Genomic DNA, 129878 nt, shown 5'->3' with positions numbered 1-129878 from the left:
ATTACACATATAGAGCACAATTTTTCATTTCTCTGGTTCCTGGGTTTATACACAGAGGACTCAATCATCATCCCACAGTGACTCAGCCACATCAATTCACAACAGCCAAACTATGGAACCAAACTTGATGCCCTTCAACAGATGAATAGATAAAGAAAATGTGGTGTATATACACAATGGAATATTACTTGGCCATAAAGATGAGTGCAATCATGGTATTAACTGGTAAATGGATGGATCTGGATGCTATCATGCTAAGTGAAATAAGCCAATCCTAAAAAACCAAAGGTCCAATGTTCTCTCTGATATGTGGATGCTGACTCACAATAGGCAGGGGAGGGGTTAAGGAAAATAGAGGTACTTTGGACTAGGCAGAAGGGAGTAAATGGATGGGAGGGGGTATAGGGGTAGGAAAGTTAGTAGAATGAATTGGACATTATTATCCCATGTGCGTATATGACTATATGACTGGTGGGATTCTACATCACATACAACCAGAAGAATAAGACGTTATACTCCATTTATGTATGATGTATCAAAATGCATTCTACTGTCATGTATAACTAATTAGAACACATAAAAAAATCTTTAAAAAAGACATGCTATTTGAGATAAGCCAGACACAAAAGATGAATTTTATATAACCCCATTTATGTGAACTATCCAGAATTGGCAGACTTAATAGGGGCAGAAAGTAGATTAGAAGTAATCAAGCCGGGTGCAGTGGTGCATGCCTATAATCCCAGCGGCTTGGAAGGTTGAGGTAGGAGGATCGTGAGTTCAAAGCAAGCCTCAGCAATAGTGAAGCGCTAAGCAACCCTGTCTCTAAATAAAATACAAAATAGAGCTGGGGATGTGGCTCAGTGGTTGAGTGCCCCTGAGTTCAATCCCTGATACACCCCTCTCCAAAAAAAAAAAAAAAAGTAGTAATCATAAGTCTGGGAGAGCAGAGAGCATGGGGTCTCTGCTTAAAGGTTACTGAGTTTCTGCTTGGGCAAGGAGAGGGTTTTTAAGAATAGGTAGCACTAGGATTGCATAGCATTGTGAATGTAAGTGAGACCACTAAATTGTTCACTTAAAATGTTTTAAGTGGTAAATTATGTATATGTAATCACAATAAAATAAAAATATATAATACCATTTTTGCTAGCTGGTTTAGCAAGGGTTTTTAAAAAACATGATGAAACCCAATGTTTGCAAAAAAATATGTACACACTGCTGGAGGGAATTTAAACTGTTGCAAATTTCCAGAATTCATTCCACTCAATCTTGCAGAAAAAGTAGATACATGGTAAGTGGTAACACCATGATTAGTGAGAGATGGAATTGTAGTTCATGGGTCATATTTTTAAAAATTTTTTTCTAAATATAATATACAATTAAATATAACCTTCTTTAATGTTTATTTTACCGTTAGTCATAGAGTTTCTTTTTTTTTTTTAAGACAAAGAATTGAATGAATGCTAATGTAGTCTCATCTATTTTTCTTAGACAATGACAGGTAGCAGTGATACAACTTTTGAACCAAGAGCCACTAATTTAATGGCAACTTATTCAAATTGCAGGCCAAATATTCCTGACGGAAATGCCTTAACAATTCTTAAGTACTAGTGTAACGATATTCTAGTACATGGTTTGACACTAGTTACAATGCCTATTTTTTATTTCCTCCCTTGAACTTGCTGTATTAAGAATTCCAGAATGATTACTAGTGGTATCTTAATTCTTGATTTAAATGGAAATGTATTTAGTAATTCAGTACTTAATATGATGCTTGCTTGAGGTTTCTGTTAACTAGTCTTTATTATGTGAAGATAGTTTCTTGCTAGGAAAGCTACTGAATTTTCTCAAATGACTTTTTGACATATTTCCACTTAATCCATGGCTTTTCTCATTTTGCTTGTTATGTTTATAGATTTTTTTTTAGAAAAAAGAATGGTGAACTATTTTGCATTCTGGAAATAAGTCTTTTTGGTCATGGAATTATTTTTTTCACTATGTGCTGGATCCCATTTGTAATACAGTCTTTTACTTAAATTTACAATTGAAATTGCTCTGTTGTTTCCTTCCCTCCCTCCCACCCTACCTCCCTCCGTCCCTCTGTCCCTCCTTCCTTCCTTCCATCTCAGCCTCCATAGTGCCCTAGTCATGCCTCTCTCATGGAACTCATTTCTCTGATGGGAACTGGATATCTGATTGGTTGTTGGCAGCTGGAGAGCAGAAACCAGGTCATGTTGGATTTTCTGCCCTTTGTGTCAAGCACAATGCTTAAGACATGATCAAAGTTCAATGAGTCTGTGTTAAATGAACAGACTTTAGGAATGTTTTCTTTCAATTTGACCTACTGTTTGTGGTTTGCTGTGTAATATCTTTATACTCTCTCTGTTCCAATGCCAGTTGTGTTTATGTTTCTCTCTTCACTAGTTCCCTTATAGAAATGCCCTTATGGAGTACACTAATGCAGTTAAAATGAATAAATTAAAGCCACTTTGTATGAACATGGGTAGATTTCAAAAGTATAAAATTAAACAGAACAGCAGGATATTGGTATGGTTTGGATGAGTGTCCCATGTGTTAAATTTTTGTTCCTGCTGGGTGTGGTGAGGGAGGAGGATCATAAGTTTGAGATCAGGTCTCTACAACTTAACCAGAACCTGTCTCAAAATTAAAAAAGGCTGGGGATGCAGCTCAGTGGTAAAGTGCCCCAGGTTTAATCCCCAATACTGTGAAAGTACACACATAGTCCACAGCTTGGTGCTATTGAAATGTGAGGGAAATCTCTAAAAGGTGGTTTAAGAGGTGGGACCTAGTAGGAAGTCTTAGGCCACTTTAGGTAGGCCCTTGAAGGGGATGGTGACTTCTCTATCTTTCATGTTCTTGTCTCTCATTTCCATGTGTTTTACTGAGTGCTCCTGCCATGATGTGCTGCCTCACCACAGGCCCCAAAGCAACGATGCCAATGGACCATGGACTGAAACCTCTAACACTGTAAGCCAAAATAACCTTTTTCTTTTAATGATTTGTTTATTGTTTTGGTACTGGAGATTGAACCCAAAATAAAAAGGGCTGCGGATGCAGCTCAGTGACTTAAGGCCTTGCTAAGTTGCTAAGGCTAGCCTTGAACTTGCAATCATCCTGCCTCAGTCTCCCAAGTAGCTGGGATTTCAGGCATGTGCACTGCTCCTGGAAACCTTTTTCCTTTTTATGTTTATTATCTCAGGTATTTTGTTACAGTAACAGAAAGCTGATTAACACAAATATGTATGGCATGATACTATTTATATAAAAAAATTAAGAAAAAATTTTAAAAAATGCAAATAATACTAGTCACTTGTGTAGTTTACATACAGTTGGCTCTCAACTTCACTGAAATCTTTCTGTGTACTCTCCTTATTGCAAGGGGCTAGAAACCTGTGAACTATATACAGGTTGCAAATTCCTTGTAATTTGGTTTCTTGTTAGTTTTTGCCAATGCAAGGCACTGACCTGAGATTAGAAAACAGAAGAAAGGCAAATGCTTTTTTCTGGCATTCTTCTAACAATGACAGCATCACAATAAAAGGAAGTGACTGTAGAGCAGCATTTCAGTAGTGTCAGTGACTTTTTTTTAAGCAAGGGCACTGTCGGGCATGGCAGATCAACAGGGAAGAAGTCCAGTGAGCAGTACTCTGACCCATCCTCTTCTTTTACCCATCCTTTTATTTTATTTTTTGAGGCTATTGTAAATGGGGTAGTTTTCCTCGTTTCCCTTTCTGAGGATTTGTCACTGATATACAGAAATGCCTTTGATTTATGGGTGTTGATTTTATATTCTGCTACTTTGCTGAATTCATTTACTAGTTCTAGAAGTTTTCTGGTGGAATTTTTAGGGTCTTCTAGTTATAGAATCATATCATCAGCAAATAGTGCCTATTTCAGTTCTTCTTTTCCTATGTGTATCCCTTTAATTTCTTTCATCTATCTAATTTCTCTGGTCAGTGTTTCAAGATCTATGTTAAATAGAAGTGGTGAAAGAGGGCATCTCTGTCTTGTTCCAGTTTTTAGAGGGAATGCCTTCAATTTTTCTCCATTTAGAATGATGTTGGCTTAGGGCTTAGCATAGATAGCCTTTATGATGTTGAGATATGTTCCTGTTATCCCTAGTTTTTATATATTCCTGTTATCCCTAGTTTTTCTAGTTTTGAACATAAAAGGGTGCTGTATTTTGTCAAATGCTTTTTCTGCATCTATTGAGATGATCATATGATTATTATCTTTAAGTCTATTGATGTGGTGAATTACATTTATCGATTTCTGTATGTTGAACCAACCTTGCATCCCTGGGATAAATCCCACTTGATCATGGTGCACTACCTTTTTGATACGTTTTTGTATTCGATTTGCCAGAATTTTATTGAGAATTTTTGCATCTATGTTCATTAGAGATATTGGCCTGGAGTTTTCTTTTTTTGATGTGTCTTTGCCTGGTTTTGGAATCCGAGTGATATTGGCCTCATAGAATGAGTTTGGAAGTGCTCCCTCTTTTTCTATTTCCTGAAATAAATTGACAAGTATTGGTATTAGTTCTTCTTTAAAGGTCTTGTAGAACTTGGCTGTGTGTCCATCTGGTCCTGGGCTTCTCTTGGTTGGTAGACTTTTGATGGCGTCTGCTATTTCATCACTTGAAATTGATCTGTTTAAATTGTGTATATCATCCTGATTCAATTTGGGCAAAATATATGACTCTAGAAATTTGTCTATGTCTTTGATATTAGCAATCCTTAGCAGGAAGGGTGAAGCAGGTGGCATCACTATACTAGACCTTAAACTATAATACAGAGCAATAGTAACAAAACCAGCATGGTGTTGGCACCAAAACAGACGGGTAGACCAATGGTACAAAATAGAGGACACAGAGACTAACCCACAAAATTACAATTATCTTATATTATACAAAGTTGCCAAAAACATGCATTGGAGAAAAGATAGCCTCTTCAACAAATGGGGCTGGGAAAACTGGAAATCCATATGCAACAAAATGAAATTAAACTCCTCTCTCTCACCATGCACAAAACTCAACTCAAAATGGATCAAGGACTTAGGAATAAAACCAGAGACTCTGTGTCTAATAGAAAAAAAAATCTCCATCATGTGAGATTAGGTCCCAACTTCCTTAATAAGACTCCTTTGCTCAAGAATTAAAATCAAGAATCAATAAATGAACATTGTTACTTTTAGGCTAATACTGAACTTATTAGGGTCCTATCTCATTCCACAAAGACCTAGCATCTTTGTTTGCATTTTTTCCCTCTCTGCAGCCTTTATTCTTCTGGCCTGGTGTTAGTTGGCTAGCTTTTTAAAGTATTTTATGGTTATCTGGCCCTCATCTTAACTATCATGAAAGAATTATAAACAGTTTAGCTTTGATGTAAGTGAAATGTCAGTTCTATAGCCATATGGATAAACACATAATTAAAATTCCTACAATACTGAATATGATTATTTAGGAATATGAGTCTCAAGAGTTGAAAATACCAAATTCTCTTTTGATCTGGCAGATTATATTTTTCTATTAGACAAAAATTAAAGGCCCTTGATAATTTTGCCTATTGATTGGGAAAGTAAATGTTTTGCTGATAGACAAAGAAATAAACACCATCCAAAGAAAAAAAAAGAATCAATAAATGAGATGGACTCAAACGAAAAACTTTCTTCTCAGGAAAAGAAACAATCTGTGAGAGTGCCTACATATTGGGAGAAAATCTTTACCCCTCACTCATCAGATAGAGCACTAATCTCTAGGGTATATAAAGAGCTCAAAAAGCTAAACACCAAAAAAACAAATAACCCAATCAATAAATGGGCCAAGGACCTGAACAGACACTTCTCAGAAGATGATATACAATCAATCAACACACATATGAAAAAATGTTCATCATCAGTAGCAATTAGAGAAATACAAATAAAAACTACTCAGATTTCATCTCATTCCAGTCAGAATGGCAGCTATTATGAAGATGAACAACAATAAGTGTTGGCGAGGATGTGGGGAAAAAGGTACACTCATACATTGCAGGTGGGACTGCAAATTGGTGCAGCCAATATGGAAAGCAGTATGGAGATTTCTTGGAAAATTGGGAATGGAACCACCGTTTGACCAGCTATCCCTCTCCTTGGTCTATACCCAAAGGACTTAAAAACAGCATACTACAGGGACACAGCCACATCAATGTTTATAGCAGCACAATTCACAATAGCTAAACTGTGGAATCAACCTAGATGTCCTTCAATAGATGAATGGATAAAAAAAATGTGGCATATATACACAATGGGATATTACTCAGCAATAAAGAAAATAAATCATGGCATTTGCAGGTAAATGTATGGAATTAGAGAAGATAATGCTAAGTGAAGTTAGCCCATCCCAGTAAACCAAATGCCAAATATTTTCTCTGATATAAGGAGGCTGATTCATAGTGGGGTAGGAAGGGGGAGTATGGGAGGAATAGTGAACTCTAGATAGGGCAGAGTTGTTGGAGGGGAAAGGAAAAGACAAGGGGTTATAAATGATGGTGGAATGTGATGGACATTATTATCCAAAGTACATGTATGAAGACACAAATTGGTGTGAATACACTTTGTATAGAACCAGAGATATGAAAAATTGTGCTCTATATGTGTAATAAGAATTGGAATGCATTCTGCTGTCGCATATAAATTTTAAAAAATAATTAAGAAAAAATAATAATAGTGTCATCAATGTTTGCAGCAGCTCAATTCACAATAGCCAAGCTATAGAACCAACCTAGGTGCCCTAGGTGGATAAAAGAAATGAGTACATATATACAATAGAGTTCTACTCAGCCGTAAAAAACAAACTTATGGCATTGTCCAGTAAATAGATGGAAACGGAAACCATCATGCTAAGTGAAATAAGCCAATCCCCCCAAAAACAAAGGCCAAATGTTCTTTCTGGTAGTGGATGCTGACTCACAATAGGCAGGAGGGAGAGAGGAGTGGAGGTTCACCAGACTGGATGGGGGAGTGGGGGATGTGGGGGGTTTGGAATGGGAAAGACAGTAGAATGAATTGGACCCAGCTTTCCTATGTTCATATATGAACACATGATCAGTGTAACTCCATATCATGTACAACCACAAAAATGAGAACCTATATTCCATGTATGTATGAGATGTCTAAATACATCTACTGTCACATAACTAAAAATAAGATATTAAAAAGAATAATAGTATCTACCTTACAGGATTATTGTGATTATTAATTGGAATAACATATGCAAAATGTGCTGGCTCAGTACATGGCACATGACAAGTCTTCAACAAATCAGTCTTCTTCCTTAGGAACTTTTCTAAAAAAATCATGTGAGGGCTGGGGATGTGGCTCAAGCAGTAGCGTGCTCACCTGGCATGCTCGGGGAGTTGGGTTCGATCCTCAGCACCACATAAAAATAAAATAAAGATGTGGTGTACACCAAAAACTAAAATATAAATATTTAAAAAAATCATGTGATATTCCTTCTCTGATTTTAAGAGTGGTAGTTGTTAAATACATACAATGTAAAAATTAAATTTTGTTGTAATTTTTCCATTCAACTGTTATAAATGTATCTAAACATTTAAAATCGTGATACTATATGTAGTTTTGCAACATGATTCTTTCAGTTCACAAAATATAGTACACATTTTCCTCTGTCATATATTCTATGACCTCACAGCTGTGGATTGTCTAATATTCAAGTAGATGTTCTAGAATTTATTTAATAAACTTCCTATTTGGAATATTTAGTTTCTTCTAATATTCTATGACTATAGTTAAGGCTGCAGTGAATATCCTTGTTTATAAATCTTTGCCCACATTTCTTCTTATTTCCTTGGACAAAATACTTGTGGAGGTCTTGGTTAAATGGTATAGGCATTTCATGACACCTAATACTTACATTTAGCTTGCTTTTAAGGCAGGGAGGGACAGGAAGGGGTGGGGAAGAGAAAAATTCTACCAACTTATATTGCCTCTAGCAGTGTGGGAGACTAATTTTCCATATCAGAAAGATACTTTCAAAAAGAGAAATTGGAACAGATGTGGACTTCATAGAGAAATCTGCAACAGTATATTTTGATGATTAAAGAATACCAGAAAAGTGCCACATCTTCACAGAACAGAGGAATTTTGTGAGCCATTGAAATCTAATTTTAACAGGTTGCCATGCAGAAGGATTCTAGACCAGCTTTGAAGTGTCAACTTCTACATCACTAAATGTAGACACCAGCTGGAGATGATTTGGGAACTGACTGATCTGTGACTTTTCTAAATCCAGACCTTACATTGATTTAGTTGGGAAAATGTTGGAAAAGGAACTCTGCTCCTGGCCTGGACCTGAGACTTGGATTTCTTATGTCTTGAACACTCAGCTCTCACCTTTCCTCTGCTTCTAATGTGTGGGGTCTTAGGCACACTCTGAACTGGTTTAATAGGGGAAAAAAAGAGATAGTAACAAGTATCCGCTAGTAAGAGGTTTCACTCACTTGTTAATTAATTTCTGCAACAGTAACCCTCTGGCACTTGCCAGCTTCATTCTGTAATGGAGCCAATGAATTTCAAAAATAATTAAAGTTAATGAGCTGGTCTTTGTGATAGGACCCGGAAAACTTAACAGCCATAATTAGTGAGAAGTGCAAAGTGGAGAAAGTGTCACTTGCTGATAAACAGGATTTCCTCATCTTGTTGCTACAAGAATCCTGCCCATATGTAAGAGTAATGCTCTATTGAGTCAAAGAAGACATATGACTGGGTTTACAAGTTGAAAGTAAATTGAAGGGATGAGTACCAATCTTGAAAATGATTTCCCTAGGATAATATTAGACTCTTCCCTAAACTTTCAAAATTATTCTTACAAAATGTTGGTAAGAATTCATGGCAAAGTATTCCAAGAGGTTTGTGAACTCCAGAGAGTCAGTCTTCACAACCAAAGTAGGGCACCGAATTTTGCAATCCTAAGCAAGAAAAATGAGCTTGGAAATTATGAATATGGAGGAGTTGAACCCTAAATTGGCAGCTAACTCTCTGTGAGTTCAGCTTGTACAGGCCTTTTCAGTGGGAATTTCTTGAAAACAAATGCAAAGAGAATCTGCAAACGTGAAGGACCTGCCTCTGTGGCTGGGAGGAAGTGATGTATTTGAGAAGGTAGGACATCATCTAAATCACATCTGCATTCTACTATAAGATGATTTTATGTGGTAGTCAAACTTTTTTTCATTTATCTTAATGGCAATAGATTTATTTTACTTGATATTAAAATAATTTGACTAGCACATCAAAAGCTTCAGCTTATAATAATGTATTTTTTTTCAAAACATATTTAGGTTTAAAAATGAGATGAGTTGTAAAACTAATTAAATTTTAGTGCACGTGGAAGTTGGCTCAGCTATAAATTGAAGATTTGGAGTATTGAAGAAAATTTCAAGATAACTGAATTAGAATCTCCTAATTGTTACTAGCACTTTAAAATGTACTGTATTTTTATTACATCTAAGAAGCTTTTAATTTTATAAAATGAGTCATTATTTTATGTACCATGAAGAAACAAGAAAATGCTGCCAACTAAACTGTCACAATGCTTTCTTAGCACTTAAAGTTTTTTTTATGTTTAATGAAAGCACTCTTTTAGACTGACTAGGCATAATTTTTTTTATCACCTATTGCACTTTTTTGTTTATATGCCTTTCTGTATCTTTTTATTGTGATCTGAATCACAGTGTAATCTTTTTTTTTTTTTGTACTAGGGATTGAACCCAGGGGCACTCCACCACTGAGCCACATCCCCAGACCTATTTTTTATTTTATTTAGAGACAGGGTTTCATTTTTATTGAGTTGCTTAGCATCTTGCTATTGCTGAGGCTGGCTTTGAACTCGTGATCCTCCTGCCTCAGCCTCCCAAGTGGCTGGGATTACAGGTGTGCACCACTGCACCTGGCCCAGTGTAATCTTTTTGAAGACACTTTAATAATGGTAAATCTCAAATCTTGTGCTACACACAATGCCCGTCACTCAAATGCAGGAACAGGTGAGGGGCTGCGACCATGTTTGCTCATATGTGGGCAATGGCAAAACTTTGTTGCTGCATCCAATTTTGAAGAAGTAAACAGGTGAAAACAAATATGTGCCTTAGAGGCTGAGCACATAGCTACTGTAGTCCCTGCTACTTAGGAGGCTGAGGAGGAGGGAGGATTGCTTGAGTCCAGGGGTTTGAGATGAGCATAGGCAACATAATGAGACCCCCATCTTAAAGAAAAAGAATGCATTTTATGGTAAATAATATATAGTAACACGTTCTAGAGTTTTGTTTTGTTTTTTTAAAAGGAGACAGAATTATTTCTTTTCTAGTGTCCTGGGTTTTTTCAGGAACAGAGATCACAAACAATAGTGAGGCATGTAATTTAGACAGGCCTAAAGAAATAATGAATTGGACATCAGATTCTTGGGACACTTCATATGATCCTATGGTATATGGGGCCCTGACTCTGTCAGAGTCAGGCTATTGCAAGGTGACTTCTTCATGCAGCAGCTCATCACGGGATCATGATGTATGTGCAAAATCCTCAAGACAATTGAGGGTAGAATTTGTGGAGGGTTCGCCTTTGTGGCTTGATCACTCACTAGTCCCCTACAGAGAGGTAATAGGTGAATGAGAGTTGAGATGACAGTCATAAATAACTGACAGTTCCACTCCTCAATGAAATAATGATCTTTCAGTAAGGACATCCTTAATAAAGCCTCACTGTGAGTGAGTACTATGAGGGCCACCGTGGGCCCAAACATTCTAATTGTTTTATATTTGTTAACTAATTTTCTATATAGCAGCCTCAAGGTAGATACTGTTATTCTCCTCATTTCATATATGAGGACAATGAGGTATGGAGCAATCAGTTAACTTGCCCAGGATCACATAATGGCTCAATGTCAGAGGTAGATCTGAACGCAGGCAATTTGGTGCAGCTCTTAAGCACTCTACTGCATTGCTTCCACCTGACTGCACTGAAGAGCAAAAATGCATATGATGGTGTATATCTATAGGCAGTCAGTGAATGTAGAAAAGAAAACCTGCTCTCTGGATTCCTGAACACTTGTTGGCTGATTGCTCAAAGAATGAAGCAGAAAGTAGGACCCCACAGTTTGTTAAAATCGCAATAATAAAATTCAGACTATCAGTATGTCTGGAGTTGGCAGAAGGATGGAAAAACCAGTTTTAGAAGCTGATGGTGGAGTGGAGGCAAAGTGTCAAACCAGAGCCAAGAGTTTCAGGTTGATCAATCAGCTACAATGGGTATGCTAGCTCAGCCTTCAAGACTCCTCCTATGTTAGCCAAGGGTTAAGTCCAGGCCTTATTTTGACCACACATTGCTGAGATAATACTTGGGAGTTTAGTGAGCTGCAACAGTGAATTACATTGAACAGAAATCAAGTATTATAAAGTCTCAAGTCATTGTCTAGATTCCGGCAGGCTGTGGTAAACACTGTGATAGGGAAGTTAATTAAATCGAGGGATTGAATTTTTATTTTTTTTAAAAAAGAAATGGCCATTCGGTGTTAATCAGCTGTAAAGAAGAGAACAGAAAACCAAGGGAATCCATAAAAGAGCTTTGCCCTGTAAGCACAGTTGCCTCACCTCTGACCTCCATAACTGAGAAAGGATTTGGCTCCAGCAATATTCTCCGTGAAGTTAGCAGCTTGAATCACTGCCATGAGCAAATGAGTTTTCTCTACTGAGAATGAATTCTCCCGAACTACTGAAACAAAGGTCTGTGTTCCTGAATGATTATCTATTTGGAAGATTCCTAGAGACGGTGCAGAATATCCCCTGCTCCCCATCCTGTGTCTGGAAGCTGCAAGCTGTGTTATTTAGCCTCTGGTCTGATGAAACAAAGCTCAGAAAGGTGAAACCGGCTGGGCCAGTGGTATGAAATGTGAAAACTGTCTACAAATACAGAGTCAGCCACAGAACGGGGAAGTAATAAAGAAGGAGCACCTTATTTATTGTCTTATCTCATAGCTTCCAGATGATACACATGACTGAACTATTGATTTTGATTTTACTCTGCAGAAAGTGGTATTTGGGGGCAGACAAAGAAGAGGGGCCGGACTCCACTGATTTTGAAATCTTCTGAGTCAGCTGTAGTGAATTACTGAATACCTGCCAAGGGGTCATCTGCAGAAGTTGCCATTTCTCTCAAGGCAACAGTCTGGAGATTTTGGCATTAAACTGTTATATATAATTGTAAAAATGATTTGATGCTCTACTACCACTACTAATTCCACCATCATCACTACTGAGTACAGGTCTTGATGAATTTGCCTTTTGGGAGAACACATTCCTACAACATAAGTTGGTAGTAAATTGGGTTCTATCAATTCTCCCATCCTCAAAAGAAACAATTTAGGGCAGTGTTGCAGTTGCACATGTTGTTTCCAGGTCCTGTCTAATCTCACAGCTCTACAGAAGCGACATATCATTTGGAGGCAGTCTTCCATTCTGTGCCTTCAGAGCCTTTTCGGTTGAGTGCTCTGGGTTTCCAAACTATTCCAAAATAAATACACACAGTCATCTGAATGCTGAACCCTGAGAATGGAATCCTTTTGAATGAACAAAACCCAAAGCATTATGTAAGTAACAATTTACTATAGTGTACTTATTTATTTTGGTAAGTATAGTCCATGGCTCATGGGAAATACTCAAGAAATATTTGTTAAAAACACAAAAAGCATAAATGTGGGATGAATATAAGTGGATCAGCTGGACGTTTTGAAAACAACCTTTATCCTCATGCTATCACTTATAGTCTTGTCTTCTAGTCACTTTTTCTGATTGACAGCTCCTGGGCTGCTCTGCATCTCCCTGTGCCTGACCTGCTGTGAAGCTAAGGTTCAGGGAGTCACCTGAAAGGTTGCTTTAGCTCTCACAACATCCTTAGGACACAGGTTCTATGTCTCTCTCCTCTCTGTCCTCTGGAGTGGATTACTAGGGGATAAAAATGCAGGATGGAGAGGCAGGGTGCACGTGGGCCTATTCCCCAGCTCCAGAGTTCTGATTACCTAGGGCACTGTTGGAGGCCTTCTTCACCCTTGCCTCTGTCAAATCTCCTCCATCTGTCATATTTAAGGGGGCAGCACTACCTCTACCAAAGAGCCCTACAACAGTCCCAACTGAAAAATGGACACTGGACATGAACGAACAGTTTTCTAGGGAAAATACACAAATCTGCAAGAAAAATTAAAAAGAATATATCCCAGTGGTTATTAAAAAATGAACAATTAAAAGTAGTAAAACAGACCTATCAGAATGATAAAAAGTAAAGGGAATGAGGGAGGGAACGAGAGAAAGGCATTCTTTTTTATTTACATTTTTTTGTGGTACTGAACCCAGAATGCTCTACCACTGAGCTACATCCCTGTCTTTTTATTTTGAGACAGAATCTTGCTAAGTTGCCAAGGCTGGCTTTGAACTTGGCAATATGTCTACCTCAGTCTACCTGAGTAGCTGCCATGCCTGGAACAAAGGCCATCCTTACACACTATTGTAGGTAATGTCAATTCATACAACTCATTGGAAGGCAGTTTGTATAAAATCCTTGTAAAGAGAATACTGCTAATTCAGGAATTTTACATCTAGGAATTTTCCCCAAGGAAATTAAAAAAAATTAGACAAGATTTATATGTCCGGTTGTTCAATAGGGCAATATTTATAATAGTAAAAACAAGGAGTTTGGTGAAATAAATTTTAGTATATTCTTAGAATACTATGTTATCATTTAACATGATCTATGCATATGTACATATGTATACACACACACACACGTTTTCAATGTGTTCAATGAAAAAGAGGCTTACAGAACAGTTGATAGGATGTGATTTTTTTTTTTTTTGGTTCTGGGGACTGAACTAAAGGGCACTTGACCACTGAGCCACATCCCTCGCCCTATTTTGTATTGTATTTAGAGACAGGGTCTCACTGAGTTGCTTAGTGACTTGCTTTTATTGAGGCTGGCTTTGAACTCACGATCCTCCTGCCTCATCCTCTGCCACAGCACCAGGCTAGATGTGATATGTTTTTGTAAAAATATTTCTAAAAAATCATACTTAGATAAAAGTCTGAAAGGATATATATATATATATATATATATATATAATTAACGTTAAGTGGTGAGATTATGGAAGATATACTTTTTAAATCTTACTGCTAATATATATTTTTGGTCAAAGTATGTGGATTATTAGAGTAATAAGAAATAATCACTATAAATGATAATATTGCACTGAATACTTGAAATTTTCTTAATCAAATGTCTTTACCCGCCTAACAGTAACTAAGTGAGGTGATAGATATGTCAACTAACTTGGTTGTGGTAATCATTTCACAATAAATATGCATATCAAATCATTACCTTATGTACCTTCGATATATTGAATTTTGTCAATTATGACTCAAAAAAGAGAGAAAAAATAATTGCTCATGTTCAAAGAAAAAACATAGATGAATTTTCATTTTTTTTTATTCCAGATAAGAAACCCCACAAATTTATAATATTTTAAAGCAGAAAGTTTTTTTTTTAAGAGAAGGAGAGAGAGAATTTTTTAATATTTATTTTTTAGTCTTCGGCAGACACAACATCTTATTTATATGCGGTGCTGAGGATCGAACCCAGCGGAGCTCACGTGGCCCATTTAAATTATTTATTTATTTATTTATTTTTGGTGGTGCTGGGGATTGAACCTAGGGCCTTGTCAAGGCAAGTACTCTACCAACTGAGCTATATACCCAGCCCCAGAAAGCTTTTTAAAAGAACACTTGAGCTGAGTGTGGTGGTGCATGCCTGTAATCCCAGCAACTTGGAAGACTGAGGCCAGAGGATCACAGGTTCAAAGCCAGCCTCAGCAACTTAGTGAGACCCTGTCTCAAAATAAAAACTGTAAGTACTGGGGACGTGGCTTAGTGGTTAAATACCCCTAGGTTCAGTCGCCAATACTGCAAAGGAAAAAACAAATAAAAGAATACTTGAGCCCTTTACTTTACAAATAAGTGTACTGAAGGCCTGGGAAGTTAACAGATCTACAGTAAGTATTACCATGGCCATGTGAAAGTCAGGCAGAGTCAGAATTTGTACCTACATCAGAAGCCCATTGCTCTTTCTAAAACCCTGTTGTACCTCTGAAGAGCCAAAGGGGCCCAAGCACAGAGGTGTTGCTAGGAGGGCTGGCATGTGCATCTTGGTATGTGGGCATCATTCCTTGGCTCTCAGGAGATCTTGAAAATGGCCCAGATCACAGCCAGCTGAGAGAAACCTCATGGAGCATGAAAAATGCTCCACAAGTCTGCCTGACAAGCTGTGTTTTCCCATTTGGCAGGTGAAATTCTCTCCAGAAAATACTGTGTTATAAAGAACTCCCTTCTTGAGAGTGTCAATAACATCTTTCATGAGGAAAGTTCTAAGGCAATCTAGATGCCAAGCATAATTAAACAAGCCCAATATTCCAGACGACACTAATAGGACCAGCCTCTTTTTAATACAGGCTGACCCAGATGAATAGATCAGCTGAGATCAATAAAAGGAAAAAGTAATTTGATATTCTTACTCATATGTGCTGTCCTTGACAGGAGGTTATTTCTCGGGGTGATATTGGAGAGGCCTCACTGGTTCAGCTTTAGGATCTGGATGACCCTCCACATTGATCCCTGTATCTTAACATCTATATAGGAGTCATTTAGCCTTTTTACAGCTAAAGCCCTGAGACAGTCAGCCTTATCCATCTTCCCTCCACCCAGCTTTCACCTTTAACAATACTCCTAGTCTCTTTTATGCTTCCTCTAGAGACTTGGACTGAAACCCAATAAAATTTAAAATTATTTCCTTCTGGTCTGGCAAATGGTCATCTTACCATCTTTGGGCTGGTTAGAGGAATATTTTCTGTTTTGTAACCATAACACTCTCAGTGATTGAGCTGATCTGATAGCTGTATTTTTGTTTTCTTGAACTGGTCTTTTGTACTTTTTCCTTGAATTGATCTTTTCTCCTCATTTTCCATGGGTCCCTGGCCTCGGAGGGCTTAAGTTGGTATGTTTGGGGAACTTACCTGAACAGTGAACCCTGGTTGCATTAGTTTGAATTAGTTTGGGCTGCATGTAACAGAAGAATGCATAATATCTGGCTGAAATTGAGACCAGTTTCTTGTCTGGAAGTAAGTGTCCAGTGTTAGAGCATCTTTCCTGTGTCATCAGAAATTTAGCCGGCTATACTTTTTAGTTACTATCTTGGAAGACTGAGGCCAGAGGATCACAGTCACTTCAGTAAAGTGACTTCTATTCTCAAGGTCATCTCATGATCCAAGATAGCTGAGAGAGCTCCAACCATCTCAACACATTCCAGGAAGCAGGAAGGAGGAAGAGCATAAATTACATTAAAACAAGCTGTGATGGACATTTGCTAAGTGAGAGGCAATCTGGATGGGTTCAGGGGGCACTCTCCTGTACTGTGCCCCTGAAATCATCCAGAGGGACTTCAAGGGTCCCCTGGAGGATATCTGAAGCCTGGGAGTCACTCTGTATTTTATGCTGATAGGGAAAAAGCCATTTAGGGCGATCATCACTAAGGGACTGGAGAAGCAGATCTCACAGGCAAGCTACAACATCCCCCGGCACGTGGCTTTTTCTCTTCCTACTCTAATCCAGAATGTGTTTCTCTTGCCTTTTAACTTTTTTCCTCTTTTTTGGTGGTCCTGGGGATTGAACCCAGGGGCACTACTGAGGTACATTCCTTTTATTTTTTTACTTTTGAGACAGGGACTCACTAAGTTTCCCAGGCTGGCCTCAAACTTGGGATCCTCCTGCCTCAGCCTTCCAAGTCACTGGGATCACAGGTTTGTGCCACTGAACCCAGTGCCTTTTAAAAGTTTCTCTCACTTCCCAATCTTATCTCACAGACATTTCTCTAACCTCCTATTCTTTAAAAAAAAAAAAATTCTTGTAGTTGTAGATGGTTAGAATGCCTTTATTTGTTTATTTTTATGTGGTGCCGAGGATCGAAACCAGTACCTCACACATACTAGGCAAGTGCTCTGCTGCTGAGCTCCAACACCAGCCCTCATCTCCCATTCTTTTAATTTTTTTTTTAGTTGTTGATAGGCCTTTATTTTATTTACTTATATATGGTGCTGAGAATTGAACCCAGTGCCTCACACATGCCAAGCAAGTGCGCTACCACTGAGCCCCAGCCCCAGCCGCTCACCTCCCAGTCTTGATAGAGCACCTTATTGTAGTCTTGAAGCAATTATAATCAGGATTATCTCAGAATCTCATCAGTCTGTCTGTAGGAATGCAGGCTAGCATTCCTCCAATTCATTTTAAAGTACCACATTTTCAGAAATGGCAGGGCAAAATGATCCCTGAAGAAAAAGAATTTTATTCCTCCTCCCCCTGCTCTTCTTTAAATTCTAACTTCTCTGATAAAGAATCTTAGAGATGGAGAGAACTTCCCTTTCCCTCACATGTTAAGAACTTCCCTACATTTAATTTAAATTTCTGAAATATGAATCAGACCCATTTTATGTCTTATCATCCTTGAAAATGGAGACATGTGGAAGTCTTATATTTTAGAAAGAAAAAAAAAAGGTACTTTGGTTAACCAGTGGGTATGGTAGACTTATTTAGATTTTTCCTCATGGGGAGAGGGTTGCAAGGAGTTACAGTATTTAAAATTTGTTCAGCAAGCAGAAGAACATGTCGGAAATACAGTGGTCCATTAAATACTGTACTCCCATCACTCAAAAACTCATAGAAATATCCATGAATGTCAAGGTCAGATCTTATAGTCCTGACAGGGATAGACAGCCTGCTTCAAGGTCAAGGGGATATAGCAGACCTAGGAATCAGGGAAAGAAATTCCATGTCTGGTCTTCTCTATTAGCAAAGAAAATTCAAATTATTCTACATCTGAAGCAACTTTGTATGAACCTAAGTTTTTAATTTTAAAAACCCTTATAATCAAATTGAAAAACAACAACAACAATCAGAACCTCAGGTCACCCAGGATGCACAGTGTAAGTGAACCTGAAGACCAATCAACAGAGTTTGCATAAAGCAAAAAAAACGGAGAGAAGAAAGAGTTTTTTTGTAATGTTTTGAACAACCAATAAATAAATAAATAAATAAAATGAGGAGAGCATAGTGGACTCTTGTTTCAATGTGGCTTGCTTCCTTATAAGGAGAGCAGGGTAAGTTTTTTATTTATTCATTTATTTTTGGGGGTACTAGGATTGAACTTAGGGCACTCAACCACTGGGCCATATCCCTAGCCCTTTTTTGTGTTTTATTTAGAGACAGGGTCTCACTAAATTGCTTAATGCCTTGCTTTTTGCACTATCCTCTTGCCTCAGCCCCCTGAGCCCCTGGTGTTACGGGCATGCTCCACCATGCCCAGCACAGGACAAATTTTGATTCAGTGTGATTTATGTCATTCTATGACTATCTGCTTTCCTGCTGAGTTAATGTTTGTGGGGAAACATTTTAATTCTTGTCCCTTTCACTTTAGATATGTCCTGTGGGAATTTCCTAGCGGTTTCCACTGTGGTTCCATTTAATTCGAGAAAAGGACACAACCCTGATGTGAATCTTCAGCAGGGCAACTTCAGTAGTGTAGAGAATGGTGCTGCTGTGCTTCTCCATGCCCAACCCCTCAGCTGCTAATGTCCCAGTGTTACATGCACAGGCACTGTGTGTTCAATACCATAGAATACAGTTGGGTTTTTCTGCTGCATGTGTAATGCCAGATTAGTGGGACCCCAATAGACCTCCAGGAGCCGAATCTGATGCAATCACACAAGAGTCTTTATTGCAAACTCGAGCCTGACTCACAATCATTTCCAACGCAGCAGTCCGGAGGAGTGAGCCCCGGTCTTTTGTTCAGTGAGATTTTATAGGTTTTTGGGGGGATACTCTATGCATCACAACATCACACAGCAAATCATTACATACCGTGGGAAAATCAAACAACAACTCTTAACATTGATCAGCACATTCACTGGCGGGGAACAAGTTGGGTAAGGGTGATTAGTTAGTTCAAGAGGGGGATTCGTTTGAACTGATGGGTTTAATCCGTGAGGGGTGTTCGTGCTGAACTACATGGTTTCCCAACATGTTATCAACCACCATAAACTACTGGGGGATCATCTGGCATCCCAGGTATTTTCCCTGTCTCATGCTGATTGGTGGTTGCTAGGGGGTTGCTATGGGTCCTAACCTAGCCTGACTGAGTCAAGGACACCTGGCTCCTGCAGATCTCTCCCTATTTACAAACAACTCAGCAGGGTGGCTATCTGCCTATGAGTATTCTGTGGGTTTTTCCAAGGACAAGGGTCACGCCCCCTCCCTCTGGACAGGCCTTGAGGTAGAAGCTGTAGTCACATCCGTTTCTCACATGAATCTCATATCTTGTGGAAAACAAAAATGGCACTAGCTTTTATAATTGTCATGAATTGGTTTTAGCAGACATCTTTCTACCTGCATGGAGATCTGAGTTCCTAACCTGGTGTTTTTCAGGTCAACCTGAAGGACTCACCTCACACAGGGCACATCTAGTGGGGATCAACTCCCTGGGTTGTTGTTTATCTGGTGCTGTGGTTGGAATGTGTGTCTCTCCAAGTACCTGTTGACACTTCAATCTCAGTATAACGGCATTGAGAGATGAGCCTTGAGGAGGTGGTTAGACTGTGAGGCTCCAGCCCTAGGGATGGAATGTGTATCTAAAAAGTGCTTTTCCTACATGGGCAAGGACCTGGTTCATAACCCAGCTCCCGCCCTCCCCCACAAACACACAATTATAATTATCAAGCTGGGCATGATGGCATATGGCAGTATTTTTTTTATTTTTATTTTTTGGTCCTGGGGACTGAACCCAGGTGTGCTTACCTCTGAGCCACATCTCCAGACTTTTTATATATATTTTATTAGAGACAGGTTTCGCTGAGTTGCTAAGTGCCTGCTGAGGGTGCATTTGTACTCATGATTCTCCTGCCTCAGCCTCTCGAGCTTTTGGGTTACAAGCATGAGCCACCTCTCCCGGCTGTATGGCAGTGTTTTGATGAGCTTTTCCATCCCAGTGGTCATGAAACCCAATAAGAACAACTTAGAGGAGGAAACATTTACCTGGGGATCATGGATCAGATCAAAGATGGCCAACTCAATTTCTCTGGGCCCAAGGTGAGTCAGCCCATCATGGAGGAAGAGCCCAGCAGAGGAAAGCTGCTCACTGGAGGGCGGCAAAGAGGCAGAGGGAGAGCCAGAGACAGAAAGAGGGTGGGGCAAGGGTCACAGGGAGGAGGCACCCTTCCAGGGCATGGTCCCAGTGACCCACCTCCTTCAGCCATGTCCTTCCTGCCTACAAGTAATCAGTCAGAAAGTCCATTCAATATAGATGACTGATAAGGTTATAGCTCTCCTAATTCCACTGTTTCACTTCTAAATATTCCAGTACTAGCACCAGAACCTGTGCAGGGGCCACCTCACATCTAAGCCACAACAGGCTGTATGTATATTGCTCTTGGCTTGGGACACAGAGGCCAGAAGATCACACATTGAAGCCCAACCTGAGCAATTTAGGGAGACACTGTCTTAAAACAACAACAACAACAACAACAACCAAACATAAAAATAAAAAGGAAATTTGGGGGATTAGGGAAGTACCTCTCAGCTGTAGAACACTTTCCTGACATGCCTGAGGCCCTGGTTCAGTGGTGAAAGACAAAAAAACAAATAAAAAGCTCAGTATGAGAGAAAAAAGGAATTTATTGGTTTCTTTGGGTATAGCTGGAACCAGTAGATCAAACTCTATTGTTTAAGTTTTTCCCTCCCTCTGCTCTCCCCCATTCTGTAGGACTTGCCTTGTCTTCAGGCTGCCTATAGGCTTCCTTATGTCACAGAGAAGAGGTCACGGGGCAGCCTCAGCTTGCTAGCTTAATATGCATATCATAGAAAAGACTCTAATCCTGCGGGGGTCACACATTCTCTCTGCAACAATCACTGAGGCCAGAGGTGGTGTACCATAATCAGCCTGGATCATGTGTCTACTACCGAGGATGGAAGGAACAGGATACCATCAGGTACACTCCAACTGACCATACGGAGTGGAGAAGGGACGCTTCCCCCAAGGAACTGATGCCAGTTGACTCAACATGTTCAGGCAAATACCCAGCAAATCCTTACATTCAAACATCACAGAATGAGCAGGTACGTTCTCTACAACAGGATTCTGTAGGCAGGCAGGGTTTGTTATTCTTGGACTAGATGGTCTCTAACATCCTATTTTATGACTTCAAGCTGTGCTTGAAACATATTTTCTAGTAAAAGGATTTTTCTGAATAATTCCTCGTATGCCAAGGGTTGATGGAGGAGATATTTAAGTTGTTTGGTGACCCTTAAAGCACACTTAACCTGAGAGGCGGGTCTCTGTGGAGCAGTGTCACTTTTGGTGGCCTACCCTGAACCCTCCTGGAAAAGTTCCTCCCACAGGCTGCTGAGGACCCTGTTCCCAGCCTCTTAGACCCCAGACCATTGATTGGGGCCCCGATTGACATCACTTGGCCACAAGATGACTTGAACTTCTCAGAAGCTATCTTAGGAATTAGAAGTAAGATACAGAGAGGAAAATCCAGTGCCTTGTGGTTCTGTGGCAAATGGTTCTGGAGAGATGGAGCATAGCCTCCATTTCTTGTATAAGTAAGCAAGGGGGAGGCTGGTCGAGAAGGAATAAAATATGTTGAAATAGACACCTATATGATAAGACCTGTGGTGTTTTGAAAGAAAAGGGGAGGGGAGTGCGCTGTGGCTATCTGTCTATTCAGCCATGTAAAACCCTGGGCTGTGCCCACGGAAGGCTACTCTGAAAATTTATCTGTGTCTCCCAGATTCAGGTGTGAGGAAAAGTCATCCTTCTAATGGTGACCCTAGGGATGGGGGTTCTCAAGGCTGTGGATGTCCTGAGAGGTACACTATAGACTTGAGGAGTGAATTGAGCTCAGTGCTGTTGGTACCAGACGGAGTGTGAGAACGCAGTGGGCCATGAGGCTTGCACGGAGGAGGAAAGTTGAATGAGCTGGACACGATGGGGCTGGAATGAGAGGGAGGGGAGAAGGACCCCTCAGTGTCATAGGAGAAGTCAGCCGAAGAGTGAAGCACTTCTAGCACAAGAGAAGGAACTAGGGACTGTCTACCAGATGCATGATTTTTCTATTACTCTGCTGTTAGGATAAATTCTGCCATTGCAGAAAGATTTGGAAAACAAGGTATGCCAACTCTGTGGAGGCAGAGTGGCCTGTGAGCAGGTAACTGTGATTCTCAGTCACTGGCAAGTTGGCTTGTTCATGGTCCCTTAATTTGCCTCTGACCATCAAATCACCAGGGTGCAGGAACCATCTTCACAGGTAAACATCTACCTGTCCTACAGATCTCTTTGTAGAGAAAAAAAAAAAAAAACACATTTGGAAAGGGCATTCAGCTTATTGCAAATGAGGAAATGGAATCTGGGTTACCTGGCCCTATGTTTTTGTGTTTGGTCATTAGTTATGATTCTGGTTGGCACTAATGGAAACCACTTCACTTACAAAATTTATTCCACAAATATTATTGAGAGTGCTTGGCTCTGTAGTTCTAGGGTAAAGACCAATATAAACAAGAAAACCCCAACCAAATAAATCCATAATTATAAGATGTCATTAAATCTACAAAGAATAAGAACAGGATATTGTGATAAAAATAGAAGGGTGGAGAGGAAGAACAAGGTTTAGACAGGGAGGCTAGGTAAGGTCTCTGAAATATACACATTTAAGCTAAAACCTAAAAGATAAGGAGGTGCTATTTGGGGGAAGGGGACTTTAGGTCATGGGAATACCTTGTACTATGGCTGTAAGAAGGAAAACACATGGGTCAGGGCTTAATGAGCAAGGAGAGTAGAAGCCAGAAATTATAATTGAAAGGGGGCCCATATCACATGAAGTCTTAAAGATTGCTTCATAACAAAACACCCCAAAAGTTGGAGGATTAAAATAACATTATCCTGAAGTTTCTGTGGGCCAGGAGTTTGGGAGCTGCTTAGCTGAATACTCTCTGGCTTAGTTTCTCATTAGCTTTTAGCCAAATCTGAAGGCTTGACTGGGGCTGGAGGATCCACTTCAAGATGGAAGGTTCATGTGTCTGACAAGAGGCCCTGGTGCCTCTCAACTTGGCCTCTCCATAACCCATCCTCAGGACATGGCTACTGGGTCACTTCAGAGTAGGTGAGGTACAAGACAGCAAGGTGGAATGGCAGTACCTTTTATGAAATAGCATCAGAAGTCATACCATCAATTTCATCAATTCTAATTTTGTTAGTCTAGCCCACATATGGGCGGAGGAAATTAGTCTTCATCTTAGTCTTCACCATTTAAAGGAAAGAGAGTCAAAGAATGTGTGGATACATTTTAAAAGCATCACCTAGGCCCTGGGAAGAGGCTGCTAATGCAGAAGCAAGGGCTCTGTTAGATTAGAAGGCTACAGGGTCTCAGGTAACCCTAGGGCAGGCACAATTGAAGCAGGACTTCAGTAAGGAATGGACCCAGGGACTGGGGTGCAGTCAGAACACTTTGCCCTTTACCTCTGGTTCTTTCCGCCTATTATTTTCTTTTCTCTTCAGGTTGACTTTTTTGCTTCCCCTGTCCACATGGCAGCATATGTCCCCCACCCTCACTGCTTGCTCCTGAGCTCTCAACACATACACAGACCAAGTTCTTGGATTCAATTCCAATTTCCTGCGACAGAGATTTGGATTGGTCAGATGTTGGTTAGATTTTCCTCTCAGGCCCAACCATCTGTGGCCAGGGTGGTGGGATGTATAGAACAAACGTGGCTTCCAGTGGCCCCCTCTGTGGGAGGGAGTAAAGATGGGAATTTCCTGAGCAAGGGAGTGCTGATCAGCACTTAGTGTGTCTACTTTAACCTTGTCACTTTGTCATTTCATTGCTTACAGACAATAGATTTTCTACAGGTAGTGTTTCTATCAATTGACGTGAACAAGACTTTGATCACAGGAATTTTGAAAGTGTAGTAGATCTTGCTTGTTAAAATAGCCCCAAGAAAGGACTCATGAAGCATTTTATGGGGTGCTTTTGGAGACTATTAAATAAAATGGTTTAGTCATAAAACAGTTGGAGTTAATCAGTTGAATAAAAATATGAGGCTTGTTTCAGTGAGCTGGCTAGTCTAAGTCTTATTAAAATTAGAAACAGGAGCCCAATACTAGCTGTGAGACAGGGCATGAACAAAGATCTCAGTAAACATATCAAAGCGGTTCCCAGGGCAACCTACCAGTGAAAGGCAGAAGCTTTTATTTTGGAATAGCTGCTGCAGAAAATGAGGGCATCAAAGACTAAGTCCTGATGCTGTAATTGTGGCTGCTTTCAGACAAGGACTTCCATTTCTCTGGCAGGGAGATCAGGACAGTGGGCAGTTTTGTTGACTATATCTATAGTTGCAGGAAGGTAATGTGACAAGGTGCAGCCTGTGACATCAGACTCAGAAATCACTTGACTCTCCCCAAATGCCTTCCCCTCACCCCTGACTGAGGTACTTTAAGATGGGGAGAAAATCATTTATTCCTGAGAAGTGATTTGACAGAGCAATTGTCACTGGGAAGGGTAACACATGGATTGGCATTATAGAAGCAGGCTTTGCTCTGATGTGCTCTGAATGTCTAACGATGAGTGGAGGGAGATACTGGGAGAAAGAGGTTACTGGGACTGAAAGCAATCTTTAGGCACTGAGCACCGTGGCCTGGGGCAACGCGAAGGAGGAAATATGTTTCTCTGCACAACATGTCTGAAGAAGGCCTACTGTGGCTTTGTTCAAAAAGAAAAAAAAATAGAGAGGCAATATTGCTTTTCAGTACTTAAATGTAGAAATCTCTTAATGGGTCTCATCTACAGAAAATAAAGATTTCCTGAGAAGTGGGATGTAGTAATAAATTCTAGTCCAGGATCAGATTGCTGAAAGGAAGCGGAAGTGGATTTGGGCAGATTCAGAAGATAGAGCTGGGTTTGTTTTAAGGTAGGGAAGGGAAGCTGATCTAATTTGAGTCATCTTTGCAGCTTATTGTATTTTCATGTTATAAACCAAATCTCAGAAATCTTCCCTTTAATTTCACTTGTTTTTCTAATACCACTCATGAGCCGAGGCAACCCATCTAATTAAGTGTACTTGTATAAGCAGGTGTTCCCATTAGAGAAATAAAAATCAATGGAAGATAGTGTTAATTTTCACAGCCAACAATATTGGCCCATATTATTGGACCATTATATACTTAGTTTGCTGTCTATTTATCTATTGGTTACTTTTTTTTTAAAAAAAATGATAGCATCAAGTGTAATTATCAAGTAATCTTCAGGGCATAAAAAGGAGCTTCATTCAACTCCTCGGTAATAACAGTCATTACTGTACTCTCTAAAAACAATTGGCTAGTTACTTGCATCTTCCAAAGAGTTCCCCAATCTGGAAAACTGCAAATTACAGAGTAATGATTATTGAGGTTCTGTGGTAACTCCTGTCATAATTTCAGTGCAATTGGTAGAGCATGAATAACTATGAATTATGTCATATATACAACTTATTTTCAGGGAACTCACATAGTTATTTGTGATATGCATAATAAAGCAAAACCTAAATTGAATGTTAATCTTAATAAAAGTCACTTTTATACCTCATTTTCATATGAATGGATACCATCTGTTTTAAGGTGCTAGCAGGGAGTAAAGTGAATTTGAACTTAAAAATCAATTTATTTGTAGTTTTCCAACTTTTCAAATTTAATGCTGAAAGCTCATGAATGACACAAGAAACTTTGATACAGTATTATTTTCTAGGGCAGTGGGTTATCAAAGACAGTAGCAGACAGTTAATATTAGGACTCTCGCCCCCCCATACTAAGCAAAGAAAGATCTTGGGATTCTAGTTTTTAGTTTGCAGATTTTTGGGTCATTGTCCAGGTTTAGGATCATTAGTAGCAAACCCTCACACTAGAGACTGACCACAGTAGTTTGCTTGTGAGGTTATCCCAGGAAGCCCTGTGGAGGTGGTAGGGAGTGGGGAAGTGTGTCAGAAGGGAAAGGAAGTGAATAACATGTTACCACCTTGGGCAACTAGAGTTTGAAGCCAGTGGGAATCTAGAGTCAGTGAGGAACATATTTTAGAGTTATCCCAAGTAGAAAGCAAGGAAGTCAGGACATTTAGCCATCAGCACCTCTTCCAGCGATGGCTAGGAATCCTTTAGGGGCGTTCAGTCTCCAGGCTTGCTCTTAGAGTGGGCAGAGTGGGAAATGAAGGTTGAGAGTTCTTCCTCAGACAGAGAATCTCATTCTCCAAAACACCCCAATCTCAGCATTGTTCATAGGTGGCAGACTTTTTACTGAAGTTGTTTGATAATGGAAAGGATTTACAGAATAGAATATTTAAAATGGATGTTAAACATTGCTATTCTTTTTTAAAAATGTGTTCTTTCTAGATGTATATGACAGTACAGTATATTTTGACATATTATACATACATAGAATAACTTGTTCTAATTAGGATCCCATTATTGTGGTTGTATACAATGTGAAGTTACATTGGTTGTATATTCATATATAAGGATAGGAAAGATATGTCTGATTCATTTTATAAACATTGATACACTTAAAGGTCCTTGCTATCCTTCCCCAGGGAATTTATCCCAGCTGTGCTTCTTCTTATCATTTATTATAAGGTTTAATTGTGTCCTCCCCCCAAATGGTATGTTGAACACCTAACCCCCAGTCCCTCAGAGAGCAACCTTATTCAGAGATAAGATCTTCTTATGGGTAATCAAATTCAAATGGGGTCATTAGAGCTGATCCTAATTTGATATGACTAATGTCCTCATAAGAAGGGGAATTGGACATAGAGACAGATACACTAGAGGAAAGACCATAGAAGAGACAAAGGACAAGATGGCCATCTACAAGTCAAGGAGAGAGGACTCTTCACATCCCTCAAGAGGAATCAACCTCATCAACACCTTGATCTTGGACTTCTAGCCTCCAGAAACGTGAAACAATAAATTTCTGTGGTTAAAACCATTCCATTTGTGGCACTTTGTTTTGGAAGCTTACTTGTTGGTAACCAATATCATCCATTAGGCTGTTTTTCTAAGGGAAAAAGTCTCTCCCTACCAAATTCCTCAAATTGCAGGTAGTTTTTAAAATAACTTTCCTCCTTTTCTGTTATATTTGGTTTTGTCACATTTAAATATTCCTGTGCTTGGCTTGGATATAAACATAAACTGGTTACAAAGAAATGTCTTTTATTCTTCCTGGAACAATTTCCCAGTGACTCAAGACTTTGACCTTCAAAATAGAACACGCTGCCTTTCACATTTTGTAGAGGTATTCAGTATGAGTTGAGTCTCTTGGGAGAGACAACAGCTCTATGCCTGGGATGCTAGGAATTGTGGCCACTGTGTGGTCTCTAAAGAGATAGAATAAATTTTTCTGGGCACTGATCAATAATCTGTAGTTTAAGAAAATCCAGGAACATATTTTTGGCAAGGTATGGATCATAGAGCTGGCTCTATAATGACTCCTGCCGGCTGAACTTGGATGAAATATTTAGCTGCACATAGAATAAACTGAATCAGCATTGCAAAGATGAAAGGCATGCATAAGCTGTATTTCCTTTGTAGATACACTATCTAAAAATTTTGAGATAAACAAAATAGTTATTCATGTTTTAAATCCATAAGAGAAGTTGGTTTTTGAAGGGCTTCATCTCTGAATACTATTATGCACAGGGTGTGACTCATAATAAGTGAATAATATATATTTGTTAGACGAAAGAATGAATGAATTATGTTACGTGAAAAATCATTTTCATGGAAGACAATCAAATTGGTTTACTATAGCAATTCAGAAAGTTCCTGGAGAACTCTTAGTCAAACTTCCCACCCAGTGCAGAACCCTGTAAGGCAGCCCACTCCCTGTAAGGAGTGGGAGGAGGGACAGCATCTCACTCCAGGGAATGAATGGCAGTGGAGGGTTTCAAGTAAAGTGTGTATTCTGGAGCTAGACTGCCTGGATTGAATTGATTCTGACACTCAAGAGCTTGTGACCTTGAACAAGTTACTTAAACTTGGTACCACCCAGTCTCTTCATCTATTAACTATCTATAATAATGGTACCAACCTTCTAAGTTTCTGTGAGGGGTGAATGAGCTCATACATGTCACAAGTTAGGCAACACTCAGTGGCAATGATCACATTTCATCATGTATTGAGTTGTTGTGTTCTTTTCTGTAACTTTGCTTGCCCTGACTTCGGTTCTGCTTTCTGGAACTACCAACATCATCAAATAGCAGTCATTATTCTCTCCCCCTTCTCAAGTCAGGTCCAAATGAAACATCCCCAGTGGCACCTTATAAAAGCACATTCCCATCCAGGTGCTCCTTGCTGAACTTTGTCAATATTGACTTACTAGCCACTCCTTCCCAGGCCATTACCAATGGCTCTCTAGATGTGGCCCAAGCAGGCTGGAAGACAATGAGGCTATTATCATCCTATTTTGGACAATATACTTCGATACATCTAGCCACAGATTTCAGTAAGTGCTCTGGAAGCCAAGTTGCTTTGGAAACTCAGTCACTAAAATCTCTCATTATTCTTATTTTTCTTTTAACTTGTACATCTTTAAGTCTCATCATCCTCATTCTGTGTTAATATAGCTGATGCATTTCAATGTTAGTGTGAGTCTACATACTAGTCTTGTTTCTTTTTCATATCATGTGTAATTAGGGAGGAGGAGGGAAAAGAGGAAGGAAGGAAGGAAGGAAGGAAGGAAGGAAGGAAGGAAGGAAGGAAGGAAGGAAGTTGTTTGTGTTGACAATTTTCATATTTTTTTTACAGTTGAAACAGATGTTGAGTGAGACTATTTGTGGTGCCCAGGAATTGGCGACTGGAGTTCAAAGATGAGGACAAAGAAATGTTAAGTACCTCATGTTTTAAAGAGATCCATCAACCGCTGGGCTAGATCCCTTTCTTGGCTGTATTAAACTGTGCCTTAACTGGCTCTTTTACTGGCATCTATCACTCAGTCCTGGTCTCCACCCATTTCATGTCCTGTGAGCCATGCAGTAATTTTTCATGGAGTGATTTTAACTTTAGCACTGCTTTAGTGAAGTGGGGAGGGAAGGGAATGCCCTTCCTCTTCCAAGCTAGATAGTGGGAGAAGAATTTCAGGAGATCCACTCACAGAGAGTGGGAAACTTGAAAAAGGGAGAGTTCGGTATTTTGCTGTCTTACTGGATGTCTGGTTAGGCAGTAGACATGTGAATTTGTCCTGTACCTTTCTGAGCAGAACAAATGAGGATTGGGGCATGATAGCAGGGCCAAGAGAAGAGGGCACCAGCAGAAGGATTCATTCTCATTGGTTGATGTGGCAAGGACTCCTCATGTCAAATGGACCTTGAAGGGGTAAATGAAGTTGAACCATGAGGACTGACAGAGGCCTGAGAGAGGTTGGGAGAAGCTGAGCCATGCTGGAATGCCCATGTGGGCAACTGTGCAGCTCCAGCCTTAAGCCAGTAAAGATGCATGTCCCTTTCCCTCTCCCCCCCCCACCATGCTGCCTCCCCCAGAGGAGCTACAGCCCACAGGAGAAAAGGGAATGTGATGTTGCAGAGAAGGTGCATAGAGAGATGGGGAGGAGGAGTGAAAGAGCATCCATGTCTTCTCCTCCACTTGAGCTTCCCTGAGTACCAGCCATCAGATGATGATGGAAGGGATGCTGTCAATCCAATATGTTGGAACTTTAGATTAGGTGGATTTTTAATAACTAAAAATAACCAAAAGATTGAAGAAATTACCTATGATACTGTTAGAGGACCTTTAATCCAATGGGCAGTGAGATATATTTTAGCAGTGGTTGGAGGAAAATAGGATCATGTCAAGTTTGGATTCATTGAGTCAAGAGTGCTTAATAAAATGGTTATACCACGTGACTTTTGGGTGACCTGCTGCTCCAGCTAACTCATTTGGTCTTGGAATTAGTTTTCTGTTGCTATATTATGGAGTCTCATGAACATAGCAGCTTGCAACACACCCATTTATTGTCTCACAGTTCTGAAGTTCAGAAGCTTGGGTGTGCTTGGCTGGACTCTTCGGAGTTTCATGCTCAAGATGTTGGCTAGGCTGGGTTCCCATTTGGAGGCTCTGGGAAAGAAAGACTTCCTAGATTATTCAGGCTGTTGATAGAGTTTTCTTGCAACTATAGGTCCAAGGTCCCTGTTTCCTTGCTGGGGTGTCAGTTGGTGGCCACTAGCGTTTCTTCTTACATGATCCCCTCCATGTTCAAAACAGCCATGGTGTCCTGATTCTCCCTTTGCCACATCTCTCCAAGTTCTGCTTTTAAGGGCTCAGGTGATTGCAGTGGACCTACCTGGATGGTCCAGACTAGACTCCCTATGTTAAGGTCAACTGATTGGTCACCTTGCTGGTGAGACTATGGACAGATGACTGGACATCGAGTAGTTATGGGAGACTAGAAAGAAACCATTCCTGAGAATGGAGGCCATGCCTATTGCAACACAACAGAAGGTGCCTGGATCCCTAAGGACTTTATGGAGTGCAGATAGCAGAGCAGCACTGGACAGCTCATTTCTTGACTTTTTCCCATAAGAAATACATTTCTTTTTAAAGTTGCTCATGTCCTGCCCCCCTGCTCCTACACCTCATGTCAATCTTAATGGATTTATTCCTTTAGCCATAGCTCAATCACAAACTGAACAATTCCTCATGCGTTTGCTAGATGAAATTCCCAGGGGAAAAACAGATCTGCCTAGCTCTGTCTTTTAATACCAACAACAGACATGGCCGGTTTCCACCAGAGGGTTTTATTCCCTTTTTATTGTATAGTAGGGGTCCAGGCTGAGGCTGCATCTCCTGGTGTACCTTGTACATAGGAGTACCACTTGTGAACCAAAGGCCTTTAAGAAAGTCCTCTTCTTACTTCTCCTTCCTTCATTCCCTGTGTGCCAGCTGGGGGATGACTGGAGGTCACAGGGGATGGTGGAGTCATTATATGGGAGACTGGGATCCTGAATCACCAAGTAGAAAACTGCCTGCCAAAATTTGTAATGTGAAAGAGAAATAAGCACCCTTGCATTAAGCACCTGCAATTTAGAGATTGGTAGCTTATAGCAGTTATCATTTCTTAATACTATGCAAATCTATGTATCTGGTCCCCCTCCCTGCCTATTAACTCCAACTGTTAAAATATATCTCACTGCCCATTGGATGAGAGGTCCTCTAACAGTATCATGGGTAATTTCTTCAACATTATGGTCATTTTCAGTTACTAAAAATCCACCTAATCTAAAGTTCCAACATCATATTGGATTGACAGCATCCCTTCCATCATCATCTGATGGCTGCCTATGGATTGGCAGCCTGTAGTTGACTGGGTAACTGTTCAAGAGTATCTGGTTCCCTCCTGAAGAAGGCTTGTACTTTGTTACTTCATACCTTCATCAAGATATCCGAGGCAGGACTAACCTCTTTGAAGGGATTGTGGGCACATAGATAGAGGGTTCCTGTTTGTTGCTTCACTATTGCTTTATCTCTGACCACTGGCACTCTTCATGGTCTTTTGCAAAGGACTGAGCAACCATATTATTTAGGAATCTTTTGATTGTATCATAAATTTATTTCAGGTTTGTTGAAATATTCCGTATTTTCAGACTCCCACAGACCCCTAAAGTCTTCTTCAGGCCCAGAATCCACACATAGAGGTACAAAATACAGTAGAGATTAGAGGACAGATATTCCCCACCTACAATAAACTCGACACTGATTTCAGTTGGCTGGTGTTACTGTCTTGAATAATTACCTTCTAAATGTCAGAGCTGTTCTAAGCAACAGTGAGTTCCAACCTGCCTCCTCAGATGCCAGAAGTTCCAGGATCCTTGCTTGTTGCTGTCCACAGGCAGCTGTAACCCTGATCTTCTGGTTTCAGTCTCCTGGCTTGAGTCTAACAGTCACAGACTTCCCTTTGCTTTGTCCACCACTTGGGGATCCCTGGCATTCCTAGGCCATTGCCAGAATCCCTGATCAGCCTCTTTCCCAGTGTGATGGGCAGCCTTTAAGAGGTGAAAACATCCTTTATGCTCCTGCATTTGGTAGGTGAAGCAAGGTAGGGATTCAATGTCAACCCTGGCAGGCAGGTTCTAGCTGCGGATGAGCAGCTTGTCCACTAGGTGGCACCTGTGGAGGCTGGGGAGAGACAATGAGGGCTTTTCTGTTAAAAAAGCACAAAGGAAGGGTTCTGCTTTTCTTTTCCCTTTCTATTTATTCCATCCACCACCATCACCACCCCAACCCCACTCCTAAAAGTAACATTAAAACAAGGCACCTTTCTACTTCTCCCTCCCAGGAGGGTTCCAGCTCCTCTCAGGCACCTCTGGCTAGAGCAAGGCAAGAGGCTATTCTTTCATTTAATGTCTGAAACCATGGCCCAACCAGTTTGCTCTAAAGTTGTAATTGAAGCCCACTGAGCGCCCTAACCCTCACCTCATTCCATTCCTTCCTTCCAGCTGATTTTCTCCCAAGGCCCTGCAATTAAGAAGTGTGGCCCCAGGCTTCCCTTTCTACTCTTCTTCTTCTTTGTCCTCCTCTTTGTCTCTTTCTTTCTTTCAAGTCTTCTCCATTTTCAACCTACTTTGGACGGAAGAAAGTGGGGGAAAAAAATCTCTCTTATCCACTAAGTGGGAGTTGACGACAGCAGCAATGTGGTGCATGAGGGTCCGCGTGGGCAGAGGTGTGATTTGGCCTGAGAGGTTACATCGATTTGCTCCAACAAAATGAAACTGAAGCTATGCCAATAAAAGACCTTGGCATTTCCAAGGAATTCAGAGAAGTTTGAGGATTGAAAGTGAGTTTTTAGATCAACTTGAGGGGAAGAAAGAAGTTGGAATTTGGTCTCTGAGTTCCTTTGCCCAGGCCATATCTGCATGGGAGTAGAAATATGGTCACTGCATTAGTAGCAAAACCCTATTTCTTTGGGGCTACTCTCAAGTGTTATTTGGGGGAGATCCAGGCCTGCTCAAATTCTTTCTAGCTAGTTCAGAAGGCCCAGGTGAGGAAGTGAGGGAGATACAGAAAGGCTTAGGCAGTCAGGGCAAGATGGTGAGTGAGGGGTTTGGGGGCAGGGCCAGAACAAGGAGCACGGAGAGGGTCTTCTGATGAGGTCAACTTCCTGGTTGACAAAAGTGCTCATGAATATAAGCAGGGACCCAATCAGTCAGACGCTTCTGTACTTGTGCTTCTAAGTAGGAGATCCAATAGAAAAAAAAATACAGACACATGGACAGAGGGGGCACCAATCAATAATAGTGAGGAGAGCATGAACAGGGGAGGAGATAAAGAAAGGAGAAAATTCCAGAGACCATAAAAAGAACAGCCCAAAACTCCTCCCCTGGATTCTCAGCTCTGGGGCCCCTTCTCTTCAGGGAAATCTATCTCTGTAACTCCATTGCTTTTGCAATAAATCTACTTCTTGCTTGTTATCTCTGTGTCCTGTTCTTCAATTCTTTGCTGAATGGAGACAATGAACCCAGCACCCCTAGACGGTAACAGAAGTATCCCCTTAAATGCACGGGAATTCACCCACCTAGGCTGGGCTGCAATTCTGACAAGGTACACTCAGTGGCTCCCAGTCAGCCATGGCATGGAACATGCTCTCTGGGTCTGCAAGCATGCTCCAAACATCACTAGTAAGGAAGGACCCCCCTACAGCCTGGCATGATGGAGCCTTTTCCTTGATGGGACCTCATACAGTTTCCTTTTGCTCCCTCCTCCCAACATGCAAGTATGTAAGAAACCTAGGCAAAGTCCTTTGTCTTTGTTTGCTCATAAAATGACCGAGTCTGCTTTGTGCCCCTTTCTTAGGTTTTGTTCTCTGAAGCTGTTGGGGAAATCTCTTCTGCTCCTAGGAAAGACAACGCAGCCCGAATACTACCAGGGGAAAATGCTTGTGCTTATTCTGCCATTATTGCAAATTAGTTGTGAACATCTTGAACAAGCCTAACAGAGTGGGGTAAACCACGATCTGGTTTTGTCTTCCAGTCTCTGGTTTCAGTTATTGAATCTCTCTTTCTCATCAGTTAGTGGACCCTTGGTGTTAACTTAGATTCTATAACCTCCTGATCACTCTTGATTATTAAAGATGTTCCAACTTTACAAAGTTCTCTGTTTTCCATCTTGCTAGGCTTATGCTGACGTGAAGTGGTAGAGGCAGCCTGCAGACTGCTCTATTCCTCTTCCTTTATTGCCCACAGGGTGGGGTGGGGGAAGCTTGCATCTCCTCTGGGATGTCTCCTTTCCAGCCTCCAGATGCTCTGGGTGTTGAGCCCCAACTTATGACCCTGACAAATACCTTCTCTCTTCTCTGAGAAGGTCTTGGGGTTGTGTTTAACTTGCTATAGTTAAAAGGGCCAGCTCTGACCCCCCAGTAATCCATAAGTGATCCAAAGGTTGGCAGTTGTCTTTAGAATGTGGAGTACTTACCACTTTTGTGTCTCCAGTGATGGATCCCAAGTATCAATTTGGGGAAAAGAGAAAAACCTCACTCATTAATCTGCTCCAGAATATAAAACCATTGCTCACATACTCTTCTGTTCCCCCACACCCATATTTTGAGGACCAGGGGCACAAGAAGAGCACAAGATAACTCACCACACCATGTCCTCCTGCCAGCAGATATGCCTGCTGTTTCTCTACTCACATCGGCTAGAGTGACTAGGTGGGCTCCATCATGGCCACGTTGTCCTGGCATGGGTACACCTGATTCTCTTCCCTTTAGGCCTAAAATTATATTTATGGGTGGAATAAAACATCCTCAAAAGTTAAGTACTTTGGGGCTGGGAATACAATTCAGTTGGTAGAGTGCTTGCCTCGCATGTACAAGGCCCTGGGTTCAATCCCCAGAAACACACACACACACACACACACACACATAAATAAAAGCCCCCTGTTTCAAAAGAAAAAAGTTGGGGCTGGATTGTGGCTTAGTGGTAGAGCGCTCGCCTAGCACGCGTGAGTCGCTGGGTTCGATCCCCAGCATCACATAAAAATAAATAAAGTAAAGGTATTGTGTCCAAGTACAACTAAAGAAACATTTTAAACAAAAGTTAAAAAAAAAAAAGGTTAACTACTTTGAAACCACCATCATTAAACTCTTTGCTTTTGCCAAACTTAATCCACTAACTTGAGTTCCTGGCAGAAGGCTTGGCCCTTTCCACAAAGCCATTGGCACTCTCCCCACACATCCCCATTGTGGATTCCACTATGTTATGTGCCTCCAAATATCATCTTGCGCTCTAAATTTCTCAGGTTATAGTGAAACAACTTTCCTTCTCACTAACCCCTTTTCATAGATCTCTGACACTAGTTCTTAAGAATAATCTAAGGTCTTTGTCTATAAAAAATACTCTCAGCAGGATATTTCCAGCTCAACTTAACAGATTTCCTGTTCACACCTTCTCACTGTCCGTGGACCATCAGTTTTGCCTTTTCCTCAGATGAGGTTTGTGTCAGAAGGTACCTTGGCCCCTGTGCGCACTTATTTATGTTGGATGCTACCTGTAGGTTCTTTTTTTTTCTTTTTAAAAAATATTTTTAGATGTTAATGAACTTTTATTTTATGCATTTATTTATATGTGGTGCTGAGAATCAAACCCAGTGCCTCACACATGCTAGGCAAGTGCTCTACCACTAGCCACAGCCCCAACCCTACCCATAGGTTCTTAAGGTAGACTGAGCAATAGTCCCTAAAGATGCCCATACCATTGCCCCTGGGACTTATGAATATGTTACCTTCCATGGCAAAAATGACTTTGAGACGGGAAGATTATCTGGATTATCTGGGTGAGCCCAATGTAAACGTCAGGGTCCTTATAAAGGAAAGAGGGAAGTAGGAGAGTCAGAGATGGAGATGTGAGATGGAGCCCTGAGTCAAGGCATGTGGCAGACTCTGGAAGCTGGAAAAAGAATGAGGTCTCCCCTAGAACCTGCAGAAGGAGCACAGCTCTGCCAACACCTTGACTTTAGGGAGGAAAATCCATTATGGATAATGAGAAACCAGGAAAAAGAGTCTTGAAGTGGTTTTGTTGGAATATTAAAGCAACCTAGCATACCATGTTTATTACAAAAAATTTCATTCTTTAGCTCCAAACATAGTGAGATACCCTTTATTAATTTGCTTTACATCATTTTCTCAGGTCAAAGGGTTTGTTACTGGCAGGTAAATGATGCATGTATTTGGTTTCCTTTATGTGTAAAAGATAACAGAATCCTATAATGCCTAGATGGTAGGACTGGAATGGTGCTGTTAACTCCTAGTTACCTTTCTCATCCTCAAGACAGCACATCACTGTGCTTTCAAACCAGCCTCACAAATGAAGCCTGGGAAGCAAAGTTACAGAGCTTTTTCTACAAGAGGGGCCATTAACAGGCTTCAATAAAGAAAAGTTCAAACACATGCAGATCAAGGAAAAAGAAAATGACCTAAATGGAAGGTCTGAGATGTAAGAAGGAACCATGCACAAATGTAATGGTAAATATATGGGCATATCTAAGCCAAAGTCATCTGAATAAAATGATTACTGTATAAATTGTGAGGTTCAAAAGGATATTTAAAATACTGGATAATATTGGCATAAAAATGGGGAGGAGATGATCAGAGTAAAAGTATTCTAAGGTTCCCATGTGATTTGTGAGGAGAGTAACATTATTGTGAAATGGTGGAAAAGCAGAATATAACCTGTGAGCAGAGAAGGAAAAGAGTATTCTAAGGTTCCCATGTGATTTGTGAGGAGAGTAACATTATTGTGAAATGGTGGAAAAGCAGAATATAACCTGTGAGCAGGGAAGGAAAAGAGTAAAATAACAGAAACAAAATACAAACAGTAATTAAAAGAGAGAGAGCGAGAGAGAGTGCACATTGTACAAAATAAGATGGTGGAATGAAATCCAAATATGACAATAATCACAATAAGTGATTAGATGACATCCTTCAGTTAAAAGACAAAAATAGATTGGAAGAATGATGAAATCAAGCTCTAGGCCTTTTATACAGGACAAGCCTAAAACAAAGACAGAAATATTATAGTTCAAAGAGAAGAAAATAAATATGTTGGGCAAAGACTATATCAGGAAAAATAGTATAGCTGTGTTAGTATCAGACAAAACAGACTATTAGAAAAAAAGGCAAAATAAAGTTGGTAACTACCTAGTGATGAAAGTTTTAAGTTACCAGAAAAATATAAAAATTAAAATTCATTTATAACTAAGAGAACAAAAATTAACAAAGTATAAGGGAAAACTGTCAGCTCTCCCATATTCAGAATAGAATGATAACACAATATTATGTGCCCAAACTTGTGGTATCTAGCCAATGGGATCCTTGCAGGGAATACATATACTCTTAATTGCTTCCTTTAGAAAAGATGAAAAGCTCAAAATTAATGACCTATGCATGCAATCTGAGAAGTTAGTAAAAGAAAAAGCAGATTAAGCTAAAAAAAGTACCTTTAAGTAGAAGGAAGGACATATTAATATAGAAGGAGAAATTAATGAGGTAAGAAGCAATCATATAATCGAGAGTATTGACAAACCCTTTCTGAAAAGCTTAATGAAAATGACAAAACTCTGCTAAGAGTAATCATAGCAAAAGAGAGGAGACACAAGTTAAGACTATCAGGAAACAATGGGGAATATAAATATAAAATATAAATATAAAAACAGTTTTTAAGAAGAAGCGATTGCAGACAATTTTATGCCAACAAATATGACAATTTAAAGTATGTGTAAATTCCTGAAAAAATATACAACTTGCAAAAACTGACTTAATAAAATATGGAAAACTTAAAAAAATTCAAGTAACACTATATTAATAGCTAAAAAAAAGACATGATCATTCCAACAAGTGCAGAACATGTTATTGATGAAATTAAACACATATTTACTATAAAAACTTACAGCCAACTCAGAAAACCAATGTCCTTACCCCAATTAAGGACAACTACAAAAAAAAAAAACAAAAAAAAAAAACAAAAAAAAAAAAAACAAGAAACAAAATCAGTGGTGACAGGTGAAAACATTTCCTCCAATATCAGGAGTAAGGCAAGGATGCCTACTAACATTCCTTTTTTCCAACTATACTGGATATTTTGGTTTGGTTTGTGCAGCATATCAAGGAAAGGGAAAAAAAACCCATAAGAATCAAAAAAATGAATAGACAAAATTGTCATTATTTATAAATGGCACAAAATTGAGTTTGAGTAAGCTTTCTAGGTGCAAAATCACTGTTCGTTGCCTAAAGGCAATGATATTTCAATAAATTAATTTTTAAAAAAGGCAATGACAGGGCTGGGGTGTAATTCAGTGGTAAAGTACTTGCCTCACATGTGTGAGGCACTGGGTTTAATCCTCAGCACCACATAAAAATAAAGATAATGTGTGTTCATCTACAACTAAACAACTATTTAAAAAGAAAAGCCCAAATCTTTGGAAATATATTTTTTTAAAAAGGCATTTCAATGTATCAATAACAATCAATTATAAAATTAAATTTTAAAAATATGCCACTTAAAATAATAATATATGCCAGGGATGGTGGTAAGTGCCTGTAATCCAGCAACTCAGGACTCTGAGAAAGGAGGATCTCAAGTTCAAAGCCAGCCTTGACAAATTAGTGAGGTCCTAAGCAATTTAGTAAGACCCTGTCTCAAAATAAAAAATAAAAGGGTTGGGGATGTGGCTCGGTAGTTAAGTGCCCTTGAATTCAATCCCCAGTTAAAAAATAAATCTATCTAATACACCTAGGAATAAATTATCAAAAAATTTACATATCCATTTTGAAAGCTTATTAAATGCCATTACAGATGACCTAATTAAATGGAGATACATACTATGCTTTTAGTTGCTATATTCAATATTAAAAAAGATATTAGTGTTCTTGATCCACACATTCAGTGAAATTTCAAGAAAAACTCCAAAAGAATTTGTTTTTGTGGAACTTGATGAATTGATCTCAAAATTTATGTAGAAGAGTAAAAGGATGATAATAGCCCTTTCACTCTCAATGGAGAACTAAATACAGAAGTCAACTCAAGATAAACCAAAGACTTAAATGTGAAAGGCATTAAATCCGTAAAACCTAGAAGTCAATACATGGGACTACATTTATAATTTGATGTAGGGAAAAATTTCTTGAGGAAATTTTTTGATAAATTTGGCTATATTAATTTAGGAACTTTTTTGGTACTAGAGATTGAACCTGGGAGTGCTTTACCACTGATCTATATCCCCAGTCCTTTTTATTTTTAATTTTCAGACATAATCTCACTAAGTAGCTGGGGCTGACTTCCAACTTTCATCCTCCTGCTTTCAACCTCCCAAGTCACTGGAATGAAAGGCATGTGCCACCATGCCAGGCAAGAACTTGTTTTTAAAAGACCATTTTAGTTGAGAAAAAAGGCAAAAAAAAAAAAAGTTTGGGACTAGGAGAAAAAATTCACTAAACACATAATTAAAAAAAAATCAGTATATGAAATATGTAAAGAAGAGTTAAAGAATCAGAAGAGATAATTCAATTGAAAATTGGACAATGGATATGATCTATGCATCTCATAGAACAAAAGTCCATAATAATGTGAAAAGATGTTCAACCTCATTTGTAATCAGAAAAAAAAAACCAAGCTAAACCCATATATGATATGATTTTATACCCACCAAATTGGGAAAAGTTTAAGGCCAAGTGAGGGTGAGGAGTAACTGCATTGCTGAGTGTAGTGCCACTTGGTATGACTGCTCGGCTTCGTTCAATAAAGTTCAACAACACTGCCCCAACCATTTCTCTGCTAGGTATTATAAAGCTTTAAAAATCTTTTGCATACGGTGTCAGGAAACACATATAAGAATGCTCATAACAACATTGTGCCCGAGGGCAAAAAAACTGGGAAAACTCATATATTCACTCCCCAGAGAATGGACAAAGTGAAGTGTACCCATGCACTGCAATAGCAAGACAGCAATAAAACTGAATGTTGAAGGTGAATCCCGAAAACATGGGGCTTCCACATACAGCTGTGCATTCAGGTTGTGCCAATGGACTGAGTAGGTACCCCCACTGGCAAAGGGAAGCTTGTTCTTGAAGGAACGGGTACCTTTTTTTTTTTTAACTGCACCAAGTCTCTATGGATTAGGTCTGGACTTGCAAAATTATAATGTTGAATAGAAAGATAAGTCACAGAAGTAATAAATTCTGTTTTATTTCACTTCCATAAAGTTCAAAACCCAGCAAAACTAAATAACAATGTCTATATATGTGGTAAAACTAAATAGAGAAAAGAGTGATAGCACAAAATTCAGACTAGTGATCACTTCTTGGGGTGAGGGGAGCATCCCATTAGGGAAGGGTACAAGATGGGGTTGGAGAGCTCTAAGGTACTTTGATGTTTTGTATCTTAGACTGAGTAGTGGGGACTCAACAATAACTGTCGGGAGCTGCCCTGGATGCAGATGACTTCAAGTCCTGATGCACCGGGTTCTGAACAACTATTGCATTCAGTCTGGCAAGGTAATGCCAGGTCGCAGTAACTTGGGCATTACCCCTGCTAAGATAACAAGGCGTGCCTCCAGGACTAGGCGTCACCCACTGGGGTTGAGTTACACTCACCTGCTCCTTTGTAATCCTACCCTTTTGCCCTTTTGGGGATAGAATGTTCCATGGAACCTCCCCTTGTGTCTCCTATATAAGAATAAAGAATTCCAGTGGCTCTCTTTCTTTCCATGGACCCTGAAGGTCTCAGAGCTGTCCCTGGATTATTGAAAAGGTACTTCTGTGTGTTTGCATGCTTTCTTCTTTGCCATTTTCTTAAGTTATTGGAATAGTCAGATTTTGTGAACCCATCATTAAGTCACCAGCTAGGGTAGATGGTGATAGATAACATTATTTTTATTCTTTACCCTATGTATGTGTGTTAAAAAAATCCTCCTTATATAATCTGGGATGATTTTAAATAAAAATGATCCCACTCAAGAGAAATGCCTGAAGGAGAGGGACTCCCAACTAAGGTCTGGACAGCAGAGACTGCTACAGACTCAGGACAAAGGGTTTGTGTCCTAATTGGTCACCAGAGGAGAGACCTTGACTGCATCCAAGGTGAAGGACTCCAGTGGAATCCTTCCAAAGTGCATCATGCAAAAGTAAACTAAAACCATACTTTACAATTTGTAGAGTGTTTCATTTCATTTCTCTCATACACATATATATGAGAATATATATATATATATATGAGAATATATATATATATATATTCTGCCATATATATACATATAGTTGCGCACAATACCTTTATTTTATTTATTTATTTTTATGTGGTGTTGAGGATCAAACCCAATGCCTCACATGTGCTAGGCAAGCACTTTACTGCTGAGCCACAAACCCAGCTTGAGTGCTTCATTTCTTTAAAAAAAAAAAAAAAGTTGACAATACCATATGTCAGCAAGACATATGTAGTAAATGAAAAATTTGTGCATTTTTACTGAGAATGCAAAATGGTGCAGCCACTTTGGCAGATGGCTTAACAGTTCCTTATAAAGTTAGACATACTCATGAACTACTACAAAATTACAGGAGATCTAGTTATTTCCATATAATCTAGGAATCCTACACCTGGCAATTTACCCAAGTCAAATGAAACCTTTGTTCACACAAAACATTAGTATGCAGTGAATATGAATTTATATGAATAAGATAATATTTATTATCACTTAATAGAATATCGTAGAAATTGGGCCCTATTTTCTAATAATTCAACTCCAAAATACATTTCCTGAGGAAATGAATTAGGACTATTATACAAGAAAATGCAGTAAGATGGTATGAGTCTGTGATCTTACACACATTCAGAGACCACTGACACCAAATGATATACAGTCCTCACTAGAAGGAATATGTGTCTGCCATGCACAACACTGTAACCTCAGTGTCCAGAACAGTGCCTGATATAGAGAAAGAAAATACTTGTTGAATGAATGGAACTCCAAGCTATAAATAGGAAAATCATAAGTGGGATCAACTTTTCTTAAGGCTTGAACAGCAAATTTTATTTAACTACAATCAATATAGATGATTGATTGTTTTTATAGATGAGGGGCTCAGGATCTATGACAACAGGTTGAATCTTAGCTTAATGAAGACACTGAGCATCACCTAAACTTAGCTAGTGGAAAGTGAATGGGCTAAGTAAAATTATAACTCAAAATCGTTCTTTATATGAAATACAAGTGAGAAGAAATATTTTTCAAATTCTCCATGGAGAATATATTTATTTACGTTCTTCTTGCATACTCTAAAACGCACAGTGTAGATTTCGTTTCTTCAAAAACAGTTGTGAAACTGGTAGTTTATCAGAGATCTTCAGAAGTTCTTCAGAAACATTGCCTTAGGTTTCAGCTAAGCGAGTCACAGAGATTGGTCATGAACTACTACAAAATTACAGGAGATCTAGTTATTTCCAGCAATTACTAGAAAAGCATTGAGAACACCAGACATACAGCCAGACAGAAGGCAAGAGAAGAGCAGAAGTTTTTGAAGTAATAAGATATCAATATATATGACTCTATGTACAATATCAGAATTCTTTTACAGACAGTACACTTATGCATAAATCATTATTTTAAGGGCACTCTAATATAAATACACGTCTCACTAATTTCAATCTTTTCTCTTTGGCTCACAAATGCACGAAAATACCATAAACAGTATTCAGAACTTACTTCATTAATATATAAATAAGATACATTACAAATGGAAAGAAAATACATGATGCCTCTTTAACATGGTAAATCTCTGAATATAAATAAGCAATATTTCACTGACATACAGTTAAACAGTATTGAATCATTACATATGTTCCCCCCACCCAAGATCAGACAACGGTAATATACACAATCTACACAAATCAATCTCTAAAAACGCAGCAATAGTACACCTGTAACAATGACTGCTACTGTTTTTCCCTAACAGGACACTAATGGGGAGGGCGTGATGCTTGTCATCTAGTAGTGCTTTTTCTCATCCATCATTCTTCAGGTCAGAGAAACTCTGACAGGGAGGTCAACTCCCATCACCAACATTCCCTTTGGCCTCTATGACACAGCATTTTGGAGACCATCTTTCCTGCCATTGTTGGGCAAGCTGGTTTGCAATGTGTTTAACTCCTCAGTAACTGCTGAAAGTGAAGTTAATTCCCTTGGGGCAGGAGACATGCTGTGTGCTAGCACTAAGCCACACTCACTATACATATATATATGTAGAGAGAGAGACGTATATATAACTGTACATATATACTGTGTTCCTAATGTGCAACTTTTTTTTTAAAAAAAGAACATTATTTCCTGCTAACTCTAACAAGCTTAAAGTTGTAACAAGTATTCTTCAAGATATTATATTTTCCTTCAATGAAATGACCTATGTGTTTCAGCAACTTATAGAGGTTTGTTCTAGAGTGTCAGAGGGGAAAGGGAGTCCCATCAACTAATGTTCTTCGAGGGTGATTACAGATCCTGACCCAGTCTTTCTATCTCCTCAATGAGGAAGTCGATGTCTGACTGGGTGGCGCCTGGGTTTGAGATGACCATCCGGAAAAAGTTGGCCTTGTCCCCCTGAGGCTGGTAGCCCACCATGGTTGTGCCTGACTCCATCATCAGGGCTTTGATCTTTGGAGCCACCTTATAATGGAAAACAAAACAAAACTCAAAACCAATATTAACACCTTCTCTTTTTAACAGTTCAACCCAACTGGCTTTTCACCATTTGTGTCTACACTGATATAAGCACAAAGAAATATTTTATATCAGGTGTGTTTTGTGGCTAATATCTAATGACTATTTAAGCCACCTAGTCAGTCATAAGATCCCTCAGAAAGTACTGGGTGACTGAATTTTGAAAGTCAGTCATGGAACAACAAAAATAAAGAAAAACAAAGACAAATTTAACAATACAAATTAAGGCTTCTGCATAGGAGCTCAGGATACTGTGTTAAACATGGATTTGGTCTGTGGTTGGATAAACAAAATATTACATAAATATATTACTAACAACTCTGGATAATAAATACAGAAATCAACAGCTGAAATGAATCAACATTAGAGTAGACTTAGACTTAATAAAAAGGTATCATAACGGACATAGTTTCATGTCAAATGTTCCTAGAAATATGTCTGTCATTCACTTGCTCCGCATAGGATTCTTGTAATGAAGAATGCCATCCTTCCTAAGGCAAGATGCGTTCTTTAGAGCTCCCTGTTATATTTGAACTGCAGCAAGGGCTCAATTTAGACCTGAGAACAATGTAACAAGATGGCTCACCAACACCCATCGCTAGAAGCCCACCCCAAGTCTTTATTTTTCATTTCTTTCTCATTAGAATGAGGATGTCCTGACCAGAGAAACTGCAAAGAATTAGGTGAAACAAAAAATAAGTCCATACCCTGTGTAATTTTTCCTGTCGCTCAGGGCTATCTGGAATACCTCTGAGGCTTTGTGGAATATACCAGAAACAGACATTTGTGTGCTCAGGCTGCAAAGATTTTAACAAACAAAAGATAATTAAGAGAAAATGAGAGAAAACTGATCCCAAGCCCATATGCACCCTCAGTGGAAGTTTCTCAGACCATAATATATGAGTCAGAAAAAGCCTGGTTTATCCGATCGTATCTCTTAGGAGAGCTTCTCCCTGCAATCAATTTTCTAGATAACTCCAGTTACCACTTTTAAACACTGAAATATTAATATTAAGTACATTTAGGTAATTGAAAAAAAAGGTTACTATTTATCTTGCCATTTGTAGAGCCACACATACAGAAGATCCTTGAAAAATAATTTAGTTTATTGATACTAAATAGTTTGTTTTTGATGCTTTCACTTTCCTCCCTAGTTGCCATTTCTAGCACCACATCTGCCAGTGACTGGCTTGAGACACTGCATTTGTTGTTTTCAATCTGCTAGTAGAATGTTTAAAATAATGCAAAGAATCAGAATACGGTCCCATGGGTGAGATGCCCAAATACTAGACCATTGATTTTAACTGCTCAGAGCTTTTTCTGTGCTCATTTGGGGACTCTCAGGTATTTTCCTGATAGTTGAGGTTGCCTGATAAACAGGCAAAAGTGAAATGTAGGTGGTGTTGTATACTCTGGGTTCCGAGTGGATTTTCTCTTCGCAGCACTGGCTCCAATTTCATCTTTCTTTATTCAATGAGAGCTCCATTAGGGAAGAGAGTATGTGTTTTGGCCAATACTGTATAATCTAGTCTCTGGCATGGGTCTGGAATGTGGTAGGAGCTCCGTAAACACTAGTATGATAAATGCTTTACTGTGTGAAGTCGGGGTATAAACTCAGGGAAAAGACAATTTTATCTGAATCCTTTATTCTACGTAGAATAAAACAGAATCTCATTTTAGAATTGGTCTTGGTGGGTAAACATATACCCAACCTAAGAGATCCCATTCTAAACTTCTTGGAATTGAGAAACACTTTATCATAGAGGTCCAGTACATTTTCATCTGGATGATGAAAAATTCAGACTTCTATGGAAAGACCTCTAGTATGCAAAGAGCTGGCTGAGAGTGACAGGATTTTAAATGAAGTAAAGGGGGGAAAGTCAGTGCAGTGCTACCAGAAGAAAAGTTCATGAACGTGGAGGGAATTAAATGAACAGTGCATATGAATGAAAATTCAGAAGCAGCTCATGGCGATGTGGGAATATTGGCTTTGGAAGATTCCTGCAGTGGTTTTTCTGGAAGTGCTGTGCATTGGTCCATAACCACTTACCTCACCATCGAAAACCATCTCAAATTCTTCTCTGTTTTTAATCTTGGTGTAGAGATATTCAGCCAGTTCTAGACATTTGTTGATTTGATTTTCAAATCCCACTGTGCCCTGTTTTTAAAGAAAAAGGTCATAGTTGTTGATGGTAAGTTGTATTTCCCTGGGATGGGCATTTGGGAAGGCTATGCTGTCCTTGTCTATGGGGAATATCAAAAGGAGTGTTCCTGGATAGAGACAGTCAGAAAAAACCATCTAATTGAGTAAGTACAGCTTTTTCAAAGCTCTGAGGACAGTAAGATGAAGTGGACTTGCTTTCTCTCTTGAAGACACTCTGTTCTCTGGGCAGTTATTCTCAATAGGACTTTGAGCTTCCTGCTAGTTATTCATAACCTCAACTTGATGCCCATTTCTCATTTCTTTAGGATAGTGCTACTCAAAGAGTCATATCTGGACTGAGGCCAGTCCACAAACCATAACCAGTCCAGGATGACATGAGTTATAAACAACGCAATTAAGCATTAAGAAACTATTAAAGCCATTCAACAGAGTAATTTTATGCATACTGACTCTAATGAAAATATTGGCTTATATTTTATATGTTCTATATTTCATTTTTCCAGCAATTATTTTTTTATTTGTTCTAATTAGTTGCACATGACAGTAGAATGCACTTTGATACATCATACATAGACGGAGTATAATTTCTCATTCCTCTGGTTGTACATGATGTAGAATCCCACCTGTTGTATAGTTATAGTGTACATAGGGTAATAATGTCTGATTCATTCTACTATCCTTCCTAACCCCATACCCCTCCCCTCCCTTCACCCCCTCTACCTAATCTAAAGTAACTCTATTCTTCTCTAGCCCCACCCCTTATTGTGAATTAGCAACCACATATCAGAGAAAACATTTGGCCCTAGGTTTTGTAGGATTGGCTTACTTCGCTTAGCCTGAGATTCTCTAGCAATTCTTAATTGTATCAGTCCATGATAGGTTACAAAACAAACAACTGGTTCTTAAAAGATTACTACCTTAGAACCCGTCTTCCCCAGCCAAGTCCTGACCAAACACATTCCACACTCTTGCAGGCAGGCTACCTTTTACCTAGCACAGAATTATTCCTTTTCAGTGACAGGCAGGTGGAAGGGGAAGTCATTGTTCTCAATATCTGCCCTACGGCAGAAATAGTTCCAACTATTGACAAACTGGTTGAGTGTGAGTTTCCAAAGCCAGCATAGCTGGTTACTAATGGCAGCACGAGGGTTGTTGAGTGGGTGGGTGTTAACAAGGAGAGCAGATGCACAAGGCTAGCTTTGGATGGCTGATGGGCCTGGGTGGAGTATAGGCTGGCAAAGCCTGAGCCTCGGAGTAGTGTCACTGTTAACTGGCCCCTGGGAATGAAGCCTCCCCCAGGATCCCACCTCAGCAAACGATGCACCATGAGCCAACCCTCCTGAGGACAGTTCAAGAGGCTATCATTAGGCAAAATGACTGAGATGGGCCATGTGGTCATTACAGTATTTCTAAATAATAGGGCTCTTTCTCTTAATGCAATGTATAGCTTTTATTTACTTTGTGGTAGAAATTAAAATCAGATTCTTTCTATATTAAGGCACACTAACTTGATATTTTGCTAGAAATCCTTGTTGTTTTGATATCAGGTGGTCCTCATCTTAAACATGGAAATTATTAAAATTAACTTATAATAGGTAAATAAAAAATTAATGTGATATACAGTTGTGAAATCAATTGCCTTTACTTGGTAATATAAAAATGCTTTTGAGCTGGGGGTGGTGGTGCAAACCTTAAATCCCAGTGGCTCAGGAGGCTGAGGCAGGAGGATGGGAGTTCAAAGCCAGCCTCCACAACTTAGCAAGGCCCTAAGCAACTCAGAGAGACCCTTCTCTAAATAAAATACAAAAGGGCTGGGTGTGTGGCTCAGTGGTTAGGTTCAATCCCTGATACAAAAAAAAAAAAAAAAAAAAGCTTTTGAAACAGGTACTAGTAATCTTCTCCATTACTCATATTTTCGGGGAAATTCTAATAGTTAAGCTTTGTCCCCCTATGAATTGAAGTGCAACCCAAGAGCCTGAAGATGGCTAAAACAGCATGTTTCAGTCTAGTACAGGATTCCTCAAAATAAAGTATGCAGTTTCCAATCCTCAGCAACACACACACACACACACACACACACACATTGTGTAGTTTCTAGAATAGTATATAAAGTACAAATAATGGAGAAGGCATTTCTTAAATAGAACTTGAAACTGTCATATATATTCCCTGATGAGAGGCTCATAAAGGAATTTAGGGTTCTTCTCAGTGTAAGGCAGTTGTTTTATCTTTTACCTCTTTCTTTATGTCTTCACTAGGTAATTTTAACATCCCTAAGGATTGCTGTAGAAATCCTTATCTTAGCAAAGTTTTAGTTGTTATAAGAGAAAGTTATAAGAAAACTTCATGATAATTCAAACTGAGGATACAGAACTGAAGGAAGAAGAGAGAATTTGGCCTAAGCGATAAACTTATTTCATTCACAAAGAAAATACAGTTAACTCAATTATCTAAGTATTGATCATACACATAGTGAGTTATCCGTGATATATCATGGCATCTCTTTCACAGGCGGTCTGTGCAAATTACATTTCTGCTCTATTTCCCGAATGTCCCCCTTCATACCTTTGCTTTCCACATCAGCCAGAACTTGAAGATGTCCACGTGGCGGCCACACTGAATTGCCTTATCCCCTGTGTCGTAGGAGACATCATATTGCTTGTCCGGCTGGAAGAGGTACCCTGCACACATCTGGTTGCATCCTTGGAGTATACCCTGTCATGGAAATCAAGGTGCGTGCATCTGATTCACAGATTAGAGATGTCGATGCACAGAGGGGACTGGGGGTCACATGCAGTCTTTCTGCTGATGACTTTCTGAGGGCTTATACTTGTTCTGATATCCTTCTCTAAAACCACTCCTGAAAAAACTTTTCCCTTTTGCCCTCTGTCATTGATGAGCAAATGATCTCTTTCCTCAGATGCCCTATCCCTCTCAGGACATTTGTGTGTGTGTGTGTGTGTGTGTGTTGTGAGTTGTTTCAAAGTCTGGGAAGTGCTGTGGCATTCTTAAGGATATAAACCTCCTAAGTGGGTGGGACAGTTTCATGATGTGAAAAAAATTTCTCCCCAAGAGTGCTTCCCAAAAGTCCTCTTTTTCAAGATCTGCTATGAAGTTAACAGGGACTTGGTGTATGAGTGGAGCCAAGGGCTATGCAGGTCTAGGCTTCTCAAGCTGGGCTTCCTAGGATGACTCAGGGTGCAGTTTTAGGAAGCAGAGATGCTTTGGAAGGCAGGCTCCTATTGTTATGTGAATGAGGAAGGGAACACGGCATTATTTTATCCACAGAAGCTTTTTGGTCAGTGTTCTTTGTTGCCCTAAGTTGGTATTTGTAGTTCTTGTTCCTTAGGCAAGAACTGATTTTTTCTTTATTTCAGCCCTTGGGACCATACATCCATACTAAGAACTCAAAGTATGTTCCAGTGAGCACTTTTGTCTTCACCTGATCACTCTCATATTTGTGCTAACACGAAGGGATGCACAAATAGTTCCCTGATAGGTTGGTACTGAATAAGGAGGAAGGGCAGTCGATGCAAGAGCCTGGAGGAGAATCTAGGTGAGCCACAAGGGCAGGGAAGGACAGCAACCACAGTCTCACAATGGGGCTGCCAATCTTGTGAGTTAGCCGGCAAGTATGTGAAAGGACCCCATGCTTTTCCCTTCTGGTGCCGTCAAACGGACCTGCAGGCGGTCAGCGAATCTCTGCAAGGAGTACAGACCTTTTCCCTGACGAGAATGGCAGAGCACTGTAGCAGCACGCCCATCAGTTTGTGAGGGTTCCAGGTGACTGAGTTGGCCCTGAAAGAAGCATAGGATCCTTTGAGGAGAAGGTGCAGGAGTTGAGAGAGAGGCAAATGCCCTGTGGATGAAAACGCCACCCGTCTCCACTTGAGTCAGAAAACTTTCCCCGCCTGTTCTCCTAAATTGACGTTCTAGTAATAAATATTTGCGGGCAGTTTCAGAGTATTACGTTGCAGAGTGCATCTGCTAAGTCACTGCTATTAATCATAGGTAACATTTATGATGAATTTTTGTGTTTGATTGTTCTTTGAGCTTTAGGCATATATCCATATGGGAGTGTGGTTAAGAGCTCAGATTTTGAAGCCAACCTGTCCAAGTCTAAATCCTGGCTCTGATATTTGCTAACTTGGGCAGGTTACATAACTCCTCTGGGCCTCATTGTTCCCATCTGTAAGATGGAAGTCTACCTTAGAATCAAATAAAGGATAAAATGAGTTAATAAATATAACATACTTCTAATAGTGCCTGGAACACATAATTCCCACACAACCCTATGATATAGGTACTATTACTGCTCCTAATTTAGATGGAGAAACTGATGTACAAGGTTAAATGTGTTACCTAAAGCCACACAGCTGGGAAGGACTGGTGCAAGGATTCAAATCCAGGAGTCTAACTGTAGAGCCCATGCTCACGCCCACTCCACTAGACTGTCTCCCTCTGGGCACCAGACCTTGGATTCTTTGTGCCTTTCTGTTCTTATTTATAAAACGGATGGGTGATATGGAACCTACCTACATATGGGGCAGTAATAAAGAGTGACACCTGAAAGTAAAAATCAACTGTGAGACTCTTCTAGACTTTGACCAACTAGTTGCATTGATTTTTCCTCCTATTTTTAAAAATCTTCTAAATTTATTATTTATTAATTTACTTTAGCAGCACTGTTTAAATGCTAAATGAGCATGATTTTTGCCAGTTTGGGCTGCAGTGCTAACCCAACAAGCACTGTCTCCTAGCAACAGCATCAGTCCATCGGACACAATTAGATGGTGAAGGAGCACATGGGCCAGGAATTACAGAAACAACCGAGTGTAATGTATGTTGATTAAAACTTGGGTAACTTGCTTCAGTGGGTTACAGACTTCTTACCCCATAGCCTGGCCCACAGCTGAGCACTGTGTTTTCATACCTGTGAAAACTGCTTTTCCCTGACAGAGCAATTGCCTTGGAATTATACTGCCTCTACTCTTCGCACTAAACCCTTGCTGTGAATTTTTAACCTCTTCATCTTTCTTAGTCCTTTAGAGGGGGAATAACTTAGTGCATATGTGCACTGCATTTCAAGGAGAAGAGAGAAAGGCCTCAAGTACTTTCCCCCTAAGTGCATAAGCAAGAAAACCTTGTGAAAGAAACCTGTGAGTACTCCCAAGACAAGTTAATTAACTTCTGACCTCACAAAAAAGCGTTCATGTGAAGCCATATTTAAAAGGTAGTGAATTTGATCAGTTTTCTCATTGCTATCATTTATCAAGTCATTTAAAAATCATATTAAGATCTCATAAAATGTCTTAAATGGTTCTCTGAATATCTCGAAGGTCTGAAGTAAATTATTATTTTTTATTGCTATAAATGGAAAGTAATAAGACAGGGTATGAATTCAGTTTCATTTAAAAGACACATTTTTTTTTAACATTTAAAATGTTAAAAAAAAAAGTCTGGTACAAAATATTTTAGGTTTTCCTAGAGTCAAAGATGGGGGGAGAAAACTCATGTCCAGTTGGGCTGGCTCATGGTCATTGCATATATTATTTTCCAAGTTATAGGACTATATAATCTTGCTTCAAAGAGCCAGTCTCGCCCATCTTGACACTGGCACTTTGAAACTGAGACAGAAGGGAGGAGTGGTAACAAAAGCCAGAGTTCTTGCTAGAAAAGAAATCATGGTGTGCTGCCTGGTACTTGCTACACATCCATCTCTCCCACCCCACTGCTTTGCTCCAGCCTCACTGGTTTCTCTGCTCGTTCTTCAGTTTGCCAAGAACAGTCCTGCCTCAGGGCCTTTGTGCTTGCCATTCCCACTGCCTAGAACACTCTTTCCCATATCCTTGCTTCCTGTCTCCCTTTATCCCAGTACTGCTAAGATAAGGTAGCTGGAGCTGAGCTTCTTGCTATTTTCCCAGGAGTCAGTTTACTGAGGAAAAACAAAAATAAAATCAAAAACAAATGGAATTGCTGGACTTTCTTGTACCCTTGGCTAACTCTGATTGAGCCTCCAAATAAATCCCCACACTGTTTAGTGTCTCTTCTCTCCATCCTGGGCACCTGCAATTTTATCTACTGTCACACTTATGACACAGTGTTATAATTGCTTGTTTAGGGATCTAATTTGAGAATGCACGGAGGACTCATTTGCCTGAGAAATCAATCATACAGTAAGTGCTCAATAAATGCCTGCTGAACTAAGAGTGAACTAAGTCAGAGAAAAGGTGTTGGCAATCAGGGCAGGCTGACATCAGAGCACAGCGTGTTTGGTGTTCTGGATGCAGGGAGGCCCAGCATGTGTGGCCCATACCTTTCTATGCCGCTGAGTTTATGGCGGTGCTTCCTGGACATGAGCAGCCCACCGCCCCAGGCAGCCTGTGAGGACAGAGAAAGGAGGGAGAGGAGCAGCGACATTGAGATCTAAGACCAGTCACTCCACACCGCTAGGAACCAACCAGCAGAATGTAAAAGGTGAAAAGCAAGCTTCTTTGATAAAAGGAGCCCACCCTGTTCAACCAGTACCCTCAACCTTGATCGTTTCTTTACCAGAAGTTCTGGGCTGGGAATGTAGCTCAGTGGTAGAGCACTTGCCTAGCATGTGGGTGGCCCTGGGTTCCATCTCTAGCACCACGAAAAAAAAAAAAAAAGAAAAAAAGAAAGAAAAAGAAACAAAGTTCTTCCAGTGGAGTGTCAGCTCTCTGACTGATACCCACAAGCCAGGTCTGAGCTTATGGTGTCTTTTGGGTCCAAGACCCAAAGTACTGTGGAAAGCCAGGGATACTGTGAGTCTCCTAAGGAGGTCCTGGAAGCTACCCCAAGGGCTGGGGCATGCTGTCTGCTTCTTCCTAGAATAGAATTCTAAAAGCTCCTGAGAAAATCAGAAAGCATCAGCTCCCACCAGGTCTGGAGGTCCCACCAAGCTCTAGCAGCAGCAGGACATTTTCAGGGGTACTGATACATGTTTACTAGATAGCTTGGCATGTTTTCCGACACAGCAGCTTTTGTTAGTTATTGTTCAGTAGCAGGGCAGATGTCCCCATTGTCCTGTTGTAAGAAGTTAAATGCATCAAAGGATGGACAGAAACAAAGGAAAAAGACACCCAATCACATGTGTGAAAGTACACCTTTTGTATTGCCAGGAAAATTTGGGACTAAACCTCTTAGTTGATAATATCTTCCATATATTTCCTTATTTTTCCTGCATGTAGCAGATAGGCATTCTTTTTAGAAAAATGTCATAGAAGGTTGGACTTCAGGCAGGTAGCTGAGTGTTCACATTCATAGTCACTTTCTGTATATGGTGTCTTACACTTTTCCCCTTTGAAATCAGCTATATTGTACTCTGTAGCCATTTGTTTGAACAAAGGAACCTGGAAAGGCAACAGAAACCATATTCTAGGAAGAACCACAGAGGATAGCAACTGAACAGTAAGGAACTGGAAGAGTCCCAGGTCTCTGGTAGGTATCAGTCATGATTAGCTGGCTAGTGACCAGGGAAGAGCTAAAACTACCTTGGTGTGCAGAAAAGGCCAGCTGGGGTATTGGGAGCAGCTTGAAGCAAATCATAAAACAGAGCTGCTTCCATTCCCTGAATGGACTGGGCTGCTCTGTGAATTATAGCACTTACATCGACATGGAGCCAAAGGTTGTATTTCTCACAAATATCTGCAATCTCTTGTATCGGATCAAAAGCGCCATAAACAGTTGTGCCAGCAGTTGCATTGACATAAAGAGGAACATATCCCTATGAGGGGTGAGAGAAAGAGAGAGAGAGAGAGAGAGAGAGAGAGAGAGAGAGAGAGAGAGAGAAAGCTGATTAGTGCTTTTAACCTTTCTCATTTTCCCACTTTCATATGAATTGGAAGAAAGTAATAGCATTTATTTCAAACAGTGATCAACAGAGCTGGTATGGTAGTATTCTTTGTTGGTTCATTCACTCATTCATTCAACTTTTAGTAACTTTTATGTGCCAGGCCCTGTTGTAGATGATGGGGCTATAGCAGTGAGCAGAGTAGATAAATTCTGCATTCACCAAGTTTACATTCTAGAAGGAGGGAAAAGTGACAGATCATAAAATTAAATAATCAAAATACACCCTAAATTTAGTGGTAAGTTCTGTGGCTACATAAATAAATGTATGGGACTGGGGTTTGGAGTGATGGGCAGGTATAACTCCAAATATTTCATTTCTGAATATCATCTGGATGTTGTTTTTTGTAGGTGTTGTGTTGTTTTAAGTTCACTGATATAAACAATTGAACCAAAATTGTTCAGTTATTTAGAGCAGGTCTATACACTGTGGAAGCTAACACAGTAACACCTGGTGAAATTTTGATGTGAACAAGAAACAAATGAGGAAGTGGATTATAAAGATAAAACAGGTTGGGGAAATCTGAATCTCAGGTGCTTCTGAAGCTCAGGTCTCTCACCTCTCCTTCTTGCTCAGACCTAGCAACATTTCCTTCTCTGCAGAGACCCCAGCAAACAGCTACAATTAGAGAAGGAGATACAAGAAGATAACCTAAACAACAATGTGTTGGAAATGGCCTGGCAGCTACCTGGCAATGACTTGAGGATACATCTGTTCTGTGAAATTTGTCTGTTTAATAGAGTTTGTTGAGGCTGGATTTGCCAAATACCCCTGGCCATCTGCTAGGGCATGAAAGCACTTTGCGTAACACAATTCTAAAGCTAAAATGCTCTTAATAAAATGAGGTCATACTTAAGAAGAAACAAGTCCAATTAGGCTGGATCTTCCTAATGCTCAGGGAGTTGATTTATAGAAGAATATCAAACTAATCACTTTGCATAAAGAAGGCAAGTGGTTTAGGGACTAAATTTTTCATTTTTCAAAAAGAAAACTAATATTTTGTAGACATCAATGTACAAGTCGTTTGAGGCCAAATTATTTCATAATTTGCAAATAAGCAAATATCTGAGAAAAGAATTTTAGAAACACATAAAATTATCTCAGGGTCAAAGATTTTCATTGTCTAGATCAGAAATAGGGCATTTTAAAAAATTCGTAGTCACTGGAATATAGGTGTACTATATTGTACATACCTTTTGCTTGGCTTCAAGAATCTTTGCCTCTAAATCAGCTGGAATTATCTTTCCCCTGTAATTATTGTAAAAGGAGGGAAATTAAAATGAAGAATCAATGAGACTGCGCATGAAAAAAACTTATAGCAGCAGCAGCAAAAAAAGTAATTTAATCGGGTATTTTCAACAGACCATTAGCAGCTTGGCACACTGTACTGCGCCAGTCCTTAAGCACAATAAAACAAATTTAAGAGATGAACACATTTAATACATCAAGAACCTAATATTCACTCTCCCCTGCCTACCTTTCATTGCACTTTATCAAAATCACATTGTCAGTTCCAAAGCCAAGCGCGGCCCCAGCTTTCTTTATGGAATAGTGACTCTGCAACACATGGAGGCGTAAGGTTAAAAGTTTAACAGTGCCTTGGAAAACACCCGAATCCGTGTGCCAAAGCCCCTGACTCACGTGTTCTGAGGTGAAGAGGACCAGTTTGGGCACAGCGGCCATGCCCTTTGTCTTAACTTCCGGGAAGTACTTGTAGCGAGCAGCCATGATGCCGTACATGTTGGATATGGCTCCCCCTATCAGCAAGCAGACATATGGGCTCTTTCATTATTGCTTCTACCTCAAAGCCTGAGCTGGTGTCTCAAGAAAGAAAGGAGGTCAAGAAGGGGAAGGATAATATCCTGATATGTTTTTGGGGCCTCCCTATTGCCAGGGTCTCTCTCTGGACCCTTGTCCCTGGGGACAGAAGTGGCCACACTCACTTCCAAGGCCATGTAGGCAATTTGGCTGGAGGTGATTCACTTACTACAGTGCCCCTCCCAGAGGAAGCCTAGATAGAAATACAAGAGGAGGTGGCAGCAGTGGCTACAAAGAGATGGGTGAGTTACAACCTTTCAGCTTCTACTGTCTGTTCAATCTATTTACTGAACAAAAATGAATCTGTTCCCTGAGTCCAGAAAGACGAGAGGGAAAGAGAGAGTAAGAGAGAGTAATGAAACCTACAGAAGGAAATAGTGACATTGTTTAGTGGCTGGGTTTTTGAGTCATTTAGGAGAGCTTTAAGTTTACTTAAATAAAAATGAATTCATGTTTTAACTGAATAAAGACACAAGGAGAATTGAGGTAACTATCAAGGTATGTTTGGCCACTGGAAACTAGCCACTTTTCCATCAGTTACCTGAAATGAAATGGGCAAATTCATGGTCTGCTTGAATTGCCTGGACAGTTGCATTTTTTATTTCTTCTCTCCACCTTGCACACAATCACACTCTCTCTGACACCATCTAAAACTCCTCCCTACTCCAAGAATACCTGTCTTTGTTTTGAAGATTACTGATACTTTTTTTTTTTTTTTTTTTGTCCTGGTGGTACTGAGGATTAAATCTGGGGGTAATCGATAACTGAGCTACATTTTTAGCCCTTTTCACTTTTATCTTGAGAAAGGAGTTTACTAAGTCATCCAGGTGGGCCTCGAATTTACCATCCTCCTGCCTCAGCCTTGTTGTATCTACGTTGAACTAGAGATTGAAAGTAGATACACAATTTGGCTGAAGTTAATCAGTTCATTAATAATCTTGACACACTGATGCTCCAGCACATCAAACTGCTATTGACAGTGAAGCTTTGTGTAGCATGACCTCATACAGCCTTTGTTACTTTGTACTGATTTAGGCACAGCCTTTATTAGTTCAGAGAAAATGTAGCATTCTTGCTAGCCTTCATCCAAGAATCCCAAGGACCCATATTATAAAAACTGAGGACAGTCAGAGAAACCTACCAGGAGAAAATATCCCATCACCATCTTTACTTGACCATCCAATCATCTCTCTCATCTTCTTAAGAGTTATTTGCTCCATGAGGACAAACACGGGTGCAATTTCATATGTAAACCTGAAAAGATGTTAAGAAAAAGGATGAAAATAAAGAAGTGAAATCACTTATTTTTGGAACACAGACAATTGGTTTAGAACTTGGATTCTAAACAGATGTTCAAAACCTCTAAAACAATTCATTTCCTGCAAATGCATTAACTCACCAATCATAAAATGTCAGAAACCAGCCTGGGTAACCGAGAGAGGGAGAGAGGTGGTGGTGGGAGGGTGTGCTCTGTGGTACTTCACCAGCAGAACAGATTCATCAGTCTTAGGTATGGTTCACCCAGAGGAATAGAAGGAAAGGTAATGACTTTTCTGGGTCGTTTTTACTTTTCACTTCTAAGACTTAGTGTGGGACAGAGCAAATGCTAATTGAAAAAAATATATTCTAAGTTCTCCTGAAAATTGGTTTGCAACATTTCTAAAAAGGACTGCCAGTTTCACACTTGTAGAATCTATAAAAACCAGAGCCAAAGTCTGTTTTTTACAAATAATGTAAACATCTGAGAGCTAACTGTGAAAATAATTGGAAATATTGACCCATGTTTTAAAGACCTTAATATAATTATCTACATGGTTTTTCTACTGATATTCCCCAAGGACAGCTATGTATCTATAATTCTCTGAGGTCAATATCTGTCAAGAATAATTATAAGTGAAGACTTTCTAATTACAAATTATAAATAACAAGAAGATAGTCAACTGGCATTCACAGTTAACTGTGGGCATCAGATCTCCTGGCAGGTTACATTTGTCTCCTAATAAATTGATGTGAAAGTGGCAAGCCATGCTCTTTCAAAGCAATTCAAAGCAGAGGCACAGTCTAGTAGAACAGTCATTGAAACAAGATCATGCACCAAACAGAGCCTAAGAGAAATGAAGGAAGGTCCATCTACCTAAAATTAAGCCAGAAGACCAAAAGATATTTACTAAGCTCTAAGGCTCTTTGTCTTTCTTGGTTCTGCTTGAACTTCTTAAGCATTTGAGTCTGTGGGCTGGGCTGAAGAGAGATGCCTAGACCGACTCAGTCAAGTGATGTGGGGAGGCATTGTCACTGGTTAGGGTGTGCTAGTGACTAGTACTAATGGGAATTCTTGCTTGTTAAATGATTTAGAAAAGCTATTTGCAAGGACGAGATAACTCATGCTGTACATGAGACATAGGTGAAGCTACTAAGTTTTAATGATAGAGGAAAAAGCAGTCACATTAATCACACGACAATAGAAGAGGACAAAAAGATCCGAGAGGATCCTCAGGAAATGTCTGTTGGTAAAAGAACTTTGTTTCCAAAAAGAACATGTCCATTTTCCTTGGGAGGCCCCTGGAAATTTAGGAGGAAGACCCTTGGGAACCATGTGTTCAGTTACCATCACCTCTGGAGGTCACAATCATGCTTTGGTTCTGCTCTGAGCCCCATCACCGTAGCAACCAACACTCCCTCATGTCTGATGGCCTGATAAAGGAAGAAGAAGAGAAGGATTCCTGGTTTAGCCTGTGCTGCTGAGTGTATCAAGAGGCAAACTCATGATGTGCTTCCACCCATTCTTGAACAAATGAATTATCAGTGGTTCCACAGATTTTTGGAAAAGTTGGAATGGCAAAAATGTTTGCATGGTAAAGAGGTACAGATGGCAAGTGTGTGTGTTAGAATCTTACAATACCAAAGAAATCTCTCTGGGGTAAGGCAAGGAACAAATGAAATCATTTACTATAATATCAGGACCGTATCAAGGATTGTATGAAAGCTGAGTTAGAATTAAGTTGGTGTTAGACAGCCAGATGCGAACCGCATGGGGAAGGGAGAAGGCACAGTACCAAAGACCAGGGGCTTGGTTCAGCTCTGAGTTTCATGATTTCAATCTACTTAGGCTTCAGGTTGGCATGAATTGGTCTTACCTAAGACCAGTAACATGGCCATTATTTTCAGGATCTATAGGAAGTCAAGAAGGTTCTATCATGAGGCTATCTGACCTTGTCTATTTCAATTTCCTTATTTATGCCAGGCACTTGATTCCTAAACCTTTTTCAGTTCTATTCATCCAATGCTTACTAAGTGCCAGGCAATATCCTATGCATGGAGGAGATGAAGAATTCCCAATCTTGAAGAGGAAGCTTCTTAGGGGGAATCCAGCATCTGACTCTTGACCTAAGGTACCTCCTGTTTGACAGTCACTGCCTAGGTCTGAAGGATCAATTTTCCCAAACTAACAACAAACTTATTCTGGCTCATGACCTTAATCTGACATTCTTCCTCTCCTATGAGCTGGGAGACTGGCCCATGGCTGTTGATCCATGGAATAACGTGGTGTTCCCTATTCCTAACTGACAAATGAGATAACGTGGTGTTCCCTATTCCTAACTCCACTTCTGACCCTGCCTTCCCATTCTAGGTCATGTTTATAATTGTTTTGGGGGAAGTATGCTTGCACCCAAAGCCTTATAGAAGGTCTTGAAGTTTACCATAGAGCAGAAGTTCTTGACTTTATGGGGGTCACAAACTCCCATAGGAATCCTAGGAAAGCTAGGTCCCTATCACTAGGTAAAAAGTTATGCACATTATTTTGTGTATAATTATAGGAAATTCTCCTCTTACACAATCTGGACCCCAGGTTAGGTACTCTTTCCCTATATGACAGATGAAAACAGATGAAATAAAAGAGATCCAAGGTTAAATATGGATTCAGAAGCAGCTGATTAGACGCTTACGTCAGAGTTCAAGATCACATTTCAGAATCAGAGAACAAGACACTAATCTGCAAAATACTTTGGGTCATAGCATGAGAACATGGGACTGGAAGTAAGGATTTAAACGGTAAGATGGGGATACTCACAGAGTATCACTAAAGGAGAATTCTGAGCCTTTCTAAATTCTGAGTAGGGACATGAGTCAGCTCCTTTTTAATGGTACAACTCACTTTCCTAGTGGGATTTATTCAGGACCAAGGCAAATTGATTGTCAAACCTCTGTAGTTCCCTTGTGGCAGAGTCTGCTAGTTGCTAACCATATCAATTTTCCCTTTCTTCATTAATTTTTTTAAGGTTTCAATTCACCCAGATCAAAGATTATGTTTTCTGGCCTCCTTAAGTGTGCCCATGGGACTAAGTTCTGGCTAAACTGTTGCTATGGGAAATGCTGCGTGTGACTTTTGAGGTTTCTTAGTAGTAGGGAGAGTGTTCCCTTTTTACCTGCTTGCCTTTCCTTCCTCCTTCCCTCCTCCTTACCCCTTCTCCTTTCCTTAGCCCTTCACTCTTTCCTGCTTTCCTCCTTCCTGTGTTCTGGAACATAGAAATACTGGCTAGAATTCCAGAAGCCAACATGTAGCATATGGATGAGAGCCATATGCTATAATATAGATCAAAAAGGCACAAGGAACTTGGATCCCTGGTGACTGTCAAAATGAGGACTTCTTTAAAGAAGGAAAGAAATAATCTTGCATGGTGTTATGGTTCGGATGGGAGGTGTCCTAGAAAAGCTCACGTGTCAGACAATGCAAGAAAGTTCAGAGACGTGATTGAGAATCTTAACCCAATCAATGAATTAATCCCCTGATGGGATTAACTGAATGGTAACTGAAGGCAGGTGGGGTGTGGCTGGAGGAGGTGGGGCACTGGGGTGTGGCTATGAGGTATATGTTTGTATCTGGTAAGAGAATACTTCTCTCTGCTTCCTGATCATCATGTGAGCTGCTTCCCTCTGTCACACTCTTCTGCCATGATGTTCTGCCTCATCTGAGCCCTGAGGAATGGAGCCTGCTGTCTATGGATTGAGACTTCTGAAACTGTGAGCCCCCATATAAACTTTTCCTCCTTTATAGTTGTTCTGGTCAGATCTTTTAGTCACAGCAGCAAAAATACTGACTAAAACACAAGGTGATTATGTATCTTGATATTTCTTAGATTCCTCACTCTATAGATATGGCAGGTATCACATCTTCATCTTAAAAGGTAATATGTTTGAGGGGAGCTTAGTGAAACCTCTGTTGTCCAGAGTTGAAGACAGACTAAAAGAAAAAAGAAAAATCCACAAATCTGAATGGAGGGGTCTCAAATGGCAACAGTGACCTGTGGGATGGGCTGCCTCTCCTAAGTGTGTACACTGCATCTTGTATACACTAGGCGTTTAGGACTGCAACCTTTCTTAGTTTGCAGGATGGATATTATTTGTAGGATCCACTTTGTAGGATGGATATTATCGTCCCCCATTTTTCTGATGAAGTAAGTGATGTTCAGAGAAATTCTGTGTCTTGGGTTAAGATTTCACTTTGGCATCTTTCAGAGCCAAAATCCCAAGTCTTTCACGTCATAGTTGCTTTTTTTGTGACAAATGAGAACTGCTTACTGCAGGCTCCTCTCTAACAGCCTGCCTGGTAGTATTCGATGACTGATAACTCCCATAGGAAATTTCTCCTATGTAACTTCTATGAAAATAAAGCACTAGATGCTTGAAATCATAACCTCATAGCAAAGGGTTGTGATAGAGCTGGCTATTAAGATTATATATTGCCATCAGGTGTTTGAGAGAGGCTGTCGTTTACACTTGGGCACTGCTCAACCTGTACATTTGTTCTTGGAAGACTTGTTTTGGAAGAAAAGAACTGGATGTGCCAAGGACAACTACATATTTGCAAGTTTTCTTTGAAGATTCACTAGGTCCTTGCGTGGAAGAACAGATCTCGAAGCTACATGCACAAGCAGGTGCAGAGGCATAAGCATATATGTTCAAATGTTCTTTCTTTGCTAAGAGGCACCTTACCCTTTGCTACTTGAATGAGAATATTAGACAGTTCTTTTACAGGGACTGTACAGAGAAATATAGTAATTATTCTCTATCACTACTGCCCCCATACTCAGTGCAGGGCCAAGCGGGGAAAAGGGGATATCACTAATTAAAGCATGCTCTGCCAATGAAAGATTATTTTTGCCATTCTTCCCCAGACATATTTTTAATGCTGTTCCCAGCTAGAGAAGGAATTGTCCCAAGGGAGCAAATGCTGCCTAAGCTCCTACAGTGCTGCCACATTTCATGATCTTCCAGGGGAACTGGCTTAGAACGATTTCTAGATAATAGTTATTACTTCTTCAGACAATGCCTTTTCTCCAAAACTGACAGAAACTATTTCACTATTTTAAATAACCTCCTCTATTGATCTACTGGAATCAGATCATATTTTATAAATATCTACTGTTCAGTACAGTGGCAATTACTATGTGTCATTTAGTTGGACTGGCCTTGACCTCAGATGGCTGGGACATATTTTAGTGTTTCATGACTGAGCTGAGGTAAGAGAAAAGTAAGGAATTTTGATTTTATGAACACAGACAAATAATAATTTGTGGGATCTTTCTGGTTGAAGAGAAGTGTTTTTAGGAGAATATCTGGTCATAAATGGTTCAAAAGGGTGAGTCCCTTTTATTTACCTTGAAAGTGGCTTAGATATATTAAGAAGCCACAGCTGAGGGTCTGCAGAATACATACTTAAAGATGGTGGGTAAATTCAGTACCTATATTACTATAGATACTTGCACCTTAGTGAATATGTACCTTACAATCTGATTTTCTCATTTATTTTCTGAAATTATTGACTTAAAAACAATATTTTCTAATTTAAATTGTTGTCTAGTGTTATATGCTATAATTAAGCATTAGTGTAATTTTTTCAAGTTATAATTAGCATATTATGATGCCTGTACTTGCAGAAATATTTTTATCCCCCAAATCGTAATACAGTAAAGATTGCAAAAGGGAGCTTTTGGGTGGAAGCCATCATCCAAGCTAATTTTGTCTTCGACCTGAATTCCTCTTGGCCCTTTAAAGTCTCTGTGATCCAATGTGGACATTCTGTGAAGTTACTCATGACTTGTGAGCAGAGAGCATGAAAACCATTTTCATTTTTCAATCAGTTGATTTTTTAATGCCTTTTAGCACTGAAGGCTTCACTTGTCACATTTACTTTACAAAACATGTCAGTGTTTTTAACATTAGCAAACAAAGCAGGAATCTTTAATTAATAGAAACATTTCTTGAATGTAGTTTTAGTATTTTGAGTCATAGCATTAGACAGCCTTGGAATGCACATGAACAATATGTAATTTGAAAATGCCTGTCTGGTTTTGTGGTTGGTTATAGTTTATTTAAGAAAAATGGAATACCTTGAGCTTTAATAATTTGCATTGTCTTGATATCAAATGGAATTTCTCATTTTAAACAGTTCCACTCTTTGACCTAAATTCATTTTTCAGAATCTATTCTACCATGAACTTAGAGTCGGAGTGGGGCTGAGGGTATGGGTATAGCTCAGTGATAAAGCACATGCTTAGCATGCACGAGGCCCTGGGCTTATTTCCCAGCACCACACAAAATGAATAAATAAATAAGTAAGTGGGTAATTAGCTTTCTGAATATTTCCACAATAATTAACACCCTTATAATTCTTCTACAGTTATTATTTAAATTATTGTAAAAAATTGTTTCATTATTTTCCTCTGAATACATTAATGGAATGTGGTGCCATTGTCTAGCTGTATAGATCATGATGAAACACTGTGATTTTTGTTAAGAGAAAAGACAGGAGTTACTAAGCTATGATGACCCTCCATTACTCCTGTCCTTATCTCCAAAGAGGACACATTGTACAGAGGAAACTTTAGGGTGATTGCGAGAAGGCTACCCAGGTAGTTCTTGTACCTCCAAGATCTTAGAGTCAGTTTCATGTAAATTTACAGGAATTTAGAAATAATGAAAGCTTTATCTACATAAACCAGTGTGGGGAAGATGTCAAATTCAGCAAAACGATTAGTTATTTTGAAAGGAATGTATAGTGTATCAGTATCAGCTGAATTTCATTTTAGAATTTTTAGTTAAGCAATATGTTGATCAGATTGGCTAGTGGCTTTATGTCAGCTTTAATTATGGAAGAAATATTACCTAAGTGATAAGGACCATTGAATGGGAAAAGGAAGCCAAGATCATACCCCAAAACATAGCCTTTTAAGATATACCAGTAAGAATAATGGAGTCTACTAACATGAAATTTCACACTCTATTTTGAAAGCTAGAATTCTCATGACTGTTCTCTTAAGTTGCATTATTCAATTAAAAAAAACACTAATCAAGTATCTACTATTAAACTAGGGCTGTGAGAAATCTAAAAGATTTTAAGGGAAAAAATGACCAGGGAATAAAACAGAACTACTGAAATTGAAATTTTAAAGCAATAAACCGTAGTCACAGATCATGGTTGCTTATATGAAAAGAATATATGAGGGGCTGGAGTTGTGGCTCAGTGGTAGAGTGTTTGCCTAACATGTGTGATGCACTGGGTTCAATCTTCAATAACACATAAAAATAAATCAATAAAATAAAGGTATTGTGTCCATCTACAACTACATATAAATATATATATATATATATATATATATATATATATATATATATACACACACACATATATATGTATACATATATATATATAAAAGAATATATGAGACTTACATATTGGTATTGGCAGTTGATGTCAGCCATTCACCGGCTAAACCAATGATATCCAATCCAGAGGAAAGCTGGTTGAAAAATCGAGGATGACCTAGAGATAACAGGCAAGCATCAAGGCAAACCCATATTTTTCACTCTATCTTCAAAGCAAAAGGTCTGTCCTACTGTATCACATTGATGAAGTCCCATCACAGTGGTCTTTCTAATTGGGCTACCCAAGGATATTGGAGAAGGGTTGACCCAGTCTATACCAATGTTAATAATAAAGATGCCCCCCAACTTATGGGCTTCTAAAGCATCATGTTTTTAAATATTTTTTAAAAGGTGACTATCATAAAGTGAATCATGCTTTATAATATTTTTATTGAGATTCAGTTGAGTTCCTTTCATATTTTTTAATTAGAGGATGTGGTGGTCTTGATTGTTTTTCACAACTTTTTCAAGTTATAATTCAACATCCCAAGGATCTTAATTCCTAAATCAAACTTTGGTATGGGAGAAGAGGCTTTAGGCCTTAAAAAGGGTTCTTAGCTCTTGGATTAAACCAAGGTTGGGGGAAGTATCTACTGATGCTGACACTAAGGTCATCCCATCATTCTTTGAGTGGCTGTGACAAACATGACATCAAGTGCTGATGTATTTTGCCCTTATATAGCCAGGTGCCTGTTAACTAACTTGATTGCAGAGCTGACCTAGCATCTCCTTTGTGAAATAGGAAGATACAGTCTTCCTTTACTTATTGGGCTGCTGGTGCAGTAATTGTTATTGCTACTCAACTCTGAAGCCCTGTGCAACTCACACTATGCTTTAATAGCCCTGTCCTCAGAAATTCAGGACTGTGGCCAAATTTTTGCCAACTTGGCATTCACCAAAAATTCAACTCCATATCAGCAGGCTTGGTTCTGCTGTCACAGAGGAGTTAACACAATAGATTATCTAGGGATGTGTGACAGAGAACTGGTGTTAGAAAGTTGCTGACAACTATGTTTCCAGTGGAAATTGCCTTTGCCTGTGAAATAACTGTCAGAGAGTTAGTGTTCAAATATTTCTGGTCTAACTCTCCTCCCTGAGATGGTCTGCTCTTTCCTAGTTGTGAGGGGGACTCATTCACAACAACTGAACTATGATTTCTTATGTCAGAAGATACCAATCTCTGCATCTCAAGAACCCTCAAAAAATAATACTGATTTTTTGAAAAAATAAAAAATCATAAACAGTAAATGTAGTGTACATATGGGGCCGGATTCCAGATGTTCATGTAGACTCGTCTAAATAGTTTAAGCTATAGCATTTACTCTATTCTGTTCAGTGCCAACAGAATCTATGAGATCTCCTGGAATATAAAGAATTTTGTTGAGCTGGGTGCAGTGGTACACATCTGTAATCCCGGAGGCTGAGGATCAAAGCTAGCCTCAGCAAGTTAGCAAGACCCCGTCTCAAAACTTAAAAAATCAAAAGGACTAGAGATTGTGGCTCAGTGGTTGAGTGCCCCTGGTTTAATTCCCGATACCAAAAAATATTTTTTTTTGTTGAAAATAAAATATATATGTACTTAAAATATATATGCAACACTCATTTGAAAACTTTTAAACAACAAATATTAAATGTTATATTAAACAGGACTGAATCATACATACGTACTACCACACTTTATCTGATAATGCATCAAAAGCACACAGCATGGCAGAAGCAAAAGTTGGACAAAGAGAGGCTGATACAGAGTGAAACATTATCTTTTTGCCCATTAAAATATAAAGCACACTGAGTCCCCCCCACCTTACTTTTAGCAAATAGCTACAATTTTATGCTTCCAAAATTTTCTACCAGAATTTCTATCAAGCAACAACCTAGGTTACATTTCAATTTCCAAATCTCTGTATCCAACGAAAATAACAGATGACAGACAAGACACTGAGCAGCACAGAGCCTAAGATCATGTAGCAGGAAAAAGAAAGGGTTATTTTTCCAAGTAAAGTTTTTCAACATAAAAATTACAAGTGAAAATAAAAGGGATGGAGTAGAAAATCTATTGGTTAGGAGACATATTAACCGACTGCAATGTGAGGGACTTATTTGGATCCCGATTCAAATGAATTAAAGCAAAATATAAAAAAAATATTTACAACATTGGTGAGACACTTGGAAATTGTGTGTGTGTGTGTGTGTGTGTGTGTTTAGATTAAACAATGACATTGTGGGTTTTTCCCCATAAAAAATGAAGTTTTTGAAGATGAAGAATATCTTGAATCTAATGTATGAAATATGATATGTCAAGAGCTTTGTAATGTTTTGAACAACCAATAAAAAAAAGAATATGTATGGAAGCAATAATACTAAATTGAGGATTTGCTTCCATATAATATAAAAAGGGGGAAGCAGTGGCAGAGGTACATGTGAAATAAAGTTGTCAGGAGTTGATAATAGTTAAAGCAGGGTGTTGGTACATGGAGTTCATCATATGATTCTACTTTTGCTTAGTTTAAAATATTCCATCATAAGAAGGAAGAAGGAAGAAGAACAACAACAATCATAAAAGAAATGTGGTATATCTATAAATCACCTAAGTAGTTACTGTGAGTGAAGCCTCACTAGTACCTGCATCAGTTCATAGAGAATCTATAGATGCTGGTTCCTTTTCTGAAGCAGTCTTTTGTTAATTTATACAGAAATTTCCAAATGCTTTCATCATCCCTTCACAAAATTAGTATGTTTTAACTATTCATTATTTTGGCTGTTTATGCACTTAAAAAAATTTTTTTTTCACTGTGTGTAGCTACCTGCAAGGTTTACCCTACTGCTTCTGTATTGCCACCTAAATCAAAGACCAGCAACCTGTAGCTGTTTATGATATGGCAGCAACAGTATACCTTAGCGAGGGCCAACTCCCTGAGATGCAACAGAAAGCTTTACATTGCTAGGAAGATTATGAATTCTGTAAATGCGTACCTGCTTCCAGGGCAACAGAAATGGATGGCTGCAGACTAAATACCTAAATGGATTCATATGTTGTACTAATGACTGCTTTCTCTGAGCATCTTCAGTTTTTGAGATGATATGATGTGCTATCATGATGAAATTATGTATTTTTCTTTTCTGTTTATTAATGATAAAAATATGTAGTCCTCATTTCTCTGAGAAAGTATGTATTAAAGTGAATGAACAAAAGAAGAAACAGTGGACCAAAACAAGTCAAGCTAAAACAAACATGGGGAATTCTGACTCATTTTAAATCCAGTCAAATAACACTTCTTGTTCTCCACAGGGCTTGGGTGGCCATCAGACCAAAGTGAGATGCATCTAAATCTATTAGAGTGGTTTTCTTTAACTATTTAACTATCAGACTTTCTACATATAATTGAGTCGGGTTCACTCAGAAGTTATTTAGTGGAATTGGCAGACTTCAAAAGTAATTTGGAATTCCTTATTTTAAAAAGCTTCTTTGGCCAGCCTATTATTTCATTATAACAGCCCTGCTCTGCTCTCTCTCCCCCAACCTCCCCAGTCTTGGTCTTAAATCTCTCTTCTTATGACTAAGAAAGGTGAGAAGGAAAATAAAGGAAAAAGAAAGAGAAAGAAGTAAAAACAAAACAACAACAACAAAAAAGAACAGTGGGCAGCCAGTTGTGGCCTTGGGGGTTTCCCCATGTGGTGGCAAGCGTGCTAAGGACTGCTAATTCCTGAGGATCTGTCTGCCCAAGAACTCAGGCAAGTCAGCTGCAGAGGGGAGAGAGTTACAAGGAAAAAGAAAATGCTGCTTCACTTCTGTGCTAAGAAACAGCTCAGAGGACCAAAACGTCCTTGAACCTGAGGAAATTGGAAAGAATTCACTTTAGCCAGGATTGCTGATTAGAGAGGACCCTGTAAAATGAAAGGGAGGCCAGAGGAGAACCTTGAGGTCTCCTAGTTGGAAACAGAATTTGGAGACTTGGGGAATGTAAAGAGAGGGTGTGTGTGTGTGTGTGTGTGTGTGTGTGAGAGAGAGAGAGAGAGAGAGAGAGAGAGAGAGAGAGAAAGAGAGACTGACTTTTTGGCTATCCAATAAGATGGTGCTGTGGGTTGAATTACATCCCTCAAATTCAAATCCTAATTATATCCCTACACATTCAAATCCTAATCCCTTGTTTCTGTGAACTGTGACTTTACTTGGAAATAGGGTCTTTGTGAGTGGAATCGTTAAGTGAGGTCATGCTGGATTAGAGTGGGCCCTAATCCAAAGACTGGTGTCCTTTTTCAGAAGAGAGAACTTTGGACAGCTGTGCTCAGGAAGAAGGCCATGTGAAGGCAAGGCAGAGACTGGAGCCATGTATCTACAAGTGGAGGAACACCTGTAACACCAGAAGTTGGAGGAAGCAAGGATGGATTTTCTCTGAGAGCTTCAAAGAGATCATGGTTCCACCAACACCTTGATTTTGAACTTTTAGCCTCCAAAACTGTAAGAGAATAAGTTGCTACTGTTTCAAATCACCTAGTTGGTAGTAATTTGTAATGACAGCTCTATGAAACTAATAAAGGGAGGAAAACAGGCCCAAATTCTCCACAGTGTCCATGATAGGGAAGGTTAGGTAAGATTTATCAGAACAAAACAGGCATGAAAATGGAGGCAGAAAAAATAGGGGAAACTGCTCTCTAGGTCCTGAATAGCCTGAACCTCAAAATGAACTTGACCTATTACCATGTATCTGTATCTTTTTAATTTATTTTTACAAGAAATAATGATGAGGGTTTTTTGGTTTGTTTTTGGTATCGAGGATTGAATCCGGGAGCGCTCAACCACTGAGCACATCCTCAGTCCTTTTTTATATTTTATTTAGAGACAAGGTCTCTCTGAGTTGCTTAAGGCATCACTATGAGGCTGGCTTTGAATTCTCAGTTACGATCCTCCTGCCTCAGCCTACTGAGCCGCTGGTATCAGAGGCATGAGCCACTGTACCCAGCTCAATGATGAGCTTTTGCAAGGGTTAATTTTATGGCCACTGAACACTTTGCCTTTCTTTACCAGGGTGTGTTTCTCCTTCACCAGGAGTTTGCTGTCCTCACAACTGGCCAGGGGACATGGAGGGCATTGCTTCTGTGTGTTCACCTGGCTCTCACCCTTACCTGTGCGAACCCCATACTTCAGGGTGTCTCTGCAGTCAACCAGGATCTGTTCCAGGGACTCCGGGTGGTCAGACAGCTCCAAGTTAAAGCCCTCCATGCCTTCCAGCAACTGGTGTGGGTGATGGAAGTCCAGCACCTTGGTGGAGCGATCGAATGTTTTGCGAACATAGTTGAGGAGTATGTCCACCACTTCGAGTAGGAACTGCACGGTTTGCTCCTCCCCATTCTTAGCTGGAAGCAGATCTGAGAGGGAAAGCCAATGGGTGGTTATCACCTGCCTTGTACCTGGATTCTCTCGATCCAGAGATCCCTAATATCAGCCATGATATCCATGAGGCCCAATTTCATTCCAGGATGTGCATATGCACTGAAGTGACATCCCCAGAGGGAGGCACGTATGCATGTACACAGAAATTTTGCATATACTTTACAGGGGTTCACAGACTTTCTGCTCATCAGACTGCTCGTACATGGACTGTGTGCTTTGAGAAGCAGCGAGCAACCTGCAACTGCAGTTCTCTACTTGAGTCTGAAGGGCACTTGTGAGCAGCATGACCAAAGATATTTCTGATGGGCCCTTGGGGGACCAAGTGTCCCTATACATCTGGTTTGATGTGCTTGATCTGTTGATGGCAGAGGGTAAAGCCTCTGCTGGTAGAGGATGAGGTCCCTCCTGAAGAGGGTGGCCCTTTGTGCTGTCCTCAGACAGTAAATTAGAACTGAAATTGGGGCCTCAAGAAGGTGATAGAAGGGATTCCTGCTTTTCTCTTGACCTCATCCTTTGGGGCCTAGTCAGGAGGGGAGGGTTGGGGGGGTGGGGAGCTAGCCAGGAAGAATGGTGGGGACCCCCACTGAGGTCAGCCACAGCTCAAAAAGCAGTTTGCACTGTGCCCACTCCTAGATTATCTCTAAGGTTTTAGTCAATGTTCTGGTCTGGCTTCTGTGGCATTCTGGGGAGTAGAAGTGGGTGGCGGTGGATTCATCTTTGAGCCACTTAGGAGACAGTGGTGGAGCATCTCCTGAGAACAAATTTATGGGGGCACAGGAACTGGTAAAGGATCTACAGAAGGACAGTGAGTTTTAGGGTTGTCCTTGGTTATGAGGGCTAATTGAACAACTTCCCATAGGGTGATTATTTTGGGGAGGAGTTGGCAATGTTAGAGGATAAGTATGATTAAGGAAATCACTAGATTCTCTTATATATAAGATTCCTTTGGATTCTGAGATTTTATGAATCCATATTTGTGTCTGCATGTATCTTTAAAGTTGACTGTTTTATGGACTTCACTAATCTACATTCCAGAATGATGGGCTACCTGGCAGTAGGGACAGAGGGTGTCTGTTATACTCCAATGTTAGAAAAGCAGTTACAAGAGAGTTCACAGACAGTAATGACATTTCTTGGCAAAAGAAGTAAAATTTCATGAAAAAGTTAAGACACCAAGTAAGGAATCAACTGGCTAGTAGTGCTAGAGCTAAGAGCCAGAGGAGGGACCACCTCGAGCAAACAGGTTGGAGAAGTCAGTCTCTGTGCGTCGGAAGCGGGCATCCCGGTCACTGTTTTCACAGGAGATCAGGTTCTTGGAGGACTGCCTCTCCTTAAAGGCGCTCACAAGACGACTCTTCTCTTCCAGGCTATTGGTCCTCTGCAAGAATCCTAAGGTATAAGAAGCTGGGTCAGAGAAATTAGAAACTACCCAGCCACTCTGGACCAGGTCCCCTCTTCAAGCAGGACTCTCACTTCTGCTAAGAAGAAAAGCTGAGTATCTGTGTTTTATATATAGTGGTTCTGGCATGGCTAGCCTTGAGGCAGGAGGGAGGGCAGGGATGGGGCAATGCCAAGTGCCATCAGTGGCAAAGACCCAGTCATGCAAGAGAGAAAATAGTAAGTGAGGCTCAGGCTTCTCTCTGAACGTGACAGTGAACTCAGAGCTAAGTCAACTGGACAGCTTCCACTCCAGTAACCAGCCTCAGGATGGGGGTGTTGAAGGAAGGGACCCAATCAGACAGGATGTTGCCAGCCTCAGGTTTACAGGCAACCAGAGGAAGGAGAAGAGAGAAGAGGAAGGGAGAGGACTACAGGGGAAGAGGGTGAGATCCAGCAGAGACAAGAGGAGGGATGAGGACAGTAGAGGGAGGAGGGTGAGAGCAGCAGAGGGAGGAGGAACGGGAAGGACAGCAGAAAGAGGAGGGTGAGGACATCAGAGGGAGGAGGAAGAATGAGGACAGCAGAGGGAGGAGGGTGAGATCCTGAGGATCATGGAAGATGCTTTCCTCTGATGCCAGGGAACCCTCACCGGATTGAATATCAGTGTCATTTTTCTGCAGTTCAGCTTTTCCTGTGCTACCCACTCTGTGTTAAAGGTTTTGTAGAAAGATAAGAACATTTAAAATCTTATGGGCCTTGGCATTTAATTTGTAAGTGTGTACAAGGCACCTGCTGTGGAAGAGCAGTTTGGGATGCATTTAGGGTGGGAACTGATGAAGACTGTAGACAGGGGCTTACAGTCTAGCAGATGACAACTAATGTTGTGATGGAGATAGAAAGCATCTGAGAACTCCACAGAGAGCTCTGGGCCCAGTGTGGATTCATAGCCCCTCACTTCTTTCCCTAGAGGCAGGAGAATATCTCCCACCTGATGTGGGCAGAGCAAACGATAGCAACAGCAAAGGGGAAACAGGGTTGAGTCAAAAAGGCTCTGCCAACCTGGAGTATGCTTCCCTCAGCTGCCCTCCAGGGCTCCTGCCTATAAGCCCCATCTTTCCCCCAGCATCTCCTGTCCCAGTACAGCCTCAGCCTGAGCCCATGAGGCATCACACTGAAAAAAGGGAGAAAGTGCTAAGCTTCTTGGTGACACCAAAGCTGTCTTTGTGGATACTAAGATCCTTGGGGAGTTGCAGACATCACAAGACAGGCTTGGAAGAAAGTCCCAGGAGGTGTAAAGGAAGGCAAGTTAATCTGGGAATTCAGCTTCATTTCCCTAGGAAGAGGATTCAATGGTGATGAGTGGAAGAGGGATGGGGAGTGGAGGCCATGGGGATTAGAATCCTCCCCAACACAAGCCTTTCACTGTTCCTAGCACATTTTAAAGTCATTACTAAGCCTCAAAGAACATCAGAAGTGGGAGATACACTGTAATGGTGCTGCTTATGTGGATATGAAGATGGGAGTTGTATCTTTTCCCTCTTCTATTGTACTTTCTTCCTCTTCTAAATCCCCAGTATCCAGATGCAGGTGCCAGCACTCATTTTCTGGGAGGATGCAGGGTCACTTAGTTCTTGAACCCTGACACTGCTTGTGGGACTCCTTGTCCCAGAAAATGACCTTGGAATTTGCAAGAGTAGAGAGACCATATGCCAATGCGGGTGAGGTCCTGTCCAGCTGAAACCCACTCTGCACTCTCAGATCTCTGTTGGTCTTTTGACTTACTCCTGGGAAGGCTTAAGTATCCTCATCTCGAAACTCCTTTGGAAACCAGTGACTGGGAGCAGGGCCACAGTTTAGGCTTTTGGATACTGTCTCCAAAGAAGGCTTTCATATGGGCTCATCCAGAGATGTCCTGATGGGGCTGAGTGATGACAATTATGACATAACTTTAAACCTGTTTCCTATTCCTGGACTACACATCTAGGAACCCAAATTTTCTCTAGATTGCATAATTATCTTGTGAAGAGCACACTTACACTGAATTATGATTTGTGTGAAAAACCATTAATAAGCTAATGTAAACTTTTAATGTAGACTGTCCTTTCTTTCACTTTAAGAAGGCATTGTCTTTCTAAAATACTGGGATCCTCAAAAAGGTAAATGCAGGTTTCTCTAGGCCCAAGAGGTCCTGGGAGATCACTGAGATGAAGGGTGATAGGGAGGTGGGGGCTTTGACAACTTCCCTGGCTAGTAAGGAGTCTTGGGAGCAGGGTCCCTGAGACTGGGACAGGCTATCCCCCCTCTCAACTCTGCACTCCATGTGTGGATAATTGTCATGGAACTCTACATTCTGAGAGCAAATAGGAAAGCCAAGGACAGCCAGGGAGCAGTTGTGTTTCTGCAGGTCATAGCTGGCTTGCCTTAAAGGGAGAAGAGTGAGGTCCTGTAAGGACTCTGTCTTTGGGCTGTGAGCTTGGGTGGGGTGGGGTGTTCTTGCTTTTGGTTCCCCACTCCTGCTCCCAACCCTTGGGGAAAGGGGAGGGCAGGGAGCTGTGTGGAACCAGAGAGCACTTGGCTTCCTCCAGTTGTTTCCAAGTGGAGCCCCAAGCTGTGCACAGCATAAGGATTCATGGCCAACAGGCCATGTAGGGGCTTAAGCCCAGAACATTCTCTGCTCACCAAGCTGTTGGCATAGAATTACTTTTGCTTAGAGGAAGGGGCTCTTCTGACTTTTTTATGGGCTAACAGCACACTGCCAGATCTCCTCCCACTTCTTTTCAAGAGAAACCAGAAACACAGAATACTTGAGGTCTCTCTATTTTTAAAAGTTGGGGACTAATACATAATTAAACACACTGTGTGGACTAAATAAAATGGCTCAGGGGCTCTAATTGGCAGCAAGTTTGGGATCTCTGTATAAAATAATGATGGAAGCCCAAGGACACACTGGAAATTTAGCAGAACCCAGGGCCAGAACTCAGGGATCCCCGAGACTCATTTTATTTAGGTCACACCACCAGGCCTGGAGCCACTTTCCAATTATTGGCAAGACCCTGGGTTACTTCTGATTACTCTCCCATGGGGATTCTGCTTCCAGAGCTAAGGGCACTATCAGTAGCACCCAGAACCTTCCTTACAGCTTCATTCCCAGGTTAAGGGGAAGGAGGACAAGAGAGTAGGCGGGGGGGGGGGGGGGGGGGGAAGGGGGGGGCTGAATCTTAGCCAGGACTGAGGGTGTAATGGAGGTCACCCAGGGTAAAGGGTAGAGAAGAAAATGGGATGAGGGCCACTAGTACCTCTGCTGTCTAAAGGTGAAAAGTCAAACTAATCTTAGTATCAGATTAAGAGGGCACCCTCTGGTATATGAAGGTCTGGGATGAAGGAAATGTGTGGGGACAGGGTAGGAGGTGGGAGACAATAGAGAGTGCTGTGGATCCAGAGCTGATGACTACACTCTGGGGCTGGGGATATGGCTCAGTGCTAGAAAGCTAGCCTAGCAGGTACAAGGCCCTAGGGGTGTGTGTTTTGGGGGCAGCAGGGAGACTGCATTCTGCTTCCACTAGATTAAAAAAGAAAACCAGAGTTTATTTACTGAATGAAAAATAAATTGACCTGGTGCTCTCCCACCCCCCAATCAAACCTAAAGGGGAGTCTTCTAACCTGTGGTCCCCAAAAGCACAGCATTTTAGCAGACGGTAATTTCCTCTCAAGAGACTATTCTGTCTTCTTGCCTACTGACACTCAGATTGCAAGTTTCCAGAAATTAATGTGAGGGTGGGGTGTGGGGTGGGGTAAGAAACAGGTAAGAAACTCTCTGAGGATGGTAGCCCTCAAATGCTCAAGAGAACTCTTCCTCATGGCACTGGCTGGCATCAGGGAAGGGGAAGTTAATGATAACTTAGGGTCCCCTATTCCTAGACTCAAGGAAGCTTAACTCTATCCAGCCCCTTTACTCTTTCAGGGAATAAGGTATGTCCCCAGAAGGGAGTTTAGAGCTTTTCTTCCCCCCCCCCACCACCCGACCAGTAGCGGAAGCAGGGAGTGGGGGTGGGGGCGGTGAGGGCTGCCCTTCTAGTCCCAGCAAGCCCACCAGAACCACAGGAAAGGCAGCCTTCACCCCGAGCCTACCCCTATCCAGTCCTCCGCCGCCCTAGAGGCCCAGGCTTGCTCGGTTCTGCTTGCCCAGCTGCATGACAATGACGGCTGCAGAAGGCAAGCGTCACCGCCACCGAAGGGACCTGGAGTGAAACGCGCCATTAAGCTTAGAACCGCGGCGTGATGGGGTATGGCTGGAGAGGAGGGGACTATTAATAGAACAAAGCGCTGGACCCTTGGCTGCCCCAACGCGGAGACGCTGCCCTGGCTTCGCCCACCAGCCTCGCGCGCTAGGTAGTGGGCCAACCCCCAGGCAGCCCTGAAGCAGGGCTGGATTTTTCCCGGAAAATGACTGGGTCTAGGAATTGAGCTCCCCTTCTACCCCTTAAATGCTGGGCCCCGGGATCTAGGGGACAAGCCCCAGAAACGCAGAGAGGAGAGCGGCACGGCCAAGCGGGGAAGGATAGCGGTTTTTAAAAGCTGCTAAATAACCCCACTGTGTTCTCCTAACTGCCACCCCGTTCAGAACCGGGTGCCCAGGGAAGCCGGGAAGATCAGGTCCAGAGAGCACCCACTCGCCCACTGGCTCCTGGGGCCTGATGGGGCTGGCGAGCCGCGAGCCTGCTCTGCCACTATCTTCGGCGCGCAGCAGCTGACGAATGGCTCTTTAATAAGCCCCTCGTTAATCTTCCCCCGCCTCTCCACCCCCTGCCCGGGGACATCCGTATTTTCTAGCCCGATAAGGCTGGAGAATTTTAGACGGTGAAATGTAGCAAGGAAACCAAGTCCTCATTGTTCAGCCGGAGCCGCTCAGCTGTGTCCCTTCGAACAAATCTCCCTTTTTCCCTTAAAAAAAAAAATTACATCCCTTGGGCGTTTTCATTTCAGACCCCCACTCTCCAGAGAGCAGTTCTTTTTCCTCTCCAGCTTCTGGATCTATTTTGTCAGACAACACCCTCTTCTCCCTGCCTGTGGGCTCTTGTCCTCTCCGGTCCCTTCCTTCCTCGCCTTCAAGGATATGCCCTGCAAACACTCGAGCCTGCGCTTCTGGCACCTCCGCTAGGGAGGCCACCGAGAGCTGCAAGCAATCCTTTCCCTTAGCCTCCGAGCCCCAAAGAACGAAATAATCCATTATGACATCTCTGGGCACGAACTTCAAGTTGGAAATGCCACCTTCAATGCTCCCAGGCCCTGGGGTGATTGGTGAAGGGGGACGGGCAATGATAACGGGGAGGGGTACTTTTCAGCGGCAGCTTTAGGCACATGCTGCGCCCTTTGGTCTGCTCTCCAAGAAAGCCGGGTCAGTTCACCTTTTCTAGAAGACCTTCCAGACTCTTGGGCATAGTGCACCCACCCGGCGGGCGAGCCCGGCGCAGGGCGCAGGGCTGGGAGAGCGAGGTTGCCGCGTGGGGGCGCTGTGTTCCGTTTTCCTCGTCTACTCCTGGGCTCTCAGCGTTCCTTCTAGCTGGTCTCCGGGAGCAAGAACCCCAAAGGAAAAGGCCCCTCGGTTTGGGTCAGGGGAGGGAAAAGGAGGGCCAGGACCTCGAAAAGAGTGTCCTCACTGGATGTCGGGGCTGTAATTACATTAGATAAGGAGACCTAGGGGGTCAGGATCCCCTCCGCGTGCATCTGATTCTTCCAAACCTACAAAGCCCGCGCGCCAAGCTCCCCGCCGGTTCTGCCAAGCTTCCGCCGGCCCTTTAGCTTACCGCAGATCTTCAGTCCCAGTTTTCTGGTGCATCCATGGGCCACGCCGCACCAGGTGTCGTAGGCTAGGACAAGAGAGAGCAACAGGGGTGTGATTAGGCAGGCTTGGACCGCCAGAACCTGGGTAGAGAGCAAAGTTTTTTTCGCGGGGGGAGGGGAAGGTCTTCAACGTCCTGGTTAAAAGCTCTTTTCTGAAAGGTACTAGAAACCAGATCTGTGGGCATGCCCTCCAGAATCCTAATCACACTCACTTCCTCTTCTTGGCTTCAGATACACAATAGTGTCTCTGAAAGGCGGGGTTCGAGGATCCCCAAGAGATCCACACCGGACAGCCGCCAAGATTGGGTCGGATGGGGTGAAGGCTGACCCCCCATGTGCAAAGTGCCAGACCCCACCTCTCGAGTTGCCCAGCACCCAAAGGCCTAGTCCTCTGGTCTCTGCCCGCAGACTCGAAGGACGACCACATCAGCACAGAAAGGGAACACAGAAGCATCTGGGACCGAAACATCTCATAATTTCTTGGCGGGTCTCCAGCCGAGTGGCAGCTTAAAATAAACTGGCATGAAATGGGGTCGCGGAAGAGTTCAGGAATTAATTGGGTGAAAAATAGTATTTGACTAGATAATCGGGCCCGCATGGCTGCTCTTCAGTCAGACTGGGGAGTCAGGAAGACAATAATGCGCCTCGGGTCTTCATCCTAGTCCTTCCCACCCCCGACCCTCATTAACCCTACCCTCGGACACCTAGGCTCTGGAGCAAGCGAAGGCTAACGGAATCAGGTACCCTTCCTCTGGGTCTGAACCGCCAACCAAGAGGATCACGGATTTTCCCTCTTCGCTAAGCGGTTCTCAAACCCCTCTGGGTTTACCTGCCTTTGCGGTTAATTTCCATCAAGGAATAAAAAGGCCAGTGCGATGGGGCCAACGCGAAATTCCCTCTGATTCCTCAAAGCAAGGCGCCTCCAATCACTCCCATCCCCCAGCCTACCCCAGCTCGAGCCCCAGCCTCCAGCCAGCGCGAGTGTTGGCTGCGATAAGCAGAGTGACATCCATTAAAATCGAGGCACAACACAGACCTAGTGGGGAGAAGAAATGGCCTGATGTCCGTCCGGGAGACAACGTGTCACGGATGAAATTCCACTTACAGGAGATCGGTTGCAAAGCAAAACCCTAATAATAATATGCGCAAGGCATAAAGAACTATTTCCACCCCATAAAGTGCCTTCATTTTAAACATCATTTCATCTTAACCTTAAAACAATCCTATGACACAGGCAGGTAGAGTGTTGATCTAAGACTCATTTGACAAAGAAAAACATTGCAGCTCAGAGAGGGTTAGTGAGTTTTCCAAGGTCATTATGTGGGAGGTTGGATTTCAAATACATTGTTGCCTTTCAGAATTGAAAGCAAAATAGGTGGAGAGGGAAAGCAGGAGCTAGAGAGCCCCTTTGCTGTAGCAGAAGTGGGGAAGACCAAGTGCTTGAGGACAAGGAGGGTTCCAGGCCTGGCCAGGGGTTGCTGGAGTGAGAGGGTAAGACAGGTTGTACAGGTGGAGAGAGGACACCTCCCAGGAGACCTTGAAGGGCCAGAGAAGTGGAGCCAGCTGGGTGCCAGGGTGTGTCTGAAAGAGGATGAAAGTGGAGTGTGCCTGCCAGAACAGCCTAGGATTCTGACACAGCTAGATTATAAGTAGGGAAGATTACTGGGACAGGAGCTTTTTGCTCTTCCTAGGCAGCGTCTTTGGCTCTCTTGCCTCCACTACAGTGGCTTTCAGGGATGTCAGGCCATATGTGGACTCAGGCCATCATTTCTGCTGGGTCGTGCACCAGGAGCTGGGTGCAGTGACCATCTGATGGGAAGTAGGGGCAGGGACATGGGGGTGGATGAATTCAAGGGCTTCCTTAACCTGCTGGATAGAAAGGGGGGAAGGGGGAAGACCAATAAAGACATCTATCAAGGCCAAAGCAACAGACAAAAGGCCCTGGGCCTCGCCTTCCTCTGGGCCTGCTTTGGTCAGCTCTGCTATCTCTGCCTGGCTCATGTGCCATCAGGGCTGGCGGCTCTCCCAAGCCCCTCTTTGTTGTGTGGGTAATTGTAGCCTGCCTGGGTGGTGGGAAGAGGAAACTGGAACATCGCCTGAGGACTCAAAACAAGGCCTCCAGCCCAGGAGCCAGAGTGAGTGCCAAAGGGTCCTTGGAGAGGGTCTTTGCTTTCCCAATAACACCTCCCACCTTTCTTGAGGACAATTATTTTCTCAAGCTTACAGAAAGTGCCATTAAAGCTCAGCAATAAGTACTCCTAACCACATTGTCCTCCCTGAGCCTCTTCTGAATAGAAATTCTGGGGGTGATTCTGGGGTGTCTGAAGCTGAAAAATTTGGGGGGGTGGGTGGGATGAGGAGACACTTCACTCTAATTTGGAAAAAAGATAAACAACCCCTCATTCCCATGCCTTCACAGAGAGGAAGAAAATCTGAATTACAGAAAGATTCTGCAAATGTTTGAGGAACTGGTAGGATTTAGGAAAGGGACACATAAATCCCACTCCTTTTAATCTGTTCCCCTTTTCTTCCCTTTTCTAACATTTGTCACCTGCTGACAAATTATGTCCCCTGGGAGAAAGGAGAGAGGTGTTCTCGGTTCCCACCCTGGAAAACCTTTTTGCTTCCTCCATTTCCGCACCTCTTGCCACTCAGAATGTTGCTCAACATCCGCCCCCCACCCTTTTTTGTCTCAGAGATGTAATTAAGTGTAGGAAATGTCGAGGCTCAGTCTCAAAACAGTTTTATGCACCTTTCCCGCCCCTGGCTTCTCCCTCACTGTCAATAGCTCCACGCAAATTTGGAGCAATTAGGGACCCTGAGTTTTCTAAAAGCTGCAATTAACGTCGAAATTTCCGCTGATTATAGACTTTGAGCACAGCGTAGGGGGAAAGGAGGAGGAGGAGGTCAGATCTTAGCTTAACGAAAGCCAGAGACAGAAAACTCTATTCCCAATAGGACGCTGGCTCCTCACACTGCCCTCTGCTCTGACCCTTGTAGTCCCACCAAGCAAAGAAGCCACACCACACAACAAAAACAGCACTCTCCTGAGCGCCCCTAGCCCAATGAGAAGCCCCTAACAATCGCCGCCGCTAGAACCCTGAGGGGTTTTCGCTCTTGGATGCTCTGGGGGTAACCTAGCTTCCCTGACAGTCAAATGACCTCTGGCAGGAACCTGGGCCAGAGCCCCATTTATTTCCCAGCCTCCATCATCTCCGAGCTCCCCTTTCCCTTTCCGCCAGCGCAGTCTGCCGACGTCCCAGCGCCCCCCATCTTCCCTGCAGTCCATTTGATAGGAAATTGGGGCAGGACCTACTTGTGGGGCGCAGGTTGGTGGTATTGGGATCCGCTCCTGCATTTGAGGAGGTTGAGGACGAAGAAGGAGTCGAAGACGCCATAAGCTCTACTGTCCGGGGTCCTCTGTGTGCTGGGCGCGAGAACAGGCTGCAAAGACAAGCGAAAGCTGTGTGGCGAGGGCTTTTGGAGTCCTGCGTACCGGAGGCGACAGAGAGGCCAGAGTGGGGTGTGTGTGCGTGTGCAGACACTCCCCTTGAAGTCTCGGTGCGGGAGGGAGCGGGGGAGGAAAGGCAGCGAGCTGGCTGGTCAGGGTGAGCGGTTGGTGAGGGGCGGAGGACAAGTGAGCGCTAGCTCAGGGACTCCGGCGCAGGCAACGCAGCCCTGGGCGGCTCTCCAGTCTGGCTGCGCAGCCGGGCGACCTGGAGTGCAGCTCAGAAACAAGGGGGGACCAAGGCCAGTACAGGACGCGGGGGTGTGAGGGACTGGGCTAGGAGCACAAGGGAGCGCTCAGTGAAAGATTTTTCAGTCAAGCCGCGACAAGCCCCATTGGGCTCTCGGCAGCCGACGTGCTGGAAGGCGGGGGGTGGGGAGGCACGGGGCGGGCACGTCTGGTTCGGTGTCTGGTTCCCGTTGTTGTGTCTGGCTAATTCCCTGGAAAGAAGGAGAGGCTAACTGCTCCGGAGACCCGGGACTTTGGTGAGATAAGGTGAGAGGAAAACAATGTTCATATCTTGACGTTTCTCCCTCGGACGTGACCGGGTGAGAAACAGTCACCTTGCACTCCAATCATCCAGAAAGCAGCGGGTAGGAACCTCGCTTGCTCGTCTGTTTCTTGTTCTACCCGGTTTTGAGCCATCTTGAAGCCTAGGGCGAGGCTCTGTCCCAGTTTCTGTGCATCTCCGCTACCTAACCCCCCCCCCCCCAGAGTTCGCCGTACAGAACCCGAGAGGGTGGGGGAAACGAACGTCACCCGGGAAACGAACTTGCGCCTAAAGTGCAAGAGGCGACGGACAAAGATCAGTACCTGGCGTCCCCGCCCGGTGCTCCGCGCCGGCACGATGGTGTCCAAAGGCTCCGGGACCGAGAGAATGCGGGCTGATCTGGATAGATCAAAGATCCCCGAGAGAAGAGCCCATCAACTACTGCCTCCACACCCTTTTTTCCCTGCCCTACACAGCCCCGCGCGCGCGCTTTCACAGCAACGCGGGCGCAGGTGGAACGCTGCTGCTGGGGAAGTAACAGGTTATTGCTTCTAGGCGCACCTTCCGTTGTTGCTATCTAGGCGCCCTTTGAAAAGACGGGCGCTCGCAGTCTGAACGCACAAGGGAAAATCGCTCTCCTTCTACTTCAGCGCGAACCTAAGCCTCTGTGCCACCTTGGGGCACAAAACGGCGGGATAGGAAGAGTGCGCAAGGCAGAAGTCCTTGCGCCTCGCACTAGCGGAGAACACGGACTGGAGTGGATGGGAAGCACTCGGCTCTGGAAGGTGGGTGGGTGGTGGGCGCAGTGGGTAGAGGTGGACGAGAAGCTGAGGGCCGAGAGAACCCAGCTGAACAGCGGAAGCTGGGCACTGGGAAGTCTCAGTGGTTGCGCGTTTACCTACCTGGGCTCCAGCGACTGCTAGCCGGACACTCCCGCTGTTCCTCTGCGCAGCGTGTAAGGATCCACCAGGCTTCGCTTGGCTCTGCTACAGGCGTATACGTCCGGCGTCACCTCCAGCTGCTAACTCGCCTTCGCTATGCTTGTCCGGCACGCGAGCGCCTGGAGGAGAAGAGAGAGACCCGGAGAGGTGGCTGCTTGGCTTCGGGGGAGGCGGGGGCGGAGTGGGGAGGCGGGGACCCGCTCCGCGGGGGAATCACGAGGCTGCTGCTCGCGGGGGCAGCTCGTCGGTGGAGCAGCGGGGCTCCTTTGCAGGTGCCTGATCGCCTCTGGAGCTTTATAGGGCGATTATAAATCCAGCTCACGATTTTGCACCGAGAAAAAAAAAAAAGGTCCTATGAGTAATCCAGAACGTACTCAGCACGCTCTATTTTTTGAAATAGGCAGTGAGAGAGGAGGGAAAAGATAATTCCTACGAAGATTTCTTCCTCACTGAGCGTTCCTTCTTTACTCCCTTCCTCCCCCACCCCTTATATCTTAGAAGAGACTAGGGCAGTGGATTTTCCCCAATCTCTTTCCGCGTGATTCCCCCGGATCCGAGGTCCCAAAACGCTTCCTCGAGCGAAATCGCTCTGGGTGGGTGTCCTTACTGGCTCTCTGCTGTGCCAGGTTTTGCTGTAAAGACAGAGATAAAGGGGACCACTCAGACCATGGAGGAGTCTCCATCTCATTCCAGTTTCCTAATTCAGCTTGAGGCATCCCCAAATTACCTCATCTGAGTATAGCTACCTGGGGCCACCGGTAGGAAAAGGGTCCCATTTCCCATTCTGTATACGCTCACTTCCTTGGCGAAGGGAAAAGAAGTCCTCCTGATTGATCATATCTGAAGGTTAATAACACGCACGAGTGCCGCTCCACACGCTTGGGGAACCCCAGCACAGAGGTGGCCTGGGAGGGGTGGGCCGACCCTCCTTGCTATGGCCCATCCCCTTATTTCCTTTCGATTTCACGCGCTTAACAGGTTCTCCCTTTGCAGTATTTAAGCACCTTTAATGACTTGGCTACGTAGGGTCAAGTCCCTCACCATAAAAAGGCGTTGACGGTAAAATTCCCACCAGAGGGCGCCAAACGTCCGGAGACAGAGAGTCCCCGCGCTCTTCTGGCCTTTCCTCCCGCGCCTCAACCAACACCTGGAGAGGCGACCAAGCCCTGTAACTCTGCCTCTTCAAACCTTCTCTTAGCCACTCTCCTCGTTAGTTTACTTTTTCCTCTTTCTTATCACTCACTTTATTTTTCTTTAGGAAAAAAACAAAGTTGATATTTGTCCTTGTCTCGGTGTCACCGTGTATACACTCAGTGATTGCTTTACTCGTTTTCCCGGTGACTCCTCCTCCACCCCCCTAGTTGAGATGCAGCAGGCAGGGATCATTTATTCGCACGTCTCGGGCTTCGCTGGTTTACCCGAGGCCTGTCCCTTCATCTGAATATCTTATTTCTTTTCACCACCACAAACTCCCCAAATCTTATAAGTCATCTAAAATTCCATAAGGGAGATAGAAGCTTCCGCCCTGGGAAGATAACAAGAGGGATAACAAGAGTTCGATCAACAAGAGGGATTTGCGGAGAAGTTTGAAATAACATCGTTGTTTTTAATATTAAAGAAACTACTGTAGCCTCTTCTTCACCTTACAGTAAAAGCCAGGACATTTTTGAAGGGCACAAAAGCATCGTGAAAGGCACAGCGCGTGGTAACAACAGTCCCCAGCACTAGTGCACCCAGTTGGGCACCGTACTTACGTAGGGGTGCCTGTTCCGCGTAGGAAACACCCGGTAGCTTGTCTGAGCCCCTTGAAATGCGCGGTTTACAGCGAGGTGAACTAGGAATTCCATCCACACCCCCCTTCTCCAGTCTTCCCTAAACGATATGGTTGCACCAATCAGGGAGGCTGGTGCCAGTACTAAATCATTCAAGACGCACTGGGCAGAGGAGGGAGGTGGCAACAAATCCCGGTTCTCGGAGATGTCCACAGTCCTGCCTAGATGCCCGCTCGCCCTCTATCTCTTCGACCTTCTCCGGAGACCTGAAATTCCTTGGAAAGAAAGATTCATTTACTTCACCTTAGCACTAGATTGAGAATTTCTCAAACACTTTCTCCTTCTACCCCAGGATTCAAAACACCCTTAACATTTCAGTCAAGAAAATAATCGTGTTGGAAAAAGAACCTGTAAGACTATTGCAAATTAAAGTCGGCTCTGTCCAGCTTTGAGGACATCTCTTTCTCCCTTACGGTGGGGAGGGAAGGAATGAAGTCTCCTGCTCATTCTTAATCTTAAAAAATTGAATTGAATATTAGTACTGGGCTGGGTTATAGTTCAGCGGTAGAGTGCTTGCTTTGCACATGTGAGGCACTGGGTTCAATCCTCAGTACCACATAAAAATAAATAAATAAAGATATCATGCCATCTGAAAAAAATAAATATTAGTACTTAATTAAATAAACGAATGTCTATTAATGATCTCCAATGTCACAGGCACTAATCTGCTGGAGTTTACGTTGACCTTTCAATTTATATCATCCTTGCACTAATGGAATTGACATTCCAATGAGCCAGGGAGAGTAGTAGACTTAGGAATTCATGACTTTGATTTATTCCCAGTTGTGTTCCACTACAGCTCAGAGCTTGGGCTCAGTAGGAACGATAAGGAATTGAGGGCCCAGAAATCTACCCAGTTCCAATATAAAAAGTGTTGAAGTTGGGGTGGGTCCTGGGTGGCCCCCCCCCCCACAGGTCTTTCAGCACCGTGGACAGCACCTGCCGCTCTGCCCCATAATCCGGCATTTTGTGGGCATTACATGTATAGCCCGCTGGGCTCATCTTTTCCGCCCCCTGCTTTTGGTAGTAATTGCCATGTATATTTTGCCTGGTTGGGGGTTGAGAGAGGTGGAATATTTCGCCCACTTCTCTGGTAAGAATTTGGATTGAGGATAGCTATGGTTGTTATTTGGCTCTTGAGAACGTTTAGAACCTTTATTTTTATTTGTGTTTTTCACTGTTCTTTTAATCTTAACACTCCCAAGGGTGACTGCTTAGGATAATGGGGGTGTAAAAAAAAAAGATATCCTCTCCAGAGACTCGAACCGGGTGGTAACTGGTGGCCCGGAAGGGAGTGGTGTCCGCCCAGCTGTTTCGTTTGCATTTGATCTGAGGTTCAGCACTTTGAAGAAATGGGAAAACGACTCCTAAAGGCAACAAAAGGAGGGGGCGAGGATGCTTTCCCTCCGGTCTCTCTCTCCTGGGCTTTGGGTTTTGTGAACTTGCGGCCTGGCTATTCCATCCTGTTTGCCAAATACAAAATCCCTTTCAACTAGGGTTGGAACTTGGGAACAAGTCTCTCCTCCCACAATGCCCTCCCCACCCCCAGGTTTAAAGATATTCCAGCAAAAGAAGAAAGGGACGCCCAAACGGGCTTCCAGGTCCCCTCCCCTTTCTTCTTTCTTTGTGTGTGCATGTGTGTGTGTGTGTGTGTGTGTGGGGGGGGTCCTGTCAAGGTGAATAGATAAAAAAAAAATTTGGAAAATGTGCTTAGCATTTTTAATCTCCAGTAAAGGTGATCTAGAGTCAAGTTGTTGGCTCATTTCAGATGGTTCTTTAAAATCTATTTTAAACAGGTAATTTATAACAACAAAAACTCAGTGCTCATCTTTAAATGGGTCTCTCTAGATGAGGGCTGGGGAAGTGATGCTTAACCTCACTTTCGGCTTTTTTTTTTTTTTTTAAGTCCAAGCTTAAGTCCGTTTGCTGTTTGTGTACTTCAAAGATAGTTCTCGAATCATTGTGGGCTCTCATTGGAGAGGCATAGCTAAATCCACACTATTATCCCAACAGATCACAAAAACCCCACTCTTGGGAGGCAGGAAAGGGTTAAAAGTTTGGCGTTGGAGGCAGAATTCTAGTCAGAACGCTGGAGAGAACTCTGGATATACAATGATTTCTCGCAAGGAATAGAACTAAATTCTTCATGGTCCTTGCCCTTTGGTATTTAGAAGGCGAAAATATTTTTACATAATTAATCAAGGAGGACTGGGTGAGTAGTATATGGGTAAATTTCCTTGTGCCAATCTTAAAACGCCCAATTCATGCTATTCCAAACACGAACACAGAGTGACCACCAGGTGGCGATAGATTACAACTTCTGAGCCGGGCCCCACAAGAGAGCTGTTCAAGGAAGCCTGCAGGCCTTTCCACGTCATGCTCATCCCTGCCATTTTTCACAAAGCAGAGCCTTTTGAAATGTTGAGAGATACTCCAAAGGTGACCTGAAACACCCGGGTCCTCTGTACAATTGGCGGAAGAGAAGGGGATGCATGGCATTAATTATTTTCCCACAGCTACATCCCGAAGCTACCCTGAAGAAGTGAACCATTTGATAGGAGGCAAGAAACTGTTTCATCACAGAACCGGAAACCAAGGGAGTAACAGATCTGGATTTCAATTCTGACAGGGAGCTTTAAAGATATGTCTGTGTTCTATCCTCTCAACAAAAGTTAAGCCAAATCAGTCTTTCCCCCAAAACATGGGGTGTGAGAAGGGATTTCTAACATGAGATTCCTGTAATGAAATGGTGTATGGAATGAAAGACTAAGGATTGTAATATTTTACCCATTACTTTTAGTGCTCTTGAACTCTAAAATAATAGGTGTTTAATCCCCATTTTCAGGTGGTGTTTGGGACTACTTTGTGAGAAGTTTTTGGATGGTTCTGATTTGGTTGTGGATAGTCTATTAACTTAAACTTCTAGTTCAGGACAGGCTGTTACCCTAATTCTGATCGGTTACTCAGGGGCTTAACTGGAACCTAACGGGAGGGGTATATCACAGCTGCTCAACCCAGTCTGTTTAATGCAAAGAACTTATGTGGCAAAGCTCACTGAAATTTTTGGTAAATTAGTACCATGGGTTTTTCCCCAACACAGCCAGGATCTCATTCTTTTTACCCTCAGTTGCCAGACTCAGGTCCTATTTTCTTTGCCCACAGATGAGCCCAGGATCCTTTAGATCCATTTAACCCAAGATCTCAAGCAGTCCCTAAACAAAGGATTAAACAGGAATCATCTTCTCCCTGGAGTTATGGTTATATTATCTCAACTTCATAAGCAGGGATAAGCTATGTAAAATCATCAGAGTATAAGGAGACTTGAAAGTTCTTTTTCCTGGATCAGGACAGAATACTCCTCTCTCTCCCATCCCCTTGAGGTTGGGTTTTGCCACTGAAGTGGAGCTAACTTGCAAACCCATGTGTTTTGGGGGTGATGTGTTATGTATTAATATTATGGCAGTAGTTGATGAATATACTCTCCCATACCAAGAAGGCCAAGAGGAACCAAGGTGGACTCAGGGAAGCATGTTGGCATAGGCTGTCCAGGATTGCTTACTGTGGGACAGTGTGGTGGTGGAGGTGGTGGAGGTGGTGGAAGCAGTCTGGGGTACTAGAGATCTGTATCTTTGTCTCCTTCTCTGTCTCTCATAGCAACAGAAATTTTATTTTAGAAGTTAGAAATAAGTCTCATGGAAATCATGTGGTGTATTTGTTGTATGAAATCTCAATTATCACTCAAGGTCCTCTGTTTTATAGATGAGGAAAGTTAAATCCAGAGAGATTACAGGAAGTGGGTGAGAAGTGATCAGGAAATTCTTTTGTCTCCCTTCAGGTACAGTGCTCTGTGCACTGCTAAGTGAGGTCTTCTACTTCTGTCACAAAATAACAATTTGACCTTGGAAAAATTGCTTACTCTCTCAGAGCTTCCGTAATAAAAGTGTTAGAGGTAAACAGACCAGGCTTCATTCTTCTGAAATAATATTTCGTGACTCTTCTCACTGGGGAATCTTCTCATGTTGTAAATGCTATGGACTCAAAGACCTCTTGGGCTCTTCAAGGTGGCTTTTGACTGGAGGAAAAGTTAAAACAGGGGCTGGGGTTGTGGCTCAGTGGTACAGCACTTGCCTAGCATGCATGAGGCACTGGGTTTGTGCCTCAGCAACACATAAAAACAAATAAATAGAAAAGAAAGGTGTTGTGTTGTCCATCTACAACTAAAAAAAATCATATTTTAAAAAAAGTAAAAACACTGGGTCTGGGGTTGTGGCTCAGCGGTAGAGAGCTCACCTAGCACGTGTGAGGCCCTGGGTTCGATCCTCGACACCACATAAAAATAAATAAACTAAATAAAGGTATTGAATAAAATAAAGGTATTTAAAAAATAAAAAAGTAAAAACACTGAAGTCAGTCAGTCTTGAGTTTACATCTTGATTCTACTTATCAGTTCTCATTTAACTGCTCTGAGTTTTCTCTTCAGCAAAACAGGAAACTAATACCAGCTCTGTGAGTTATCTTTTGTGGTGTTCATAAAACCCTTTCTAGCAAGTTCATCTGTGCCTGGTTGATGGTGTTCCATAAATGTCAACTGTTGCTCCTGCTCCTCCCTGTTAGGCTAATGTGATGTTTTAAAATTTTTTTTAGTTGCTGATGGACATTTATTTCATTTATTTGTTTTTATATGTGGTGCTGAGAGTCAAACCCAGTGCCTCACACATGCTAGGCAAGCGCACTACCCCTGAGCCACAACCCAGTCCCTAGTGACATAAAATTTTTAATATTTCTTCTCTTTTCTCTAGGCCTCAGTTTTATCATATGTAAGTTGGGGAGAATGTCTACACTATAGAGGTGTTATGAGGATTAAAAACATTAACTTGTGGAAGACTTAAAATGGTGCCTAACACAAGCTCTTAGTATATATTATTATCCCACTGATGGTGCTTATAACAACGTTTTGGTCAACAACTGACAACATACACAACTGAGGTCTCGTAAGATTACGTCACCTAGTGATGTCATCGTCATCTTACTTTGTGTAAGTAAATGCTATGATGTCCACATAACAAAATCACTTAAAGACACATTTCTCAGAAGTGCCATCTTTAAGTGACACACAACTATGATCTTTTTGTCGTCTAATGATACTCCATCTTTTTTCTTCAAACTCCTTGTTATTGCTTCTCTCACCTCTGATGCACTCAAATTCATCCAAATGTGGCTGCAGCTGGTACTTTGCCTAATACCACCATCCACCTCTTTGTTGTGATCCAGTCACCTTTTATAGTTCTTATCTGTCATCTCTACAACCTTTTGGCAAAATGGATCTTTCCATCTTCCTTGAAACTCTTTTCTGGGTTCCTGTGGTGACACCTATATCAGCTACGATGAGTTGTGAGCAAGTAAAAGAAACTTTGACCCAAACTGGCTTCAACAATAAGTGTATCTCAACAGTAAGCTCAAACAAGGGGCTGGCTCCCGGGGAGTTGGTGCAGCAGCTAAATGTTATTATTATTATTATTTTTTATGTGGTGCTGAGGATCAGGGACCTAGGTTCTTTTTGTTCTTGTTCTTTTATCTTCAGCATCTGCTTCATTCTAAGTTTTTGTTTGTTTTTGTACCAGGGATTGAAGCCAGGTGTGCTTAACGACTGAGCCCTTTTTAAAATTTTTAAAAATTTTGAGACATGGTTCCTCTAAGTTGCTTAGGGCCTCGCTAAGTTTCTTAGGCCTTCCCTAAGTTGCCGAGGCTGGCTTTGAACTTGCTATCCTCCTGCTTTAGCTTCCCAAGCCACTGGGATTACAGTTGTGTACCACTGTGCCCAGCTAGATTAGTTCTCATGATCATAAGCAGCCAGCAGTGACAGGGCAGCATCCTTCTTAGTTCCTACCCAGAGTAATGGAGGAACATCTCTTCTAATCATGAGAGTAAGTCAGAGTCACCAGGGAAGTGCCATGCACGGATTGGCTGAAGATGGAGTCAGCTTTCTGGAGCTTCATGGCTGTGTGTATGTGTGTGGAGCGGGGTGGTGATGGGGGCAGTGACTACGTGAACAGATCCAGGGCTCTCTTTACAAAGCAACAGAAAGGAACGGATGCTAAGTAGACAACCAATGGTATCCTTCATATTTCCTTTTCTGATTTTCCTCCTGGTGATTCCTCAGTCTCCTCTGTGCACTTAGACTACTACTTCAGTATTGGTGATCATTACGACTCTATCCCAATAGATCCTCTTCTATTCAGAATACTCTATCTCCATGGGGCATCCACAGTTTCTTTGATGACTTTCTCTGATTTGATGCCTTCTAATAATGGTATATTTCTAGCCCAAGTGTCTTTTCTAAGTTCCACACCACGAACTCCAAAACCTGAGATAACATGTATCCATTACTTCCTATAGGAGGCAGAATAATATACCCCTCCACCCCCAAGTTATCAGCAATTTAATTCCCAGAACCTGTGACTGTTAAAGAGCAAAGGGGGATTAATTTGCCAATGAAATTAAAATTGCTAATCAGCTGACTTTAAAATAGGGAGGTTATTGTGGGGAATTCACATGCGTCCAGTGTAATCACAAGAATCTTTAAAAGTGGCAGGAGAAGCTGGGAGAAATAGATGGTAGCCTGTGAGTCATGGCTAGACATTGCTGTCTTTGAAGGTGGAGAAATGTGGTTATGAGTCAAGGAATATGGGAGGACTCTAGGAGCTAGAAAAAGCAAGGAAACAGATTATCTCCTAGAACCTCTGGAAGGACTGTGGCCTTGCTGATACCCTGATGTTGGCCAGAGAGACCTGTTTTGGACTTATGACCTCCAGAACTGTAAGGTAAGAAGTTTGTGTTTTAAGCCCCTAAATTTGTGGTAACTTATTCTGCCAGTCAGAGGAAACAAATATACTTCCCATACTCAACTGATGCAAGTGAATCTTTGTCTTGTCAGCAAAACTACTTTTCATTCTGTGTTAGTATTTTTGGAATTAGCATTACCATATACCTAGTGATCCAACTGGGACTCATCCTTGATGTTTACCTCTCCTTCACATTAAATCCATCACCCTTTCTTGTCAATTCTTTCTACTTGTAAAGGTAACTCCTCTAGTCCACTTCATCTCTACTTTGTCTTTTTCCAGGTGGCAATTTTGAACAGTTAACAATGGAGTTTTGTATCCTACTTTAGTCTTTGCTATTCATACCGCTCTTTTATTTTTTATTGAGACCCATAGGAAGAAATACATTTTACATCAAGATATAGGATGCACACATACACCTCTGAAACAAAAGCTTTGCAAAACAAGACTGTTTCTTTCTTTTTAATTTGTGGTACCAGGGAGTGAATGCAGGGATGCTTAACCACTGGGCCATATCCCCAGTCCTTTTACTTTTTTTGAGACAGCGTCTCAGTTGCTTAGGGCCTTGCTAACTTATTGTGGCTGGCTTTGAATTTGATATCCTCCTGCTTCAGCCTCCCAAGCTGCTGGGATTACTGGTGTGCATCACCGTGCCCAGCAAATTAAGACTTCTTATGCTTTTTTGTAGAATATACTATTTTCTATTTCATGTATTTAATTTTTTAAAATCTCAGCTACTTGTGACTCACTATATTGATTTCACAATTTACCAATGGATTATGATTTATAGTTTGATAAAATATTTTTCTTCCTGACTACCAGATGGATCTTTTTAAAGTACAATAATTTTCTTTCAAATACCTTTCACTACTCTAAAGATAGATTTCAAACTTTACCTTGACTTCTAAAGACCCCACATTACCCAGCCCTTTTATACCTGGAACTTCCTCTTTTTTCTCACCTCTCATTGGTTCTGTTCATTTTATTTATTTATTTTTTTAATATTTATTTTTTAGTTTTTGGTGGACACAACATCTTTGTTTGTATGTGGTGCTGAGGATCGAACCCCGGCCGCATGCATGGTTCTGTTCATTTTACAATCTGACCTTATTTTCTGGATGCAATGTATCTCTGGGCTTTTGCAAGTTGTGTTACCCCACCACCACTGTCTTCCACACACCTTTTTCTTGTAGCTAATTCCTATGCATTCTATCTTTTTAGCTTAGATTTCATTTTTCCTCTTGAAGGTTTTCCCTTGATGCTTAGCCTGGCTTAGGTGTCCCTCTTGAGTGTTCCCTTAGTACCCTGGACTTCCTCAGGCAGTGTGTAACACCCTGCATTGCAACAGTGCTGGTTAAAAACAGAGACTGGACCCCCACCAGCAGCCCATAATAAACCTACTAGACCATCAGTAACTATTGAATAAACAAATGAAACTTTTTCAATGGACTCCTATCAGGTCTATTGAGTAGGCATTCTTACATATTCTCTTATTGTTGGATATACATATTTGGTAATGGGGAATGAACCCAGGGGTGCTTTAACCACTGACCAGATCCCAAGTTCTTTTTATTTTTTTATTTTGAGACAGAATCTCAGTAAGTTGCCCAGGCTGGCCTCAGCCTCTGGAGTTGCTGGGATTATAAGCATGCACCACTGCACCCAGTGATATTTGGGTTCTTTACCATAAATGTAATGTGTTTTACATTGTGGAAGAAAGCAAGGGTTTGGGTCTGAATTATCTATATAGATACAACTTGTTGGTTGACTTAGTCTCTAGAATTAACTATGTGTGAGGCAGCATGAAACAACAGATTCAAGATTCACTAGATCTCTAAAATCAGGACGTAACTTGGTATCTCTAAGTTTCTATTTCCTTACCTGACTTTCCATAATTTAGCTAACATATAACTTTATATGTTTTTAATCACCCCAAATTCAATTTGTATGATCAAAGAGGATAACATGCGCGTAAGACTATTGTGAGAAGATAAAGGGCTAAATACTTTAAAAATACTTTGTAGATTACATTTTAGCTATTATTACTACACACAGACGTATGGTTAGGCTAAGCCAATGCCCCAATTTTCATTGATTAAAAAGTGAAAGTTGGATGAATAAGAGGGAGAGACATACTGGATGAGCAAGTCTTATAAATTCTTAGATTTAGTTGTAACGTGGTCTGTGATATTATGGCTTTTTATTAATAGTTTCTTCCTTAGAATTACTTCATTCCTTTAAAACTAAAAATCGCATTTTAACACATTTAGTTTTCAGCATCAATTTGAGTATTTTGTGAACTTCTGATGGGGCAGGGCTGGCTCCATAATCAAGTTAGCATCATCAGATTAACAGCTGGTGATTTTCCTATGGTGAGGAGGAGTGTTCAATGCAAACTGAAGTGAAAATAGGTCATTTCTGAGATGTGTGTCAGGTAGAACTCTGTTACTATTTGGTTATTGATGTACCAGAGCCTGACAATTTATTGTAAATTAAGGAAGGCTTCCTATCATCATTTCTTTCAGTTATTCTATACATTGATGTAGCTCAGTTTCTCCCTCTGAATAATCGAAGCCACAAGATGCCTAAAGAATAAACTAAGCTGCAAATATCATGGCACAGTACTAAATAAAAATAAAGAGCCAAGATGTTTACCTTCAAATAAGATTGGCAAATCATAAACAAATTACTTAGGAACATTCTTCTTACTTTTACCTCTGTTACCTTACAACCAAATTTGAAAGTCACAGGGATCCATTAAGGATTACAGAATCAGTAAAATGATGTAAATTGACACATAAGAAGTGGAAAACCTTGTAAATGGTTCATGAAAGAATGTAAACATTTAACTTTAACTTCATTTATTCACTTGGTGTATACCCAGCTTATTATTTGCCAGACATTTATCCAGTTTCTAGGAATACAATAGTGAAAAAGAAAAAGTCTTGCTTCATGGACGTTGCATTGTATGTCAGTTAGGGAGAGGATAAGAAGAACAAAAAATGAAGTGTTTCAGATGTTGATATATGCCATAAAGAACCAAACAAATGACATAAATGTGCCTGATGTGGTGGTCCTTCATGGGGGACTGAAAATATAGCTTCTGGAGTCATAATGTCCACATCTACATCTAGGCTGTACAAATTAATAGGTGCACAAGAGGCTAGGTGAGCTACTTACAACTCTCTTCATCTCAGTTTTCTCATCTGTAGAATGGGTCAAGTTCATGGAGTTGTTCAATTAAATAATAATGTGTGTAGAGCACACAGTACCTGGCACATACTATTTTCTAATTCGTATTGACTAAAGGCTTAAATATTAGGAAGGAGCTCCAACTAAGATTATGGATAACTGAAAAGAACTCTCTGTACCAAAGAAAGAACCAATAGACAAAAATGCAGCTCTCCCTCTTTATATGTGCATGGTATACAATAATGAAAATACACGAAGCTGAAGCCACCCAGTGACCTTCATGATCCATCTTCACACTCATCAGAACTCTCGTCACTTAAGTCCTCGCTGCCTTCTCCCTCACTCTCACCACTGCTGTCCTCTTCGCTGTCTTCCTCATCTTCCTTGAGATTCTGAGCTTTCTCTGCCATAGAAAGGAAGACAAGTGCTTCAAATGTTTCTTGATATTGTCAGTCAAACAAACAAACCAACACACAAACCATAATGCTCCTTACCCCTCCCCTCTACCAAGAAATATGTATTTCTGAACAGAAGAATCAAGCTGAACTTCACTAACGTAGGATACGTAGGATCAAAGTAGTAGAACAAGTGAGAAATATATTATTACTGGCATGAAGATGTTTGTAGGTTTAAAGTTAAAATATAGGTCTATGAAATCATTTGTATTATTGTCAAAGAAATTCTTAAATAGAATCAGGGTGACCGAGACTTAGGGTAATTAAGAGACTACTGGCTTTCCTGGAAATCATGGTACATCCCTTCAACACATGAAGGTGGTTAGCATGTTCTCTTTCCTATACCCAATGCCTCACAGCCAGGGAGCCTTGGCAGTTCCACCCCACAGTGAGAAAGGGGTCCTCTTTTCTATCCACAGAGGACAAGCTGATTTTACTAAACCATTTGATTCAGCCAGTCAGATATTTCTTAACCACTTCTGATGATGCATTTTTGACAATTTCCTGAGATAATGGGGTTTTAAAGACTGCCCATAGTTCTTTGAGAAAAAAAAAGGAATTTCAATTTTTAAAATTACCCATCAGCAACATTTCTTCAATAAGTGATAAAAACTCCTTGGCCTCAGGATTTTCTGGTTCATAGATTATGACTGAAAATGGACAACAGAATGTGTGTTATTAAGGTTCACAGTGTTTCAACAAACAGGATCCTTAGAATGAGATTGAAACTGTCAGTCAGAGCAGGTAGAAATGCACAAAGCAATAAACATCAACAATTATACCACAGATAGATCCAGGTACAAATAGAGAAAATGCTCCACTTATATTTGGTGCTTTATTGGAGAAATTATCCTTATTATATTTTTCTACCTCCTATCCAAATAATACAATCTCAATCACCTCAATATGGCTTCCCTAATAGGCCAGTAGCCAAAGTGTTTCATGAATAGAATCATTCTCCAAAGAGTGTACAAATCCTGCAAATGTGGAGAGTTTGATAATGAAAAGACAGTGTGCCTATATGTCTGTAATCCCTCATCTCATCCATTAGTATATCTGCATGACATCCTTTGCTGAAGATCTCGTGTAACACAAAGGAAAGGAGTTTTCTTTGTGCGACCTCTTCTGTAGAGGTGCCACTTTTAAATAACATCTTTTGCATAGGGAAAACTGACGTTGCTTTTTTCCCTTCATTCTGAGAACTTTAGTCTACTCACCAGTCATCGCCTGCTTAACAATACTCTCCCCTCTTCATTGAGCCCCATTTATTCCCTTTGCCTTAGGTGACTGTTGTCCTTCCTTTGGACCATATCAGACTTTTTAAGGCTTGTTGGTATATTATCTATGTGTTAGATACCAGACTTCTTTCCAGAATTTTCTAGAGTCTGGTTTTCAAATCTCTCTACAGCTCAATCTCTCTTCCTTATTCCTACATGCCTAGAGGAGTATTCATTATTTCTTTCTGTATCATCCATTGATGACTCCTTGTGCAATATCTTGGTGGCCCCCAGGGGGCACTGAAACATCAAGTGTGCTATTCTTCTGGCTAAAAGAAAGAGAACTGTGGAAGGTTCAAGGCTCCATTGACTCATGGCTTTCATCTTGACATGTCAAACCAGTGACTTTATTTCCAAATCCACTAACATAACATACATAACTGTATGCTTGCTCAAAAACTGCCTTTAAGGATCCCAGGTATTTTATGCATTATTATACATACAAATAAGCTTTCTAATAAGGTACCTTTATTATACATTTAACTTGAAATTAAATATACTTATCACTAGTCTAAATTTTTCTCTGAGGCTAAGCCTCTTTCTAGAGCAGGATTTCTCCAACTTGCTTCTTTGGATACTAGATTCTTAATACATATTTGGGATACTAAGTTAAAGAAAGTTAATCGGGAAAAACTTACTCTAAGGAGTAATCACAGGAATTTACAGAACCAGTCAGATGTTCAAAACTGCTATGAATCTTATAGAGAGGCAAATGTGATTTATCCAAATTTATTTGACAATGGAATCATTTTTGTGGAACACTTACTAATAAACCCTAAGCTATCACTTGGAACTAATTTAGAAAATTAATGTTGGAATTGGATTCATTTCAGGGATTGGAGTGTAAGTTTAGCTAGCATTTATCAATTTTCAGAAAGTGAGGGAAAGGTATCTGGTTTGAAACTTGGCCCAGCAATAACTATTCTAGGTGACAAATCAAAAATTCTGATATCACAGCCTAGACGGGTGTGTAAAGATTTGAGATAAGCATCTAGCACATGCAATTTCTGTCCAGGGGTTGTTTTCCAACTTGGGCTCCATAATGGAAGCATTGCCCACTAAGGATCCTGCAGAAAAACTGCCCGATATGAATTCTGGTCCTGCTACCATATTTAATATGGTTGTACTTCAATTTCCTTTTCTGTAATAATATTTGTCATATTGGGCTATTTGGATGAATCAATCAGATAATATTAAGTACTCAGTCCAGTCCTTGGTGCACGGTAAGTGCTGAATAAATATTGGTTATTATTAGTTTTCCTGGAATGGTTCTTGGACTAGAGGATTGTTTGGTTTCTTTTCTTCTGCCTCAGAAACAGGGTGCTTCTTCTGACTACAGGACTCATGTGGGGAAGTGGGGCTTCTAATGCTATGGGGCTGAACAGATTGGAGCTATTTCAGGGCAGAAAACACTTGTCTTGTTTACTGTTGCATGCCCAGCAGAGTGCTTGCTATGTGCAGCAGGAGCCTTCAAAACATTAGAAAGGGGAATAAGTGAATATAGACAAATGAGAACAAAGCAGGCTTTTTTTTTAACCCCAAGATAAGGTGATACTGTAGGCTAATAGAAAGGGATCATTTATTTTACTTGAAAAGAAACAGTTTTTTAGGAACCATCTTTTCTGAAGATACATCTATATTCAAAATAGAGCTACAATAATGAGAACTGTTTGGGTTTCAAGCCATTGTTCGTTACTATTTACAATGGTTATAACTCATGATATAGATCTTGTAGCACACTTCCCTGTTTTTTGTGTGTAGAATCTCTAGCTACTTGTGAGCAGAACTGATGTGCCCTGAGAAGACTGAGCTGCAATTTTCTCACTTACAGGTGAAGTGACCAAGAAATAGGGAGATTGATTGGCACAAAAACCTCAGTCATGAACGAAATGAATGAAGAAAAGTACTTTGGACCCTTGACTTCCAGTCCCATTTAAAAACCATTTTTTTCCAGGTTGCCCCTGCTGCCTGACAGGAAATGGAGCAGAAATATAAGTTCTGCATGAGACAGCAGGAAAATGATTGAGGAACGATTACGACTATATAAAAACTGGGTGGAAGACAGAAGAAATTCAAGCCTATGTCGATAGATACAATGTTTTGGAAGAACCCAACGCAGATTTTTAAAAAGGCAGGAAAAGAGAAAAGAAGCTGTGGGTGCCTAGATGCTGGGTGGGATGCCCTATAGTCAGACAAAATCATATAAGACTAGCTTGCAATTGGACTTCAAGGCACCACCCCAGGAACCAGGGGCTTTTTTCAAGAAAATGAGTGTGTACACTTTTGAAGGGATAAGGATGCATTATTTTATATAAATTAATTGTCCTTGATATAAACAAAGAAAAATATATATTCATCAATCATGGGACCCATTTCTAGCCTGACAGATCCATGAAAATATTTATTTTCCAAGCCTTTGCTTCCTTTACCAGAAAAATAAGCTTATTAACCAAATGAGGAAATTGAAATGGAGTATGGAAATGACAGACTTTCAAGTTAGACTTGGAATATGATCCTACTACTTAGGAGCCATTTGACCTTGTATGAATTAGGTCTTGCTTTGCTTCAGTTTCCTCCTCTGTAGAGTTAATGATTCTCACAAAACTGTTTTGAGTATTAAGCACTGTTTCTTCAAGAATGTTCCTATAGTAGGTATTCAACACATATATGCATAAATATGTAAATATATAACTACACTTACAGATGTCAGAAGTTATACATTTAAAAATAAAAATACAGGGCTGGGGTTGTAGCTCAGTGGTAGAGCACTTGCCTAGCACATACGAGGCACTGGGTTTGATCCTCAGCACCACATATAAATAAGTAAGTAAATAAATTAAAGGTATTGTGTCCATCTACAATTAAAAATATTTTAAAAATAAAAAATAAAAATGCCCACATATAAATTCTATCTATCTATCTATCTTTATCTATCTATATATACATAGAGAGAGACAGAGAGAGAGGGAGAGAAGAGAGGGAGAGCACAAGCACAAAGCAGGTATTTTGTAGGGAAGCTAGAATATGATAAAAGGGACAGACAAGAATATCTATACTATAAGCATTTATATATAAAGTATGTGGGGTCCATGCTAGATAAGAACAATTCATTTTGTCTGCAGCCATAAATACAGAGAAAGTTATGGAACAGCCTCCAATCACATGTTCCTAATAGCAGCAAAGAACTAGTGCTTTTTCTCCCTGAGAACTCGGTTCTTCCCTTGACCTGGCTTGGCACTGCAGACTCTGGGCCTCCCTAACTTCACACCCTCAGCTGGGAATCTGCCTCAGAAGAAGGCAATCCTGTTCTTCGAGGGAACCCATGCATCCCTACTTCTGGGCCTCTTTGCCCATGTTTCCAGTCAGCCCTTCTTCCTCCTAGAAGCAGCGTTCTTACAGGCACCCCAGATCCTGGTGTCTGATGGTGACCTTAGCCACTCTTCTTGTAGTCTAATCCTCAGTTTTAGAGGCACCACTATTTGACACTGACCTATAAGAGGGGACAGTGTGAATGTGTGAGCCTGTAGACATGTTAACTTTAAAGTGACTCCCCAGAGGATTGAGAGCATGTGTGCCTTGGCTCCTGCTTTCTCTCCGTCTCCCAGCATGTCTGGGTCAGAGGAAGGTGCTCAATATGTACTTGTTGGAAGGAGAGAAGGAAAGAAAGAAGAAAGAGTAGGAGAAAGGGAGGAAGGATATTTTTAAAGGGATATATCCATGAACATAGATAAATTTGAAGTGTTTCAACCCCATTGACCTGGTATTTATTGTACAATCACTGGTTTGAGTCAGGCTGACAAGTATATTATTGAGCACCTGCTGTTTATGTAGCATTCTGCAGGGCTCATAGCCAAAACAGACTGACAGTACATATATTTTATAAGCTTTAGCCAGAAGCTTTCTAAAATGATTGATGGATAGAGAAATAAAAAATACATAAAATTTTCCACAATTAGTTTCCAGAAAAAATTCACAGAATGGAGAATGAGTGGAACAGAGTTCCTTGTTTTACATAAGCCACTGGAGAAAAGAAAGGTGTAGGAAAAGCAGGCTTGCGTTTCCATTCTGACCGTGTCACTGTCATTGTGAGTAGTGCCAAGCCAGTTGTTTACCCCTCTCTGCTTCAGCTTCTTCCACAGAAAGTCACTGGACATTATCTTCTCTGAAGATTCCTTCTGATTGGAAAATTCTGTTTGTGGGACTCTAAAAATAGCTTTGACCAAAGTATTTTATTAAATAGATTAAAAATACTCTATAGGATTAAACAGGACGAGCTGTTTACTTCTGATATGAAATAGGTAGTGCTAAAGGATTCAAGAAACCCATTTTTAAAACTAGCCAATCTACTTCTGTGTTCATAGTGGGGACACAGGCAAGTGAGGGTAGACCCTTCACAATCCCTGCACTACATTTTCACTTCAAGGGATTTATTATAGACTTAATTTAAGTCAACTGCTAGTTAATGGTCCTATTATCAATAGGTTTATATATATATTATAAAATAACTCTGACTAAAATATTTGAGGAAATATGGACAAAATAGTTGGAAAGATGGTGTATGTTAGTATAGAGCTGAAATCTTTCCAATCATTAAATGGGCATTTAAAAGTTGGAAAATACAGTCTTTGACATTAAGAACTCACCGGATAGTTTTTTTTTTAAAGAGAGAGAGAGAGAGAGAGAGAGAGAGAGAGAGAGAGAGAGAGAGAGAGAGAATTTTTTAATATTTATTTTTTAGTTTTCGGCGGACACAACATCTTTGTCTGTAGTGCTGAGGATCGAACCCGGGACGCATGCATGACAGGCCAGCGCGCTACCGCTTGAGTTACATCCCTAGCCCACCGGATAGTTTTAATAGCAGACTGGACACAGCATAAGACAGGATAAATAAACCCCAAAAAAGGTCAATAGAAAATATACAAACTGGGCTGGGGTTATGGGTCAGTGGTAGAGTGCTTGCCTACCATGCGTGAGGCACTGGGTTCGATCCCCAGAACCACATAAAAAAATACTAAATAAAGGTATTGTGTTTACACACACACACACACACACACACACAAAGAAAGAAAATACACAAACTGAAGAATAGAAATATGGAGAAATAAAAACAAAACAGAACTAAGTAAAAGATACATGTGGGATTTCATGAAAAAAAAAAAGTTGAATTCCTGGAATCCCAGGAAGAGAAGAGAAAGAAAGAATAGGGTGGAAGTGGTATGAGGAAAGGTAACGGCCAAGAACCTTTCAATGTTGATGAAAACAACAACCCACAGATTTAAAAACTCAGCAAACCTTCCCAATAGGATAAGTACCAAGAAAACCATAAATACCTTTAAAAATTTTTTTTAAGTTGTAGATGGACACAATATCTATTTATTTTTATGTGGTGCTAAGGATCAAACCTAATGCCTCACAGGTGTGAAGCAGGCATTCTACCACTGAGCTACCACCCCAGCCCAGAACCACAACTATCTTCAACAAGTCAAACCACTAAAAACCAGAGAGAGAGAAGACAGATCATTCCCCTGGAATCAAAAGCCTCCAGTGCTTTCCCATCTCACTCAGCGACAAGCCAAGGTCTCTGAATTGACAAATGGTCCCATGCAGTGTGCATAGCCTGTGCCAAACCTCTCTGATCTCTCTGACCTCCGCACCTGCCACACTTCCTTGCTCTTCTGCTGCAGGTACACAGGACTTCTTGCTGCTGCCAGCACACGTGCTGTTTGACATGCCTAGCACACTTCTTTCCTCCACTTCGAGTCTTTCAGGGAGGCCTTCCAGCCTACTGAAAACTACCTTGTTTTCTCCCAGTGCCTTCTAGTTCCTCTTTCCGACTTAGTCTTTCTCCAAAGCATCTAGCATTTATGATACACAATTTAGTTTATTATCTGACAGTAGGCATAAATGTGGGACTGTTATTCCATCATGTTGGCTGCTCTATTTCCAGTGTCTAGAATGGTGCCTGGCACACCCAGGCTCTCCAACATTGGTAGAATAATGCATGTTCAGATAGACTAGCTCGACAGCTATAGCACCTGGCTTTTCTTTGAAACAAAAAGCATAAAGGTACTATTCCCTTATCATGATGGTAAGGATTCTGATTTATTTTCCAGTGGTGATAATTAGTCTACATTAGTCTACATTAGTTTATGTGGCTAAAAGTTACTCTAGAAATCTAAATTAATCCTTATATTAATTAACCATTCACTATAAAGGAGCCACTGAGACACTAGCAGGGAATTAGACTTAGGATAATGGAACCATCTTACATATGATAGAATTTATTTTTAGAAACAAAAGGAATATTGGAAAATGTGAAAGCATTTTTTACTTACTCATCTGACATAATTTTTTTGCGAGATGATAGTCTCGGCCCATTTCTGCTCTCAGGAACTGGAAAACATTAAATTCGTTGGACATAAGTAGATTCAGAGAGAATTTAATTGTCAATTATAAATTCCCTAGAAAATACTCCATTAATGGTTAGTTGTTTTGCTTTTAACACATACACTTTTCTAGGAGTGAGTCTATAATCAATTAATTAATCGAGGATATGTAAGTCTCTTGGGTGGCAGGTCAACTTGGAATAAGTGTGCCACCTCTGCTTTGTTGCAGCCACATTGTGTGCATACTGCCGAATCATTTAAGAAACATAGGTTGACTTGACTGGCACAGATAGTAAATACTTCAATCACTTTATCTGATTATTCCTTTAGTTTAGATATAGATTTCATGTGTGAATGTAGTTCATAACGACATAACAGTTCTTAGTTGAAAAGAATAATTATGGACTTAACAATTATGTACATTCAATATTTTCCAGCACTGCTTCTATATTATCTAGTTTTGCTTATACTATTTTTCTTGTTAAAGTAATACACATTTGTAATGTAGGGAATTTAAAAGCTAAATTAACACATTATGTTCTTCATTAAGAAGAACCTATATTTCTACCATCTAGAGATGTTTAACATCTTCATGTATATCCTTTTAGTTTTGCTCATAAATAAACACATATATATTTATAAATATTAGGATTATTCAGTAGTTATTTAATAAATAAACTATTTGATTGTGATTATTTTTCCCCGTGGCATTAATATTCTTATTTTGGTAGGGAGGGGAATACTGGAGACTGAACCCAGGGTCTCTTTCATGCTTATCATGCTTAGTATGTATTCTACCACTGAACTACACACCCAGTCTAGCATTAAATATTACATATTTTTTTACTTATTTAGGCTACAATTTACTAGATGAATTTTTTGTCATTAACTTTTATTTTAGTTGTAGATGTACATAATACTTTCATTTTATTTGTTTTTACTTATATGTAGTGCTGAGGATTGAACCCAGTGCCTCATGCATGCTAGGCAAGTGCTTTACCACTGAGCCACAACTTTGGCCCCTGTCATTAACTTTTTTTTTTTTTGGTACTGGGAATTGAACTCTGGGGCACTTAACCACTGAGCCACATCTCCAGCACCCCACCTCACTTTTTTTTTGTATTTTATTTAGAGACAGGGTCTCCTTGAGTTGCTTAGCACCTTGCTAAATTGCTGAGGCTGGCTTTGAACTGGAAATCCTCTTGCCTCAGCCTCCCTAAGCTGCTGGGATTACAGGCGTGGCCACCATACCCAGCTGTCATTAACTTTTTACTCTGCTACCAGTTAAAAACACACACACACACACACACACACAAAACTTAACACTTTTTGTTCCTGCTTGAGTGTGGTACATCTGGACCACACGCAGGTACATGAATTTTACTCAGCAAGAGACAGGGACACTGAGTACTAAGAAAAACTTCTCATGCATTTCCAGATATGTGATGAATACCCAGGTACCATTTTAAGAAGAAGTTCTCTATTACTTTTTTCAGTTTCTCCCTTGAAGTTTTTAAAAAATATGTTTCTGATATAAGTAGAACAATTCTAGAGTTTTTCTATTATTCACTAATTTCACCAAAAATCTCATTTATTTGCATATTAATGAAAACTATATTGATTCATGCAATGGAATTCTTACATTTTAAATTCTATTCTTGTCTAAGATATTTTTATTTTCATTCCTATTTGTGATTTTATTCCATTGTAGTTATGATATTTATCAGTTTATCTGTACGTTATTTTTTTTCAAATACCTAGCTCTTGATATATTAATTTCATTTTTACTTTGTATTATTATTATTTTTCTTTCATTTCATGTTTTATTATGTTTTCTATTTTTCTAGTTTTTGGCATTGATATTTAGTTCCTTTATTGTTGTTATTAGTTTAATCATCATCATCACCATCATTAAAGCATTTAAAACCTTAAGCTCTTTTTCAAATAGTAATTTGTAATGTTGTGGTTATCACTATTTTCCAAATTATTAAGTTTAATTTTGATTTCTCATTTTACTTCAAGTGTCATTTTGAAGAATATCTTTTAAGTGATTTTAATTATTTTTGCTTATAATGCCTAGTTTCATTGATCATGGTTAGAGAATGTGATCAGTGTAATATGCAGCTGTTGTTCATATTTTTGAAATCTTGTTTATGAGTTGAATTTCTATATTCTCCTCTTCCTTCAAGTTTCTAAGATTCCACTCATGTCTCTTCCTCTTAAAAATCCTTCTCTTATCCCTGTTCTTCCTGCTTCTTTTCTCAGTCACTTAAGTCTTCCTGTTCCCAGGGAACTTATTAAGCACTTTCATTAGTATATGTTTCAATGTGTTGTAACTATTTCTAAATGTGCCTGTTTTCAAGGACAGAATGTCTCTCTCTTATTTATTTCTATATGCCCAGCAACTAGCATGGTACCCAGTATGTAGAACACATTCCTCCCAGCAGTCCTTACAGGGCACCAAGACTTCTCTTACTCCTGCCTCTGCCTCACTAGAATACTGTATGTCACTTTCAGAACCTTCTTTTACTTCTAACGCAATGAAGAGAGATGAGTAGCCAGGTAAGCGTTTATATCTGGGCAAGGATCTTTTTTATTGATTTTTAAAAATTTAACTTGATGAATACGTTACTAATTTGCTTAATTTACTTAGTAATAAAATCATTAGTTATTTCAGCATTTTTAAGTTTCTTAAATTGTAATGCACAAGTAAAACTTACTTCTGCCATCAATTCTAATGGGGCACGAGTATCCTTTTTAGGGTTACTGTCTTCATCATCTTCATCACTGGTATCATCCTCACCATCAGCATCCGTTGATTCTGACAACTTATCAATACTCTGAACACAATGTTCATTAGTTTTCTCCTGCTTTGCAATAATTGTGTCTTTGCCCCCTTCACCTAAAACAGAATATACATAATTTAAGCAATAAACAATGAAAAGTTTAGAAGTTAAATTTTGCCAGACCCTATTAGCATCCATAAAACTGATATACTAAATTAACATAATCACCAAACAAAAACCGTCATAATGACCAACAATCTAGCCTCTGAACACTACAGATATTAATCTATCAAAATCCCAGTGAGGGCTGGTGGTGTGGCTCAGGGGTAGAGCACTTGCCTGGCATTCATGAGGCACTGGGTTTGATCCTCAGCACCACATAAAAATAAAGATATTGTGTCCACCTATAACTGAAAAATTTTATATATATATATATATATATAAAATCCCAGTGAGGTACTACAATTTTTGTTCCTGTTTATTGATGAAAAAACTGGGGTCAGAGGAGTGAAATAAATTATTCTTCTGGGAGTCAGTTTGGCTCCAGAGTCTATGTTCTTAACTGTCTTATATTTCTTTCTAATGTACATCAAAAAATATTAAAATAAATATACTAGTATTCATTTTAAAAAATGTTTATCACGTGTTTCCTAAAATATCTCCTTGAAAACCAGTGAGCCTGACTCCTTTGGCTTTATGGAGTCTTTCAGTTTCAGACTGATTTGTGTTACACCCACCCCTTTCTTGTAAGATTTTGAGTGCCTGGGACACCTTGGGAAAGGGCCTTTTTGATGGGAGTGTAGCCATGAGCTACTCTAAAAAGTTGTATAAACACAATTTTTTAGAAGAAAAGGAGGAAATCCAGGAGAGCTCCAGAAAAGATAGGTTAGAAAAACAGACCAAATGAAGTAAAATGAAACTCCTGACTCTAAGCCAAGAGCGTTACCCTGAAAAGGGATATGAAACCCTTCCAGGAGAATGACAATGGTGTTATTCAAGCTGTCCATCTAACCTGCTTCTGTTTCATTCATAGTCTCCATTGGCTCACAACCACCTTGATCTTCCAGTATACACCAGTATGTACACCAGTATGTGCACCAGCTCACCACACTGATGTCATCAGGAAGGTCATAATAAGGAACTAAAGACATCCTATGATGTCACAGGCACTGTCTCATTCAATTCAGTTATTATGGGGAAGTTTCCTGTTCTCTAGATCTAAAATAATCCTCTCCCAGGTACTGTTTATTTAAATGTAGCACCTATCAAACCCTGAAATGATCTTGCACGTTTCTGGTTTTTTACTGTTACTTATTTTTTAAAATTTATTTTGAACTGACAAAATTGCACGTATTTATGAGGTTTCATGTGATGTTTGGGTACATGTATATATCGTATAATGTTTAAATCATGTAAAACATATCTCCTCAAACATTATTTATTTATGGTGAAAACATTCAAATTCCTTTCTTTTAGCTTTTTGAAATTTATAGTACATTATCATTATTTATTGTCACCCTAGTGAATAACAGCTCACCAGCATAAGGATGCTTACACTACAGTGTGAACTTTATAAGGTGTAGAAACTTTGCCTATTTTGCCAACTATTGTATTCACAGCTTCTAAATTAATGCCTGGCACTCTGGTTTTCAATCATGGTTAAGCAAATAGAACTTGTTAATGCTTTCATAGGTATTTAAATCCATGCAAAGATTGAATGCCTTATAATATCATCTCATGATGTATACTCAGGGATCCTCTATTTCACTGCGTATCAGAATCACCAAGTACCTGAGTTTGAAAAACTAACAATTCCCAGGCCCCACCTTAGACCTAGAGTGTTGTCAACTCCCCAGGGTCCTGGAAAGAGGTTTAAATTAGAAGCCACAATCACTCAATTCAGTAAGACAAATGCTATTACCTGTACTTTCTTTTAAGAAAGAAGATGGCCATTGGTCAGACTGTAGATTTGTTAAGAAATCTTTATTTTTAATATTTTTTGAAGATACTCTTTTTTCAGTATTCTTTAAAGAGACTTTATTTTCAATCTTTTTTGAAGAGACTTTCTTCCTACATGTTAAAGTAGATAGTAAAAAAAAAAATTTCCTAGTCAGAATTCTGTATAATACTTTATATGGGTTCATAAACATACATTTAATATAAGCATAATATATATATATATATATATATATATATATATACACACACATACATACATACCAGCAATAGCCTTAAATAGCTCAAAGGTAATATCTTCTTTGTAGAAAAGTTCTATTTCTGCCTGGCATTTGTTACTATGTAACAATTCCTAGGATCCTCCAGAGTTAAAGTACATAGGAATTAGTTATATAAATGTCATTGGTACACCATTGTGACATGATAGTATAAAACTAAGAAAATTAACCTTGAGTTTTTTTAAAAAAATGTTTATAAATAGATTCAGGCCATTGCTATATGCTATACTATGGAGGAAGTCCAACACTAATATTAACCCTTGATCATAATGTAAAATTGTTTTTTTCATCAGGGAGCTGAATTGAAAAGAGATTAACTTTCTCTCTCTCTCTTTTTTAAGCCCAAAACCCATGTCAATAAATATGCACTGAGATAAGGGATTCTTATGTGGTGTACTCTGTTTACAAAGATAGCACCCATGCTTGTGAAAAACTACCCATCCTCCATTTCTTTTTTGAGGTCTTTGTGTCATTTGAAAAGCTTTAACAAGGGCTGGGGTTGTGGCTCAGTGGTAGGGCGCTCACCTAGCACGTGCAAGGCTCTGGGTTCGACCCTTAGCACCACATAAAATAAATAAAATAAAGGTATTGTGTCCAACTACAAAAACTAAATATTTTTTAAAAGTTTTAACAAACTCAATTTCTAGTTTGTATAAAGATATAAGAAGATGTAAAATATTATTTTCCCCAAAATATTGTGGCTCTGTTTTTTCTGTGTTGAAATATGAATCCAGAACATTAGTGGCTGAGTTCATGGTCTTGGGCTCTGATTTAGCAAATAGGTTGACCAGTTTGTTATAGTCCTTATTATGGGAGGGAATGAAACTTCACTTCCTCAGTATACTGGACCTAAATCAAAACCCTTTGCTGGAAATGAAAATACACAGCAAAGATAATTTACATTTGTTTTGCCTCTGCCCCCTTGATTTTCTAATTGTCTACAAATGCATCCAGGAGAAAACTCTACATATAAAAAGTTGGAAACTCACTGAAACGTTCCATTTCCAGAATATGAGATTCCTGTTATGCCAAAAGTGATTACTAGAATTTGTAGGCTCTAATGTCTAATGCAGATAAAAAGGCTTTGATATTTTTTTCTTCACTGAATTATACTATTTTAGTCATGATATCTAAGATATCATTTATTTATTATCAACATATCATTGCTTTATGTACCACCAAGAAAGGAAAAATACTGCCAAACATAAGTATAAGATGACATCAATTTTAAGAGATGTTAAAATATGAAAAAAAAAAGATCTAAGAATGTTTACATCTATGGTACTTCTATATTCACTAAGTTATATCCATAAGTAAGGGAATTTAATAATATAGTTCTGGGTATTTGAATAATTGGCAATGTCTTTAATAACTCTAATGAAACACACATAGAGGTGACTAACACACTCAATAGCCTGAAGATAAATGGTATATTGTATTCAGAAGCAGTGAGTCTGACAAACAAACAAAAAACACCTACATGAGAACCGACCAATTCATGATTTTATTTATTTATTTATTTGAAACCAGGGATTGAACTCAGGGACACTCAACCACTGAGCCACATCCCAGCCCTATTTTGTATTTATAGACAGGATCTCACTGAGTTGCTTAGCCTCACTTTTTCTGAGGCTGGCTTTGAACTTGCAGTCCACTGTCTCAGCCTCCCTTACAGGTGTGCATCACTGTGCCTGGCCAAATCATGACTTTAACAGTAAAGTATAAAACTCTTTTCTGTTCAGTTCATGTATTCTTTCTCATATAATTTCAAAGAATGAGAAGCTGGAAGTTCAGCCTCCTCTGCAACAAAAATCTATTGACTTCCCTGTGAGAAAGTATGACATTTATGGTACTAAAGCCCCTAAACATTTAAGAAAAATAGATAACTAGTATACTCCAAAAGATCAGGGGTTTTTTTTCTTTTTTTAAATTTATTTTTTAGTTATGGGTGTACATAATATCTTTATTTTTTTATTGTGTGGTGCTGGAGGATTGAACCAAGTGTTTCATGCACACTAGGCAAGCACTCTACCTCTAATCCACAACCCCAGACCCAAAAGATCAGTTTTTATTAACTTAAATAGTCACAATCAAAAAAAGATTCAAATTTTTACTCTCTGTAATAATATCCTTTGGAAATGGGAGGTGTTTAGTAATTATTAAATCTATATACAGAGTACATTATGTTAGATGTCCCATGGGAACATATATGTTGGAAGGTAGATATCCTAGGTTTTAGATTTTTTTTCTTAGTATGTAAAGAACACTTGGGTACATTTAGAAAATGTTCCCAAATTTCTATTGGAATTAATACTCTTTTCAGTAGATTTATATGTTAAACTTGGTCTTAAAATGATTTATATTGCCATTTTCTGTCCTAAAAATGAGCCATACCAGAGATAAGACTGATTGACTCTGCCGCTTAATACTGAATAAAGAAAAGCTTGCTGAAAAAGCAAAAACAAAATAAAAAAAGACTTACATTGCTCAAACATGTGCCAAAACCCAAAAATTAACTAAAATTTACTTTTCTGAGAAGGTCTTAGCTACACTTTGAGAGACTTGTATTTGTGAAGTGAAATGTTTGCTTGCCAATCTTGGTCTGTGTCCATAAAGGCATTTACTTAAAGTGGAAAAATGGGGATTAAAAAAATAGTTAAAATAAAAAATAGTCTTTCATTTCAGAGAATACGATAAAATATAATTAAATAAAAACAAAAAAAACCCTATTGATAAAATTTCTTTCCACTATAGTCAAAGAGTTGGGTGTTATGGATTTGCTTGTCATTTCCCCTGTGGCTGGGACTGGAGTCCTAATCAGATTAGGGCAAAGATCTGGTGAAGAGAGAACACTTGTAGTTTTTCCTAATTCAACCTAGATGGGACCTTTTGGCAAATACTACTTGCCTAGTTAGACAATGGAGCCATGTGGGATAGAAAGTGGAATAGAAGCTACACTGAGAAAATTCATCAACATTGCTGATCAGTCACATTCTTCTTAAAGCAAAGTTCACCCCACAATTTAGTATTTTATTACTTGATTATTTTTTTCAAAGACTAGCCCTGTTCACCTTTAACTTTGGGGTGAAGTAACAGAGGTGGCAAGGCCACACATTTGTAAAATTTACTGACTACATTAACCACCCTTTCCCTAGTGATTGATCATTTTGTCCTTGCAAAAAGGAGTTTGATAGTTAAATGCAATTATTATTGAGATCAAGAGAACAAGTGGTCACTCTGCTTTTCTATATTGACAAATGCTGCATTGATTTATCCCTGTGCTTCATCTACCTTGGGATGTGGATTACCCCTGCTCCAGTTCACATTTATGAATTTTGGGGTTTATGGACACAATAATAATTAATTTTCACCAAAGATCTATTAACTTCTATTATCATTATTAAAAATTATATCTTATATTTCCCTCAAAAGTAACTAAATGTTTCTTAAATTTTAAAATCTAAATGTTTTCAACTATGTAATATGACATATTATTAGTTATATGTGTAGAGTAATAGTCTTTTTTTAAAAAAATATTTATTTCTTTTACTTGTACACCTTTGTTTTTATTTAGTCACTTTTACATGGTGCTGAGAATTGAATCCAGGGCCTCTCATGTGCTCTACCGCTGAGCCACAACCCCAGCCCGAGTAATAGTCTTTTAACAAGGCTTTTTTTCCCCTCCAGTTGGTTGTAACTTGACATTGAATATAAATCCTCTGTATTGATTTGCTATGTATTTCTTTCTCTTTGATATAAAATATGCATTAAAAGTATATAACATATAAAATTTGCAATATAAGCAAAGGTGAACATTTTTAGCTCCAAAAGTAAAAAAATAAAATATATGATGTAAAAAGTGAAGTTTTCTTCAGGCGATAATATTCAGAATAAACCAAAATAATGTCAGGTTTTTTTTCAGTGCTGGGGGTTGAATCCAGGTTCTCAAAAATCCTAGCTACATCTCTATTATTCCTCAAGAGCTACATCCCAGCCTCAATAATATGAATCTGGGTATACCAGTCCCGTCAGAATATACCTACCAACTTGTCAATAATCTCTATGCATGTGTTTTATGACCAACTTTCAAACTATAATTTTTCATAGAATAAATAATAGATATTTTTCAAAAGTTAGGAAATGAACACAATCAAGAAGGACATTAAAAAATTTTTAGAATCAGTGCTTTGGCTAGAGCTGGTACTTAATATCTAGCTATTAAATTGATATTGTACTATGATTTTTAATACTAATTTCACCAGCTAGTTGAGTTGATTTTTCCTTTAGTAATGATGATTCATGTTATAAAAAATAATCTGTTTAAATATTTACTTACAGATATATCCTGAAAGAAATGAGCAAATAGCAAAGGGAAATTGGAATGAGCAATGGAAATTATACAAGTAAAATACAGAATACATGATGTTTAAGCATTAAAAAATAGAAGTGATTATTATCCATGCCTCTACATTTTTATCAAAATTCATTTTTAATTTTACGCATCCTTCTATTTAAGTGACAATTACTTTGACTGAAGCAAAAACTAAAGTGCTAATCCATGCATTTCTGGCTTTTCAAATTTAATTAGGTGACAAATGGTTGCATTATCTAGTTCTAATTGCTTAAAAGGCATGTGACAGATCAGCTGCACAACCAAAGACATCTTCTTACTCTGACATTGCTTCCTTTGGTTCAAGCATCACGTTTTCTGAAAGAGAAGAAAAAAACTTAGTATTTTTTTCTAGCAGTGATGTCCGTAAATGTAAGTGTCACATTGGGAAATAAAATTTAAGATATTTTTGGATGACATATAACAAAATATTTGATTACCAAATCATAAAATCACATTAACTCATTCCAATATTCTTATTATTAATTAATATTTAGGATAGAATCATGATCAAACACATTTGAAGTAATAAATAATTTACCCTTTGGATCAAACAGTAGCAATCTGCCATTCTGTCTGTTTTTTGGTTCCTAAAATAGAAGCAGGAGTAAAAACTAGCATTATCATTATTATTTTAATTTGAGGTATTTGAAATAGTTTAAGAGCATTTGTATAAATATTTCTATTATGTATGCTAAAGTGTGATTTTTATGCTAAAATCAGTTATTTAAAAACTATATAAAGTGATGGTAAAATAGACCCAAAGCATTCTTTAAAAAGTTTTTATATTCTTACCTTTGTAGCATCTGTCTTGTCTAGGTAATTCCTGAACAAAATAAAATATTTACTTCATAAGTTTCTAAACTCTTGTATAAATTTAAAATAGAAATAAAACAACACAGAACTCAGTCTGTCAGTAGGTTATTAAGTATTTATTTGTTTTTATATTTATTAGCATTAATTACATCCTAACAAAACCTCTTTCTTCTGGACTACAATATGGAGTTTGAAAAATCTAGAGAAATTACTCCTTCCCTTTCTCATGTAAAAAGAGCTATAGGAATGATTTTGCTGCCAGGGGTGATGGCCCATGCCTGTAATCCCAGCAGCTCAGGAGGTTAAGGCAGGAGGATCTGGAGTTCAAAAGCCAGCCTCAGCAACTTAGCAAGGCCCTAAGCAACTCAGGGAGACCAAATAAAAAAATTTAAAAAGGGCCAGGGATGTAGCTCAGTGGTTAAACACCCCTGGGTTCAATCCCTGGTACCAAAAGAGAAAAGATTTTCCATGGAAGAACAGCCTGGTATTAACTAACCCTCTAATTCTTTTACATGTTTGATTTCACCTAACTTGGACTCTAGATCTAGATTCAAATGTGATCAGCAGCTGGCTGAGGACTCTCCTCTCCCGGTGAGCTGACCATAGAAATCATAAATTCATCTTAGCTCATGTTTACAACACCACTTCTCTCCCCTACTTCAACAAAATAAAACATGATATATAAATCAAACTCTCAGCTACATTCCAATTTATTGGTGCCATAAAACAATACTTTCTAGAGTGTGAGTTTAGAGCAATATGAAATTTCAAGACATGGTATTTTAATAAAGTATTATTTAAACAAATACCTATAAATTGATGTTTGATTTTACCTGAAGATACATTTTAAGTATGTTTTTTACTCATAAAATTCCCTTGTGCATTAATTAATGCTTGAAAGTTAAAATGTTTTCTCTATGATTTTTGCCTTTCTAAGCTACCCAAGAATAAGACACGATTTCCTGCAATATCTGGATAAATACCATTCTAATTGTAGAGAAAAGGCCTTAAGGGTTTTGTTTTTTAAACATGGAAGAGGTCACATTTAAATTTTCCATAAGTAACAACTCACTTGTTGCTTCCTCTTAACACTTGGCCCCACACTCCAAGCTAGATGTTTCAAATTTTTATAATTACATACCTAAGGATTTCTGGCATACAAAATTCAGGGCCAAGACTGTGAACAATAAGAGCCAGACTTCATTATTTTGTATTTCTGTTTTTAAAAATCTGTCTCCTTCACATGGACTTATGCTCCTGAATAAAGCAGTAGTGCATATACTTTTGTCTCAGGCTTTGCTTTTAGGGGAACCCTGACAGTTTGTTATTAACTTGATTCTCCTCCTGAGAAGCTCACAGAGAGTCAAAGTCTATCAGAAAAGTGAGGCATCTTTTGGGGGAAACCAGTTGTAGAAAACCAAATTCTAAGATAAATGAAAGAATGAATTAAATAGGCCTTAATTGTGGGGAGCCATCCGTGGAAAACACATGAGGATCTTGTCTTGGCATGTAGCCAGGGAGATTTTAGGTTGAACCTTGGGGAACTATATCCTTGGCACGACCTTTATCTTCCCTCTGCTATAACGATCTCTCATGGTCGCTGGGGAGATGGGAGTAACACGTTGGGAACTGGACAGCCCACCTGTAACTTTTTTTGGAGAACATTCTATGAAAGGCCTTTGATATCCCCCAATATAATGAAGCAGGCGCAGGCTTCATTTTGCCATTAGTATAGACACTCGATCTACATGATTGGCTAGCCCACTCCACCCCTGCTTTTTGAAAATATTTTCTGTGTTCTGTAGTTTTTTCGTTGTTCTATTTTTCCTACCTTTTATTTCTCAGCCAGCCCATTCTACCCAGAGGAACCCCATTTCCATCGCCTGCCTGCGTGGGACGTGGGCGAGACTTAATAAAGGAAATTTAAGATGAGCTCTCCTGAGAGGGACTTTCATTCCACAAATTTCCATAGTCCTGTGGTACCTGAAGGACAGAGGGAACATCACCTTTATATTTAGAACCCTCCTCTCCTTTCTAACTCAGGGATCCTTGTGGATTGCAATGCTCCACCCAATTTGCACCCGGGAAAAGAAAAACCTAGATGGGAGATCCCAGCCCTTGATGGAGACAGTCCAGCTTTATCATTACTTGGGAAGTCTCCCCTTAACTTCTCTTCCTAATACTGAATTCCCTGGTAGGCAATATGGTATAACACTCAAGGGTTCTGTCTCTTGGTGAGAGAAACTGTTTTCACATGGTCCAAGTGAGTCTGGGAAAATTAGTTAATCTCTTTAAGCTTCAGTTCTTCCATCTGAGAAATGGGGACCACAAAGGAAATAAATTCACTAAATTATTGTCAAGATGGAAGGAAGAGGGGCTGGGGTTGTGGCTCAGCGGTAGAGCATTTGCCTAGCATGTGTGAAGCATTGGATTTGATCCTCAGCACCACATAAAAATAAATAAAGGTATTGTGTTTATTTATATATATATATTTTTTTTTTTTTCCTTTAAAGATATACTGGAGTAATCTGGATAAAGAGTTTAGCACAGAGCTGGCACTTAGGAAGGATGCTATAGAAACGAATTGATGTTTCTTCTAAAGGGACAGCTGACAAGATGTCCTCTAAGGCTGATAAGAGCTCACTGGGACTTAGATGGACTATCTCTGAGGGCTTTTATGACATAAACCCTCAAATACTGATGCTTATTTACAAAGTTCACTGACTTCAGGGAAAATGCAGTAACTTAGAACACATTTTTTGTTGTTGTTGTTTTTTGTACTGGGGATTGATAGAGACACTGAGCTACATACTTAGTACTTTTTATTTTTTTATTTTGAGTCAGGGTCTTGCTATGTTGCTGAGGCTGCCCTCAAACTTTTGATCCTCCTGCCTCAGCCTCCAGAGTTGTGGAATTACAGGTGTGTGCCACAAAATACAGGTAAAATTTAAAATTTGCAATATTATTTTCATCTCTATGTTTATTCTTCTCCTCCAGGCATTTGAGCAGTATGTTGGCCTTGTGCTACCTTAAATCTCCTCTCCATCAAGTTGGACTTGTTCACATCAGAGTCATGGTATCCAGAAAGAGCAGTCTGAAGATGTGCACTCTATATTCATGACTATTGATTGATATGGTTAACATTAACTTCATGGCACTCATTTAATTATCCCTTTGAATCTCTACTAAGTACACTCTCTAGCTTTTGGAATAGGGTTGACTCACCTGATGCCTTTAAACAGTCCCTGTGATGGTGGGGAAACAAAAATAGTGATAGTTTCTAATTTTCATGCAATATTCAAAGTCTATTCAAACAAACATTTGGGCTGGGGGTGTAGCTCAGTGGTAGAGTGCATGCTTAACACAAAGAAACAAATTTTGATGAGCACCTCTTATGTATGAAATATGTCTGAACTAAGCTCTGGGGATATAGAAATGAAGGGAGACTGGTTGTCATCATTTATATGGAATAATATAAGGCCAAAGATAGAGTCCTGAGAAGTGACACCTAAGAAGCAGGTAGAGGAAAAGCACATAATAAATGTGTAGACAGATTATGACTAGAGTGTTAGTATGACCACAACCATGATAGAAGTTTCTTAAGAGAAGAAATTGGTTTTCACTCAGGAGTATGGATCCTACATGACTTTAAAGGCACTCAGATATTACTGAGTGAATAAAGCTATTAAATGACATAAAGTAGCCAGATTGCCTTAGAGTGTTTTACAATTAAAAAAGAAAGGCCCACAGAATTGGGAGGGATGGTTCTGAGAAAAGAGTTGGGGAAAAGCAGAGATAGTTATTTTTATAAAGAATAAAAAATATTAAAAGACATATGTAGAGGGGCGGGTTATGGCTCAGCAGTAGAGCACTTGCTTCGCATGTGTGAGGCCCTGGGTTCGATCCTCAGCACCACATAAAAATAAATGAAGATATTGTGTCCATCTACAACTAAAAAATAAATATTAAAAAAAAGACATGTAGAAAGATAGGTAGTATTAACCAGGAGATAAATATATCTGATTCAATAAGTATATAAAGTACACACAGCAAGATAATTTATAAATTCATAATTATGTGATTAGGTTTTAAAATATTCTGGGCATTATATAAGTAATGTACATTATATTAAAAATTGTACTTTGGGGATTAGGAAATAGCTGTGTGGGAGTCAGCATGGGCTTATTTCTAAGAAAAAATGCTTGTTTCTTGACTCTTTAGTTAATTGTATTTAATTGTCTGGACTCTAGGTTGGAAGTCACAGAAACTATGCTCAAGTTATAGAGCAGCAACTTATGTGACATTGAAGGTACCAAGCACTGGAGATGAGCAATACAAAGTCTCTATGCTCATGGAACCCAGTCTAGTAAGGAAAACAGGGAATGAATGAATACAGGCATGAATGAATGAAATTATGACAATCCCATATTTGGCTTCATAGGAGCTGGATTGCTTTGTTAACATAAATTTGACACATAGTTTGGCTGTTAGCCATCCCTTAAGGGAGTACTTTCCATTCATATCTCTGATCAGGATCTTCATGATTCAGTGCAGGGATAGTAAATGCAAAATGTGGACTATCCTCAGGATGAATTGGAATTGAAAAAAAAAACAATCTTTAATATCTATAGCTAAAATGTACCAGGTTTTTGGCAAAGCAGACAATTGAATAATCCCTGATTGAGCAGGTCCCATAACAACCATCTCATTATTAATGGCTCTTAAATCTTGCAATAATCTCCATTTACCAGATTTCTTTTTAATGACAAAAATGGGAGTATTATAGGGAGATATGGAAGGTTGTATATGCCCCTCCGCTAATTGTTGTTTGACCAGGTCATGGGCTGCTTGTATCTTTTCTTTAGTCAGGGGCCACTGAGGAACCCATACTGGTCTTTCTGATTTCCAAGTAATTTTGATTGCCTCAGTGACCCCTTCTGAAAACCTAATCCATGTCTATTTATTCCTTGATCTATTTGAATTGGTGCTGCTATACCTTGTTCTTATTCTCCTAATCTTTTTTCTTTCCTGAAACCTTGTCTAGCCCTAATAGTGGGCGCATTTGGATTGATGTTATTTGTTAATGTCAAACCTAATTGATCTAGGACATCTCGTCCCCATAAATTTATAGGAAGATGATCCAATACATAGGGCTGTATAGTTCCTTCACATCCTTCAGGATCCTTCCAATCTAATACCATTGCACTTCTATGGGGATTAGTTGCCACTCCTAGGCCTCGAAGCATTTGAGTGGCTTGTTGTAACGGCCAATGTTTTGGCCTTTCTTGATGAGAGATGATGCTAAGGTCTGCACCTGTATCCAGTAGCCCATTAAATTCATGTCCTTGAATATTTAGTTTTAGCATTGGGCGAGAATCTAAATTTAAAGACAGCATAGCCCAATCTACACCTGTGGAGCCTAATCCCCTGGAACCTCTTTCTATAGTACTACTGGAAAATTTATCATGTAGGCTGGGTATTATTAATAACTGTGCTATTCTATCTCCTGGTGAGATTACTGATATACCCTTTGTGAACTAGCTATAATTTTTATTTCACCTTCATAATCGGGATCAATTACCCCAGGACTTATCATAGGTCCTTTTAGAGTAGAAGAACTGTGTCCTAACAATAAGCCTACTGTTCCCTGGGGAAGAGGTCCTTTTACTCCTGTGGGAATGATTTGAACTCCCATCTCTGGAGTTAGTACTGCTCTGGCGGAGGCGCAGATGTCCAACCCTGCGCTCCCTCTGGTTCGTCTGATGAGAGATCTGATGGATAATGTGTCCTGGGCACTACCCTGATGGTGCTGCTGGGTTCCTCCATGGTGTTTCTGGGTTCCTCCAGTGCCCCGTATATTTGTGGTCATGGGCCCCGAAGCACTGGGCCCCCCATCCGTTTTTTGGCAATGGAGCCCGATGCCTTTCTCCACGATATCATGGGTAAACACCTGGTTCTTGTCCGTTTTTTGATAATGGAGTACCCTCTATGGTGGTTTGAGAACAGCATTCATTTGCCCAATGTCTCCCTCTACGGCATCATGGGCAAATACCCAGTATTCTACTCCTTTGATACCTAGCTTTGTTAAACCCTCCTCCTATGGGGCAACTCCTTTTAAAATGTCCTGTTTGTTCACAATTGTAGCATGTTTTTGGCCTGGCATCTAAAGCCTGTTGTACTGCAGCTGCCAAGACTTGCCCTTGTTCATTAATGTCTCTACATAATTTAATATATGTGTTTAAATCTCCATGTTTCCATGGTCTAATGACCTCTCTGCACCAACGATTTGCTTGGTCATAAGCCATTTGTTTAATTAATGGCATTGCTTGTTCTGTATCCCCAAAAACTCTGGTAGCTGTTTGAATAAGCCTATCTACAAATTCAGCGTAAGGTTCATTAGCTCCCTGTATTACCTTAGATAATTGACCTTGTAAATCTCCATGTCCTTGTAAAGTCTTCCATGCCCTAACTGCATCTGCAGCAATTTGTGCATATATAGCAGGATCATATTCAATTTGTTGCCGTTGACCCTCATAAGGTCCTTTTCCTAACAACATATTTAGATTTCTTTGAGGGTAACCGGCTGCTGCATTTCGCCTAGCCATCTCCATGCAAAATTCCTCATTGGCAACCTTCCATAACAAATATTGTCCTCCATTTAGCACAGATTTACACATGCTAGCTCAATCTGCTGGTGTCATGTCCAAGTTGGTAATGGATTCGACCATGCTTACAGTGAAGGGTGCTTGAGGACCATAGGTTGTTACAGCCTCCTTTAACTGCTTCACTGTTTTGAAATCTAAAGCACGGTGAATTCACTGCCCTCCTGCCTGTTCAAGTACAGGGCATGCTAATCTTTGAGGTCCTGTCTCAGGATCCCATCTATCAGCTACGGGGGTTGAGGGCCACTCAGCTGTCTCCATAGGTGGAGGTGCTGATTGAATTACGCCCTCTGGTGATAGAACAGTGTTAGTAGCAGCCTCCTGTTTTAGCTTTTTTCCTAATAGCTGTTTCTCCTCTAAGCTTTCTTCCTTTAAATTTTCTTCCTCTATCTGACTAGCTTGAGAGACCTTCTCTTTTACTTGATCTAAAATGTCTTCCTCCATGGTCTGAACCTCTAAGAATTTACTTAACACTCTTTCGGTTTGTTTTTTACTAATTTCTAATCTACTATAAAGATAACGCAACCCAATAAGATAACACAAAACAAAACCGAAACAGAATGAAACAAAAACGGAACAAAAAATCGTTGTATCAATTTTCCTATTTTCTTGACATGTGCATTTGTGGTCTATTTCTATCTCTTCCTCAGGAGTGAACAACTTCAAACCTTGAGCTAACCATTTTTCCCAGTTTGCTTGAGAAAGTTCTAGGGATAGGCAGCTTGAAACAAAAACAAAACAAATCAAAACAAGAACACATTGTTTTTTGAAATGGTCACCCATTCTCTCACCTTCCCTTAGGGGTGAGCAATTTCACTTACCCCGGAGCTTCAGGCGTTCCCCACACGGGCCGCCAAATGCCGCAGTCTGGCTGGGCACAAATCACTAGCCACTGAAGCAGGAACAAACTTTATTTCTGAACTCCACCAGCACACTCCACACACGCTCCCCGGGAACTCTCCCCAAAACCACGTGGCTCCTCCAGGAACCCGCCACCGGAAATATCTCCTCCGGAAATCCTTCCTCCTGCACTTCCCCAACCAATGGGAACTCTCCTGGAATCCCCATGAATCCCCACGAGAACTTCAAAGTAGCGTGAGAACTCCAAAGTAGTAGCGGCCAAGGCAGATAGTAATGCCTCGCCTGTCAACCAATACTATTGGCAAAATGCCAGGGGCCATTCCGACTCAGCTGTGGCTCTCAGCAACTTTAAGAAAAATGGAGGTCTCTTATGAAGCCAAACATGGGATTATCATAATTTCATATATGCATGCATGTATTCATTCATTCTTTGCTTGCCTTCCTTACTAGACTGAATTTCATGAGTATAGGGACTTTGCATGTATTGTCTATCAGAAGGAAAGGAGAAAGCAAAGCAAAGAATTGAACTGGAGCTCTGCTGTTCAATGTGATTCAATATGAAAATATTCTATCCTTTTGTACTTTTTGTTTTTATAAACTACCTTGTCTTCTAATAGGCAAAGAATGAATGCATAGATAGACAGCTACATGTTCAGGCCCTGCACTGTGGTAAAAGAGAATGAGCTCATTAATCATCATCCTTCATCCTGAAGGAACTTAATGGAGAAACAACATAATGAAGGCACAATATTTTATTGCATAGCCTCAACTGTGTATAAAATGTTTTGAAAGATCATCTATCACTTAAAATCATTTAAAAGTGTCTAGATATAAATTTTGTACATTTCCTCCTTTATAGAACAACGTAATGTCAGAGCCCAGAATTTAAAGTCAGACGAACTATGTTCAAATCTTAGCAGATTGGATAATGTTGAGTCATTTTCTTAATTGTTTTCTGATTTAGTTCCTCAGCTATAAATTGAGGATAAAAATCTCCCCTACCTCATAGAGTAATTGTTCAAAATAACAGAATGGTTAATAACAAATAATAGCAGCACTTATCTCCTAGTAGAATTACAATTACTACAACTCCTTCTGTTACTGTTGTTATTACCCAAAGCCCAGCAAGGAGAGTCCTGAAGGTATACTGGGTAAAAGAAGCCAGTCCTAAGTTCTAAGTGGCACAAATGCCACTCGACAGGGCAAAGAATGGAGAGAAACACTGAGATGTAGCTTAATTAGAGGGTTTGGGTAGAAAGCTTTGAAGTTCTGGAATGATTGCAATGGAGCCCCTACAAAGGTGTTGGAACTCAGTTCTGGTAAACTCTTAACAATTAAAAAGCAGTGCTGCTGTTGTTCTCTGGAGATTAAAAAAAAAATCCCAAACCACTTCAATTAGGAAAAAAAAATAATGAACTGGATTTTGGGATCATTGTATTTGATTTTTAGGAGAATGAAAGAAATCAAAAGACACTTTCAGATTCATTTATTTATTTAACTGGATTTTGGGATCATTGTATTTGATTTTTAGGAGGAAACAAATCAAAAGACATTTTCAGACACATTCATTCATTCATTCATTCATTCATTCATTCATTCATTCATGATGGCATGCCTCCCTGTTGCCCAAATGGTTCTTGAACCTTGGCTCAAGCAAATTTCTTGCCTTGGCCTCCTTGAGTAGTTGGGACTACACACCAGCAAGCACTACTGAGCCCAGTCTCAGATTTACTTTTAAAAAGTACTTTCAGGGGCTCTCTTGGGGTAAAACAGCTTCAGCAATTCATTTAGAAGCCAAACGATAAATTGATAATTATGCTTGGTGCTACTACTGCAATTGCTACAGAGACTCAGAGTAGAGTAGTTGAATAGTCCAAAAACTACGTATTGATTTTGGATGTCTCTAGTCATCTAGGCTGGACCTTAGAGGTAAGCCATTGTCGGAACCCTTCGTTTTCCAGAAGATGAAAACCAGATCCATTAGGTCCAAATTCCACCGACAGTTTTATGGTCAGCCAAGTTATATTTAGCAAGTAGGGATGTTAATACAGCCAGGGGGTGCTCGCTTCTATAAGCCATTAAGCTTATTTAAGCCGTAAAATAAGCAAAGGAATTGGAGACTAGGGAGAAGACTGAGGAGTGAGCAGGAAGCCCTGGGATGGAACATGGCTATTTTCACTTTGGGGAGAGGAGGAGAGGTCAGGTCGTAGAACCGTGGTGTAGACACGCCTGTCAGACCCGCCCAATTATCATGCACAAACAAGTAGACAAACCTCTCTCAGGGCCCCGACTACAGCGGTTCACGGATCCTACCTTCTCGGGTGGCGCCTCCGCAGCGTTGGGGCCCCAGAGTCCGAACCTTGAGAGACAGAGAAGTTTGAGGATTCAGGAGCTGGGTATGGGGACGTCCGAGATGAGGCTGGATCCAGCTGCACTCGGAGACCAAGCGAGGGCAACTGGCAATCACCGCGTCGCCTCTCACCCGCTTGTGGACCTTTCAAACCGTTCATCACAAGGGCAGACTCCGGGCCCGGCTGGCTACGGAGGCAGAGTTGGGAGCAGTGAGCTTGGGACGCCACGCTGCCATGGAGACAGGACTGAGTCCGGCTGGAGCCGGGCAAGCAGCCGAGGTAGGTAGCGGAGGAGTTGGGGGTGTGGCGAGCGAGGCGGAGGGGGCGTGACGTGAAGGCCCTGGAGCGAGATTGGTTGGGCGGTTGGAGGGGCGGGGTGGGGCGGGGCGGGGCGGAGCAAGCCTGGACCGTGGAGACGGCGGGGAGCTGCCCGGGTTATCCTGGGGGCCCCCTGTCTCGGAGCTGCCACTACAAGGCGAATTTGGGTACACAAACTCTCTGTCCCACTTGAGCACACGCCCTGGTTACTTTGAGAAGGACGGAAATGAGGGGGATTGAAATGTGGTTGTCCTTACCGGATCCTGATTCTAGGGAGTAGAGGAAAAGAGGAGGGATGGCCTCGCGGGTGTTTTAAACCGGTGGAGTAAAAGATGTTTTGAGTTGGGAGGAATGGGTACCCCTGGATGTGGAGGACAAATGTCCCCTGCAGGATTTGGTGCCCCAATGTGTGGTCGCCCCCAAAATTATGAGTTTCCTGAGCGGTCTCTGGGCGCCAGTTCTCCCAGAAATCTGATTCAAGTGGTCAGAGACTCGCTTCTCCCGCCAGCCTGAGGCATGTTATGAGTCTGGTTGGTGCTGAGGCTGCTACTCAGCTATCCATCTCGGCCAGTAGGAGGTATTTATGGGCTTCAATAACTGTTTTGGCCATAGAAGAATGTGGTAAAGCTTTTTTATTAGGAAATTTTAATTGTCCCTCAGGCTTGTCCTCTAGGAAAGAATTGCTGGGTTTTCAGCACTTGGGATTTGGAAGTCACTAGACTCTATTTGTTGCTAGGCAACGTGTTTTGAAGGAAGCCCCTTTGTTGGAATCAAATCTGGCTTTGAATTTCATGAAGTAGCCACATAATATGAGGTATAATCGCTATTTAACCTCTGGGTTTAGGTACCCTCTGGGGATATGTACCTGGTAGATGGTCATGAACTTCATATGATAAAAATATGTGTTAATTATGGCTATTATTGTTTATTATTATTATTAAAATGGAACCAATTAGACCAGTCAGGGACCAAGAATATATATATAAATAAAATTATTTTGAAATTCTATTAATTATTTGTCCATATTTACTCTCTAAATCTTGTGTGAGTCATAGATGATAGAAAAGAGGCAAAGATAAAAAGCCAGAATGAAATTTAAGAACTCAATGAAGTCATAGACAAATACATTCCTGTTACAGGGATACCCTTACAAAGGCTGATGTCTGAAGTTTAGTGGAAGACATTTCCACTATTATCTATTTCTATCAACTATTCATCTATTTCTATCAACACCTTTGAAAACAATAGTTTTGCTAAATTTGCTTAGTCTTGATAAATAGGTAACTGGGAAGTATAAGAAAACATCAAATTGATTAAACTTTCTCTTCTGACTCGCTTCCCTCTGCATAGAAGAGCTCAAGTTCAGGGTTTTTTAAGTTTATTGTTCTTGAAAGAAAGGGCAAGAATAGATTAATGATCTACCTGTGCCGCAGTCCGGCTGCAGCAAAATAACCAAGGGGTGACGAACAACTTGTGTAGATTGATACAGCAGGAGTGGAAGCCCTTTATTGCAGGACAGGAGCAGTATTTATACATTCCACACAGCTTATCTAATTAGCATAAACTAGATACAGCAGTCAACCAATCAGGAATCTCCACACTTAATGACTCTCTTTTGTTACTTCTCAAACCACGCCCTCTGGCATTTTGCCAGGCACCATCCAGACTTGTTTAGGAACTCTAATATTCCCCTGACAAAATGCCAGGTGTTATTTTGACTTGTTTACAGACTCTAACATACCTGGGGCTAGGTCCCACCTTGGACCTCAAGGTTTTCAGTGCCAAGCAGGGATGCATATACAACTTGGTGCTGTAGACTCATAGCAGAGATTAAAAAAAAAAAAAAAAGTAAAGCTGTTGACACAGAGACTGTCCCATGACATCTGATCAATAACTCTTAGGTAGCATTACTACTTCTACTACACTGTGAATGCGAATAGAAGTACTTATTTCAGGGTAGCTGTATTTAGGTAAAGTGCCTGACCCAGTGCTTATTCAAATCCACATGGTTATTTTACCTCACTTTGATAAAAAGGCATTACATTTCATCTTGATTTGTAAGACTTCAGAGATAATTCACCTATCTCTATAATTTTAGTGCAGAAATTATTGGTGTAATACTCAAAAGTAAAGCATAGTTTAGCTCCAACCTGTACATTCAAACCACTGAATAAATTACCAAAAAGTGTCTATCTAGTGAGGATTTGTTCTAATAATATGAAGGGAAAAAGCCAAATGCTCTTAGGCAAATATTACATCACCCAAAACAACTGGCTTTTATTAAACTCTATGGTTTTATTTTTTTAAATAGATCTGAATATAAGCAGAGCATGATATAAAAATGTTTAAATAGCACTTAATGTTTTTCTGATTATAAAACAAATGCAGGGGCTGGGGGTGTACAGCTCAGTGGTAGAGTGTCTAGCATGCACAAGGTTCTGGGTTCAATCCCCAGACCTGCAATCCACACCTACCCCCCGAAACCCAAAAACCTAACACATGCTCATACTAGACAATATGTAACATAAAGAAAAGCACATGAAAAATAAATAAGTAAAAACCACCCAGAATACCATCGCCCAGTAATAACTTCAGTTACTACTTCAATTTTTCCTTTTAACTTTTTTGTGCACATATATATTTTACTTAATAACATTTGTATTTGATGGCATACACATTACTAGCATTCCTTTTTGCTTAACATTCTCTCGTGAACATTTCCCCAATGTCTTTTAAGTCTTCAAAACATTTTAATGGTCATATAATATTACATAATATATAAAACACACTTTATCCATAATTTATTCAACCAGTTCCCAACTGGAAATTTCCAGTTTTTGTCCTATAATTTATTGTATCAAAAAGACATGTTGCTCAGCACAAGGTTTGGCATAAGCCTTAAATGATGAAGAGTAACTATAACAATAAGGTTTTGATGAACATCTTTGTAAATAAATCTTTGATGGCATTTTTCACTCTTTGAATTCTTAGGACTATGAAAAAATAACTTCAAAAGGCATTCTTTGGGCTTCAAAGACAAACAAACTAAAATTCTGAACTGTAAAATATTAATTCTTTGGAAAAGTACCAACTACAAAATTGATTGTGTGCAAAGTGTGAACTTACCCAGAAGATGCTTTCTTGTTAGTTGCTGTGAAACACCAAGAATATTTGAAGCCTATTGACTTTGGCTTTTACCTCCAATTCTTTTCAGGATTTGCTGGTTTTCTCAATAGGGTGAGATTGTTTGAAGTCTATGCAAATTGCCTTACTTCCTCTTCTCACAGTAAAATGTTAACTACAGTATTTTATTTCCAGCTTGCCTCTTGTAAACATATGGCTTTTCTACATTTCTTTCATTTATCTTTTTGTGTGAAGCATTTTTTTTTATCTTCATACTTATTAAACTGAAGACAGATACCTCCTTTCTTTCCTTCCTCTTCCCCCCACCCCCCCCCCACCCCCGCCACCGCCTTCCTGGTACTGGGGATTGAATCCAGGAGCTCTTTATCACTGAGCTACATCCCAACTTCTTTTTTTACTTTTGTACTTTGAGATAGGGTCTTACTAAGTTGCTGAGGCTGGCCTCTAACTTGTTATAGATTTGCACCACAGCACCTGGCTAGATTTCTTTCTTTTAAACCCAAGTTTAATCCTATAAAGCACTGAACTTAGTGTAGTTTGTAGTTAGTTTTGGTCAAGAGATAGGTAAATTAACTAGTACATTTAGGAATAAAATTTCATAATAGAGATGATTTATTAAAAGCAATGGCCACCTCTACAACACATACACACTTATCCCTCACCACACTATTCTTTGACAATTGTTTTTTTTTTTTATATTAGGTCAAACTATATGAAATTGTCATATATGGATAAGAAATGGGCAAATGATGGCAACTTCATATGGCTCTATTTATACAAATACTTCATGAATTAGTATATATTTTTCACCTTTCTCCAAATATTGAACTTCCTGATTATCATATTGAGGATATCCTTTACTTGCAGAAGATTGTGTTTGTTTTCACTTTCATAAATAATTGAATCTAGTCCAGAGGGTGCCATAAAATGTTTATTATTTTGGAGACAGTAGAGGGAGCCTGGAGCCAAAACATTGTTAATGTAGACATGTAAATGATTGTCTTTGGATTCTTGAAGAGTGAATGAATTTAAATTCTAGTATATATGTAAAATAGCAACTTTTTTTTTAAAAGGTTGGTTATGCTTAAATAATCACTCGAATACAATGAGAAGGCAGTTGACTGCCAGTGCGGGATGAACTTCATAAGGGTTCACAATAGGATCAACTGGAATCCTATTCTTCTGGGCTCCTAATCTGAGTAATGTCAGACACAGCACATTGCCATGTTGACAGTTTGCACTGTACAATGTCCCCCTTTTCAGCCTGTAACATAGATCACCCTTCCATTTCCATGACATCATGATTATTTTTTTCCTCAGAACTTCAAAATACATTACCATTTTCAATTTTTTGTTTTAATTTATAACCATCATGGTTTAGTTGAGTGCTTCCTCCAGACATGCAGAGAGGCACTTTGATCTTGTTTCAATTTACATCTTTTTAAGAAGGTGTCTAATAAATGACCACTTCCTTCACAGACAGAATTTTTGCTAACCTTAATAGAAGTACTGTCTCTGGCTGACCCTCTCTTCAACCATCTTTATCTTTGGTCCAATCTTTTGTTAAGCACCGCCCCCACTGTGCTGGTGTTATGAAGGGGTTCCTAGGGTAATTGGTGTTGTCACCACTATTCTTCACTGCAGATAGCGTAGGGAGGACTCCTAGGTTTTTGAGGTAACACAGATTCCTAAATCTAGAGATAAGATGGGAAAGAATGAGAAGGACATGAAGAAGGGGGGGAGGAGAAAAAGAAAAGAAAGAAGAGGAGGAGGAGAAGATGTATATGTAAAGATATTAAATGTACTTTCTAAAGAAAATCAGGTTCTTACCTACCCAGAATGCAAAAACACAAACAAAAAAGAAATAAAAGTAGGGTAGCTGGTATGGGCATGGGTATACCAGAGCATAACTCTCCAGTCTTCAATTTTTAATTTTTTAAATTTTGAGACAGAGTCTCATTAAGTTGCTGAGGCTGGCCTTGAAATTGCAACCCTCCTGCCTCAGTCTCCTGAGTTGCTGGGATTGTAGGCATATGTCATCCCACCTGCCAAGTGTAGCCCTCTTAGCTCTGGTACAAAGAGATTCCCCCATAGTAAAGACTAATTCCTATGCTGTTAATTATAAATCTAACATATTCATAATTTATGAACTTTTCCATTGACATATATTTAATATGTCCATCACTACAATCAAGATAAAAAAAAAATCATACCTCTTCCCTCATTTAACTTCCTTCTGTCCCTGCTCTCATCCTGAGCAATCACTGACTTGCCTTCTGCCAATCAGGATAAGTCTGAATTTTCTATAGTTTTATATAAATGGAATCATACACTATGTAATCTACTTTGTATGACATCTTTTACTTAGTACCATAATTTTGAATTTATTCATATTGTTACATGTATCAATAGTTCATTCCTTTCATTACCAAGTATCATTCTGCGCCGATACATATACCACAATTTATCCATTAACCTGGTGATAGACATCTGAGCTTCCAGTTTCCTCCTCCCTCTGCTATGGCCTAAAAATTCTTTCCAGGCAAAAACTGGAATATCATAGGACTTAATGTTTTTATTTATTTTCTATTTTTTAGTTTTAATTAGTTATACATGACAGTATAGGACTTAGCTTTTGTTTCTGGCCTTTTAGGGATCATTTTCTTTTGTTGCCAGATACACAATATCTTGAGAACTAAGATTCATTAGAAAAAAAATTTTTTAAAAATTTTTTCAGGTTAGAGGGTAAGTTCCTTCCCATTACTCCATCTTAGCTGAAAGCAGATTTCATATTGCCTCACTCTTAAATATGAACAAGCAACCAAAGATTACCAGATATTAGAGATAAGACAAAAACGTATCATAAACTAATCATGATAAACTAATAAAAAATTAAATTGTCAGCCATTACCACATCTTTAAATTCCCAAAACCATTTGACCACAGCCTGGTCTAGTGCAGATCTCTAGCTTCTTCTTGCTTGAAGCAGGCTGGCTTGGGGAAACACAGGTAATTAAGGGAATGAAAGAAAACAAGTAAAAATGCTAAGTACCATCCTCAAAGTGATACAAGAAACAATATATTGCATCCATTAAAGACTAGCAGCATGCCATAACAAATTGTAATCAATCTAAAGATAAGAAAATAGTCCTTGAAAAACTATAAATAGTGTCTGCTAAAGAATTTTATTAAAAATTTGAATACATACAAATGGCCAACAGGTCTATGAGAAAATGCTCATTAACATTAGTCAACAGGGAAATGTAAATCAAAACCCCAGTGAGATATATCACCTTACATCTGTCAGAGAGGCTATTTAAAAAATTAAAAACAGCAAGTATTGGCAAGGATGTGAAGAAACTGGAACCATCACACATTGTGGGAATGCAAAATGGTGCAGCTGCTATGGAAAACAATAGGGAGGTTCCTCAAAAAATTAAAACTAGTACTACCATATGATCCAGCAATCCCACGTCTGGGTGTCTGGGTGTATTAAGGACCTCATGCTAAGTAAAACAAGTCACCCCCAGTTATTTTTATTTCGAGACAGGGTCTTGTGGAGACTGGCCTTGAACTTGTGATCTTCCTACCTCAGCCTTCTGAGAAGCTGGGAGTAGCTAGTACAGGTATGTACCATTATGCCTGGATTTTAGTCTTTTTTTTTTTTAATTACCTACAAAAGAATAAGGCTAAAGTCAGGCTTCTTATCAGCAATGTTTAATTCTAGAAAACAGTGAGGAATTCTTCCAAAGGTCTGAGAATTCTATATTAAGTTAAGTGTAACAACAGGATGAAGACACTCTTAGGGGACCTCGTATATAACAATTTTTTAATACCATCGGACTTTGAATCCATTGATGCCTCAATGAATCATTGAGCCTTCTTTCCTCTTCACAGGTCCTCACAGTCCTTCTCACTTGGCTTATGCTGTGCTTGATCATCTGATCATCTTAGTCGTTCCCTGGCATGTACCTTCCTTTCCCTTCTCATGGATAAGGAATTTGTCAATAATTATGACATACCAGTTCTAGAGAGTATTAGCAGTTAAATATCTGTATAAAAGTGTATCATGGCAGAATCTAGTAGTATGCTGTGATTACATTTCCTTTCTTGTACAGTCCCTGCCCCTGCACTTTTCACTGTCAGCCATTGAACATCTTTAAATTCCCCAAATCATTTGACCACATCCTGGTCCAGTGCAGATCTCTAGCTTCTTCATGCTTGAAGCAGCAGGCTGGCTTGGGGAAACACAGGCAGCTTCACTTCGTATTCACTGTGGCTAACCTCCAGGAGTCCCTCTGT

At 40.2% G+C, this 129878-nt stretch overlaps 2 protein-coding genes across 4 annotated transcripts; both read right to left on the bottom strand.

Moving 5' to 3' along the window:
• Positions 1-42377: 42377 nt before the first annotated feature.
• Positions 42378-82956, bottom strand: Gad1 (glutamate decarboxylase 1). 3 transcript variants are annotated; one of them, XM_058580174.1, is made up of 19 exons: positions 82777-82956; positions 81992-82149; positions 81413-81488; positions 80408-80535; positions 77055-77117; positions 71101-71259; positions 69603-69845; positions 64506-64596; positions 56917-57029; positions 55599-55714; positions 55435-55514; positions 55151-55205; positions 53715-53831; positions 52398-52462; positions 49801-49879; positions 48647-48796; positions 45968-46075; positions 44625-44714; positions 42378-43863 (listed from the first exon to the last, which is right to left on the bottom strand). In XM_058580174.1, exons 4-19 carry the CDS (start codon positions 80487-80489, stop codon positions 43690-43692), a joined length of 1785 nt encoding a protein of 594 aa, XP_058436157.1. In that variant the 5' UTR covers positions 80490-80535; positions 81413-81488; positions 81992-82149; positions 82777-82956; the 3' UTR covers positions 42378-43689. The 3 variants fall into 3 exon arrangements, with proteins under 3 accessions (XP_058436157.1, XP_058436155.1, XP_046303384.1); XM_058580172.1 differs by lacking the exon at positions 82777-82956 and having other exon boundaries at positions 81992-82215; XM_046447428.2 differs by lacking the exons at positions 81413-81488; positions 82777-82956 and having other exon boundaries at positions 42379-43863; positions 81992-82215.
• An 11144-nt stretch (positions 82957-94100) lies between these two features.
• On the bottom strand, positions 94101-122350 carry Erich2 (glutamate rich 2). The gene is made up of 9 exons (XM_046447520.2): positions 122077-122350; positions 112220-112250; positions 111966-112014; positions 111706-111742; positions 106722-106870; positions 104735-104916; positions 101964-102021; positions 94930-95001; positions 94101-94299 (listed from the first exon to the last, which is right to left on the bottom strand). The coding sequence occupies exons 1-9, from the start codon at positions 122271-122273 to the stop codon at positions 94175-94177; spliced, it is 900 nt and encodes a 299-aa protein (XP_046303476.1). The 5' UTR covers positions 122274-122350; the 3' UTR covers positions 94101-94174.
• Positions 122351-129878: the final 7528 nt, after the last annotated feature.

Source organism: Marmota monax, unplaced genomic scaffold (assembly GCF_021218885.2).
Source record: "Marmota monax isolate L192 unplaced genomic scaffold, Marmota_monax_Labrador192_F-V1.1 WCK01_AAM20220418_F8-fsc00007, whole genome shotgun sequence".
In the NCBI taxonomy this organism is placed as follows: domain Eukaryota; kingdom Metazoa; phylum Chordata; class Mammalia; order Rodentia; family Sciuridae; genus Marmota; species Marmota monax.
This window is presented reverse-complemented; position numbering and strand designations above follow the sequence as displayed.

Excerpts from the sequence above, each read along its gene's own strand:
- Gad1 (XM_058580174.1), bottom strand. The coding sequence starts at position 80,489 with ATGGCGTCTTCGACTCCTTCTTCGTCCTCAACCTCCTCAAATGCAGGA. Across the intron at positions 77,118-80,407 it reads CACCAACCTGCGCCCCACAA|CCTACGACACCTGGTGCGGC; the intron begins GTAGGTCCTGCC and ends CTCTTGTCCTAG. Across the intron at positions 55,715-56,916 it reads TGATGGGATATTTTCTCCTG|GGGGAGCCATATCCAACATG; the intron begins GTAGGTTTCTCT and ends GCTTGCTGATAG.
- Erich2 (XM_046447520.2), bottom strand. The coding sequence starts at position 122,273 with ATGAACGGTTTGAAAGGTCCACAAGCGGGTGAGAGGCGACGCGGTGAT. Across the intron at positions 111,743-111,965 it reads GCTACTGTTTGATCCAAAGG|AAAACGTGATGCTTGAACCA; the intron begins GTAAATTATTTA and ends CTTCTCTTTCAG. Across the intron at positions 106,871-111,705 it reads CCAAAGGAAGCAATGTCAGA|GAAGAAAGTCTCTTCAAAAA; the intron begins GTAAGAAGATGT and ends TTTAACATGTAG.